Here is a 105,080-nt window from a genome sequence, read left to right on the forward strand (position 1 = left end):
CCCCACTAACTGCACATATGGTGACTTTGGGAGGAAGCCGAGTACCCAGAAAGACCCCACATAGACACGAGGAGCGCATGCAAATCCATCCTTTCCCTGACGCTGGAATTGAATTCAGGACCTGGAGGCAACAGTGCTAACCATCCCATTGTATTCAGACAAAAACAATGACATTTAATTTTCAATTTTATTTATAAAACGCCAAATCGAAACAACAGTCATCTCAAGGTGCCTAATATTGTAAGGTAAAGACCCTTCAATAATAAGGATACAACCCTAACAGTCAAAGGAGCCCTTTGAGCAAGCATTTGACAACAGTGGGAAGGAAAACTTTTAACAGGAAGAAATCTCCGCCATCACCATTTTCAGGGAGGGACAGCTATCTGCTGCTACCAGGTGGAGGTGATGGGAGGAAGAAGACACACTGTGAAAGAGAGCCAGAGATTAATAAATAACTAAAGATTAAATTCAGAGAGGTGTATAAACACATAGTGAAAAAAGATGAGTAAAGAAGAAATATTAAGTGCATCAAAGGGAAGCCACAACCTAGGCCAATTGCAGTGTAATTAAGGGAGGATTCAGGGTCACCTGATCCAGTTCTTACTATATATGCTTTATCAAAAAGCAACGTTTTAAGCCTAATCTTAAAACTAGAGAGGGCCCCTGCACTGAAAAAAAGAACAGGTTGGATTTACTTAATTCAATAGTGGACATTGGTTGCACACAATTGCTTTGCTTTGGCGGAAACTTAAACAACTTATTCATATTCAATAACCTGTGCATTTTGTGTTGATGAAACGTGATTGAAAAATGTTTAGATGAAGTAAGTTGAGCTCTTGGAATATTTTAATCCTTCACAATTTTGTCATTTTATTCCAACACTATTCATTAACTTTTACCCCAATACTACTTGGTCACTTAAATACTACATGTTGTCTTCATATTACATAATGTTCAACAAAGTCCAGAGTCTAGTTAACATTTGAACCCAGGACCATAATAAATAGCATACACGTGGTGTGTGTGTAGTTGGCTGCCTGTCATAACTCCAGTGATTTACCTGCAGTTTGAAATCTCATGTGATCTTGTGAATTTCATGTCCAGAAACTAACCACTCTTACTAGAATATTTCATGTCATCTCAACAAGAACAAATTAAGTTAGTGAATTTCATACAGATACATGATTTAATTATTGTATCTGGGACTTTCTGTCATGACGAATTGGGTTAAAGGACTCAGGTGCGAGACTCCTTGCAGAGTGACAGTGGATTTATTCACAGTGAAAAGGTGAGTCAACAGTTCGAGTCAGTAATCCAAAAAGGGCAGTGCAGTGATACGGTGGCTTCTCCCCGTGGTGACAGTGCAGTGACAATCCAAAACAACTCCTTGTGCCCACTCCTCCGATCCCTGAATCCTGGAGGCAAATGAGAAAAACACACGCACAGTAACGAAAACGTTCTCTCTCCTTCACAAACTGGGTATGCTAGTCGCGACTACGCTGCCCGTTTTAGTTCAACATTCCAGCATTGGTTGTGACTCGACCGCACCGTTAAATAGGTCTGCTTCAGATTAGTTGTAGCCGGCGAAGTGATTACGCACAGGTGCGACCATTCCAGCTCAGGACACTCCCCCCGGGTCAGCTGCCGTTCCGTGCCACGGCTTCCGGAAGTACATGTTCCAGCAGAAAAAACACACATGCACAGGATGGAGAGGAAAACACGACAAAGTACACAAACACCACCAAAAATTGGCAAGGCGATCGGTGAGGACCGTCTAGCCGTGACACTTCCCACCATTTGACCTTAGAGCTAAAGAAGCACCACTAATCCAGAAGTAGTTATCTCACTTGACGCTGAGAAAGCTTTCGATCGTGTAGAGTGGAGCTTTCTTTTTGCGGTCTTACAAAGATTTGGTTTCAAGGACAGATTCATTTCATGGATTCGACTGTTGTACAAGGCACCCCAAGCCAGTGTCTATACAAATGGTGTTTCCTCTGGCTACTTCTCATTGTCACGCGGAACGAGACAGGGTTGCCCCCTGTCCCCCCTACTTTTTGCTATTGTAATTCAATCCCTATCTATAGCTTTGAAGGCCCTTCCTCATTTTCATGGTATTTCCCGGTCAGGCCTTGATGTAAAATTGTCTTTATATGCAGATGACCTGCTTCTATATGTTTCTGATCCCTTATCTAGTATACCATCGATTGTGTCTCTATTAAAAACAAGTTCGGCTCTCTGTCAGGTTACAAAATAAATCTTCTTAAAAGTGAGTGTTTCCCCATAAATTCTTTAAGTCTTACACTTAAACAATCTGACATTCCTTCTAGACTTAGCCCTGCCGGCTTTAAATATTTGGGAGTTAACGTGACTCGTAATTTGACTTCTCTACACTCTTCCAATTTCTCCCCTTTAATGACTCAAATTCAATCAGATTTTCAGAGATGGAAATCGCTACCTTTGTCCCTAATTGGTCGGATCAATGCTGTAAAGATGAACATTTTGCCTCGATTGTTATTTCTGTTTCAGAGTATTCCTATATTTTTACCTAAAGCTTTTTTCAAAAAGTTAGACCAGCTAGTTACATCGTTTTTGTGGGGAGGGAAACATCCCAGGGTGAGGAAATCATTATTACAGAGACTGACATTTGATGGTGGTCTCGCCTTGCCTAACTTTTTATTTTACTATTGGTCCTCTCATATTCACAAATTGACCCATTGGCTTGAATCTGCTGTGGTGCAAACTGGAGCGCCTGTCATGCACTTCCTCATCCTTAGAAGCTTTATTGTTCTCTCCACTACCACTTAAGCCTTCTCATTTCACCCAAAATCCCGTGGTACAGTCTAGTCTAAGTACATCTCTGCATCAGTACACATGCCCATCACACAGAACCATCTGTTTACTCCTGGCCTCATTGATGGTACCTATGTACAGTGGAAGCATCATGATATTAATACGTTTAAGAATCTCTTTAAAGATGGCACTTTCTTAACTTTTTTAGACCTGTGTTCTGAAACAAATCTTCCAGCTACTAATCTATTCCATTATTTTCAGGCACGGCATTGCACTTCTGCTCTCCTCCCCTCCTTGTCATGGGCTGGGTCGTGTGACCCAGTGTTTGAGTTTTGTGTATTTTTGTATCCATTTTTGATCTAGTTAATTTCTAGGTGGCTATTTAGTCCTTTATTTCTTAGTTGTTTCTGTCATCTCCCCCTGTACTCAGTCTCCCTGATTCGTGTGTCTACCTGTCATGTTTCATGTCTGTGTGGTTATGTTAAGTTCATGTCATGATTTATCTTCATGTCTCTGGGTTTCCTGTTTTATTTTGAAAGAGTCTGGTGTTCTTTGTTCACTGCATTTAGTTTTACTCTCCCCTGTGCTGTAATTATGTTTCATTCTAGTCAGCTGTGTCCTCATGTGTCTCCACTTCCCCTGATCGCCTCAGGTGTGTATTTAGTCCTCAGTCTTGCGGTGTTCAGTGTCGCGTCGTCTGTGTTCTCACCTCCGTGTGTTCACGGTCAGTCTTTGCAGTGATCATCATAGTCTCTGAGTCTTCTTAGTTTGTCACAGTATTAGTTTTCCCAGTTTAGTTATAGTCTAGTTTAGTCACGCTATCCCTGCTTTGTTTGTACACTTTGTCTTCAGCCATAATAAAGGCTCGCTTTCTGTTAAGTTCACTCCTGTCTACTCACTTGTGTACGCACCTGGGTCCATCACACACACCACCGCACGGCCTGTCTCCGCAGACCGTGACACTCCTAAACTCTTCTTCCAAATGTCCAACCGTGGGAGGAATTCTTATCCCTTAAACCCAATAAGAAGTCAATTATATCTTTAATATATAAACAACTTATGGATTTAAATGTCCACTCAGTTGTTAAAATTAGGGGGGCTTGGGAGCGGGAGTTAGGAGTAATTTTTTCGGATCAGCAATGGGAGAAAGCAGTATCCAGTGTCCGTTATAGTACGTCCTGTGCCAGGTTACAACTTATGCAGTTCAAGGTGTTGTACAGGGTTTACTATTCAAAGTCTCGTCTGTCTGAGATTTACCCACAAGTGATGGATCAGTGTGAGAGATGTCATGCCACCCCATGTGACCAAGGTCATATGTTCTTTCTGTGCCCAAGACTCCATGGCTTCTGGAGTAAGTATTCAGTTATTCTTTCCAAGGCTCTTGGGACCCAAATCTGCATGGACCCTTTTCTGGCTGTTTTTGGGCTTCCAGTCAACACTGGTCTAACCGACCCTACACACTTCAAAATATTAGCCTTTACATCACTTTTGGCTAGACGTTGCATCTTACTCCTTTGGAAATCTTCAAAGCCACCTTCAGTTTCTTTTTGGTTTAGAGATGTGATGTCATTTCTTAAATTGCAAAAGATAGGCCTTGTGGCGAAGGGCAAATACAGAGAATTTTATCGTATCTGGGGCCCCTCCGTAAACTATCACAAGTCATTAAACGCTCTACCAGCTGATTAATATCATATCCCCCCCCCCCCCCCCCTTTTTTTTGTGTGTGTTTTGGGGTTTGTTGTTTGTGTTTGTTTTGTGTTTGACCCAAAAGCAGATTCAAGACAGAGGCACTGAGTGACATGACATGAACAAAGTTTATTTACAAAAGGCACATGAATATAAACAATGAAACACTATGAAAGTAGACTATGAAGCACTATGAGTGTGTATTTGAGCTGACTGTGTAACATGAGGGGGGGGGGGGGGGGCATGAGCTATGAGTGGCGAGGCTGATGGTGGCTATGATGGTGCATGCATGGGCAGCAGGTGGGAGTCGCGTACTCCACTGCCACTCCCTTACTATCTGCACATCTTCTACCGAGAAAATAACAAAGTACAGTGTTCTGCCTTTTATAAATTAGACTGGACTATACAGTTTTATAAACTGCCAGAGTTCCCTCTGGTGGCTGCTTTGTAATATTGTTTTGATTACTTTGGAAAAAGACAAATAAAGGATGCAGAAAATCCAAGATGGCTGAACATAATGCCAAAGTATTACTGTTTTAAGCCGATATGGACCTTAAAATATTGTTGCTTTGGTCGAGATTTGTCCATAAGTATGAGTGACAATAAGGTCAAGGTCAAGTTTATTTACAGAGCACATTTCCAAACAGTCCATGCTGCACAAAGTGCTTAACAATGTAAAATCCCACTAAAATAAATAAAATGCAAAACAATGATGCAGTAAAATATAGAAAAACAAAAATAAATCAATAAAACAACTAAAACAACAACTAAGGTTTAGGTCAATGTATGTTAAAAGCCAGACCATCAAAATGTGTCTTTAGTAACGATTTAAAAAGTTCACGTGTTTTTGCAGATCTAAGATTAAGAGGAAGACTGTTCCAGAGTCTGGGGCGATAAAATAATAATTGTCTCTTTGTTTTCCTTAAAAATGGTATGATGATTTGTACGTTTAAGGGAGTTATGAACTTTTGATCTTTTCAGCTACCAGTAATTGTGTAACAAGCTTGTTTGCAATGTTAGTTAGGTAATACAATATTTTGTATGTTTTCAGTTTTACGACGTCAAAGAGAAGGCAACAGTCGAGGACATTAAATCAGCACGAAAAAGGAAAATAAGTCTTTTTATTGGAGCATCGTTATCTCGTTGTCTAGCTGGTGAAAACTAGAAAACTCAGGGCGAGGATAGCACATACAGAGGGCCACCTCAATGTTGTGTACTGCTGGGATATTTATAACTGGAGCTATTTGTAGCTATTAGAGCTATTTCATTATATTTTGTAACTTTGTAATGTATTCCAATTTTTCATTTGTTTTAGTTAGTTACTGTTCTTACTACCTTAAAACTGAAGTTTTAATCATTGGTCCCAAGGCTCAGAGAGAGAAACTCTTGTCTAAATTAGAGGCATTTTCACTATGTCCTTCGCTACAAGTGAAAAACCTGGGTGTTATTTTTGACTCTGAGCTTGGTTTTATCCCACATATTAAACATGTAACCAAAATTGGATTTTATCATCTAAAAAATATAGCCAGAGTCTGCCCTATTCTCTCTCGGGCCAACACAGAGATGCTGATGCATGCTTTTATTACCAGTCGCATTGATTACTGTAATGCCCTGCTCTCTGGTCTTCCTAAGAAGAATATTTCAACTTTACAACTTTTGCAAAACTCGGCAGCTCGTGTGCTGACGAAGACCAGAGGGCGGGCCCACATTACACCGGTTTTAGAATCGCTGCATTGGCTCCCCGTGTGTTTCAGGATCGATTTTAAAGTTCTTTTATTGGTTTTTAAATGTCTTAATGGTCTTGGGCCTTCTTATCTCTCAGATCTGCTTTTACCATATGAACCCTCGCGGACCCTGAGGTCCTCTGGTACTGGCCTTTTGATTGTCCCTAAAGTCAGGACACATACTCACGGAGAGGCAGCTTTTCAGTGGTATGGTCCTCGTCTGTGGAACAGCCTGCCGGAGGAGCTCAGGGCCGCAGAGAACGTACATGTTTTTAAGAACAGGCTCAAGACCCACCTTTTTAATTTAGCTTTTACTTGGCGTTTATTTATTTTATGCTTATTTATTCTATCCTGTTATTCTATTATTAATTTGGGCTTTACCTAATATTTATTGATTTTATTCTTATTGATTTTTTAATCTTCTTACTCTATTTATATTTATATTTATATTGTATCCCGTTCTTATTTATTTTATCTTTTTACCCTGTATATAGCCTATTGTGGCATATCTCCAGTGTTTCCTCGGAGGGGGCTCTCTGCACCGGGGCTGTGATCGACCGTGGCTGCTGGGTCTCTAGGGGTCCTCTCAGCCTGGCTGGGGGGCTTCTTTGCCTCCCTCCTGCTGTGTGCCCAGCCTGGAGGCTGCGGTCTGTGACCGGCTCCCGGTGCAGACGGCTCCCTGTTATAGTGTTTCCTCACTTGGCTCATGCGAACCCAGCCCAATTTTTACTCTTTAAGTGTGCGCGTGTGTGTGTGTGTGTGTGTGTGTGTGTGTGTGGGGGGGGGGGGGGGGGGGGGGGGATATGTGTGTATTCACATCATTTATGTTAATGAGAGTGTGGGGAGTGAGTTGGAGGGTGGGGTGGGCTGCTTTTAACTATGTAAAGCACTTTGTGCTACATTTTTTTGTATGAAAAGTGCTTTATAAGTAAAGACTGATTGATTGATTGATTGATTGATTGATTGATTGATTGATTGATTGATTGATTAGAGCAACATTGAGAACAAAATTTTCTCAGGGATTAAAAAAGTATTCTGATGATGAAGACAATGTTCAAACTGGCCCAGCCAATCACGTGACCTAAATGCAAGTGAACTGTTGTGGAAAGAACTAAAGCTTTGAATTTATAGAAGGGAATCTTCAGGATTTGAATATTGTTTGTGTGGAAAAATGGGACAAAATCACATGTGAGTAATGCATGCAACTATCCATACAGGAGGCATCTCGAAGCTGTCATCACCAACAAAGGCTTTTATACAAAGTACAAAGTAAAGTATTTGTACAAAGTAGTAAATATATTTCAGTAAGTGTGTTCAATACTTTTTCCCTGTATCATTTCTGATTATTACACACACATGGACATCTATGGTTGGATTTCTTTGCATGTGTGGATTGGATGACGTCTGGTGAGAATTTCATGTCAGTAGCACTTATATATTTACTTAGAAAGTTACTGATGTTTTCTATATTTATTTTACCTGCTGTATGTGCTAGTTTTCCCCTTTAAGGCCTGTTCTGCCTACCATTCTGAGACCTAGTGCCCTGGAAGAGTATGATAATTCAGGTTAAACTAAATTAAGGCGCAAATCTATTGAACATAATTATTATAACTAGAATAGATGCGTGGGGCACGATGTGTGCAGAAAGAAAATGGCCTGAAAGTGGGTCAACTGTGGTCTTTTGTAAATATAGATCTAGAAAATATTTGCTAACCAAAGCTGAAATTTCATGGTAATCATTATACATGTTTAAACCAATGAAACATTATTTATTTATTTATTTATTTTACAAATTGGGGCAGGTTTAATAGAAAATCATCAAAGAAATTGATGATTTCAAATGAAAGGACCCAATTATTGAAAATGAAAACATTTCAATTCATAGATAAAAAAATAATACAATAAAATCTAAATTAAAACCATAAAAATGTCTTATAGATTCAATCATACCTGCTAAAACTTGCCTGGTGACCCATGCATGTAGAGATGAGTGGAGGAAGTCATATGAAGCATTTGAGGCTTCTTCCTGATTCAAAGCCTCAAAGACAGATCATACCAGAGGTCAGTTGCAGTTATGGCACCCAAAAACTACAAACGGGTTCAGTGAATCACAAATGATTCACAGAACTCATTGACTAAAGTTCAAACACAAAAGAAATTCAGTCTTAAGCAGCTGTGCTTTTATTATAAAAATCAGTGCCCGCGAATCAAAGTGTTACATTTTGAAATGTAAATTTACTGATTCGATGTAGAGCTGCAGCTATCGATTATTTTAGTAACTGAGTAATCAAACGATTCATTGAATAAGAAATAATATAAATAATTTTGTCTTATTAATGAGAAATAATAAATATTCAAAAGAGGAAAAAAACTGTTTAACTGCATACAACATTCAGTTAAACATGCAGTCAAAAAATCCCAACTAAACCCTACATGTCATGTTGAAATTTCTTTTTTGAATAATTTCTGAAATGCAAAAAATATATAAATAATCTCAAGTACAGTCAAAGTTAAATAAAATAAGATATATATATGAAATCTATGGCATAATAAAATGATCTTTCCTCTGTCTCCCTCGAAGGCTTTCTGGTGTTAAGAGGGGCATAGTTTTAGTGCTACTGAAAACAAATGTTATGATGGAGCAGACTTTAATTAATATTAATAATCCGGTGTCCAACCTAACAACCCTCAGGTCTGTGGCTAGGAGTTTAATGGCCCATGTACATTTTTATTGGCTGCCTCTTTGCTCTTCGCAGTGTGTAAACAGACTCCGAGTGCGTTTAATTGTGCCAGAGTCATCATCACTGTTGCTGCTGTATTAGGAGTGTTGTCGCAAATGTGGGTGAAACGCTTGCATTTACATCATTTAACACATCTGCGGGCTACAGAGCCACGCACTGAACGAAGCATCAAGTTGATTAATTCATTTGATTGACTGAACAGGTATTCCTGATGTGTGCCCTGTGCTCTATGTGTGGATGCATGCTCAATCATGCAGGTAAGTAAATCCCAAAAGGTTGGTTCATCTGGACGCAGCGTTTTCGTCACTCATCCAAGTGACTTCTACAGTCTCAGCTGACTGCAGGTTTCCCCAACCTATAAACAGTACATTTGCACACAGTGGGTTTGGTGCTGTGAGGAGCTCAGATGATCATGTGCCAACAGGTTTATTTTGCTCATAGTGAAAGGTAAGGAATGTCAGAAAAATTATGCATAGTTAATTGTAATCAAATATTGACTTGCTTCATTGCTGTTGTGCTTTTTTTAATGTAAACTCATGTTTTGCAAAAAAAAAAAAAAAGTGTACGTGATGGAGGGAAATGGATATCTTTTTTGAATTCAGCACTCTAAAAAAAAAAAAACCCCAGAATTTACAAAAACTATCCCATGCAGCAGAAAAATGTTTTTTGCAGACCTATGTTACAACTTTCACTAATGTTTACATTAACTTGGATTGTGAAGTCAGGGTTGGTGTGGCTTCACTGCAGAGTCCATTTCTTATTAATGGGCTGCATGCTACAGGTATTTAAGGTGGCATTATTTAGACCATTGCTTAAAAGACCATGGCTATAACCTTAGTCTTAGCTAACTGTAGGCCAATCTCCAACCTTCCTTCTATCTCTAATTCTTGAAAGAGAAGTGGTAAAACAGCTAACTGATCATCTGCAGAGGAATGGTTTATTCAAAGAGTTTCAGTCAGGTTTCAGAACTCATCACAGAACAGAAACGTCATTAGTGAAAGTTACAAAAGATCTTCATGTGGCCTCTGACAGTGCTCGTTCTTGTAGACCTCAGTACAACACTGAATACTGTTGACAGTATTATTTTATTACAGAGATCAGAGCATGCCATGGGAGTTAAAGGTACAGAACTGCAGTCATTTGAACCATACCTAACAGAATATAATTTGTTCATGTAAACAGAGTCCTCTTCACACACAAAACTAATTGTGGAGCTTCACAGGGTTCTATGCTAGGATCAATTTGGTTTCACTTAGGCAGTACTATTAGAAAACATAGCATATATTTTCATTGCTATGTAGACGATCGCCAGCTCCATCTGTCAATGAAGCCCAAGGACATATGGCAATTAGTTCTTAAGAGACTAAATTCTGAAAAAAATTCAGATAAAACTGGTGTGCAAATTAGAAAAAACAGGAACCAAAGTTGTATTTTTGTTTTATTTTTTCACTTCGTTTCAGCAGACTGTCTCAAGCTAATTCAAGCTGAATTTCAGAGCTCATATACTGTCATTGAAATAGCAGTAAAAACCAACATAAATATATTCCCACGTACCAGGTTTACCCACCCACCCCAAAAAAAGCCCAAAAGACAACTGTGTCCTCACCAGCACAGTACTGGTGGAAAACAAATAGCTGTTGGTTGGATAATTCTTTGATAAAAACAGAAAGGGGCACAAATAAACAGAGATTAGATGGGTTTGGATAGGTGTTTTTTTTTATTTTAAAACTTTCTATTAATGAGGTCTCAAAGTGTAAGCAGGGCAAAGTGCATCTCCTACCAGTAACTTACAGCCTAAGTGCTGAGCTTTCATTCAAAACACATTTTCATCTGAATCTCCATGTCAGACAAACAAAAAGTTTGCTCCCTGTCACCTGACAGAAGAAGAGAAGTGGTTTTTATCTGTCTTTATGTTTCATCTCGTTTCTGCGTTCAGCTCACAGACGGTGGGTGGGGTGGTGTGTGTTGCAGAACAGTGAACCTTCCCCTTTGCGCTACAGCTGTTCACTTCTTCCTCACATGTTGGTGCTCATCCTGGTCTGACTGTTGGCTGGTGTGAGTTCACCCTGGCTGCCTTCTCTGGGTGGAGACTGAGAACAGGAGGAAACAAGTAAGGCACTACTCTTGTTCAACAGCATAGCTATAAACTCTGTAACATTGAATAACAGGTGAGGTTCAAAAAAGAAAGAAGACTTTAAAAATCTTATCAGAATATTAAAACCCCGAGTCCAACAACCATCAGGAGCTAGTCTTAGTTACTGCCAGCAATGTTGACCAAGTTCTTGCAAATGTGGTCGAGGAACCGAATGGCTGGTGGCAATGAGCCAGATACCCCGTACTCCTGAAGCACCCACTACAAGGATACTCCAAGGGCCTTGACGAACTCAGAGCAAGTCCCATCCGCCCCAGGTTCCCTGCCATTAAGGAGTTGTTTAACTACCTCAGTGATTCCATTGTGGAAGGCGTGTCAGTGGAATTAAGTATTCATTCACCAACCACCTCTATCCTTAGTTAAAGTCAGTAGCACTCTACCCGCACTATGTATCATGCCAGTAGATAACTGGTTTCTCCTCCTGAGTCACCCAATCCAATTTTAGAAACCCCCCTCTGTTAATATTAATACTGTAATCTGTACCGTTCATTAATTTACAATCAAATACATTTTAGATATGCCATTAAAAAGAAGCTCATCACCAAATCACACGAAATTTACTGTAGTCAGACTTGATAATAACCTCTATCGCAACACAAAGAACATTATGAACAACTGAAAAAGAAAAAAAAAATATTTCACTACAATGTGAAGAGAAGAAAATGTCTCTACCTTGACGTGAATCTGGTTGCGCAGCACAGCAGCACGGAGAATCATGGCTTTGGCTCGTCTCTGGAACTCTTTGCCCATATGAAGAGACTTCTCAAATGTGGTGCTCCTTTGGTCGACATCCCTCGCATACAGAATCTACGAGCAGGTCAGAGTCCCAGTTTGTCAGGGTTCAAACAACAAAGTACCTGTGGCAACGGTTTGATGTGTGCAGCGTTTTCACCTTGCTGTGGGAGTCGATACGTGCATTAATGAGACCCTCCAGTATGAGCTGGGTGAGCTCGTCCTCCAGAGCTGTTACTGTTGTGTTGAATGCCTGAGCCATCTTGGTCATGTCTGCTGACACGTAGGGGCTGAAATACTGGGAGGAGGAGAAAACAGAAAACCCACACACAAGAAAAATATCAGTGCTCAAAAACATGACACTTGAAAAAGTTAGCACAAAGTACAAAGATTTATAGTGATTACATTAGTTTGGTCAATCATCTTTCTCAGAAATGCCTGTGCATGTTAAACAGTATTACATGTATATGAGATGCTTCCTTGTAACCAACACTATCATCTTCATTTACAGATCACAACACTTCACTAGACCTGTCAGCAGCTGCAGTGCCATCGTGTTACCACAAGCCAAACACGCACAGCACAGTACTGCTGACTGGATTTAGGCAATCAAACTGTGAGACAACACTGCCACCATCAAGTCACAATAACTGCAGATGAAACAGATTCTCCCTAAGATTCATCCAGTACTTAGATATTCAGAAACTGCGTAAATCCATTAACAGTGACAGTCATTATGACAGACAAGTGAAACTAGTAAAACTTTCAAATACCTAATATTTTATGTGACTATTTGTTGTCTCAAATATACACATTCCCTTGTCTTTGCTTTGTTTTTTTGAAGCCAGTGATGGTAGGATGTAATGTGTTACTATCGGATAAAGGTGGCAGCACTACACCAATGCAGGGGGCAGATCTATCTTATGGAGGGGCTTCATCCTGCCACGGCTACTATTTATACACCCTGTTTTGTTCCCCCCCCAAAGAATCAGCAGCAACTTGATTATCCTGTGCACGGTCAGTGTGTATGCAGTATGTCTCACCTGAATCAGGGCTCTGTTTCTGATCTGGCTGTACAGTGTCTTGACATGTGGTGCCAGGTACATGTCCAACAGGAGGTTATCCTGCAAGAAACAGCACAATCATATACTGCACTTTCTGTGTGTGTGCGCGCGCTCATATTATGCAACAGCGGGAGCACACACTCTCCTTTGACGCATGTGTAGTGTTACTTCAGGGGTGGGCAGTTCATTTTCTCTACTGGCCACATTAGAAAGTGAGGAGGCCACATCAACAAGCTGAACTCAGTTCTGGTCACTATTAATTTATGTTTCTCTTTTCTTTTTGGTCTTGAACAAATGTATTAAAGTCAGGTACAATGTCTGAGCCTTCCATTCTGCATCAGAGCTCTGAAATATACTCACCTCTCTCTTTAGAAGACTCAATTTTGGTTCTTAGGTTCCTACCCTTTAGTACTTTGAACAGGCAAAGCCAGCTGATAGCTGTGTAGTGGCCTACATCACCATGTGTTACATGTCTGTGACTCAGTGCTCTTACCCTGATAAAGTTAACTATTTGAAATGGACTGGTTCTTAGCAGTTTTCTACCCTACCTGAGTACTCAAAGCGCTTTATGACACATGCCTCATTCACCCACTCAAGTGCTTTCTAACATTCACCGTGCAATAGATGCATCGGAGAGCGACCTGGGGGTTAATATCCTGTTCTAGGGCTGTTCGATATAACGACATATATCGGATGACGATATAAAAACGTCTATCGTTTCATTTTACGCTATCGTTTGTTTCGTGGTGTCGCAAAATAAACTGTTTACGGCAATATTTTTTCATCGTTTTGATGGTCACTCACGTGCGTATTAATTTCTTAAAGTTCTCTCTTTCTCTTATATTTAATATAACCACACTACGGACGGACAAGCGCCTGTTTTTAATGGGTTGTCGTTAGCAACAACGACGGTAACAGCATCGCGTGTCTGCTTGTTTATTTTCCACATAAACCTTTCACAATAAAGCTCAAGATCCTGTTGAGAATTTTCAAAATAAACTGAATCATGTGAGAAAGTATGCAGAGTATTGACGGATGAGAAGCAAAAAAAAAAAAAGAAAAAAGAAAGAGTCGTCAGGTGCTAAAGAATAAACCTTAGACTCAAAACGTTAGAACAGGCTTTCCCCGCAGCACGCCGTGTAATAAATACTCACAAAGAAAACGGCGGCCGTTACAACTTATGTCTAAAAATGTGTAGTTTCATGCATCGGTTAAAACACTCAACTCCAGGTACACGACGCCCAGCTGGAAACACTTCACCTACCCGAGATTCACAGAATTTACAGAAAATATTAAATTTTTTGTGATTTATATCGTTATCGGGACGATAGATGTTTTATATCGGAATATACGATTTTGGTCATATCGCACAGCCCTATCCTGTTCAAAGATATCTGGTATGCCCTAGGTGTCAAACTCTGGCCCGCGGGCCAAATTTGGCCCGCAGCCTAATTACATTTGGCCCGCGAAGCCATACCAAATTACTATTAGAGCTGGCCTACTGGTATTATACAGCTAATATATATATTGTTTAGTATTAAGCTTTGCTTGTTCCATATTCAGTTTTTCAGCAAAACGTGTTTGAGTCCATAAGAAAAGATTCATTCTTATATCTGGAGGAAGATTTTTTTTTTCAATAAATATTAACGTTAGCCCGCGACTTTGTTCCATTTTGAATTTTGGCCCACTGTGTAGTTGAGTTTGACACCCCTGTGGTATGCAGACAGAAGCAACCAGTGATTACAGGATTAGTAGCACGTTTAGATGACCTGCTTCACCTCATGAGCTACAGTTCCTCATCAACAACATGGTTAATTTTTAGCACTGATATACACAACACATCCTGTTGTACAGTGCAAAACTCAAATTATTTTCAGCTCCAAGTTCATTTTAAAGTTAATTAACAAAACTGAGTAACTGAGTTGCATAAATATCATAGCTCTCGTCCAGAACTAGGGTCTGCTTTGTTTTTCAACCACAGCTCCAGATTTCCTGCACTGTCCTCAGTCTATCTTGGAGAGGGGCCCATTCTCATATTCTTCCAAACACACTTTGATAAATTCAGAGAATGAGTTAGTGTTGTGTGTTTGTAGTGATAGTGTGATGAAGCCCTTTCAGTCTGTTGAACCTTTCTGGACAGTTATTTGCCTACAGGCAGATCACACCATTCAACTGCTTATTTGGAAGTACTGACATCTGCTGGTCATTCGATGTACAGCAGCCCTGCTGTGATAATAGATGTGGACCACATACCAGTGGATATGCAAACGTAATGATGTGTCAGTTGTAGAATAGCTATATGAAGTGCTGTATAATATACACACATACACCTCTAACCATCTGTGAGAAGATCTGTTATTATTGAGCGATAGCATATCAAAATGCTCCCAAACTGCTGATATTTTTTGCCTTTTTGGTGGCTCCATAATGTGCTTACAATCTCCTTCCAAGCTCATTATGATCCTCAGAATCACCTCAGATCCAGTTCATACAAAAATGTACTTCCCGTGTCTTTTCATCAGCTCAAACAGGGCCTCGTTTATCTTTGGTCAAGTGATATTCTGAGGAAAGATACGGGTCATGACACAGGCTTCCTCGGCTCTACACGGGCCTCAGGGCTTCAGTGTCAGACATAACAACACTACCTGCTAGCAAAGGTTCAGCTTTCCATTTCTAGTGAGTGAAGTTCTTGTATTTCTCTGAATGTTTAGTTTTGCAATGGAGACTCAAAATTCAATCCTTAAGCACAGTAATTTGTGCTACCAGAACTTGCATGATGTATACCTTTATACATTTGAATTCTAACCCACTGACCTCTTAAGGGCCAGTAAGGGACAACTAAAGGACCAGATGTGGCCCAGGACCCAAACAATGGCCAGTTTTTTGTTAGTTTAAAAACCTTTCATGCGCTAACCTTCATTTCATCCAGTAGCTTGAGACAGGATGCATATTTAGACTCGTAGAACTTGAAGATAATGTCACGAATTTGAGGTTCCAACTCTAAAAATAACTTAAAGGAGCTAGGAAGAAAAAAAACAGATACAAAGTATTAGCATGGATTGCTGTCCATCACTAGAACTGATTTCTATCCAAGAAATATTTGTACACCAGCCTACCTGCTGGAGATGACGTTGCGCTGAAGCTCCTGTCTGTCAAACGTGGCCAAAGCACACAAGCCCCCATACACAGCTACATTACTGGGCGACAGTAGCTGCAGGGAATACACATAATGATATTTCTCCCAGCAATTAGACTCATGCATAGATGCTCATATTATGTCCTACATTTTTAGGATCCAAACACACTGGTTGAGGTGTACATGTAACCATGTAAGTTACTAATACATGGTTACAAATGAAAGAGGATAGAAGACATGTGGGTGATATTCCTTTTTTTAAAATCTGAGATGCTAATGCTTTAGTGCAACACCCAGTGCAATGTTGCATGTTACATCTTCAGTTTTCATGTACGAGCTCACCTCTGGACAGTCACAGTGGTCAAAGGAAGCCTGCAGGAAGCACTTGGCAGCTGGCTTGTATTTTCGAGAGGCCAACTCGGCCAATCCTGATGTACCAACAAGCAAGATGAACAATATACTGGAAATCAGGTCACATTTTTCCAAACTTTATAAATACAAGACCAATCTTGGTTAACAGAAAGCAACCTCTTCAAAAATCACTCACACACACACACACACACACACACACACACACACACACACACACACACACACACACACACACACACACACACACACACACACACACACACACACTCACCTGCAGCACACTTTAATTTGGTGAGGACAGCTTGATTTTGACTATCTCGCTCTCCTCTTTGCTTTTAGGGGGGGAGGAGAGCAAAAAGAAGAAATTTACTATAAATATTTTATTACTCTTCATAAAAGGCTGGACACAATATATAAAATAAAAGAGATGCTGAAGTATGTAAACTGTGCTCACCTCTGCAATTTCTGGTGTGGACTCTGCCTTATTGACGTAGCTCAGCACGTGCGACCAGTTCTGGAGGTAAACACTAACCTGTGAACGCACAATTTAAGTCACAAAGACTTTGTTTACTCACGTGCTTAATCAGACAACTCAATGTCTGTAAAAAACAAACAAACAAGCAAAAATAACCCAAAAGATTCTGTTGTGTGTAACAACTTTTCCAGGTTTTCGAATTCTGTTAATTGGCTGAAGTGCTATCTGTAGAAAACTACAGTGACACTGAAAGTGTCTTGGCACAATTCAGTCCAAGTTATATAGTTCCCAGTACGTATAGGTCTGTGTACTGGGTACTATAGCTGGGAGAAAGTCTGGAAGTGCTGACGTGCACACAGATTTCAGTAAAGTGAAACATCTTGGGCAAATACTCATATACTTTTCTGATGTGCAGAGTTTTGCCAGAACCAGGTTTCTAAGTTCAATATAAACTTAATCTCTCAATTGTAATAAGAATTGTGATAAGGCTAATAATCCCTGGACAATTGTGTCAATGGAAACAGTGACTGCAGCAGCAGAGCACTGTGCTTCCTTCCTGCTGTACCTTGATGACATTCAGACACATGTTAATGACATGCTTAGCACTGGTGCAGTAGTCTCTGGCTCGAGAGTAGCACTTCAGAGCATTACTGAGGTCACCACAGTCCAGATAATGGTCCCCCAGGTCATCATGGCCTCTCCTGGGGAGAAGGGATGGAAGGTGAGGAGACGGCAGACATCCACAAAAACAATGTTATCTGAAAATGACCAATCTGCTCATCAAAAAACTTTGACCCTCACTAGTTTTGTATATTTATTATTGTTCCAGCAAAAAAGACTGAGACAGCACCTCTCCTTCTGCTTCTTAGCTGGATTACTGATCTTATTCAATGTTCAGTTGGTCTTAAGCTTAAACTTTAGATTAACAGTAATGCTTTTGCAACCACACCTGATGCTCTCTTTGATGGAGTTGCCCTTGTAGTTCTTAAGATCCGTATCTAGTTTCTCCAGTTTAAGCAGAGCCTTTTTTCTGGTCGATTCAGCCCAAGCTGAGTCCAGGGGAGGGGGAACAACCCCTCCTTCAGGAACTGTGTCTGGCACACCCTGCACTTCCCTATAGGTGGAGCCCAGGAGAAAGAAAGAAAAAGAAAGAAAAAAAAAATCACACAGAAATATTTACAAATCTAGAAATTGAACAATTTGGAGGCTGGGAGTTAAGACTTTCCAAGCCTAATTTTAAATGCAGCAATGCGGTTTTGCTTATCCATAATGAAGCACATGTGATATACAACACCTAAGTTTTTGTTTGTACTGTTTGAATCATGCTGTTCTTTGCTACAACGCAGGATTTAAGGATTTAAGGAATTGGGAATGTCTTGTTAAAAAAAAAAAAGCAGCTCTGTCCAAAAGGAAGCACCCAATTGCTGGGAGAGGACTAGAAAGAATACCGTGTGGCCTCTGTGAGTTTGCGGTGAATCTCTTCGTAAGTGTCAACATTGAAGGTCCTCTGAACAAAGGTGAGCGCCATCTTCAGGGCCTCCACTCGGAGCTGAGGGCAGTGCTCAGCAATGAACTGCAGTCTCTCAATGCGCATTAATCCACTATAACTGGTCGCATACTGCTCCAGATCCTGCACAGACAAGGAGTGAAACATCTGTTCAAAAACATGTCAGAACTGCTTCGATTAAACAGTCAGGTAACACTTTCATCAGTGGATGATATAGCTCCGCATGTACAAGGATTTTAGCTAACTTTCGTTCATTCACACCCAGAACAGTTAACAGAAACAAGAATCAATTAGCAGCAGGAATCTGCGTCACATTAAACATTACAAATAAAATAAGAGATATTGGGATATATGTAACAGTTTGTGAGACAATACCAGTGTGGGGTTCTCCACAATATAGTTGGTGTCTGGAGCATTCTGCTGGTCCTCCTGGGGATCTGCATCAATCTGCATGGGCTCCACAGACCCCTTAGAAATAGATCACATACATAGTTTTGTTAGATTCAACAACAGACCTGATCTTGGGACTAGATAATGCGTAATTTACATCAGGAAGCCCTCTCTTCAAAGGGCTTTTCATCAGTAGTTCACTGGTGCTTAAACTCGTACTGGTAGTTTACTATGTCGGAGTAACTGTACAGGAAACAATGTCCTATAATGGATACGCAATATGTTCAGTAGAATAAGTGGGCACAGCCCCCGCCCTATTCCTTAATGCTTTTATGCCTTTATGTTGAAAATGCAAAACAGGCGCAGTGATTTATTGAAACATATGCAAACATAAGCTTTTCTTGGATGGCAGCCGTCTTTTGTTCCATTCTCTGTCAAGATGATACCACACTTTAATAATGTTGAGCTTTGGAGAGGACAACCCCTACATGACAGGAAAACACAGTGGAATGACTAAGGCGGAGCTTCCCAAAGTGCGGGGCCCGCCATTGCAGGGGGGGGGGGGGCGGGGCGCGCAGTATGAAAGGGGGAAAGAAACCAAAAACCGCTTGGACACTGCTAGCACGGGGCGCCCACACAAACGCAAAGCAGGAGATGAAGCATCGCTGAATATGTTTCCAAACCAACTTCATTCTAAGCCAAAGATTAGAAAATATGATGAAGCACATCTTCCCTTTGGCTTCACCTGCACAAGTGCCAAGGTAGATCACTGGACTAAGGTATGATTTTACTGCATTGGCAGTAAGATAGATAAATAGAACTTTATTAATCACTCGGATTATTAAACTGAAAGAAATTTGAATAGTAAAAAAAATTAGAATAAAAATTAAAGGGAAAAAAGAATATAAACATAAGAATGAATAAAATATATATAAACATAAGCAATGTAGCAGCCAAAACGCCTATTGCACAGTATTTCGACTATTGTCAGTCTATTGAACAGTGATTAGTTGTTATTTAGTGTTTATTTGTGCAAACACTACTGCTTATTTGTCCCCGCCCTCCTTTGTCCTCCTGTTTTCCTGCCCCCAACGAGGAGTTAAACAGTTTGATGGCGTGTGGGAAAAAGGAGTTTTTAAGTCCTAGACATGGGGAGAAGCTAGCTGACGCTGAGCAGACTCCTTTGGTTATTTATGACCATGCAGAAGATGCCCAACACTGTCCATAATGTCTAGCAGTGTTTTTAGTGTCCTCTTCTCTGCCACTGTCACCAGAGTGTCCAGCTTCATGCCGACCACAGAGCCAGCCTTCCTTATTAGTTTGTCCAGCCTGGATGAGTCCGTCTTTGCTGTGCTGCTCCCCCAGCACACCACAATATAGAAGAGTACACCGGCAACAACCGAGGAAAGCCTCCTGTGGAAATACAGTCTGCTTTGGCCTTTTTTATACAGGTGTTGCATGTTGTATGACCAGTCCAGTTTGTAAGTGTACATTTTTCAGTTACAGCTACATTTTTCGCCAATCTTATGTTTTCTAAAAAGGTCTTGCATGGTTGAAAATCTGACTTTCTGCATTCATAATTATAACAACTTTGGTCGAATCAAATACCACACACTGAAATGCAGCATCTCTGTATCTCTCAAATCCTGTATCAGGTCTTTACTGGATTTATTCCCATTTCTTGAGGACATGACTTTCACACAATGTTCATCTCCTGTAGGTAGTTTTTATGCCAGACACATCTGTTGTCCAAGCAGCATTCCAAAATAAGCCAAATTTTGGCTAGTAACTCTTTGGGAAACACACCGTTTTTGCAAAACTACAATTTTATGCTTGTCAAATTATATTACAGAACAGGACAATTATTAGTCTCCCTATGAGTTTCTTTCTTCTTCTTTTTTTTAAATAACCTGAAGTGCTGTTGGCAACATTTCCAAACATCTTAGTTTTACTTTGGCTGCTTAGAGTATTTGACTTTGCACACAGAAATATGATGAAATATGAAAACAGTAGGGCCAAACTTTACAACTCTCTGATCTTAACAGCTAAATGTGAATCCTTTTTGCTGGATAACAGCCTGCAGTGATTTGTTTTCAACACACCTCCCAAGCAATCCCAGACCATTGTTCAATGGCAATTCTCTTAAGTGCCTCCAGCAGATTTTCAGTGCTATTAAAGTCAAAAATTTGTGCAGGCCAGTCAGAGAAAATTAGTTGAGATTTAACAAGTCAAGATTCTGACTTGTTTGCGATTAATTTTGTTGTTGCAGGGTGGGGTCAAAATCTCCCCTGTGGCAACCAAAATGGTACTGAGGATCAAGTAATTTCCTGCGTATCAACATCAAGTATAAAATCCTAGTATCCCAACAACCCCTAGCTTCCAGTATGCGTAGTTTTTGTTGAGCAAAATTCAATCTGGCTTGAAGATGTTTCGTCTGTAGAAGTGACATTTTTCTTGGTCTGCAACCTTAAAGTTCATTTCTTTGGAGTGTTCTACTGATTGTCTTCTTTGAGACTACAATTCCGGACTTGGCTAAATCATTCACTGGTATTGTTAGACAATCATTTTCTTTCCAGAGTCTTTTAAATCTTTGCCTTCCTACCTCACTATTCTTGTTCTGAACTTTGTAGCCAACTTTGAATTACTTGATGGTATTTCTCACTTTTTAACACTCGAAAACACTGATGATGTTGTATATCCATCTCCTGCTTCGAGAGCACCAACAACTATTTTTCTCAAATGTAAACTGTTTTCTTTTGTTTTTGGCATGACGCTTTCTCAAGTGACAGCTCAAACCCTTGCTGAGCTTAACTTGATTTTACAAGCTTTGAGCATTACAACATTACAGCACATCATTGCACATCAGTGGTTTGGCTATGGCTCAATAAAAGGTTTTTATTATTGAGCTTCAGCTCACAAAGATAACTGCATAAAAGCTATTGAAACAATGTATTCATGTCCAGCTGTTGGACAGCTGATGCATTCTCTTTCCGGTAAGCAAAGAAATAATGTACCTCCATATAGCTTCCTGATTGACAGAGCTAACTCTAAACCTCAACTTAGTGACTGAAAAATTTGAGATACTCAAATTGAAATTTTAAGCTATTTTCTTACAATTGTGCCATTTTCTAGAAATCCTGACTTATTAACTGAAGATTTTGAAATACCCAGTTCAACATTATGAGTTATGAATAGCAAATGATTTGTGTTGTGGTTTTGTGGTTTTTTCCATTGCCATAAACAAGCTTACATGGGCCTGGCAGAGAACGAGACACAAATATCATGCTTAGGATGGACGGGTTCCTGATGTAAACAACAGGCATTTAACATTAGCTTGGCGCTAGCAAAGTGATACACTGAAAGATGGTATATACTGGAGTTTATTGACGTTGAAATTAAGCTATTCTTGACAACGGATACTTCTTACATATGTAATAATTGTGTTGTCTACTTATGGTGCTAGTAACTGCTATCCGGAGCGAACGAGCATGACAAGCTGCCAACAACAGGATATTAGGTATACTTCCGTTAGCTTAAGGCTACGACCATAAACACAACTGGTTCTTTAGTGTACTCCAAGTGCTGTGTTATACAAAGACTGAAACTTGCCATGTCTGTGGCTCACTTTAAAAGCCAACCGCGAGAGTCACGCGTCGTTTTATCATTTAGGTGCGTTAACACCAGCGCTGTAAATGTTGTTAGCTAACCGAGGCCTTCAGTCAACTGTAATCCTTGAGTTCTGCTCCACTTCATAAAGCTTCATATCAGTTTTACGTAGAAGGGCTTCAGGGAATGTGCATTTTAAGATGCTTCGTGACATTTTAAGGGCCACTCCTCATTTCGGCATATGGCATTGCACTAATCAGAAATTACCTCTAGATGTCTTACACATTAGCTGTTCCTTCGCTGTTAGTCTTTTAACATGTAAAAGAGATAAGTGGATTGTGTTTTACACACTTATGGTGCCTAGTACATGCCTATTAAACACAATAAACAACTACTGCGTAAGTGGTCTGTAATTGTGATTTTTAACCACGACAACCGTAACTACAAATTCAAAGCTAGCCTGCTAAACGCTAGCTAAGGTGGCAGAGTTTCCAGCAGTCTTTGCTACAAAAAAAAAACAAAAAACATTTTAAACAGCATTTTAAACTCACCTGAAAGTTAAACACTTGCACGGGCAAAGGCATCTTATGTTTGTCTCACTTAAGAATTGGTGTCTTTGAGGGGGTGGGGGTGGGATTGTAGCATGAAGACATAAATGTCTGGCGGACAGTTCAGCAGCCAAGCCGGACTGGGTTGGATCTCCAACTACTGGTGGGAGGTGGGAACTGCAACGGTAACCAATTAATTAAGAGCAAGGAAACTGAAAAAGAAAACATTGGTATAGAAAAATATTGAGATTGAAGAAAAATTAAACTGAAAAAGGAAAGGCTGACATTTAATGAACACAAATTTGTGTTTTACTTCTGTTGTTTTACATTTGCAGTTATTTTCCCTTTTTACTTTCACAATTGGTTTTTTTTTTTGCTTTTTTCTATCTGTTTTTCAGTTTAATCAATGACTGTTTTAATCATGTGTCGCTGTTTTGGCCAGTGGGGGAGGGGACTAAAGGCGGGTTTCTGCTGAGTCTTTACGGTAATTTGCATATAATTTGCATCCAGCAGACAATTAGCTAACTACCTTAACTGAACAACTTTGTAATGGATGTTACAAGTTAATTAAACTGAAAAATGGATTGAAATTGAAAAAATGGATGGAAGCTGAAAAAAAGATAGATTGAAACTGGAAAAAAAGTTGTAAGCGAAAACAAAAAAGTTACAGTTTCAATTAATTGCTTTTCACTATCAATTTTTTTCAGTTTCAATACAAGATTTTTCAGTACATTTATTTCAGTTACAATATTTTTTTTCAGTTTCAATATTTTTTTTGGTTTCATTTCAAGGTGGCATCGTTCTGACCCCATACTAACAAGGATCAAATATATTATGTGGGTTAAATAGCTGATTTTCCAATCCCTTCTATAAAGCTGCTATAAAAGGTGGAAATTAGTGAGTCAATCTAACCATTATCATTAAGATGAAAAAATGTCTACTAACCTCTAGATTTAGGCAGTCCATCATTATGGCTCACTCCAAGCTTTATCAAAGTTTTGCAAACGAACCAGTTTATGTTGCACTAAAATGCCTGGTTGTAAATAACACAACATTTGTATGTGCCAGCTTGTTTTCCAAGAAGCTTCAGAAAAACAAGCAAGAAAATGTGATTTATAGATTCAATATCTGATTTAAATGTTTACTGTGTAGGAACAGTTTATGTAATTGTTGTTTGAAATTAGTACTGAATGCTGTTCCAGATCTTTCCAGCCCACCTTAACCCTTGGGTTTCACATATGTGCACAATATAAATATGCAGCATATGTATCATTACTTAAGTAAAAAAAATATGCCATATGATGCTTCTTTTCAGCACATTTGACTGAGAGACAGTTGATAAAGAGTGGTCAGGCAGCTGTAGCACTTTGACTTTCATTTGTGATGGGTCAAACGATAAAGGACTCTCAGTGGGTGTATCAAAGCACAACTAGTGAAGCCCCGTATCAGCATGTGTATTGCTATAAGAAAAAATCACGTGACAGCTGTCGTTTCGTACACAACGATTTTTATAAAGTCATTGGTTGTACAGTGATGAGGTATGAAACTGTGTTTAAGAGCAAATTCGTGCTGAGAGTAGAAGAGGAGGAGACTATCTTTGGTGCTGTTTGTGACTTTACGTTTTAGGGTCATCATCACCGGAACCGCAGAGGAAAAGGACATTTTCTCCAGTCTGGGATCATTTAACACTGCCTCCACCCCTCACATACACTCCGACTGTTATAAGCGCGTATATATCCTAAAGCAAAACTAAACAAAACATCAACTTTGATTTCCTGTTCTCAACTTATGCATCCTTGTAAAAAGTATTTTTGTAAATTCTGCATTTGACAGACTATAGTCTATTATATCGTTTTGTTATAATTAAATTAATTGGAATACAGAGTTATCTTTCATTCAGTTAGCACTTTACCATCAGCTGGTTATGTAAACAGGACCATTCATCACTCATTTGGTGTCTAGATATCAGAATGATTGAGCAAAGTTCAGTCCTTCTCCACACTCTTTATAAACGCTGGCTGCAATCATTATTTAAATCCAGCAGTTGTCGCTGCAGCTAACAATGCAACAATGCACTCAAGGCGAGCACAACATGCTGTCTTGATTGTAGATGCTTTGTTTGTTTGTTTTTTTATTAGTTTTCCTTACACAATTCAGTCTTTGGCTAAGCTGATATTTGTTGGTATAAACATGTTATATTAAAATAAATAATAATACTAATGTTGGGAAATCATCCATTTCTACTTCTTTATAAATAAAATGCAAATGTGAACATTTTCTTCAGTTATCTCTCTTTAGATATATTTCTTTTCACAGGTCCATGCAGAAATGCATTAGGGAAATTAATTATTACATACAAGGCAACAAGATTTCAGTTAACATTTATTGTAAAATCTACTTTCTAAGGGAGGAAGAGGTCTTTGCCTTTGCAGGGTTGTTGTGACATTACCCTGTTGATGAGTTTAAAATGTGAATTTCATGTAACCTTTCACTTTGTTTTATGCGAAACTGGTCAACTGCATAATTTAAAAAGCATTAAAAAAAAGAAATGTAAATTATGTATGTTGGTGTTATCAATCCTCATTTGGCTGAAATTCCATTATATGCATGATAAAACTGGAAAATCAATCTGTTTATCATTTTAACAGTCAAAACAAATATTCAGATGTTGTGTTATTGCATGAAAATACCAGGTAGCTTGGCACATCCAAGCTTATCCTATGAGTGTTCAGTGGGGCTGAGGCAGGCATGCCATTCCATCCTCTTCATTCCCAAATTTTGGAGGTAGTCTGTGTGGGGGCAAGTCTTGCCATCTTGGAGTACAGAATTTGGGCCCAGACTATCGAGATATGGGATTGCCACTTGTATCGTATCCATATCTCTCTGTATTGAGATTGCTTCCAATAATCACAAGCCTTGTTTTTCCTTCTTTTTTGCTTGTCCTGTTTGGCAGTGTAGCAATCAGAATTATTGTCTGAAGACCAAACAAAATGCCCAACAGATTAATTTTCCCAAGTGGACCATTACAGCTTTTGTTCCAAGAAACACACATGCGATTTAAAATTGAGAAGTGGGCACTTGCACCAGAGGGGAGGCTGATTAAACAGACTGTCCTCAGGGTGCCATTCAGTGTACCCACCCCAAGGCCCTATTTGTGTATGTGATGAGAGTGTAAGTAATGTAGTAGTGCCTGTTAAGGAATAAAACTGAGGCATCGGTGGCCAGGAAGGGACAGAGGAGGAATACCTCCCCTGCAACTCAGTGATGCACCTTTACCTCAAGGTCCTGCATGTGTGGTGGCATGATGAAGCAGGAAGAGGGAAGCAATTAAGGATGGAGGGGAAATGATTGGGACAGTTGGAAAGTACCTGGAGCCAGCTCCCCCCGCTGGCCCCCATGGACACCCCTGTTCTCCAAAATCCACCGAGAGCAGGGGTCCAGGCTCATCCAGTCTGAGGCCCACAGTGGCAGCACTATAGCCTTATTTTTCCAGTGAGGAAGATGCCCCTGGACATATGACAATGCCTCCATCAAAAGCTGTTACTCTATCAGTGCAGCAGTCAAAATAGTGTTCTCTGCTTCTTCTCCACACTTTGACCCTTTGGACCCATGTACTAGGCTTACTCCAAATAATGGTGTAATTGTGCAACTTGGTTTTGTAGAACACTGGCTTAAAATTTCCCCAATTAGGTATGGGCCCTTTTCAGGTCAGTTAAACATGGCATGCTTGGAGCAGACTGATCACATAATAGACATCTATGTTAATAGATGCTGATATAGCACCAGCACTTTACCAGCATTTTCAGTAGCACAATAAGTATTGGTTTGGCATCGACACAGAAGATTTGGTAACTTTGTGGCAAAAACTATGCAACCATTCAAAAGTCACTTAAAAAAAACTCTCTTTCCCATTCTGATGCTTGTATTAAATTTCAGCAGGTTGTATCAGTCATGTCTACGCGCCTAAATGCACTGAGTTTCTACCACATGATCGGCTGTTTATTCAATCATTTATTTTGTGAGTTGCTCTGAATTGTTGAGTCTGAAGCTATTAAAGCACAGATGGACAAAAAAGTGCCTGTACAGGTGGAAATTACAAATCGTATCTGCTCATGACGGCTACAGTCCATCACAAAGAGAAAGTGACACTGACCATTTTAATCTCTCCCTCTCTGTGTCTAATCCTGTGGATGCTGATCAGTGCACTTCACTATCTTCTGCTGTACGTCACTGCTCAAAATCCGCACCCTATTAATAGCCAATAAGCGATTAATTGTTCATTCACAAGTCATCTATAGGCCTGCTGACACAACTTCACCACCAGTGTTGGATTTTAGCTATATTATGATTATTAATTATGCTGTGTGTTGTAAAGCATTAGTTATGCTTTACAACACACAGAGGTTCAAGTGTTCATAACTGTACAGCAATGTCACTTAATTATTATTATTTCAAAAGCATAAACAGCAAAATCTTAAGTTTATATACTACAGTTTCAATAATTAGTAAAGGGGATTATTTGCCCATTATCCACTATGAAATGCTGGTATATTTTAGCTCGCTCTAAGACACTGGACTTGTCTCTTGAGTAATTGTTTTAAAGAAGCAACTCTTTCATTGAGTCAATTACTAAACAGCCCTATTTTTGATTAATCTGCTCTTTATCATGACTAAATGCTGCTTCAATAATTAATCTCACTTCTATTCAACTCTGCACATATTCAACTCTGTATATTTTATATATTTTATTATTATTATTATTTTTTTTTTTTTTTACTATTTAATTTGTAAAAATGTGTATACACACACACACACACACACACACACACACACACACACACACACACACACACGTAGGAAAATATTTAGTATACACATCCAGAAATGCATACACTATTATATATTGTACATATATTTATTAGTTTCAGGTTGGCCATTCTTGTATTTTGCTCGTTTGTGTTGTTGTGTTTGCACATCTCTGTTGCTTGTGGGGCTCGCACACAAGAATTTCACTCGCATGTGCTGTGCCAGTGTGCCTGCACATGTGATGTGACAATAAAAGTGATTTGATTTGATTTGATTTGATTTATAGTACACACTGAAGAGGGAGAGGCAAAGCAGAGATCCTCAGACCTATTTTTTCCCAGCAAATGCCTAGTTGAGGAATCCAGCCTCTCAATTGTATCCTTACTCTACCTCAAGTCTCCTTCTGGTTAGACAAAACACCTCAACTGGCTCCTTTTCATGTGAGGAGTAGCATCATTACTTAAACGCTGTGCATGAGGTGCAAGAAGAACATGACTGCACATTCTTTGGCATCATAATAAGACATCTGTTTGAGTATGAATGTTATATGAGAGCACTTGGGCATAGAAAAAAGAGCTTATATGAATGGGTAGATTGAGTAGAGAAGTGTGACACAAGAATCAGTCCTTTTATTAAACAGTCTTTTGTCTTAAGCATCTGCATTAATCTGCATTGTAAATAAAACTTTGAACTTTTCTTCAGAGCCCTGTGCTTGAGTCCAACTTAAACTAAGGTTATGACACAAGGGTGGCTCGAGAGGTAGAACATGTCATCTATAGATCTACTGATCCCTGACTCCCCCAGTCTACATGCCAAATGGCATTGGGCAAGATACTAACCCAAGTTAGTATCTTGCCCAATGCCAGTCTACATGCCACAAAGCTACATTGGAGTACGAATGTGTGTGAATGTTAGCTAGAAAGCACTTAAAGCATACAAGAAAGTACTTGTGTGAATGGGTGAATGTGGCATGTTGTATTAAGCGCTTTATAAGAATCAGTCCATTTAGCAGAAGAGTCTGTTAAACTAACAACCATTTTGCCACCATCGTTTTTATAGGCTGACATTCAGGATAATTCATCACCTTTCAACTTTCCATCACATTTCCATAAAAGGATAGTTGTTGTTGAAGGTCTAGATGGGGCAATCGTTGCTCAAGTGTTGGCAGTTCGTCTTGTAATCGGAAAGTTGCTGGTTCGAACCCTGGCTCAGACAGTCTAGGTTGTTATGTCCTTGGACAAGACACTTCACCTACCACCTACTGGTGATAGCCAGAGGGGCCGATGGCATGATATGGCAGCCTTGCCTCTGGGTCAGTCTGCCCCAGGGCAGCTGTGGCTACAACTGTAGCTTGCCTCCACCAGTGTGTGAATGTGAGAGTGAATGAATAGTGGAATTGTAAAGCGCTTTCAGGGTCTTGAAAAGTGCTATATAAATGCAATCCATTAGTATTATTACATTGATAATGTGTTGATCTGGGGGTTCTCACAGAAAGAACATGATTCTCACCTGCATACAGTATTCCCAAGCATAGAAAAATGTAAGATATCATCAAAGGAAGTTAAATTCCTCTGTAACATTTTCCCAGAAACTGGAGTTAAGCCATATCCATTCAAGACAGCAGCAACCAGAGAAATGCCTGACCTACTAACAAGACTGAACTGCATAGTTCAGTGAAGTTCTACTGCAAAGGTGGAGCAAAGAATGGACTTCCTGTCTGGACAGTCAGAGCGAACATCTCAGAGAGGACAGTTCTCTTCGACTGAAGCACACATCGTGCACTTCATGTCCTTGAAGTCCTTGTCAGGGCGAATGACCAGAAAGCAGATGTTGTGAAGGTGCCAATATATTAGCTTGCATGTACCGCTTACAGCACTGCCGTTTCACATCATCATCAACATAAAGATCATTTCTTAAGATATGACCCAAGTATTTCACTTTGCTCCCCACATTCAATACTTGGTCGGTTAAATAAAAAGATGGAATATTTAGCTTGTGATCCTCCTTAGTTGGAGCAATCACAATAACACTCTTTTTAGGGTTAAAAGCAATACTGGGCACCATACCTAACACAAACTCTAAGTAAGTGCTGCAAACCAGCACTGTAGGGAGACAAAATGACCAAATCATCAGCATACATTAATAACAATAACGTTACCCACAATAGACCCAGTCTTACATGCATTTAACTTGACAGAAAGATCATTAAGATACAGACTGAATAGAGCAGGAGACAATATTCCATCTTTTTCAGACACTACTAGATATCTTCCCAGTGAGTGGTCTAAACCACATGCTTTTTAGAGGCATCCTCTCTATAACAAGTTGTACTTCTTCAGGTCGAATAATTTTGCCATTATTGAAACCAACTGTACTACTGTTAGTAAAATCTATTTCTTTCCAAAAAGCATACACCTTAATGTGCTGAAGCTCTTTTTTGCCATAGAATTTGCCCTCATCATGCAAACATTCCTTTTAATGAAGAGGCTAAACACAAGCTACAGGTACCTTGGTGTTCATCTAAACAATAAACTGGACTGGACTCATAATTCAGATGCCCTCTACAGGAAAGGGCAGAGCAGGCTGTACCTGCTGTGGATACTCAGGTCTTTTGGAGTGAAGACCTTCTATGACTCTGTGGTGGCCTCAGCCATCTTTTACGGTGTGGTCTGCTGGGGCGGCAGCATCCCTGCGGGGGACAGGAAGAGACTGAGCAGGCTGATCCGCAGGGCCAGCTGTGTTCTAGGATGCCCTCTGGACCCAGTGGAGGTGGTGAGTGACAGGAGAATGGTGGCTAAGCTGTCATCCCTGTTGGACAACATCTCCCAGCCCATGCAGGAGACTCTGACAGCACTGAGCAGCTCCTTCAGTGGCAGGCTGCAGCACCCACGGTGTGGGACGGAGCAGGTCTTTCCTCCCAACTGCTGTCAGACTCCACAACAAAGACTTTTGCAGCTGATCAAACACACACATCCACACATGTGGAATAAGACTAAGTGCAATACTCTTTTTCTGACAAAGTTGTATTTTTACTCAGTTGTATATAGCATTTGAATTCTATTTTTATCCTATTGTATATTTTATTCTATTGTATATAGTATTTTATTTTATTTTTTCGATTCTATTCTGTACAGCTGTGTACAGTATATTATTCTTATTGTATTCCAGTGTTCTCCAGTTTTTGCTATATAACTTTGCACTGTCCACTTTCTGCTGTGACAAAACAAATCTCCCACGTGTGGGACTAATAAAGGTTCTCTTCTCTTCTCTTCTCTTCTCTTCTCTTCTCTTCTCTTCTCTTCTCTTCTCTTCTCTTCTCTTCTCTTCTCTTCTCTTCTCTTCTCATAAATGAGCAGGTACAGAAAAAACCTCCACAAAAAGGCCACAGATCTATTGCCTTGTTGGGATACTCTTCAGAATGGCTTCAGCCCAGGTCAATTCTTTATGGGGCACCTGCTTCATTCCACTGTGCCAACCTTACAATCTCTGCTCAACCTATTGTTTCCTGACAGTGCTGCTGTCAGTGAAAGTCAGAAAGAGAGCAGAAATGCAAATCAGAAATGAGTCAATAAGTGCCAGCATATGCATGAGCTCTGCTACCATCCACCTGGGAAACAGATGTGGTTGACCAGCACCAAAGTGACAGGGACTGTAGTGTGTGAACATTCAACACCACTTACACTGAGCTGTACACCAGTTTATTACAATGGAGTCCACAGTGTAGATCAGGCTGAGCAGTTTTCAAACCATGGAGAGTGGACCTGTAAATAAATAAGAATTTATTCTTGGTTTGAAAAAAAAAATCAAAATGGTTCTACTTCAGTAGTGCCACTTTGTTACCACAACAATCCTTATGTTAGTATGTATAATCAATTTGTTGCTATGTGAGGATGGGCAGGGGATCCTCCGTGATGTTTTTTTGCAGTAGAGGGTTACAATGCTAGTAACTGCATGTCGCAGGCAATAAAAGCTCATTCGCTACCACTCATTTTCCTTGAATACAAACCTCTTAATGATCAGTACTTAGTAAAACACGTAATTTTTTTTTAAACTATCCTAGATGAAAGTTAGAGATTTTGAATGCTTCTTCACACATTGTCACATGCATAGTCTGGAATAAACCTGTAATAAACACTGAGCTGATTACATGATTCTTATGTAATTCCTTCTTAGTGAAAGTGATGCTTTTTCTGCCATCTCCCTTTTTACAACCATCCCCAGTGTTCCCTAAAACTTAAAGGATGTGTTGAATATTATAATCATGTTTTATTGTGCTGATTGGTAGTGCTAAACAGCTGTCAAAACCAGACTATATTTTGTGCTTTAGTGCGGCTCTCCTGTATATATCCTTCCCGTATATACATGTGTACAGAGGAGGCTTCCCACAGTTACAGCGTGGTCCTCTGTACCACCCAGTAAAACATGGAAGCGCGCCAGACTGTAAGAAGGCTGGCTGTTGATTTGATTTGGCTCCCTGTAAAATATCGCAAACCTAATACAATCGCGTGAACTCGGTGATCTTCTCTCGTGCACTGCTGTAAGCGCGCGCGTACGCTGAGGCAGTAGGAGCGCGTGCCGTCAGTCCCAGGGGACGATGAATTTGCGGAGGTAGACTGCGTTTTACTCACTCTCCCTTCAAGTGGGTTTGAGGTTTTCGTACCATTTTTTAAGTGCAAGTAGGAGGTGATGTTAAGCTCCTGGCGCGCACACAGATGTGTTTCTAAAAGCCTACACTGCGGTAGAATGAGCGACTCATTTACGACCTTCTACTATGACGGAAACTTAAATTCAGCTGAATGACTTTATGGATTAGCGCGTGCTGGGGAGGACTGGCTATGTAACTGACACGGGGATTAATCAAGCTCGTCCAAACCGCATCCATCCATCTGGAAGGAACGTTAGTCTCTGCAGACTCCGTTCTTCTCCATTCATCCGTTACTATGTAAGACAATGGTACCAGTTCCTCTGCAAAAACACGCGCGGTTGCTTAGTTTCTGATGCTTGGCTGTGAAACAATCTGTCGATCAGCACCAAAACCCGGTTTTCTCCATTTCATATGGGCGAAGACGAGGAGTGCTCCAGCGCCCCTTCACGCCGCGGAGAAAATGCAGAGAACGGAAAGAGCGGAGCAGCTCTGGACCCAGAAAGAGAAAAGAGGTATGCGGAGCTGTTCGAGCAACTGGACTTGAATAAAGATGGCAGGGTTGACATCAATGAACTGAAGACCGGACTGGCAACTCGTGGTTTACAACTCCGAGAGGCTGAGAAGGTGAGCAGGTGTTTTTAATGCGGCACAGGCTGAGGCAGACGCACGCGCACGCTGTACGTGAACTAGTTTATAGTGTTTGTAAAAAAAAAAAAAGTAAACTTATCTTAAGGGTAAAGAGTGTGGAAATGGTTTCTTCTGTATTTTAGGTTTTTATTTAATCAAATTTATCTTTGTGTGTTTGTGATGCAAGGGCGTAGATTTGGCATGGACGGAAGGGACGTGTCCCCACCAATATTCAGCGATTATTGAATTGTCCCCACCAATAATTTGATCTATTCGAGTAAAGAAAATCAAACCCGATAGAAAGAAAAAAAAACCCCGATCTGTCAACGTCTCATTCACCCAGCGGTGCAGAAAGAGTTAAATTACGTCCTCTACTGGAGTCCTACCTCATGTGACAAATATGGCCAATGTGATTGGCTGTGCCTTTCAGGGAGCTCTGTTTGGTTTTACCAGCGGCAAGCCTGCGCTCAGTTTTGCCAACTTAGCGACTTTGTCGCTATATTTAGCGAGTTTTCAGACCCCTTAACGACTTTTTTTCTAAAAAAAAAAAAAGTCGCTAAAAAAAGACGTGAAAGCGCGTATTACTTTTACTCTCAACAAGCAGCGGGTGCTGTAACGCAGTCAGTTCTTCTTTCACTCCTTTACTCTTATGCTGTTTTGTGGATCACAAGGTTTAAAACTACTTATAAACACACACACACAAAGTAACTCCACCAGAGTGCCTATTTCGGGTCACTTTTGCCGGTCCAAGCCCAGGTAAAGGAGCAGGGTTGGAATTGTGACATTAAAAAAAAACAATAATTGCTAAAAGAAATTTAATTTGTAGTTCTAAATAAACTCTAAATGCATTTAGGACGTTTTTTACTCACTTTATGTCTCTTCCACGATGTTATTTCTCTCTCCAACAACATAGGTTACAATTAGATTAGCATGACCAATTAGGCGATGACGTCATTTAGCGACTTCTAGCGACTTTTAGGACAACCAATAGCGATTTTCCTTACTGAGGAGTTGGCAACACTGCTTGCGCTGCGAGGAGGAGAGGAGGATGGCAGCAAAAAGGAAGAACCTGGATATAAGTATTTTTCAAAGAAACCTGCAAGTCACTTAAAGCCAAATTAACTCATAATATGTGTCCGTCATAATAACGTTACAGGCTATGCTAGGCTTTGGCCCACATCAGTCTAAAATTGTATGTAACCACGAATAACGTGTTTTGGAAACTAACTGCACAACAGGCAGCACTATTAGTTATCTCAGTCTCCCAGAGTAGCATTTCTAATTTTGATTGAAACTGTCAGAGAAAACGGCAGCTTTGAGCAAGCCAGGATATTAGTTTACAGAGGCTGTTAAAATTATATGTCTTACATTAAAATGTTGGTGACACAATAATTTCATCCTAATGGTACTGACATATTCATAAGGTTAATTTTTGAGACAAAATGTCATGAGGTAGTCTTGTAGTGCCACCTTGTAGTGCAGTTTGCACAAATTGTTTTAAAAATGCACTCACCCTACAAACATTACTGATGAGTCAAGATCTGCACAAATTGACAGAAACACCGAAGCAGCTACTCATTTTATTCTTATTGTCATGTATGTCCTATTTGTCAGGTGACAGAAGAACCAACACAAAGCTCGGAGAGTAATGGTGATACAAGATCACAGGTGAAATTGGATGATGACTTGTTGGTTCATTACTGTATTTGAAGCACATGTGTGACTGCATGTATTTGGAATGTCTCACTGTTATTTATCAGGTGACAGAGGCAGCTCTGCCATGCTGTAGCTCGGACAGAGGTGAAGAGGTGAGGTCACAGGTGACTGACTGATGATTTGGTGCTGTAGATTAAATAGTATTTATTATCATGACAATTGTTAGGCTGCTGATGTAAATTGTTTCATTAGTGTATATTTGACAAAGAATCTGAATTGACATGTCTCACTTTTTATATGGCACGAATCAATGTGTTATTTTATCAGGTGGCAATATGTCGTAGTGCAGTCAGAGGGGAAGAGCCAGGGCCAAAGGTGAGGCACATCAAGCACAGAATAATAATTGTAATCTGAGGATAAAACGCATGTACTGAGGCTGAAAGAAGCTTCAGTGCTCTCAGAAGACTAAAAAGATGGCTAAGGTTAACAATGACTCAAATGAGATTAAACAATGCTGCTGTATGCCATGTCCACCAGGAGAGACTGGACAGTATAGATGTAAAACAAATATGCCAGCAGTTTATCTCAGTTAACAAGAGGAGAAGGCATGTGTTTGGCTCCTTCACATAGTGGACATTGAGTTGTTGTGTGGGACACCAGTAGTCCATGTCTGTTGCTGTAACAGTAGTTCATGTTTAGAATAGAAAATCTCAGCTCACTGATTTGATCGGGGCAATTGTGTGCCTAAACTGTTGCATAATTTTGCTGAGAGATCTTTTACTTTGTGGTAATCTTAAATGAGTAGTTTTATGGACAAAAACCACCAGGTCATTCAGTGTTCCCTTAGGGCCAAAATATAACAGATGTTGGTGTACTATAACTGAAGTAATGATGTTAAGTCCTTAAAGTCATATTCTTTTATTGTCATGACTGTATTTGAAGCTATTTTTATTTTTGTATGATACCTGATTTATATGGATTATGGCTGAAGTAAACTAAAGCCTAAAATACTTAGTCATTTGTTTAATAGTACTTTAACATTATATAAGTCACATATAAAACTATGAATTGTGATTTTAAATGGTTTAAAAGCACGTAGAATAGCACATGTAGGCAAGTATATTTCTCCTCTTTTTATTAAGAAGCAAAAACCAAAAGGAAAAAAAAGAAACAGGGCAGAGTTCAGTGGTTGAATCATCCGTCCCCACCAATGCCAAAACCAAATCTACGCCCTTGTTGTGATGTCTTACTGAGGACACTCGACGTCAACGTGGTACGTGATAAAAGTTATGTCTCTGAACAGAAGAATGAATAGAAGAAAAGAACTAACTTTTGAAATCCTGATCGTGGAGTACTTAAAGAAAAATAATATAAGGGATTGAGCTACTTTATGCTGGGGAGTCTAACAGCTGCATCCCCATTTTAAACCAATGTCAGAAATGGCAACAGTCTGTTGAAATAAATCAACTTTGTCACACATTTAGCAATAAGTCCAAGTTTAATGACATTGCTCAGTTTTTCTTGGACTCAGTAAATGAACTTTTTCTTCATTAGCCATTCAAATAATACAGGGGATGCTATACGCTTTATATATGGACTTCTGAAGATCCACAAGATGCATGTGGGTTATACCCATGAAAACCTTGCCAATCTTCTCTGCCAGTGACAAAAACGTATTCTGCTACTGACTCTTGTTGGGTGCTGTTTATTGAGTTGGATAATTGAAGACATATTGGCAAATAAAGAATTTGTTAATTTAATAAGCAAGGGCCTCGGTATCATATGGAAGAACAGCCTGGCACCTCCCCCTCATGCTGGTCACCAGCTTGGTCACACACTGCTGTGGGATGGCATTCCACTCTTCAACCAGCTTTTTTGCAAGTCAGCCTGTGTGATTGTGTTAGTCATTCTGGCTTGAGCAACATGTCCAAGCTGATCCCACAAATGTTCAATGTGGTTGAGATCAGGACTGCAGGTAAGCGATAGCATCCTCTCCAAATTCTGGTGGTAGTGTCTAATAAACTCCACTCTGTGGGGGTGAGCACTGTCAAAGTTCAGTCCCAGACTGTTGAGATATGGGATTGCCATAGAGATGGCCTCCAATGATGATAAATCTTGTTTTTACAGTGAGGGAGATGCCGCTGAACACAATCACACTGTCTCCAGCAAAAGCTGTTACCAATGAACATAGCATTCTCTGCATCTTCTCCACACTGTGATCCAACTGCCATAGGCAGAATCTGGACTCACATAAGGTTCCTCCACATTTTCAGCTTCCAGTGAACATGTTGTCAAAGCAAGAGTCAATAGCAGACTAAGGTGTTTAGTATTGGCAGAGAAGATTTGGTAAGTTTTTCATGGACTCATCCCACATACTCAACTCTGCTATTCAACCCACAGATATATTTTCCTTACAAATGTGGCACCATTTAAAGGGAAATAACAGGCTTTCCAGTATAAGATTTATTGCCAATTAATACAGCAAGAAACAATTGAGCATGCACACATTTTCTTACTCTTTAAGAAAGTTTAGTTTTGTTTGCCTCAAGACATAGCTCAGGTACTGAAGCTGGGCTTTATTTACCTTACTTACTGTCAGTGTTGGTCAAGTTACTTGAAAAAAGTAATCAGTAACTAATTACTTATTACTTGACCAAAAAAGTAATCCCGTTACTTTACTGATTACTTATTTTCAAAAGTAATTAATTACTTAGTTACTTAGTAACTTTTTAAAAACACGATTTACAACCTGAATAGGTGATAAAGCGATAGATCTTTCAGCCCAATTCTACTTTTTCTGCATAATCCATCATACAAAATGTAATCAAATGGAAAAGTCTCCTTTTAAAACTTGTTTTATTAGTTTTAATCTTTTAACTTTATGCATCAAGCAAAAATGTAATTATATGCAACATTCTCTGACTGGAAGAAATTTGTTTAATATTTAAACCTATTTTCTACACATTCCAGCACATAAAATAATTTTTTTGTGTGTTTTTACACTCACTCTTTCAAATAGATGCAAGTAAAACACAGCAGCAAATAAATAAAGTCAAAGACTAGCGAGAGAAGTGACTGAAGAAGAAATACTCAGTGCATCATGGAAATTGCGCAGCAGCCTTTACCTGTTGCAGCATAACTAAGGGAGGATTCAGGGTCACCTGATCGAGCCGTAACTCAGCAAAAACGAAAGTTTGAAGCCTAATCTTAAAAGTAAAGATAGTGTCTGTCTCCTGAATCCAAACTGGAAGCTGGTTCCACAGAAGAGGGGCCTGAAAACTGAAGGCTCTGCCTCCCATTCTACTTTTAAATACTCTAGGAACAACAAGTAAGCCTGCAGTGTGAGAGCGAAGTGCTCTAATAGGTGATATGGTACTATAAGGTCATTAAGATAAGATGGGACCTTGTATGTGAGGAGCAGCATTTTAAATTTGCTTTCAGGAAAGTTTTCAGGAAACACTGTGAAATGTTCAGTTTCTAGGCCATATGTCAGAGCAAGATCTAGAGTGTGAGAAAAGTAGTGGGTGGGTTCTTCTACATTTTGAAAGAAGTTAACTGAGTCTAATAATAAATAATAACAATGCCCTGTTAAGTATTTTTAAATGGTAAATGGACTGATTCTTATACAGCGCTTTTCTACTCTCCCGGAGTACTCAAAGCGCTGTATACAACAAGCCTCACTCACCCATTCACACCCACTTATACAAGCACTTCTAAACTCAAGTGCAACTAATAAACATTCATGCACATTCACACTCCGATGAACGCATCGGAGGGCAATTTCGGGTTAATATCTTGCCCAAGGATATTTGACATGCAGACTTGGGGAGCCAGGAATCAAACCACCAACCTTCCCATCAGTAGCTGATCTGCTGTACCACCTGAGCCGCAGCCACCATTTTTAGCATCTACATTGACGTTAAAATCACCCACAATACTTATTTTATTTGTGTTGAGCACTAAATTTGATAAGAGTGAGAAATCATACAGAAACCTTGAGTAAGGCATGGTGGGCAATAGATATGAACAAATAAAACTATTTTTGAGTTTTCTTGGGTGGACGAGGCTAAGCATCAGGCTTTCAAATGAATTGAAACTCCCTGGGTCTGTGGTTGATTAAAAAGCTGAGGTGCAAAGCTTGCTACCATATCCTCCCTTTGCCTGTGGTTTATAGATTCTGACATTTAGTATAACTCTGGGGTGCTGATTCATTTAAACTAACATAATCATCATGCTGTAACCAGGTTTCTGTAAGATTTGTTAATCAATTATTAATTGATGTGCTAACAGGCACTTAGAAAAGAGAGATTTAAGGTTTAACTAGAAAAATTTGCATTTCCTGCGAAAATGCAGTGTGGATGCTTAAAGCTGAAGCTGTATGCAAAAAGTAGCTGAAAAAGCTGAAATGTTGCAGAAATTGTAAAAACTTTGCAGAAGCAAAAGAAGTTTGCTAAAATGGAATAACTTAGCAGAACTGCAATATCTTAGAGGAAACATAATACTTGGCAGAAATACAATAGCATAGCAGAATTTAGCAGAAATATTGTAACTTACCAGAAACATGATAACTTCTCAAACATACAAGAATTTAGGAGAAATAGTATAAGATAACAGAAAGAATATATTTAGCCAAAAATACTTAAACATTACAGAAACACTATGATTTAGAAAAATAGTACAACAGAGCAGAAATATTGTGATTTACCAGAGACACTGTGATGAACTATGAATATTGTAATTTTAAATTAAGACTATGTTTTAGCACAAATATTATAATTTGGCAAAAATACTATAATTTAGCAGAAATACTATATTAAGCACAAATCCTATAAAAAGCAGAAATGGTATGATTAAGCATAAATACTACATTTAGTAGAAATACTTTGTTTTAGCACAAATCCCATAAAAAGCAGAAATACTGTACTATGATTTAGTAGAAAGACTATAATTAATCAGAAATACTAAATTTAGCACAAATCCTATGAAAAGCAGAAATAGTATGATTAAGCATAAATACTACATTTAGCAGAAATACTATATTAAGCACAAATCTTATAAAAAGCAGAAATACTATATTAAGCACAAATCCTATAAAAGCAGAAATAGTATATTAAGCACAAATCGTATAAAATAGCAGAAATAGTATGATTTAGCACAATAGTAATAAGTTAAACAGAAAAATTGGAAAAGCAAAATGGACAGCTGAAAAAATGCTGAACATGCTGAGGTTCCCTCAAATATACTAGTTATATGACAAAAATCTGCAAAAAAATTTATGACAGCCACACAATTACAAATATGTACACATGAGGAAACACACATGCACAGAGAGACACACACACAAGATCCAATTCAGTCAACCAGTCTAAATATATTGAATTTGAATCTTACAATGAGATCATCCCATTAAAAGGCTTTCTCTCTCTCTCTCTCTCTCTCTCTCTCTCTCTCTCTCTCTGTCACACACACACACAAACACACATACACACACACACACACACACACAAACACACAGAGGGAGAGAGCTGCTGAATTTGAATCCACCAATCAGAGTGGCTGTGTACTTTTTCCCGCCAAAACAGGTGCTTCTGTTTACACACGCAGCACAGAGAGACACAGGATTATTGCAGTCTATTTCTCATAGTGACGACTCCCCTCAAACAAATGACCATATTTCCTAACTGTAGGGGCTAGAAAGGTCATTCTTACACCGTTTTGTTCAGAAGTGATTGGGGAATCTTCAAGTGTTGACAATTTATCATTAAAATATGAATTTTTAGAGATATATGACATGGATGACTTATTGACTTAGAAGCCACGAATTCCCCAATATGCAAATTTGAATGGCTGAGGCCACATATATGATTGGCTGGCTGGGAAGCCGTGCAGGCCCTGATTTGTGGATTTGATTTCCTCAGCCCTGATATGATTGGCTGGCTTAGAAGCCATGAAGGCCCCAATATGCAAATTTGAATGCCTCAGGACACATATATGATTGGCTGGGAAGCCGTGCAGGCCCAGATTTGAAAATTTGAATGTCTCAGTCCTCACAGAGGATTGGCTGCCTGGGGACCTGGCAGAAATATATAGAAATACTATGATTAAGCATAAATACTACATTTAGTAGAAATACTATGTTTTAGCACAAATCCTATAAAAAGCAGAAATACTATAATTTAGCAGAAATGCTATATTAAGCACAAATCCTATAAAAAGCAGAAATACTATATTAGGTACAAATCCTATAAAAAGCAGAAATACTATTTAATCACAAATCTTATGAAAAGCAGAAATAGTATGATTTAGCAGAAATACTGTATTTAGCACAAGTACCGAAAAGTACCAGAAATACTATGATTTAGCAGAATAGTAATAACTTACAAAATTACAAATATGGAGGCATATTGAAGCACAAATGCACAGAGGGACACACAAACACAGGCTCTAATCCAATCAACCAGTCTAACTATATTCAATTTAAATCCTACAATGACATTCTGCCAAATAAGGGCAGGGTCCTCTCTCTCCCACTAAACACACACACACACACACACACACACACACACACACACACACACACACACACACAGAGGGAGAGAGCTGCCGAATTTAAATCCACCAATCAGAGTGGCTGTTTACGTTTTCCTGCCAAAACAGGTGCATCTTTTTACACACGCAGGACAGAGAGGCACAGGATTATTGCAGCCTATTTCTCATAGTGACGACTCCCCTCAAACAAATGACCATAATTTCCTAACCGTAGGGGCTAGAGCGGTCATTCTTACACCGTTTTGTTCAGAAGTGATTGGGGAATCTTCAAGTGTTGACAATTTATCATTAAAATATGAATTTTTAGAGATATATGACATGGATGACTTATTGACTTAGAAGCCACGAATTCCCCAATATGCAAATTTGAATGGCTGAGGCCACATATATGATTGGCTGGCTGGGAAGCCGTGCAGGCCCTGATTTGTGGATTTGAATTCCTCAGCCCTGATATGATTGGCTGGCTTAGAAGCCATGAAGGCCCCAATATGCAAATTTGAATGCCTCAGGACACATATATGATTGGCTGGGAAGCCGTGCAGGCCCTGATTTGAAAATTTGAATGTCTCAGTCCTCACAGAGGATTGGCTATCTGGGGACCTGGGGCCTGTTCTTCGTACGTCGCTTACTACATCCAAGATCAAATGACACATCCAAGACCAAACTATCGCGCTAACCGTGAGCTCGCTAATCCGGTTCCCCGAACACACCTGCTGTTGACGATTAGTACAGCTGGACGCAGTAATGTGACATCACTGGGTGTCGTAAAAGGGGCTACGCATCGATAATAGAAACATTGATCGGCAACCCGCTGATTGGTCGGCGAAAATGTCGAAGGGGCGTGCACGGTATTTTCCGGCAGCAGAGCAAGAACTCTTGATTGAGGGATTTCAGGAGTTTCAGAGTTTAATTAAAACGCAAGAGAACACTGCAAAGGCTGCAAAAGCAAGGAGAGAGGGGCTGGCAGAAAGTTGCTGACAAATCAAACTCGTAGGTAATTTAATAATAATAATAATAATGGAGTGGGTTTATATAGCGCTTTCCAAGGCACCCAAAGCGCTGTACGATACCACTATTCATTCACTCCCACATTCACACACTGGTGGAGGCAGCCAGGCTGCCATATCGCGCCATCGGCCCCTCTGGCCAACACCAGTAGGCGGTAGGGTAGATCTATCATATGACACTATATTGTCCAATATCATATGGCATTATATTATATTATAATATGTTATATTATATCCCCTTTCACATTAGAGCCACAACAGGACCCACAAGAACATGGGAACAAGTAAAAGTGGAATACAGGAGTATTCTACAGAATGGTAATATTTATCTCTTAGATTGCTTTTCGTCTCTTGGCAAGGTAATACTGGCCTGTAATACTCTGTTAGTTTGTTCATAACAGCAACCAAGAAAAGGGCAGAGGAAAAAAAGACAGGTGGTGGTCCTGCACCCCCTCGTCAACAAGTTGGTTAAGTAAATAATACCCTCACGGGAATATCGATATCTCTCAATGAGCACACTGTCGCGCTGAGCTAAAGGATCCTGTCTATCCCGCAATATATGCTGAATTCTGAGGACTCTCCTTATCAATCTTGCACCTTCCGCAATGGGTTGGTCGCGTATACGGACAGGACATGGCTGCGACAGGCTTCCCAAATCCACCTTCGCTTTTATAGCCGTGGTCTCCCATCTTGATTACACAAAGTAATTTACAATTACTACTCTGAAATATGAATTACATCTGTAATAATCACATACATGTAATAGAATGTTAATAGTACATTTCCCTTTTTTAGGAAATGACCTGTATGTATCTGTGTGACATCAATAAAAGGATCAAGTGCTGCATTATCTTTAGTTACATTGATGTTATTTATTTATGGTGAAACAGTGGTGGAATATCGCTGTTGCTTTCGTATAAATGAAGCGGACATACCTGCGTGGCCGCGATCTAATCCTGTTTACATAAAGTAAACCTGCTCCCGAGCAGGTTTACGCTTACGGCTCTGTTGCTATGACAGCAAGTCCCGGATGAGCTTCGGGGAACCGAACGATCCAGGATCACGCAAAATCGTCAACAATCTAATCCAGCTAACTTACTTAGCGAGGTACGAAGAACAGGCCCCTGGCAGAAATATATAGAAATACTATGATTAAGCATAAATACTACATTTAGTAGAAATACTATGTTTTAGCACAAATCCTATAAAAAGCAGAAATACTATAATTTAGCAGAAATACTATATTAAGCACAAATCCTATAAAAAGCAGAAATACTATATTAGGTACAAATAATATAAAAAGCAGAAATACTATAATTTAGCAGAAATACTATGTTAGGCACAAATCTTATAAAAAGAATAAATACTATAATTTAGCAGAAATACTATATTAGGCACAAATCTTATGAAAAGCAGAAATAGTATGATTTAGCAGAAATACTGTATTTAGCACAAGTACCGAAAAGTACCAGAAATACTATGATTTAGCAGAATAGTAATAACTTACAAAATTACAAATATGGAGGCATATTGAAACACAAATGCACAGAGGGACACACAAACACAGGCTCTAATCCAGTCAACCAGTCTAACCATATTCAATTTAAATCCTACAATGACATGCTGCCAAATAAGGGCAGGGTCCTCTCTCTCCCACTAAACACACACACACACACACACACACACACACACACACACACACACACACACACACACACACACACACAGAGGGAGAGAGCTGCCGAATTTAAATCCACCAATCAGAGTGGCTGTTTATGTTTTCCCGCCAAAACAGGTGCATCTTTTTACACACGCAGCACAGAGAGGCACAGGATTATTGCAGCCTATTTCTCATAGTGAGGACTCCCCTCAAACAAATGACCATAATTTCCTAACCGTAGGGGCTAAAGCGGTCATTCTTACACCGTTTTGTTCAGAAGAGATGGGGGAATCTTCCAGTGTTAACAATTTATCATTAAAATATGAATTATTAAAGATATTTGACTTGTAATGCACCATAACTGAGTAGAGCGAAGCAAAAACTGCCTAAGAAAGCACAAAAAGTGGCAACTAGAATAATAATAATAATATAGAACTAGAAAAATTTGCATTTCCTGCGAAAATGCAGTGTGGATGCTTAAAGCTGAAGCTGCATGCAAAAACCAGCTGAAAAAGCTGAAAAGTTGCAGAAATTGTAAAAGCTTTTCAGAAGCAAAAGAACTTTGCTAAAATGGAATAACTTAGCAGAACTGCAATATCTTAGAGGAAACATAATACTTGGCAGAAATACAATTATATAGCAGAAATGCTATATTTAGAAAGAAAAATATAATATAGTAGAAATAGTATGATTTAGCAGAAATACTGTATTTAGCACAAGTACCAAAAAGTAGCAGAAATACTATGATTTAGCAGAAATACTATGATTGAGCAGAAGTACTAAGATGTAGTAAAAGTACTTTGATTTAACAGAATTACAATTATGGAGGAGTAATACTTTAAAATGGGAGAAATAGCCTAAAGGGAAGAGTATTTGTGCCATGGAGTGTTAACAAGAATGTGAGGTCCATATTAGAAAAGCTGGTAAAATCATAAAAGTTTGCAGAATTGTAATAAATGATGAATATGAATTACTGGTCTGTGACAGTGTATTAATTTGTAGGGAAAAAAACATGTTGACCAGGGTGGAATCGAACCCACGATCTTTGGCTTGCAGACCCGTGTCATTACCAACTGCGCCACTGGGAAAGAGAGCAGCTGTTTTGAAAAACAGGGTGATGAGGAGTCAGAATTAGATCGCGGTGAGAGGCGAAAAATGCCGTTTTTTGGAGTTACAACAGTTAAACAGAAAAATCGGAAAAGCAAAATGGACAGCTGAAAAAATGCTGAACATGCTGAGGGTCCCTCAAATATACTTGTTAAATGAAAAAAATCAGCAAAAAAAAATATATAACAGCCACACAATCAGAAATATGTACACATAAGGAAACACACATGCACAGAGAGACACACACACAAGATCCAATTCAGTCAACCAGTCTAAATATATTGAATTTGAAGCCTAGAATGAGGTCATCCCATTAAAAGCCTTTCTCTCTCTCTCTCTCTCTCTCTCTGTCACACACACACACACACACACACACACACACACACACACACGGAGAGAGAAGTAAGTTTCTAGCTCAGTCAAGCAGCCTTGGAGCTGCTGAATTTGAATCCACCAATCAGAGAGCCTGTGCACTTTTTCCCGCCAAAACAGGTGCACGCAGCACAGAGAGACACAGGATTTTTGCAGTCTATTTCTCATAATGACAACTCCCCTCAAACAAATGACCATAATTTCCTAACCGTAGGGGCTAGAACGGTCATTCTTACACCGTTTTGTTCAGAAGAGATGGGGGAATCTTAAAGTGTTGACAATTTATCATTAAAATATGAATTATTAAAGATAATTGACTTCTAATGCACCATAACTGAGTAGAGCAAAGCAAAAACTGCCTTGACTTGCCCTCAAACAACGCTTTCTAACTCTAAATCTATTTGGAGTATCAATATCATTCTTTCACCGTAAGAGACAGCAGGCTTTGGTGAACAATCATGGAAATTTTCAGGTCTCTGTGGAAATCCATTAAAAAGATATGACGAGAGAAAAAAGTGGTTCATTTCCAGAGTTTGAAATCTGAAGAAATCTGAGCGAAGGACGAATTTCCTACCCTCAAACAAGTCTAACTCATTTCAGAACGGTAATAGGTGAGAAAATAATTCTTGAATTGTGAGCGTCAGGAGTGTCTGAAGATATACTGGGACAAGCCTTATGTCTTAACTTTGCTTCGTTAAGGAGATATGACGATTCGAATATGCCTCTCATTACAGAAATCAAGCGGTGATTTTGAACAAGCTCTCCATTGACTTTCTATGGAGAGTTTTGCGACTTTGTGTTGGTCTGAGGAGATTTGCCAAAATTCTATAAATCCCACAACAATGATAGTGACATTTTCGGAAACCCAGCAAAAATACCTACGTTTTGATGTATAATTTGTGGAAGTTGAGTGAAAATTGAGCAAGTAGCAAGAAGTTGTTCGGACATGAAGAGAAGACTGCAAAACCTTCAGTGGCACACTGGAAGCCAAGTGCATAGCAACCATAACAACGCATGTATTTTGTGAAAAATCACAATTTTGCAACTGAAAACTTTAAGAGGCATAAAAGTAAAACGGTAAAAGATTTGAAAAAGCTGAATCATACCTGAATAGCCCAATAATTTGAGAACATTTTAAAGTTTGAATGGTTGTTCTACGTGAAAATATGAGGAAGTAGTTAAGTTTCAGAAACAAGCAAATTTTAGCAGAATTGCAGAAGTTTCCCATTCATTTCAATGGGACAAATTAAGCTTAATATTTTAAAAAGTATAATAGTGAAAAATACCAAAAGACATAGCAGGAATTAGCAGAAATAGCAGAATATTTTAAAATTTGAACGGTGAAAATCGGCTGAAAATTGTGGAAGTAGTTAAGTGCCAAAAAGTGTACGGAAGTCCCAAGAGGAACTCAATAGTGTGGATGCTTAAAGCATCCACACAATAAAGAGAAACAGGAACTCAATAGTGTGGATGCTTAAAGCATCCACACAATAATCTAGATTTTACTGTTTTACTTGTTGCAGTTGAGAATAATATGTTGTTCTTTCTTTGTCTTTTTTTGTGTTTAAATCATTTTTGCTGATTCAGTCCAGTAGTGAAATTTGCTAGTTACCAGCACTAATGTCAGGGCAGTACACTGATTAGTGTGTATTTCCTGGATAGCTAGTTAGCTAGCACTTTTACTGTATCATGCTGCTGAGTGACTGCTACTCGTCAAACACATTTCATTGCAATATTGACCCTGTGCTAACTTGCATATGACAAATAAAACTGAAAACTGAAACTGAAACTTTTACGGTTAGCTACGTTAGCTAAAATGGTCATTCGCTCTGATTCTTGCTGCTGCTCCTAATGAGGAATTTCTGTGTGTATTGATTTTGTTAATGTACTGAACAAAGTTTTGAAATAAACTCACCGTGGCTCCCTGTGCTCTGTGGTTGTGAATCCAGCATGGTAGACAGGACAATGGAAATGGACTGGCTGACTTCAACTCTCTTCTCCTCACTATTTACACTCCCTGATCCCACCGTTTGCCCCATGTCATTTACATTGTGAACACATCCTAATTTAAGCCTTTTTTTGGCTTTAATTCCCTGTTTACTCTGTGCTTTCTCTCTTTCTCTGGACTTACAGATAGTCCTTGAGAGCGACACCAACCATGATGGTCTGCTGGATTTCCAGGAGTTCTCTCAGTACCTCCAGACTCACGAGAAAAGACTCTGGCTCATGTTCCACAGACTGGACCGTAACAATGACGGTGTGTGCATGCTTAACACACAGTAAATACACCACCCATAAATAATCTCTTTACAGGCCCCAATTTCCAATGCTGTTTGTACTCTCTGATGTGTTTGGTAGGGCAAATTGATGTGGGGGAGATCCAGCACTCACTACAAAAGCTTGGAGTGGAGGTTACCATGGAACAGGCCTCCAAAATACTGCAGAGGTACCATGTCTGAAATGGAAATTTGATTTTGTTTGTATTTCTTTACACAGTGATCTATTACAGTCAAGTCTTCTCTATAGTTTACCTCATAAATCCCTCCATAAACTGCAGTTGGTTCAAAATACAGCTGCTCGTATTATTTCCAGAACTAGATCCACTGAACATATAACACCTGTTAAACAGCTCCATTGGCTCCCAGTTCACCTCCGTGTCAATTTCAAGATCCTGCTTCTCACTTTCAAAGCGCTTCATAACTTTGCTCCTCCATATCTATCCGAGCTTCTCCATACATACTCACCCCTTCGTACACTCCACTCTTCTTCAGCTTCCCTTCTGTCAGTTCCACCTGCTCAGATTTTACACCATGTGCCATTGTAGCTGACTTGGTTGAGCAGGTGATCCATATGCCAAAAGTCTACAGGTGCCTGGGTTTGATTCTATCTCCCTTGTGCTCGCCCTACTTTCCAGTATAGAAAAAGGTTAAAACTACATAAATGATTTAAACTCAACTGGCTAAGTCGGAGGATTAGCTTTGAGGATTAAGGGAGTTTACAAAGCCAAAGATTTTGTGGCAGTGGCATTTGTGAAGGCCGCATCTTAAACAATCAGTAGCAGTTAGTGATAGAACTGAACTTTCAGGTGAGTTTCCAACTGGAGAAGGGCCCAGGGACAAGGCTGGCATACAGATGGTTAGCACGTGAGGGGATTTAGGACACAAGAAGTGCACGTAATAGTAAGGATTTAGAAAAGCAGCTACTTGACTGCTGTAATCAGAGGATGATGAAGTGTTAATATCAAAATATTACTAACAGTGAGAAAGAAGTGCACAATAAAAGAAAATAATATTAATGGACTTGGGTTGCAAGATGGCACCTGTGTTTGGCTGTGCCTCTGTCTATGTGTTTGTTTATTTTACATATTGTGCAAGTATTTTTGGTACAGTTTTGCCCGGTGTCATCTTCCTTTTAATATATGATGCATCTGATAAAATCTGCTATGGATAATTTTCAGAGTCAACAAAATGAGGTTGTTTTTCCAGTGCTGCTTGAGCACTTCGCCTTTGCTTAGGAGGCTTCGTCAGAGGAAGCGGGGGAAAAGAGCTGGTTTCTTTGTACTACTTTGTCGGCTTTGGAGAGAAGCAGGTCTTTGGGAGCTTTACTCCTGGGCTGCTGCCAGTCAGATTCACCTGAGGCTTGTTGAGGCTGGCCTGTTTTTCACATTGTCATCTGAAAGTGTGGAAAGCCATGGGAAAAATCTATTAAAAAGAGGCCTGTGTTGAGCTGGAAGGCTCAGGTTGATCAGGGTCAACTGGCCTCCTATACCACCGGAGTGAAGGTGTAATTTGGCAAGCCTTGGATTGCTTTGGAGTGCTTTGAGTGCTCAGAGTAGAAAACCACCATATAGGAACCAATCCATCTGCCATTCGCAGATATGGGCAGAGAAGCTGCCTCTGGCTAGGAGATGTGGCCGTCTTGAAACAAGTATTTATAATCTTGATGGCCGAATTACATGAAAACTTGTTTTAAACAGGTGAGAGGGAATGATGTCAAACAGATGGCACCTCCAACAACTTGCCTCACACATTATTGGATCTGAGCATCCTTAGAAAGTAAAGTCTGCTCATCCTCATCTTGTACAGCGTCTTGTACACTGTTGGTTCCTCCAGTCAGGTGAAGTACCTGTAGCCGTCCCCGTTTTCTAACTCTTCACCCGCCATGTTGATGGGCCTAGTTGCAGTGTTTTTTTCCTCCGAAAGTCAGCCAACATGTCATTTGTGTTGCTGAAATTCAGAAGGAGGTGATTTCTTCTTTCTTCTTAATACATCCAACCACTGCAGTGTCATAAGAGAACTTCTGCAGGTGGCATGTTTTAGTCTTGTAATGGAAATTTGAGGTGGACAGGAATGGAGACAGGACTGTCCCCTGTGGTGCCCTAGTATTACTAACCACCACATCAAACAGTGGTACAAATTAAGGGCTCTCTGACAGATAGTCAGCAATCCAGGAGACAATAGAAGTGGTGAGGCCCATCCTGAGCAGCTTATTATTTAGCAGAAGTGGGTGGATGGTATTAAAGACACTGGGAAAAAAAACATGATTCTAAAAATGCCACCAGTACCATCCTGTTAAGAGTGAGCATGCTGAAAGAGGTAGATAATCACCTCCACAAGAGGGTGGTACGCAAACTGAAAGGGGTCAGGGGATGTTTCACCTGCAAGATATGATGGGCAAGAACCACTCTCTAGCACCTTCATGACATGTGACATCAAGGCATTTGGTCTGAAGTCATTAAGGCCAGAAGGAATGGCTTTCTTCGGTACCAGTACTAAACATAACGTCTTCCATAGTACACTCAACAAAAATATAAACGCAACACCTTTGTTACTGCTCCCATTCCCCATGGGATGGACGTAGAGACCTAAAATTCATTCCAGATACACAATATAACCATCCCTCCCAAACAGTGGTCACAAATCAGTCCAAATGTGTGGTAGTGGGCACATCTGCTATATTGAGATAATCCATCCCACCTCACAGGTGTGCCACATCAGGATGCTGATCTGACATCATGAGTAGTGCACAGGTGTACCTCAGACTGCCCACAACAAAAGGCCACCCTGGAATGTGCAGTTTTGTCTCACAGCAAAATGCCACAGATGCCACAAGCAATGAGGGAGCGTGCAATTGGCATGCTGACAGCAGGAATGTCAACCAGATCTGTCGCCCGTGCATTGAATGTTCATTTCTCAACCATAAGCCGTCTCCACAGGCGTTTCAGAGAATATGGCAGCACATCCAACCGGCCTCACAACCGCAGACCTCGTGTAACCACACCAGCCCAGGACCTCCACATCCAGCAGGTTCACCTCCAAGATCGTCTGAGACCAGCCACCCAGACAGCTGCTGGAACAATTGGTTTGCACAACCAAACAATTTCTGCACAAACTGTCAGAAACCGTCTCAGGGACGCTCAACTGCATGCCCGTCGTCCTCATCGGGGTCTTGACCTGACTCCAGCTCGTCGCCGTAACAGACTTGTGTGGGCAAATGCTCACATTCGATGGCGTCTGGCACGTTGGAGAGGTGTGCGCTTCACGGATGAATCATGGTTCACATTGTTCAGGGCAGATGGCAGCTGAGAATGTCCCAGTTCTTGCATGGCCAGCATACTCACCGGACATGTCACCCATTGAGCATGTTCGGGATGTGCTTGACCGGCGTATACGACAGCGTGTACCAGTTCCCACGAATATCCAACAACCTCGCACAGCGATTGAAGTGGAGTGGACCAACATTCCACAGGCCACAATTGACAATCTGATAGACTCCATGCGACGATGTGTTGCACTGCATGAGGCAAATGGTGGTCACACCAGATACTGACCGGTTCTGGGTCCCCAGACCCCCAATAGCGCAAAAAACTGCACATTCCAGGGTGGCCTTTTGTTGTGGGCAGTCTGAGGTACACCTGTGCACTACTCATGATGTCAGATCACCATCCTGATGTGGCACACCTGTGAGGTGGGATGGATTATCTCAATATAGCAGATGTGCCCACTACCACACATTTGGACTGATTTGTGACCACTGTTTGGGAGGGATGGTTATATTGTGTATCTGGAATGAATTTTAGGTCTCTACGTCCATCCCATGGGGAATGGGAGCAGTAACAAAGGTGTTGCGTTTATATTTTTGTTGAGTGTATAATGTCTTCACCTTCACCAATTGCTATAACAGTGATCAGACAGGAGACAAGAGGATGCAAAGGGGTCTGCATGGGATCCTACAGCCATGTTGGTGTAATTAACTGGGAATGCTTTTTATTAGTGAAGAAATCTTCCACTTAGGTTGAAGAGATACTGCAGGGGGCAGATGGTTGGGCATCACAGGACTTCAGGACCCTGGAATTGATGCAGCCAAGGGCCTGGAGCTTTAATTTAAACCCCTTTTCCATTAGTACCTACTCGGATCGACTTGCCACCGTTCGCCACAGTTTTCAGGGTTTTCCATTAGGTGATACTGTAATAATACCTGGTACCAGATACTAAAATAGTATGTGCTCTGAAGGGGTTCTAAAGCAATCTGAAGAGGTACTAAAATGCATGGCACCAATTGGCCGGTCAGTGGCATGACTCAATGAGTTATGAGAGCGTCTTATTCGCCAAAATCAAAACTGCTATTTTTTAAACCCGGCATCAAGGGAGATGGCATAAAGGGGGCAAATACTCTTTCACAGCACTGCATGCTTGCCCGTATGGTGCTTTTGCCCATGGCCATTTGGGACCCTTGAGCTCCTGAATACATCTGTTATACAAATGTCAGAAGATGTGATGTCACTTTGTCATCCAGTTAATGAGGGCGAGAAACAGTGAGCATTAACCGGCCCTAACCTTCTCTCTTTCTCCCAGTATGGACAGAGATGGGACTATGACTATTGACTGGAATGAATGGCGTGATCACTTCCTGTTCAACCCTTTGCACAACATGGAGGAAATTGTCCACCACTGGAAGCACTCCCATGTAGGAGTGTTTTTTTTTTGTTTTTGTTTTTCACTTTTAAATGTTATAAATGATTATAAATGATTAATAAATGTTAACATCCTGACAGTATTTATATTTTCATGCTAATGGGTTATTAGGATGAAAATATTTGGTCGTATTTGGCCAAAACATAATCAAGTTGAACTGTGAACTACACTGTTTTCATTCATACCTCATATAGATGTAGATTATGTAACAGTTAGCATGTGTTGGCAAGATGCAGTGGCGAAGAACGAGCAAACACAAACACAGTTTCTATCTTTTTAATGTTGTTTTAGATGTTTGACATCGGGGAACACCTGACAGTGCCTGATGAGTTTTCAGAGCGGGAGCGGCAATCAGGTTTGGTATGGAGGCAGCTGGTTGCTGGAGCCATGGCAGGGGCAGTGTCACGGACAGGAACTGCTCCACTGGACCGTCTCAAGGTCTTCCTGCAAGTGGGTATTCACACTGTCCTGCCACTGATACACACATTTAGTTTACTATATAATGACCTGAAAAGAGCCAGAGACATTAGTCGACTTAATGCTCTGTGTAATTTCCAGTGATTGTTGTTATTGCTACACCCAGTCCTTAACGGACACATATTGTGAAACTCCACCTCTGTGAAGAGGTTTTTTTCCAAAGTATGAGTTTTGAACATTTGAAGCCTTCTTATAGCCTCTTCAGCAACAAGATTACCTTCCAGCTTTACAGCAATTACTTCCCCGTCTTTGTATGTGCATTCTGAGTAGATGCTTCCATGTGGTTGTTCACACAAAACTAAAACAAAGATGCCAACAGGTAAGAAGGAAGAAAAACATTAATAAACATTGAGAAAAAACCACTAGATGATCCATTAGAAGTTCAAAAGTTCCATATGAACACCAAGATTGGTCACATTTGTCATTGGCTGTGTGTGGCAGGCAGGAATGGAGGACCCAAATACAGTCTCTCTGAGGCGAAAAGTGAACTCCAAAACAGCTTTATTGCTGGACACAAGGAAAACTAACTAAACTGAGGAGTACAAAATAACCTAGACAGACAGAACGCAACGTGAATGAGGGAGAACGCAACGGAGGACAGAAGAAACAAAGGGCTTAAATACACGGGGAACACAGCTGGGGCTAACATCACACAACGAGACAGGACACAAAGCTGAACATAACACGTGAGACGAGGAACCTTCAAAGTAAGTGAAGCAAAACAGAACATGGCCCACATGGAAGTAATGGGAACACAAACTGACATACACACACAGACGAGACCAGAAAATAACAGACTTGAAAACACAAGTGAGACAACGAGACACAAGAACACAGGGAAGGCACCATAAAAAAACTGAGAACTACACATCAGGAATACTAAATATAACTAGGGGAGCTAGAAATACAAAACTAAATAATAGAAACACTAAATCAAAGAACGTAGATGAACAAAACCGTTTTCAGAAGCCACTGGGCAACTGTGGGTGCTTCTGACTTGAACCAGTAAATTTTTATCATTTTTCTTGCAGTCATGAGGAGAAAATTTAGGAGAAAGCGCTGCTCATAGGAGAAACCATCAGGAAAGATATCCCAAAAAAAGATAAGAGTATCCATTGGGAGGTTGACTGACAATATGTTTTGCATAATGTTCTTAATATCCATCCAGCTCTGTTGTATGCAAACACAGTCCCAAAAGAGATGCGTCTGGTCCCCCCAAACCCCACAATTTCTCCAACACTTATCACCAGAGATGGGCAGTAAAAAAATTGAAAAAAGTTGGAAAAAGTAACGCGTTACTGTAATCTGATTACTTTTTCAAGTAGCAAGTAAGGTAAGGGATTACTATTGCCAAAAAAGTAATTAGATTACTGTTACTTTCCTGTAAGCACGCTGCGTTACTGCATTACTAAAGCCGTGATTTTTTTGCGAGTGTCTCATGACAATGACGTAAGCGAGTGCAACGTTCGTTGCAACAGCTGTGTGCAGATCAACAATGGATAATATGTAGAGTGCGGGAGAGCTTATGACCGTGCAGCGTTTAACGCGTGGAAGTACTTACTTTGAGTTTGATTCCGTAAAAAGTGACAAAAACATTAGCGTCCACTGTTCACTGCGTGGGAAGAAAACTTATTTTTACAGCGAAAAAAACCCCTAAACTTCAGAGCAAGCACCGAGTATGCTGCCACGGGAATGTGAAATTCACAGAGAAACTCACAGATTCTTCCACTGACCGCTGCGGCACACCTGCACCAGGGCAAACCTCCGCCTGCCGCACTCCTGCTAAACAGGTGAAAATAGAGCAACAGGACCGCTGAGTCTTTGATTTTATTTATTTTCTACTGTATTTCACTTGCATCTATTTGAAAGACTGAGTGTAAACACAAAAAAAATATTTTATTTTATGTGCTGGAATGTGCAGAAAATAGGTTTAAATGTTAAACAAATTTCTTCCAGTCAGAGAATGTTGCATATAATTACATTTTTGCTTGATGCATAAAGTTAAAAGATTAAAACTAATAAAACAAGTTTTAAAAAGAGACTTTTCCATTTGATTACATTTTGTATGATGGATTATGCAGAAAAAGTAGAATTGGGCTGAAAGATCTATCGCTTTATCACCTATTCAGGTTGTAAATCATGTTTTTAAAAAGTTACTAAGTAACTAATTACTTTTGGAAAAAGTAATCAGTAAAGTAAAGGGATTACTTTTGGGGTAAAGTAATCAGTAATTAGTTACTGATTACTTTTTCAAGTAACTTGACCAACACTGCTTATCACTGACACTACTTTTGGAAAGAAAGGTTTTCAGTGGAGTTCTAAAATCTTAATTTAACCTTTTTCCGCCCACCTCTCAAAACTCAGATCTGACAATGATGGAAGGAACTCAACATTTCCATTTACGGGAACAGCTTGAGACATGGTTGAGTCTGACCCTTGGTTGTGTAATCTGCCAGATAAATTTAGATGTAATGCTTTCTAATAATTTGAATGCAGACTGTGGGATCAAAATGGGTAGGTTCTGAAATAGGAATAATAGGCGTGGAAGAATATTCATCTTTATACATTCAATCCTCCCCATAAGAGTGAGTGGGAGTAGGTTCCATCTGTCCAAGTCCCTCCTTGAATAACCGATCATAATTGAGTGCAAGTAACTGATTGGTTTTAGGAGTAATAATTATCCCCAAGTATCTGAAACCCTGTTTAGAGTGTCTAAAAGATACAAGATGATCTAGCTGTGTGGGCCAGTTCCCAACAATCATTAATGTTGCGTCTGTGTTTCCACATGCCCCGCTAGTTTAGAGACTTATTCCTCATGAAGAACACAAGACATAACAGAACATCTTCAACCGGTCTTTAACTCGCTAACGAGGGAAGCCTTGGTCAGAACCAGGCGGTGGAGCAATGCTCCTCTCCTTTCTCTAGCCCAAATCCTCTGTGAGCAACACAAGGTGGTGAATAACACACCCTTGGTAAATTCAAAAACCCAGAAAAATTGGCTGGCGTGGGTGGTCAGGATCAAAGGAATGGCTTTGATCCTACTGCTTGAACTAAGACTTTACAAATTTAAGAACCACAATGACAACATTCAACAATTTGACTTAACAATTAACGCCTCAGATTTGTTTGTATTTATTTTATAACCTGACACTGTACCATAATCTTTAAGATTGCTCAGAAGGGCTGGGACAGAGGTGACCAGATTCTCTAAAAATAGCAAAATATCATCTGCGAAAAGTGACAGCTTATATTGTGTATTGGTTTCATTTCTAATTCCTTGTATGAGAGGGTTGGATCTGATCAGTTCAGCTAACGGTTCAATACTGAGAGCAAATAAGGACGGCGCTAACATTTCACCCTGTCTAGTGCAGTGGCCTAGAGAGAAGAAGTCAGTGGCCATTAACCCTTACCTGAGACTTGGGATTTTTATATAATGTTTGGACCCATGAAATAAAAGTGACATTGATGAAGTATTTTTCAATTACATGTTTCAGCTTATATTATTGAATCTCATAGCGCTGCATACACACTTATAAAAGGTGAAGTTTTACTTGATATTTAATATTGCATTGTAATAATGTACACCTTAGTTTGCCCTTGTGTTTTGCAGCTTTGTGCATTTATTCCACTTACTTCTATGCTCCTGATGTTCCCTTAACAAGTTCTTCCTGTTTCATTTTTTAATATCCTATCTAATCTAATGTATGTTGCATTTGGGTTTGTTATCTAGTTTTCCTAATTAGTTGCAGTTCCCTGGTGTTCCCATCTCCCTAATTACCTTGTGTGTGTTTATAGCCCTCGTCTTCTATAGTTTATTATATATTTATCATCCTGTTTATTGTTTCCTGTGTTCACCTTAGTTTCCTAGCTCCCAGTATTTTCCCAGCATTGTTTTATGGATTCTGGTTCTGGTTCAATAAAAGATTTCACACCACATTGCAGCTCACTTCTGCCTGTGTGCTTTGCAGAGTGTCATAGCCTCCTGCATATCCCATTCATCCTGCTATAGATAGGCTTAAGCTGCTGTTGGATCGTTGCTTGTGTTAAGAAACTGAAGACACTTTTAGTCAAAGCCACCAGACTCCACTGGAAAAAATGACAATTTTACCTGCGATGCAAATAACCTGTTGTTGCCTCGATCATTTTTTGGGTGACTGATGTTTTAAGACAGTAATTCTAAAATCGACTGTGTTAAACAGTCACACAGTAACCTTGTGTCCTCCAAGATAAAGTTAGAGTTTGGTTTCATTTTTGTTCCTGTAAGTTGAATCTGGTGGGTTTAAGAGAAATACCTCTCCGTCAATCACAGGGCTCTTCCTGAAAGACAGAGATGCAGACATTCTAATTTGATTTAGAAAAAGAGGACCAAACTAGGGGTTAACATTAATAGTAAAAAAAAATGATCTGTGTGGTATTTTGGGCTGAAACTTTAAATATACAGTAACTTATGACTATCATTTATTTGTCTGGAAGTGGTATTTATTGAGACATTCAGGTAAACAGTAGTCAGGATTGTATTGCTCTTGTATGCACATATCTTATGCTTGTACTGTGTGGCAGCTGAGCATCAGCCAAAGCAGTGATGACACAACATCAGACTGTCCTGCACTATTGTTATACTGTTATATGTTGTACATACTTCACACTACAAAGTCTGTCATTATGACAATAGCTCATAATGACAGATGCCTGCAAGCTGCATGCATCATATTTTAATAGAACGATCTGGATATAATTTTGAGGCTATGGGCTAAATAATCCACCCCTAGTTATACATATGTCACATATCTTTTATAACAGCTGAGAGAAGGGCACATATACTGTATGCTTGAGTATCATAATGACAACAAAGTTGACTTGGATGTGATGAAGTTACTAGTTCCAGTCCAGTTTTTACATGTTAGCTTAGCTAATAGCCATCACCATTTTGTCCGTCTGTATCTGGAAGTCCCACAGGATCTTAGCTCGGTCATTCTCCACCACCCTTGAGGGCGTCTCCCATTTTGACCTCGGGACTTCCAGGCCATACTCGGCACAGATGTTTCTGTATACTATGCCACTGTATACCAGCCACTTGGTTATGGCGTTCAATGTATGCCCTGCCTGCTAGCATCTTGCACCCTGGTGTTATTTGCTGGATTGTCTCAGGGGCATCTTTACACAGCCTGCACCTGGGGTCTTGCCTGGTGTTATAGACCCCAGCCTCTATGGATCTTGTGTTCAGAGTTTGTTCCTGTGCGGCCATGATTAGTGCCTCTGTGCTGTCTTTCAGTTCAGCTTTCTCCAGCCACTGGTAGGTTTTCTGGATGTCAGCCACCTCTGCTATCTGCCAGTGGTACATAAAGTGCTGGGGCCTGTCCTTCCATGATGGTTCTTCCTCTTTCTCCTCTTTCTTGGGTTTCTGCTGCATGAGGTATTCACTGAGGACCCGGTTGATTGGGGCCATCTTCCTGATGTATTCGTGGATGTTCGTTGTCTCATCCTGGATTATGGTGCTGATGCTCACACTTCCACTTAGCATCCAGCCTCAGGGTGCTGGACTTGGAGTGAAACCCTCCATGCATGGTCAGGAGCTTCCTTGTCTTGATGTCAGTGGCTTCTATCACTTCCTTTGGCCAGCTTATTATCCCAGCAGGTTAAGGATCACAGGCTTTTTTTGTTTTACCTTTTTAACCATCAAATTTTATAATATGCAATAAAACAAGAATCTACAACTTTCTTTTTTTGCTCAAATGTTGCTGTTAGAACTTAAATTCATATAATTCATAAATTCATATAAATCACTAAAATATTTTTATAATTATCAGAGAAAGTTCATTTTGGTGCTTATCAGTTTTCCTATACATATCAGTGAATGTGTAATTGAGATGCATTAAATTAGCAAGAAAAGCACTATGAATTTCAGCCAGTTTATTAATATTAGTTTAAAGTGGTTAATGTGCTGACATATCACCAACCTACTCAGTGCAGCACCAGTGTATCTATGTCTACATTAATAACATTTGAAGTTATTTCTAAGCGATTTGAAGAGTCTGTTGTAGTGAGCAGAGTTTCCTCTGAGTCAGATGAACAATAAAACAAAACAAAACAGCAAAACAAAGCAACACTGGGGTGTAGAACCTTAAAGATAAGACAAAGATGACAAGAAAACCAGAGAGAGAGAAAAGAAGAGAAACAAAGTGAAAATGAGACAAAAATCAACAAAGCAGCATATTCTTAAAGAGAAGTAATGCACTGGCTAGCTCAGCAACACCAAAAGGCCTGTTCTTCTTCAACAAACATGTAGAAGAACACCAAAAGAGAGGTTATACTTTCATACCATCTGGCTCTGCCGAGAACACACTCAAGGAAGTAAGCATATCATTGTCAGAGTCTGCAATCAAGAGCCTTGTTCATGAACGTAAATATAAAAGGTCCAAACAAGGACTCAAGAACAGGTAGAGCAGAGTAGACTGTTCCAGAAAAGCATTGAAAAGAGCCTTCTCAATTGTGAAAAAGAAAACAATATTTGGACATAAGAAAGATTTCCTTGTGCCAGAATGATGGAAAGAGGAAAAGTATCAAAAAGGCTGTGAACAGCTCTTCAATATAATCTATTAAATATGGCAGAGGAAGGTCATTACTGTTTATTGATAGCAAGAAATGCTCTTGATTATTAATGGCTGTTAAGTGAATAGCACACTAACATCCATAGGCTGCACTGATATTCACTAACAGAAATGAAGCAAACCACATGGTGGGTAGTTTGAGTGGGTGGTTGGGCTGTTCACAGCAAAAAAGACACAGAGCCAAGTATGTGGTGAGAGCTGGAAATATTTTAGTCACTTAGGTAACAGTGGGTATTTATCCAGGTTTAAATCTGTCCTCGTTGCCCTCATGTCTTCATGTAAGCATTATTTCACTTTGTGTCCAGTCACAGTGACTACAATCTGCAGATTTGTAGCAGATGCATGAGCTGCTTGATTATGGCAATCACTGTAACCACAATGTGGCAAGGGTGTGGCCCAGGAGGCATCCTTGTCAGATGCCCAAACCACCTCAGCTGGCTCCTTTCGATGTGGAGGAGCAGCGGCTCCACTCTGAGCCCCTCCCGGATGGCTGAGCTTCTCACCCTATCTCTAAGGGAGAGGCCAGCCACCCTTCGAAGGAAGCTCATTTCCGCCGCTTGTATCCGCAATCTCGTTCTTTCGGTCACTACCCACAGCTCGTGGCCATTGTTGAGGGTAGGGACGTAGATCGACCGGTAAATTGAGAGCTTCGCTTTTACACTCAGCTCCCTCTTCAACTGTCGATCTCTGGCTCCAACCAATTACCCTCAGGGGTGATATAAGCTGGAGAAGAGCAGTGTGGAAGAGGAAGGAGAGGTTTCTGGTGGTTTTCCCTCTGTGCTGGTCAGAGTGGGCTACTGACTTAGGTGTGGAACAGCCTGCTGCGTGTGACCAGCCTTCTGGTGTGTGGCTCTGGTGTGTGAGTAGTGCTTATTGCCTGGATATTGTTTGTTAGCAGCGTTGCTGTCTCTTTCTGTTGAAGCCTTATTGTTGCTTTCTTTGTTGAGTGGTCATTACCACTTTGGGTTGACCTCCCTGATTTCTTATTAAAAAGCAGCGGTGCTGTCTCCTTTTGTTGTTGCCATTTGTAATTATTGAGGTGTTTGCCTACAATAAAGATCTCTTTTATATTAAATACCTCTGCCTGGCGTTCTTTTCATTCCACCTGGATCTAACTGTTACTGTCCCCCACCCTCATCGCCTAGCATTTAAGAGGGGACGTAACAAAGTGGGGGCTCGTCCGGGATCGGAATGAAAGGAATTGGGTTGATTACAAGTGCGTACAGGTGTCTGTGTGTTGTGTGAAGGTCATTTGGCAACTGCTGCTCTCCCCGGCTAGCACAGGGGAGTGCCTTGCGTTGGCCGCGGGATGTGTGGGCCATCCTGCTACAGTGCAAGCTGGTGGGCAAGGCGCAGGAAGTTTGTTCCTCGTTGTCCGCTGAATGCAGCTTGGACTACGACAAACTGAAAAGTGCAATCCTGTTAGCCTATGAACTAGTTCCCGAGGCTTACAGGCAGCGATTTCGGAAGCTGAAAAAGGTGCAGGGTCAATCCTTCCTGGATTTCGCAAGAGAAAAGAGTATCCTCTTTGATCGGTGGTGTATGGCCTGTAAAGCTGCAGACCTAGCTTCGGTACGGGAATTGATTCTCATTGAGGAGTTCAAAAATTGCGTCACCGAGCGGATGGCGGTATATCTGAATGAGCAGAAGGTCTCTACGTTGCAGCAGACCGCGACCCTGGCTGACGAGTTCGCACTCGTCCATAAAACCAGTGTTGTTAAGCATGAGCGACGCGACATACTAGCAAAGGCTAGTGGTGAGCAAGACACAAGGAGAGAGGTGCCTGTGCCTCGTCCCAGGTCAGACCGGAAATGTTTCTATTGTTTTAAATCCGGCCATTTAATAGCGGATTGCGAGGCCTACAGGCAAAGACAGCCAGTTTCAACACCACGTAAACCAAAAGGGATAGGGCTGATTAAAAACGCTTCTTCTGGTAGTAGACCACTTAGCACTGAAACGCCTGACGAATGTTTTAAACCCTTCATTTTCAAAGGAGCGGTGTCACTCTCTGGTAAGCCTGGAGATGGGCGTAATGTGACCATTCTACGTGACACAGGTGGTTCACAGTCCCTCATACTGGCTAGCGCCCTTGCCTTTGATGAAAAGACCGCCAGCGGCACTGATGTTATTGTTAGAGGCGTTGGAATGACTTATGTGCCAGCCCCCCTCCATTGAATTTGGGTGCAGAGTGACCTGATAAGCGGTGTTTTTCCTGTAGCTGTGTGTCCTTGTTTCCCGATTGATGGTGTAGACTTCATAATGGGCAATGACATTGCAGGCGGGAAGGTTTATCCTACCCCAGAGGTCATAACGACCCCTGACCCAAGCCCCTTGCCAGATGCTTTAAACCGGCAGCACCCGGATGTATTTCCTGTAGGTGTTCTTACCCGGTCACAGGCCCATCGGCGGGGAGAAGTGGTTGACTTGTCAGGGTCAGTGGTCGGCTCTATGCTGGAGATGGATGTGATGCCCTCGGAGGAGGAGGTGGGTCCTGATGCCAAGGAACTGGCTCAAGAAGTGGCTGAGCCTGCTCCTGAACTCGCAGCCCCCCCTCTCCTCACACGGGAGGCCCTTATTATCGCTCAGAAAGAAGACCCGTCGTTAACCAAATGTTTTGCTGCCGTAGATGAGAGTGATCATCCGACAGGAGACAGGAAGCAGACGTTTGTTGTTTTTGATGGATTGCTAATGCGCAGGTGGACTTCAAAGCCAGGGGAGGACTGGAGTGTAGTCCAACAGATAGTGGTCCCGGCTAGTTTACGTCAGCACGTGCTACAGTTAGCCCATGACCATTCATGGTCAGGACATTTGGGGATAACTAAAACATATGACCGTATTCTGCAGCACTTCTTCTGGCCGGCAATGAAGACAGATGTTGCGAAGTACTGTAATACTTGTCATACGTGTCAACTGGTGGGCAAACCAAATCAAACTGTGCCCCCCGCCCCACTATGTCCAATACCAGCTGTTGGTGAGCCATTCGAGCATGTTTTGGTCGATTGTGTTGGTCCGTTGCCAAGAACACGAGCAGGCAATCAGTTTTTGTTGACCATAATGTGTTTGTCCACGCGGTTCCCCGAAGCAATTCCTCTGCGGAGGGTCACCACTGCAAACATTACTAAGGCGCTAATCAAATTTTTCACCACCTTTGGTCTTCCAAAAACAGTGCAAACAGACCAGGGAACTAACTTCTTATCTCGAGCATTCAAACAGACTTTAGCTTCCCTGGGCGTCTCTCATTCTGTGTCTAGTGCTTATCACCCAGAGTCGCAGGGTGCACTTGAGCGTTGGCACCAAACACTTAAGGCTATGCTAAAAAAGTACTGCCATGACACGGGCAGAAGCTGGGATGAGGGTGTCCCCTTTGTACTGTTCGCAATACGCAATGTTAAGCAGGAGTCCTTAGGGTTCAGCCCAGCTACACTTGTGTTTGGCCGCGAGGTGCGGGGTCCGCTAAAGGTGTTGAAAGAGAGGTTCCTTAGTGGGGGTGCTCCAAAAACTAACGTGGCAGATTTTGTAAAGACATGTAAGGATCGTTGGCAACGTGCTACCTCATTAGCTAAAGAGGCCCTGTGTACTGCCCAGGCGTGCATGAAGATGTGGCATGACAGAAAGGCTGTGAAAAGGCATTTTCAGGCTGGGGACAAGGTTTTAGTGTTGCTACCGGTGCCTGGTTCTGCTCTTACGGCCCGTTTCGCGGGACCGTACGTCATAGTGAGGAAAGTGTCTGAGACAGATTATGTTCTCAGTACCCCAGAGCGCAGGAGGAAAACACGCCTGTGCCACATCAACATGTTAAAACCCTACCATGATAGGGAAACCCATGAGACTGTTGCCAGTGCGGCAACCTCCAGCTCTGTCTCCGCCACCGTGCTGAGTGTAGAGGCCAGTGCTGACGACGATCTGCATATTGTTACGACCCGTCTAGGGCCAGGCCATAACATGAGCGAGGCACTCGCTTCCCCCCCAAGACCCAAGCAGTCACACGAAACCAATCCGTTAGATATGAGGTGATTTATTTACAATGTGAATAAAGAGAACCAAAACGGGAGTGTCAACACTTCAGGGTGAGCCAAGGCCAAAACAATAAACAAAACAAACCTACACAAATCCCGCACCCCTGACCTTACCAAAACAAAGTCAAAAATAAAGACAGAGTCTGACCTCCTTAACTAACTCAAAACAGGAGAAAACGGGTGATCAAAAGAAATGGCAGCTCACCCCTACCCACTCCACTTCCACAACTTTCAAGCGTATACTGCAGCCAGCGGCTACCACAGGACTACTGCTGGGTGATGAGGAGAAACGCGAGGGCCTCTCCCGCTGTAGCACTCCAGCCTCCTTTTAATGGGCGGGTCCTCCAGCTGGATCCAATCACGCCGGGGCAGTATATCCACGCACCAATCGGAACAGGGCCCTGGCACAGCTAAATTAACATAGAAAAAACACAACACCTGCACAAACAAACACATGGACATACAAGTTCGTAACAATATACTTTCTGAGGGACAACAGTGTGGACGGTTGGCGAATTCAGCTTACTTAGCCGAAGTAACGGCCCACCTGTCTCATCTGTCCCCTTCACAATGCGAAGATGTGCTTAATCTACTGCACTCCTACCCCTCTCTCTTTGGTGATGTGCCCTCGCGTACTAATGTTTGTGAACATGATATCGATGTTGGGGACGCAACCCCAATCAAACAGCACGCGTACCGCTGCCCTATGGGAAAGCGCGAGGTGATGAGGAAGGAGGTCAGTTATCTAGCGGAGAATGGTTTGGCGAAACCGAGTCACAGCCCTTGGAGCTCTCCATGTTTACTTACGCCCAAGTCTGATGGCACCCCACGTTTCTGCACCGACTACCGTAGGGTAAATGCAGTGACTGTCGCCGATTCTTTTCCACTTCCTCGTATGGAGGACTGCATTGACAACATAGGTCCTGCCACATTTATTTCCAAACTGGACCTTCTTAAAGGATATTGGCAGGTGCCTTTGACCCCCAGAGCCTCTGACATTTCTGCATTTGTCACACCCGACCATTTCATGCAGTACACCGTGATGGCGTTTGGCATGAAAAACGCTCCGGCCACATTTCAGCGGTTGATGCAGCTGGTTGTAGGAGACGTGCCTCAATGTAATGTGTACTTGGATGATGTGGTGATATACACAGCCACGTGGGAAGAGCATGTGGCCATCCTACGATCAGTATTTCAGCGACTGGCTGACGCCTCGTTGACTCTAAATCTCGCTAAGTGCGAGTTCGCCAAAGCGACAGTCATGTACCTGGGGAAACAGGTGGGTTTCAGGCAGGTACGCCCAGTGGAGGCAAAAGTCGAGGCTATCCTCAGCTACCCGGCCCCAGCCACTAGGCGGGAGTTAAAACGGTTCCTGGGCATGACTGGATACTACCGCTGTTTTTGCAAGAACTTTGCAGTAGTTGTGGCCCCTTTGACAAGGCTATGTAGCCCCAAAGTCCCTTTTGAGTGGTCAGGGGAATGCCAGCACGCATTCGAGTCTGCAAAATCCCTCCTTTGCAGCGCCCCAGTTCTGGCTGCCCCTAACTTCTCTCAGCCTTTCAAGCTGGAAGTCGACGCCAGTACCACCGGAGCTGGTGCGGTGCTGTTACAAGACGACGCAGAGGGTGTGTGTCACCCAGTCTGCTACTACTCTGTAAAGTACAAGCGCCATCAGCTAAACTATTCCACCATAGAGAAAGAGGCTCTAGCGATGCTGATGGCCTTGCAGCACTTCACTGTGTATGTGGGCTCTAGCTCCTTTCCGGTAACGGTGTATACAGATCACAACCCCCTCACTTTCCTCCAGCGCATGTACAACCACAACCAACGACTAATGCGCTGGGCTTTGCTGGTGCAGGATTATGATCTGGTTATCCAGCACAAGAAAGGGACTGAAAATCTGGTGGCTGATGCACTCTCACGCAGTGCATAGTGATGAGTTTCTTCTGTGTTTTGTATAGTGTGGATTTAGGGTGGGGGGAATGTTACATCCTGGGAGGCTGTGGGAGTGTGTGGGCGTGGTGTTGTCTTCTCTCTCTCCTCCTCCTTCGTTCTGGCCCCTCCCCTTGTCTCTCTCTGCCCCTGCCCTCTCCTTTAGGTCACACCTGCTGCTCATCTGCTCTCGTTACAACCAATTACCCTCAGGGGTGATATAAGCTGGAGAAGAGCAGTGTGGAAGAGGAAGGAGAGGTTTCTGGTGGTTTTCCCTCTGTGCTGGTCAGAGTGGGCTACTGACTTAGGTGTGGAACAGCCTGCTGCGTGTGACCAGCCTTCTGGTGTGTGGCTCTGGTGTGTGAGTAGTGCTTAACTGAGCAGTGATTGCCCATGAGTGATGGCGGCCTTCATTAGTTTGTGTGGCCTGCCTGGATATTGTTTGTTAGCAGCGTTGCTGTCTCTTTCTGTTGAAGCCTTATTGTTGCTTTCTTTGTTGAGTGGTCATTACCACTTTGGGTTGACCTCCCTGATTTCTTATTAAAAAGCAGCGGTGCTGTCTCCTTTTGTTGTTGCCATTTGTAATTATTGAGGTGTTTGCCTACAATAAAGATCTCTTTTATATTAAATACCTCTGCCTGGCGTTCTTTTCATTCCACCTGGATCTAACTGTTACTGTCCCCCACCCTCATCGCCTAGCATTTAAGAGGGGACGTAACAAACGTGGTTAGCCTACTCAACGTAAATTACACACGAACAACATTAAGCAACTCACGCAGAGAAGAACGGCTGCTGCTGCATCATCATCCTCATCATTTCTGCTACACTGGCAGAGCTAGGGGCCAGGACTCTCCTCTTCGTGTTTTTGGGGGATGTTGCATAACAGGCAACCCACCCGCAGTAGATGTGCACAGTGTGAGGTCTCGCAGCAAGCTATCAAATACGGCGCATTTCTGGGCTTTAAAAAAAACACGCTATGCGTCTCCAGGTGTTTCATCGGATTTGAGGTGTTACCTCCTTTGACAGTATCACAGTATCAGCTTAAAGCACTTGTTGCAGGCTGCTGAGTTTGCATATTTTGCTGTGAAGTACAGCCAGACTTTTGACCGCTTCGCCTTAGGCTTTTTAAATCTGTAGCTCTGCTCTAAAAGAACGTACGTACCTGGACCCGCCTACTATCCTCAGAAACGTAAAATGATTGGCTAGAAGTGTATCACAGCTCAGGAAAAAAAAGCACCGAAATAAAGCACCAAAATGTGCGCTGCTTTTCGGTCTGGTTACTACCGTTTATGTCAGAACCGGTGCCATCATGGCACCGGACACCGGTACCCATCCCTAGTTCCAAGTATGTTTTACTCCTGGGTGCGTTGCTCAGGCAAGCAAACAAACTGTCTCGCTCTCTGTGGCTATATGGCCACAGCCCAGAAGAATGTGTAGACAGTGGTATGTGTGCACAAACATAACAATTGGTCTCATTATTTATGTGAGCAGTTGTGTTCATAAACTGCCACCAGTAATTCGTTGAAATCCCATGCAGGTACTGGGTGTGGTTTACTATGTCCCAGTGCGCTCCTGTCAACCCACTCAGGGTCAACAGGCTCAAGAAGGTGCACAGCACATTCCTAGACATTCTAAATTGGGTTCTGGATCTGTTGGTTTCTTCACCAGGATTGAGACGAGAGGCCCTAGAGACTTTCTCCCCCCTTTGTACTCCGGTCTTTTCACCATTACCCAGACTCGACCAGGAAGCACCTTCTTGCAGTGCTCTTGATGTATCCAGGTGTATCTCTCAGCAATCTTCACTGCTGTGGGCGTCGTCAGCAGCACCTGATAGGGACCTTCCCACCGTGGACTGGACCAGCACTTCCTTTTTATGGCCTTTATCAGCACCCAGACTCTCCAGACTTCAGACTCTACTCCTGTGGAGAAACAGAATCATCTGGCAGATCATTTGTTCTCATGACTTCTTTACTTTTTAACATTTTAAGCATCAAATCTGCTAATGTGTTCTCCTCTTGTGACTGTTTGAGGCTGTGGACAGGTGTCTTTTATACAGATGATGAGTTCAAACAGGTGCCATTCATACAGGTAACGAGTGGGGGACAGAAAAGCTTCTTACAGAAGACGTTACAGGTCTGTGAGAGCCAGAGATTTTCCTTGTTTGAGGTGACCAAATACTTATTTTCCACCCTAATTTACGAATAAATTCTTTACAAATCCTACCATGTGAATTCATGGATTTTTTTTTCACATTCTGTCTCTCACAGTTGAAGTGTACCTCTGGTGCAAATTACTGACCTCTGTCATCATTTTAAGTGGGGGAACTTGCACAATCGGTGGCTGACTAAATACTTTTTTGCCCCACTGTACATCTTAACTAATTCTATACAGCCTAACCATGTCCTGCCTTTCTCTTCCATTGTTTTCCTAAGTCTTAGCTTTACTGTCCCATTAGTTCTATCTACCAACCCTGCACTTTGTGGGTGATATGAACAATGGTGTTTTAGTGTTATCCCTAGATGCTGTGCCATTAACCCAATCAGTTCATTTACAAAGTGTGGGCCATTATCACTATAAATGGTCTCTGGAATCCCGTGTTCTGGGATGATATTCGTACATATTGCTTTGGCAACCGAAATAGCATCTGCTTTCCTAGTTGGGACAATTTCTACCCACTTTGAAAAAGGGCACACTATCACTAGACAGTACTTATAGTTATTACAGTTGGACAGCTCTATAAAGTCCATGTGAATAACTTGAAATGGGTGAATGGGTCTGGGGAATTTCCCTCTCTTAGGTCTCAAATTACCCTGAGAATTGTGCTTGCAACATTTAAAGCATTAAGTCCTAGAGTATGAAAATGTTGCTCTACTGCTGCCATCATCCCCCCTGTTGAGACATGGCACGGCCCATGGCTCAAAATCACAGCAGTCTTATAAATTCTCAGGCAGTATTATCACATAGATAATAAACATCATCTTGCAAGCTTGCACTTTTTGTGAACCACAACTGTTTTTCCTGCCGTATGTGGGCCTGCATGTCTGCCAATACATCTCGTGTAATAAGAATGTCTGCTGGTGCTGCACTGCTAAAATGTGAACACCATGTGCTCCTAAAGCTGTCTCTTTTGCAATCTTATCTGCTAAGGCATTCCCTAATGTGACTGGATCTTTCCCTGGGGTATGTGCTGCACATTTACAAACAGCAATTCTACTGGGCATTAATACTGCGTCCAGCAGATTTTGCAGGAGTTTGGCGTGTTCTACAGGTTTCCCTGTCGAGGTTGTCATACCTCGTCTTGCCCACTGTGCTGCAAAGAAATGTAATGTAGCAAATGCATATTGGCTATCAGTGTATATTGTCACATTTTGTTTCTCTGCAGCTTTACACGCTTTCGTTAAAGTTGCTATCTCTGCTGCTTGAGCAGATATGAAACATGCTAACTGTCCTGCACAGATAGCTTTCTCACTATCTACTACAGCAAAACCTGTTTTAGCCTGTCCCTCTGCTGTTTTAAAGCTCAAACCATCAACAAACCAAACCTTTCCCTCACCAAGTGGCACATCTTTTATATCATCCCTTGGCTTACACTCCGTCTCCACGTGCTCTCTATACTCATGAGGAGTGCCCTCTTCCTTCGTTGGCAAAAGGGTTGACGGATTCAGAGTTGTGCACCGCTTTATGGTTATGTGTGGTTGTGAGAGTAACAGTGACATTAAAAACAAGTATCTTGCGGGTGACAGAAACGTCATTTTAGTCTGCAGTAGTAAAACGTCTACCTCGTGTGGAACTAGCAGTGTCAAAGGGTGAAATAAAACTATTTCCCGGAACATTGTACAGCCTGAGCCGCTGCACATACTGATCTCACACACGGAGGCAAAGCACAAGCAACTAGATCTAATCTTTTAGAATAGTAAGTTACTGCTGTTAGTTATTCCACTGTCACCTGGCATTCGTGCTCTTCACAGAACCACAAGTCCATCGCTGAACTTCTTCCTGCCCGTCGGATGGAGCTTGGCACGCTCCCTTCAACCTTAAGGTTCTCATGTTCCAATGCCGCGGACAATTTAAGGCAGAGCACGTCGTACACCTTAGTTCTCTTCCTCAACGTCGAAACTCTTTCACTTCATTTAAGATTTTGCTGTTCAAAATCTCCTCATGACAATCTTCTGGAAGCCCAGTAGCACAGGTCTCTGTGGGATGTCTGCTGTGCTGAAGATGATCTCTGATCCTCCTGAAGCCTGGCGTCTTGTGGACGATCCCCTCAGTCACTCCTTCTCGTCATGGCACCTCATGACACCTGCAAATCAAAAATTGACTCTCCTCTCGCCACACGGCTCTCGCCATGTATCAACTGCCACACAATGAGACATGTACAAGAATGTTGCACATTCTCCCTAAAAAAATATTCTCCAGGCTCCAGGGTCCCTCTTGGAGTAGCTCCACTCCAAACCTGTATCTCTGTGTCAAAACATTAGTCAGTGGTTAAATGTTAAGCTTATTTAAGTCCCAGGTCCACCCGGAGCCTGTATCCTAGAACAACTTCACATTTGCAACCAACTGTAGCTCATAAGTGTAATAAAGTATTCAGCATCATAGAGACAAGTACCGTTGCAGGGTTATTCTAAACTCATTAAACCCCTACCTTTTCCGTAATTTGCTCCAAATCATTGAACATCTCAACTTCATTCCACATTGTAATCAGTGGCTTTCCTTAAATTTGTCACTCACCATGAGCTCAATAGTGATCAGCCCCATGTAACTATTCTGTAACCACTGCACATCTGTTCAATTGTCACTTGTCTGTCTGTGTTGAATCCTTTACAAGCACTCTTAAAGGAAAGAGCATTAGCCAAACACACGGATCATCCTGGTGGTCAGGTGTCGGTCACCCAGTAAATCATACCAAACCTAATTGGCAGGCTCAACTTTGTAACAAAAGACAAATCATCAGCCAGTTTAATCTCAAACATTCATCCAATCAGCCACACCACACACAACATACAGCGTAACCCTGTTGTCTCATCACATAATAAGTTTCTTCTCATGTAACCAAATGTGCGCCATGTTAAAACTTCTTCACACATCAGAAACTCAACAATCAGCTCACTCAGCTCACTCATTCATGACCCCTCATCAGCATTCTGTTTTCCACCCCTATGATGCAATCATCTGTCCTCCTATAATATTAGACACTAGACTATGTATCACTTTCATCTTACTAGTGACCAGGGCCGTGCAGAGAGGTTTAAAGGGGCGGGTGCTCAAAGCTAAAATGGGGCACATTGAACCAGGCTGAATAACAACAACACACATTCATCAAGAATCTAATATGGGCAACAAGGCAAAGCAAACGTAGCCGATGCTTTACCTGATGGGTACAATGTTGCTGTTGAGGGGTTGCTGCTCCTGCTGCTGATAGTGCTGGAGGGCAGGGCTGTGTTGATCTGAGACTGTAGACATTAAAAAGTCCATAGGAGAGATGGTAGCTGATTAAACAAGTGTCATGAGATAATAACAAAATGCAAAGATTGGTGACAGCGCTTGGAACCATAAGGCAACAAAAAACTGAGAAATAATTTAGGCTCTGCCTGTGAATCACTCTTTGCTTCTCTTCTTCCTTCCATCCCATCATTTCATATATCACTCTCCACTTGCTGTCTATCTGAGAACAAGGCACAACTTGCTATTGCAATAAACTATAATCTAATTATCCACACCTAACAACTCTTGCACTTAATCTAAATGATGACAGAAAAATGTTATAGCACTGCCTTTAGTAGCCTCCCACAGCTCCTACTGTTTCCTCCTCATGTCCTTACCAGCCATGTCTGGACAATGTTATATCATGAGTAATATTTTTTTTTTAAATCCATCTAAATAAAACACACACATGCACGCACACACAGTGACATTTTAGACCTTCTTCAGAATACTGTATATACTATGGGCATCATGGTGCTGATCCAGAATCCTTACATTATTATTTATTACTAGAGCTACAATAATAAAGCAAAGAGGAGGGGGAAGTAATAAATATGAAATAATGTCATTATGAAGATTCCATTTGTTTCACTATCCACTCTGTGCAGGGCAAAGCTTATTACATTTTTAAACTGCAGAGATACAATAATTTTACTGCTGTAAAATCCAAATTTTGTCTTATTTAAAATATAAATCTAATATAATCTGCTTCTTAATGTATGTTCTTTAAAATACAGCGTGTGTTTTTAATATATTATAATTATAATAATGCATAATTATGTGGAAGTGCATATTAGATCGTTTTTTAGTGAAATATAATCCCTCCAGAAAGGCCGGAAAAGCCCGGAAACTTACTTTAAAACTAAATATGTTCTAAATACTTTAAAACTAAATATGTTCTAAATACTTCAAAACTAAATAGGTTCCCTAAAACGGTGACAGAGCTACAAACCCATGACAGCCTTACACCGGTAGCCAGCAGCTATGACCAGCACTACTTGTGCAGTTAATAAAAGGACAGGTAATGTTTGTCGCGCTGTTGCGCACACAGCACACTGGTTTGTTTCAGTTCGTCAGTTGCAACAAGACAGCCTACCAACGTGTACATAATAAGCTAATACTCCTGGGTGCTACACAATACAGTGTGCGCTGTACACCTACTTACTAGTTTTGTCGCATCAGTCTGTGTCTCTGAGTTAACTTGTGTTTCTCCTACAGCTCTGGACCGCAACAAATGCGCGTGCTCTTTGTGAACTCGTTCCCGGCTCGTAACCAGCGCGTTCTGCCGACAAGGGCGATCATTGGTTAATAGTGATCATGTGACTGATGCAAGCAAGATTGTATTTAGCAAAACTGTGATTAATAGTTAAATATTATTGTTGAGGGGCACAGACAGGACTCCGCACTCACACACACATTAAAAAATAATAAATTTTTTTTTTTAAAAAGTTGCCTCAACAAAAGGGCACTTTTGGCACCCATCAGGAAAGGGGCGGGTGCTCAAGCCCCTCTAGCCCCCCCCCTCTGCACGTGCCTGCTAGTGACTTGGACAAGATGACAAACAGAATCTCATGCTTAGATGCTGTCTGGTCTTCATGAGTGTCATTGTATGTGTATATGCATGTAGGGTTAGTATGGTTAAGACATTTTCTGTTTGTGTGGGTTTTTATGTACCTCTCTCATCAAGTTTTCATTATTCTCATCACCGCATAAACAACACACATCTCTCTGTTTTTGAACTCTCCTTTCTTAAAAACAGAAAGTGGGATTGCAGTTGTTTCAGGCTGAGAAACACCAAACACTCCCCAGTTCGAGACCACTTCACTCACATACTTTCACACCTCTCTGTGGCTCACACACACCATGATGTCAAACACAATCACGTGCCTTTCGCCAAAACAAAAAACGTGATACTGATGTTACAAAGGTCTCACACACATGAATCAGGATGCAGAAAAGCTGTTGCCCATCTGAGGTGTGAGGAAGAAACTGAACTCACGGATAGCTGCATGCTCGAGTTATCATAGCTCTGTTTCCCTCCCTCTAATGCGTTCTCAACCGGCTTCTGCTCTGAAAATGTGTACCTTGCTCATCAGCTTAAAAGTGACTGCATACAAAACAACAATCAGACTCACTCAAACAGACCACGTCTGGCCCGCACACACAAAATAGACACCAACAAGAGCTCTGACAAGTGCTGGTTTCTCCAGCGTTGAGTGCTGGAGAAACCAGCACTCAACGCCCTCAGCGGCGGAGAAAAACCTTCCTTTCGATGGGAAACCTGCTTAACCCTCCTTAAAAATTAAAAAAAAAAAAAAGACACTAGTGCCATCCAACCCGAGGAGAGTTCAGACACAAACTCTCCAGCCTGGCGATAAAGTTAAGCACCAGGGCTTTCATCAGGCATCCCAGATGCTGGCTGCTAGCAGACTTCGGCAGCGTCATCTCCCTCCTCCTCGGTGGACGCAATGTGTTGGGATCTGGCTCAAAGGACCAAATAAATGTTGAGTCTGCGCTTCCACAGATCCCGCTAGTTTAGAGACTTATTCCTCATGAAGAACAAAAACAAGCCAGAACATCTTCAACCGGTCTTTTACTCTCTAGCAAGGGAAGGCTGATCGGAACCAGGCTGTGGAGCTTAACGCTCCTCACCTGTCACCAGCCCAACTCCTTCAAAGAGCAGCCCTCCTCGTAGTGTGTGTGTGTGCATGCATGTGAGAATGTGTGTGTGTGTATGCGTGTTCTCCTGCTCCCCAAAAGGATCATAAAAGCAGGAAGCTTACAACACAAGAAACAGATCTTTCAGATAGGATGTATCTACAATAAAACCTCCCCCAGCACCAGTGGCTGGAGAGGTGGTCAGAGACAAAGGAATGTCTTTGATCACACAGTTTGAAACAATGTAGAGATGGTAAGCATAAAAATGACAACATTTAACAATTCACTTTAACATACACCATCACCACTTTTCACCGCTAATGACATAATTGTCATCCACAGTGTAGAGTGTTTTCAGCAAACAGCAGAGAGGTACTGCTTAAAAATGTCTGGTGAACATAGTTCATATCATAAGTAAAATTTACTCAGGGCCAGATGAAGACCAGAAACAGAGCTAAAAGACATTTATCACATGGGATTAAATACAGCTTCAGATGAATGCTCCTTTTTTTACTTCAGATACTTTGTAGCCAAAGTCTGTATAAAGACCAAAAACAAGTGCTGACTGTGATCCAAACAAAAAAGAATCTTTGGTGTGCAACATTTACATCTATATGGCCTTAATAAGGAAGATATTTACCTTTGTATTCTGCTTATATACCCAACTAGGGTTGGATAAGCACGCTAACATATTTGGTTGGTGGCCAACAGCGTATTTTTAAAACATAGTACAGATTGTAAAAAAAGAAAAATCAGCTTTACTGTCATAATTTGAATTTTTAGGTACATGGCTCCACAGCTCGAGAGATTAATCTGTGGTTTGGCCTGAGGGGGATGATCCAGGAGGGAGGTGTGCTTTCACTCTGGAGGGGAAATGGTATCAACGTCCTGAAAATTGCCCCTGAATCCGCCATTAAGTTTATGGCCTACGAACAGGTCAGTGGACAAACAGTGAGAAAGTGGAACTATGTCTTCTGTTCTCTTAAGTGTTTACTTAACTCGTGGTAGAAAAAGTAGTAACTGTATATTAGTTTACAGTGGGGAAAAAACAATAGTCCACTCTGTGTCCTTCTGAAATCTTTTATTGCTTGTGGTTTCCCCTCCTCCTGCTCCTCACTCTTCCTACTCCAGATCAAGTGGCTGATCCGAGGTAATAAAGAGGGGGGCAGTTTAAGGGTACAAGAGAGGTTCATTGCTGGGTCGCTTGCAGGAGCTACTGCCCAAACTATCATCTATCCCATGGAGGTGAGTTTAAAATTTGTGTCAGTCATTTCCTCTTGAAGATATGTTTCTTTTAGATAGATAGATAGATAGATAGATAGATAGATAGATAGATAGATAGATAGATAGATAGATAGATAGATAGATAGATAGATAGATAGATAGATAGATGTTCAATGTTCCAAACATGAGCTCAGTAATGAGTAGCTCCACTATTATTGTTGATCACTTCAAAAATTCCTTGCGGCATGCTTGATGGAAGCTTTTCCATGAGGTGAGTGGGAACATTTCTTCAAGTGGTAAAGACGGCCATCTGAAAGGAATCTACTGTCTGGATCTGTTGTCCATTTTTGTAAACTTCCCTTGCCATCCATCCCCAAAGGTTCTCAGTTGGATTTAGATCAGGGGAACACACAGGATGGTCCAAAAGAGTGATGTTATTCTTCTGGAAGAAGTCCCTTGTCCTGCGGGCATTGTGTACTGTAGCATTGTAGCACCCCAGACCATTATGGCACCCCCTCCACTGTGGAGCGTGGAGAACATCTCAGGTGGGATCTGCTTGTTAAGCCAGTAACATTGGAAACCATCAGGACCATCAAGGTCACATTTTTTCTCATCACAGAATAAAACCTTCTTCCCCCACCCCACCCGACACACAGTCACACACACCAAACATATTAAAGATTGTAACTTAACATATTTTATTGTGAAAACTGTTGTTGAATTTTAAATTGAGAATAGCAGACAAATCAACAATACAGCTCTTCCAGTAATGGCTAATTAATATTGTACTGAACACAGCCCAAAAGATTGAGTAAACCACATCAGTGTCTACTGTCTGTTTACTATCATAGCCAAGTGGCTAACAAAGGCAACCAGAAGTTTTCCCAATACCTACTAATGAATGTTATCTTGTTTCAGGATACATAATACCTGCCATTATCCAAAGACACATCTGCTTACCCGTGTCTTTTGTTCGTTTCTCCTCTTCTTTTCTTTTTTTTTCTAAACTGAGGACCTGATGGCTCTGACCTTTTCTTGTCAATCTTCCATCAGTAATTTTGCACTCCAGTATCAACAACCAAACCCCACAACATACACTAATAGACACCTTATGCACAGATTCAGGTTCTATAGGTTGTTTTTTGTTTTTTTTGGATTCCACACAACCCAGGAAAAATAATTCATACATAGTGGGCTTGGATTGACAATATTACGAATGATTATTATTATTATTTTTTAAAATATTTATTTATTTTTATTTTGTGAGCTTGTTATTAGATGCTGCTCCAGCCAGCCAGAGAATCACTTGCTGTCCTACCCCTCGCCTCCATTTACGAGGTGCCCTTACTCCTTGCAAATGGGCAATAGAAAACCATTCGGTGCCTATGCAATCCCCAAAATTTGCTGGCATGATGTCGGGGCAGCGTGAGTGCAAGCAACTTTTTTTTCCCCCCAATGCCATGATGCAACCCCCACCACAATGCTGCCCTGGGCAGCTGCCCATGTTGCCCATATCTAAAACCGCCTCTGGTCCCATGTTTGGTGCTCTGTTGCAAAGTCCAAAGGGTCAGTTCTGTGGGTATTTAAGGAGGCCTTTGAAGATGTTTTTTGTTTTTGAAGCCCTTCAGTCTCAGATCAACATTAATGTTTCCTTTGAGCTTCAGTTTAGTCACAGGAGAGTTTCACACGATCCTCTGGCCCTGTCTTAGGGATAGGCATGAAGCCTCTTTCAGGGTCAATTAAAGGTTGTAGTCCATCCAAATTTGACAGTTTAGGGCATTACATGAATTTGGAGTAATGGTGCTGCAGGGGCACATGTGTGGGCTTACTCAGTTTATTTCCATTTTTAATATACCAAAAATCGTTCAAACTTTTTCTTTAATCTGTTCTCCCAAATTCTTAAACATCTTAACATCAAGCTTAACAGGGCTTCAGCCTATCATGCTCAAAGTCAGGGGAGCTTCGGGGTGTTTCCATCAAACACGGAACTCCCACTTAATGCAATCAAATGGGGGAGACTGCGAGGAGGGTTTGCCATGGTTGATCCTGGCTAATGGAGAGAGCACACATTTAGCCCTTATAAATTATTGTTTGGACATAAGTAGTTAAGAGGAGTCAAACCCTCTTAAAGGTGGTAGTGGTGGCTAGCTCTGTATTTTGTTTGCAGCTGGAGAGGCATGGCATAGGAAATCTGGCTTCTGCTCAGAGTAAGAAGAAAAATGTTTGGTAAAAGACGTTTCACCTCTTATTTAAGAGGCTTCTTTAGTTAAACTGAAGAAATGCTACCGTAAAGTACAACTGTATCAGTGGAAGAATTAGAAAATAGGTGTTTAAAGAAACCATAGACCAGTTCTACCTTCTTTGACTCATTGAAGAAGAACCTCTTGCTACTGTTTCTACTTACTCCTGTGTTAATTTTGGATTTGTATGCGTTTTTTTCTTCTATTCCCTATGCTGGATAGGTGCTGAAAACTCGCCTTACATTAAGGAAGACCGGACAGTACTCAGGTATGGCTGACTGTGCCAGACAGATTCTGAAGACTGAGGGTATCCGAGCATTCTACAGAGGATACCTGCCCAATACAATGGGCATCATTCCATATGCTGGCATTGACTTGGCTGTGTATGAGGTATGTACTCCAGGCTTTTTTTTTAACAACATGGCGGCGCGTGCACACGCAGCGGCTTCTCTCTCTCCCAAACAAACTACTTTTTCGTGTTTTTCGTCCTGTAAATTGCAGTGTTTTTGTAAGTCTTTGTCGCGTCTATCTGTGTGCAAGCGAGGATATGCCCGAACACTTCTTCTCGACATCGGCAGAAACAAACTTTTTAAGTTAAACTCTGTGGACATCGAGAAGCTGAAAGATCTGGGTCTGCTCCGAAGGCCTACTCAATCACCGACCCCCACTCCTGCACTTCGCCCACAATGGATGCGCCTCAAGCGGTGTGAGAGGAAGCAGAAGAGGGGTAAGCGCGGTGGCATCCGAGCTAGGCTAGCGGCTAGCCCACACAAACCCGCCATCCCCTCTATCGTTCTGGCCAACGTACGCTCGCTAGAAAATAAACTGGACGACATCCGACTGCTACGTTCATCTCAAAGGAACGTAAAGGACTGCTGTGCTTTTGTGTTCACGGAAACATGGCTTAGCGACAGTGTCCCGGACCGCGCCATTCAGCTCGACCAGCTAACATGCTACCGTGCTGACAGAGTCATCGTCGCGGGAGGTAAGACCCGCGGGGGAGGACTTTGTGTTTACATCAATGATGCCTGGTGTCGCGATGCTGCTGCGGTCTGCAAACACTGCTCACCAGTGCTGGAGTTTATGGTTATTAAGTGCCGGCCATTCTATCTACCGAGGGAATATACAGCCATACTACTGTGCGCTGTGTACATCCCTCCCTCCTCCAATGTCAACAACAGGAGTGAGGCACTGAATGAACTGTACCAGCACATCAGTGAGCAACAGACAGCCCATCCTGATGCTTTTCTCATCCTGGCTGGGGATTTCAATCATGCAGACTTAAAGTGCGTGTTTCCAAAAATACAACAACACATAGACTTTCCAACAAGGGGAAATAACACACTGGACTCTGTTTACACCACCCAGAGAGGAGCCTACAAAGCTTTTCCCCTCCCCCACCTCGGCGCCTCAGACCATATCACTGTCATGCTAATGCCTGCTTACAGACCGCTCGTTAAAACCACCAAACCGGTTCGTAAGCGGATACAAGTGTGGCCAGAAGGGTCTTCAGAGGCTTTACAGGACTGCTTTAACACCACAGACTGGGACATGTTTAAGCAGGCTGCCACCTATAACAACACCACTGACCTCCAGGAGTACGCAGAGACTGTTACTGCCTACATCAACAAGTGTATTGAGGATGTAACAGTCACGAAAACCATAACTGTCCGGGCAAATTAAAAACCATGGATGACAGGAGAGGTCTACAGGCTGCTGAAAGCTCGGAATGTTGCCTTCAGAGATGGAGACGAGGCGAGCCTGAGGACAGCTAGGGCCAACCTTTCCCGTGGCATCAGAGAGGCTAAGAGACAGTACTCCAGGAAAATATCTCATCACTTCAAAGACAGCAGAGACTCACGGAGCCTGTGGCGGGGCATTCAGACCATCACAGATTACAAGCCCCCACCACAGACCTGTGATAGCACTATCCCCCTGCTGAACGAGCTGAATACTTTCTTTGCTCGCTTTGAAGTCCAAAACAACACCACTGCACAGAAGACCCCACCCCCTCCTGGTGACCAGGTGATGACTCTGTCCCTGGACAGCGTGAGGAGATCCCTCAGCAGGATCAATGCACGAAAAGCTCCGGGTCCTGACAACATTCCTGGTCGTGTACTGAGAGACTGTGCAGTGGAACTCACTGATGTCTTCACAGACATCTTCAACATATCACTCATCCAGGCTGTCGTCCCCACATGTTTTAAAGCCACCACAATCATTCCGGTTCCAAAAAAGTCATCTCCCTCCTGCTTTAATGACTACCGTCCTGTTGCACTTACTCCCATCCTGATGAAGTGCTTCGAACGACTAGTCATGAAACACATCAAGACTGTCCTGCCCCCCTCCCTGGATCCCTTCCAGTTTGCGTATCGGCCCAACCGCTCAACCGATGATGCCATCTCCACTGCACTCCACTCAGCACTCACACACCTGGACAAAAAAGACTCATATGTTCGAATGCTGTTCATAGATTTCAGTTCAGCATTCAACACTATAATCCCCCAACAGCTCACTCAAAAACTGGTCCAGCTGGGGCTCAACTATGGGCAGAAATCTGTGCCATCAGAAACTGAATTTGAATAAGTTAAATTTGAATTTGAATTGCTCAGATTGAATCTGAATTGTAACTTGAATAAATGCTTTTGAAAACTGAATTTGAATTAGTCTAATTTGAAATTGAATTTATGGTTTGAAAATGATCATCACTAAATTGAAATTGAATTTTATATTTTGAAAATGAATTGATTTGCTTTGAAACTGCATTTTATCCTTTAAAAATTCAGCTCTCGAATACTTTCAGTTTCACTTCTCACCATTCAGTTTCAGTTCTACAATTCAATTTCAGTTCCAAAATTCAGTTTTTTGGAACTTACATCCGGTTCCGGTTCAAGCGCAGATTAATAGAACTACGTTTTACTAGCGGACCGAAAGTGTTACTGACGGGAATCTACAGCGTCTTGAGCTGAATTAAGACTTCAGAAGTCATTCGTCATGTCGAATGACCAGCGGATAAACTCTCAGGTTGGTAATAAATGTATTACATGTATAAGAACAAGCGTCATGTTAACAAATGATAGCCGTACGGTAACTTTTATGCTTATTGTAGCTGCTAGCTAAAAACGCTAATTTAGCGTAGTTTGCCCTGAATTCAGCTTTGACAACAAATATGATCGACTGTTTCTAGTAGAATTCCAAAGTTGTCATCTTGGACCCTCTCAGAGTACCCCCTCTGTATGCTTGCAGAGACCCCTACAGTAGGGAAACATGCAAAACGGTGTCCAAACCTTTGTATTTTAGCTTTATGTCTTACACAGCATCCCAACTCTTTAGCTAACTTAATAACTTTAGCTAAAGTGAATAGTTAGTCTAATTCATTAGTGCAGCATTACTGGATCACCTCTGTTTGAAGTGATATAATATGATATACAACTATCACTGAAACAGCAAACTTTGTAAATAAGCAAACAACACTTCTCATTCTCTAAACGTTTGGCCACAGCACTACTCTGCCTGGTTTACACTCAATGTCATTTACCCTTACCTGAATACTGTATATTGTATATTGTATAGCTTTCTTGTTAATTTGTATTGTATTTATTTAAATTTTTACTTTTTAATTATTTTATTTGCATTTTTTAATCACTCTCTTATATTTAAATGTTCATTGCTATTTCATCTAGGGTTTGAGAGTAACGAAATTTCTATTCTCTGTATGTCCTGTACATGTGGCAGAATTGACAAATAAAGTTGACTTTGACTTTGACTACTGCTTTCTGTACACTCTCTGTGTATAAAGAGTTACTTCAGATCAGAAGCATTAGCATGTTTGTTCCTTTCATGGGACAGCTGAGTCTCGCCATGTGTGGTTATGGCACCGCCTCTGGGCAGATTCCTCATCAGCTCACCGCACCTGTTCGTGATTTGAAGCAATCAGCCAGTGGTATTTAAAGCCAGCATTGTCAACTGTCCTTACCCGGTTCTTCTGCTAACCTCTGTTAGTACAGGCCACCTCAGTTGTCTATGTTTTGCTGTTTCCATGCATTGCTAACCTGTGTTCTCCTTCTGCTCCTAATATTTTCCATTTGATCTCTCATACTCACCACTTGCATTTGGATTCCACACCTGAACACTGTACTCCCACGCACGCATAATGTAGATATAACAGGTGGTCATTTGAGTTATTGTTGTCTTCTGATCTACTCATTCTTGTTTGACTTCTGGCAGACAGATTGTATTTTTGCCCAGAGAAGTAACACTTACTCACTTAACTTCTCTGTAAACCCTAGAGATTTTTGTGCAGAAAACTCCCAGTAGATTCTAAAGAAACCCACCCCATACCATCTTGCACTAACAACCATGCCACATTCAGTACTTAATTCCCCATTCTGCCCCATCCTGAATTTCAACAGGTCATCTTGACCATGTGTTCCTGACATATTTGGCTGATTACATATTTGCATTATTGAGCAGCTAAACAGACTATCTAACAAAGTGGTTGTCAGTGTATGCGTTTCAGTTCATTTCTTTCCCCTTCCTTTTTCTCTTCCTCTTTCTTTTAACTTTTAACTGCTCTCCTCTATTAGTGTCTTAACATTTTTCACTGCTCATGCTTTAAGACCCTGAAGAATGCCTGGCTCCAGAGGTACTGTGTCAACTCAGCAGACCCAGGAGTTTTGGTCCTGCTGGGCTGTGGTACTGTCTCCAGCACCTGTGGCCAGCTAGCGTCATATCCCCTCGCTCTCATCCGGACTCGCATGCAGGCACAGGGTGCGATATGATGTAAATGATAGATTGTAGGCAGTTGTAGGCCTACAAAACATTGGAACAATTTAGCAATAAGTCTGTCCATATATTACTCTCTGTAGCTTACATTGTTCTCATTTTTACTTTCAGCCATTACTGAGGGTAAACCCAAGCTGACCATGGTGGGTCAGTTCAAATACATCATATCTCATGAAGGTGTGCCAGGTCTGTACCGAGGCATCACGCCCAACTTCCTCAAAGTTATTCCTGCTGTCAGCATCTCCTATGTGGTCTACGAGCACATGAAGAAGGTCCTTGGAGTGGTTTACTAGACTGATGCGACAAACACAACTGTGGAGGCAGAAACACATTTGTTAGAAGAAGCAGAAGTGGAGAATTAAGCTTCTCGGGCCTCTGAAGAGAGAAGATGAAGGATCAGTGCACCGATGCCATAAAACATTTGTGGACACCATCAACTTCCAACCTTTTTAAAGTGCAGGTACTAGGTCAGCAGGATAAATAAAGGAGAATGAGGCTAATGATGCCCACTCTAACAGTATTATGTTATGCTTGAGGAATCATCAAAAAGTTCTTAGGAATGAAAATTCTTACCCTATTCTTTTCACCCTTATCCAGATGGACTCACTTGCGGCTGCTATTTTTTGTGTTTTCCTTCTCCATCCAGTGTCTCAGCACATTCCAGTAGAACTCCACGTTTACATTGTCATAAATTTATAGTGCACAGTACATGTCACAAAAAAGGACAAGGATTCTCCTGATCTTGTTTCTCACTTTTTTCCATGGCCCTTTTTCCAGAATGTTTGGATAACGTCTCACACAAGCAAGAGTTGAATCTCAGACTTTTTGTCCTGTAAGCAACATTTTGGGTTGGTTTAAAGGTATCAATATGTAGTATATCAATATCTGATAATGATTTAGGAAAGGTCATAAAAAATACTGCAAAATACATGAGATTCCAACAGCGGGTTATCAGATTCCAAAAAGGAGGACTTCTCAGAATTTTGTCGAAACAAACATGAGGTAAACAGCTGGGTTTGCTTGTTCAAGTTATAAAATAATATAGAAGCAGTGTGTGCATGTGAGCTGCAGCATGACTTAGCTGTGCATTGCTGTAAACCTTTGAAACCTTTAACTGTTTTGCTGCTAGCTGTTGCTGGAAACTACATTGAAATAAATGGAGAAGATGGATTTCTTGCATGTAGTGAAAATGTGGATGTGAACACAACACTTGGTTTGATATGAAGAGTTTATGCTCCATTTTTTTTCAACAGTGTTCCTTCCTGCAAGTTTCCAAAAGGAACAGGATGAGAAAAAAAAATCTTAGCTTAAACAAACCTAGCTGTAATCTTAAAAGGACTATAGGCCATCTCCTGACCTATGACAGACGGGATATGCTTCAAAATAGAAAACCTATGAAATGTCTGAACTTAGGAAATGTACCATTTTAAGAAAATATTAGCTTATTTTAAATTTAATATAAGCAACACATCTCAAAAGATTTGGGTGGGGACAACGAAAGGCTAAAAATGTAAGTGGTACTAAAAAGTAATAGCTTGACAAACTAGCCACAGGTCTGCAACATGACTTTTAAAAAATATAAAATATAAATAATATAAAAAATAAAGCAATGTTGGGAAGAGGTTCACCAGTCTGCAAAAACACTATGACTACAAATTGATGATTTCATGGAAACCTTTTGTTGCAGGACATAAAATGACTTGAAATACAGTATCTTGTCATCTACAGTACATAATAACATCAGAAGAGTCTAGAAATCTCGAGAAATCTCTGTATACAAGGAACAAGACCAAAAATCTATATTGAATGCTTGTGATATTCAGGCCTATAAAAACCAAACAAAAACTGATTCTGTAATGGAAAACTGATAGGGGTTCGGGAGTGCTTTCAGAAATGATTGTCTGTGAAGACCGTCTGTTGTGCAGATTAAAATGTTGTCATATAAAGAAGCCCCCATATATGAGCATCATCTTCTGGACCAAATTCATTTAAAATGGACTAAATAGACTGACAAACCAGAAAACCATTCTGTAGTCAGACAAATCAAAATCTGAAATTCTTTTTGAAAAACATGGAGAATGCATCCTCCAGACCAAAGAGGAGATGGATCATACAGATTGTTATCAGCACACATGTCAAAAGCATGCATGTCTGATAGCATGGAGGTATATTAGCACCTGTGGAATTGATAGGTTCCACATCTGGAAAGGCATCATCAATTGCAAAAGGTATATAAAGGCAGTGTTGGGGAGTAACGGAATACATGTACTGGCGTTACTTAATTAAAATACAAAATATGAGTAACTGTATTCCGTTACAGTTACAGTTTAAAAAGGTGATATTCAGAATACAGTTACTTTGTTGAAATAAATGGATTACACTGCAGTATTTTCCTGTTTCATATGTTCGCCTATGCTCTAACGCCGGTGGAAACCCAAACAAAACAGGCATTAAGAGGCTCTAATGCCTGTGTCTCAATCTTGCGGCCCATGTTACCTCTGCTTGCGGCCCGCATAATGACGTGAAGAAATAGTTTTTCTAATTATTGTTCAAAAAATGATTTAATATGAAGTGAATAGGCAGTGTTACAGGCATATCTCTAAAGAATGTAGCCTCATGGGCAGTGTAGCCCAGTTGTAAGTAAGCTATTAAGACTCGACTGTACACTGTGTTTGTGTTTTCCTCCAAAACAATAAGCAGCCTTTCAACGCCTCTCTCTGTCTCTCACTAGCAAAGTTGACCCAGACAACAAAGTAAAGCTAGTTTTCGGCTACGAACCCGACGTATTAGCCAGAGGTCCCTGTTTTATATACACACAAAATAGTTTTCTATACACGATCGCTGCAAAAGTGCAGCCTTACCTAATGTCCACCCTACTGTTACTCATTTATATTAAGGTGTAAACCTCTAGTTGGTAGTGGTATGGCGAATAACCTTCAGTAAAAGTAATAAATCACACAGCAATAGTACATTCATGTAGTTGTAAAAAGCATGATAATATATTAAGTAATCCAAAGTATTCAGAATACGTTACTCTCACTGAGTAACATAACGGAATACGTTACAAAATACATTTTGGGGCATGTAATCTGTAATCTGTAGTGGAATACATTTTAAAAGTTGCATTTTTAAGTCCAGCAACTTCTTCCATCAGTTCCCAGATCTGTCCCAACATTTGAGATGTGTTCTGACATCAAATTTAAAATTAGCTAATATTTTTCTTAATATGGTGCATTTTCTCAGTTATAACATTTAATGTTTTCAATTTCTGTTTTGAATAAATAGGTTTTCTATATGTGAATAAAAATGGGTTCATTAATTTTGAAAATCCTTGCATTCTGATTTATTAACAATTTCCAGCATCCCAACTTTTTTGGAATTAGGGTTTTTTAAGACATATCAGATTAATCAAAAAACAGTATATCTTTACAGTCATGATTCAGAGTCTTGATGTCTGACTGTGATGCATTCTAACCGTAACCTTGGACCTCAGTGATTGGCTGGTATAGTGTTGAATATTACGAGGTTAAGTCCTGCAAGTTGTGTTAGGTGTGCCTTTCTTCCAGGACATCCCCATCTTTACTGTCACAAGTTAGGTTTGTTTCAGGAATCCTCCACCTCAGTCATCTGGCTGTAAGACTTTGCTATTGTTATTGCCCCACAGCCAACAAGCTGGTTAAGAAAACTAATTGTTCCCTCAGTAAGGGCATCTTTGGGTGGTTATTTGGATTTTTTGGCTAGGTTTTGTTAAGTGTATCCAGCCAACGGTTACATTTTTTTCTGTCAGGGTTTTGTGAGTTGAATAAAGTAAAACCACTGTGGTTTATAACCTGATCATATCAAAGAATTACCTGCATACTGCACTAAGAAGCAGGGTTAGTGGCTATTACACACTGAAGTGCTGCTTCCGCTCCTGATTGACCCTGTTTGTCCATTAGCCTGTGGTTAATAGCCAGAAGACGGGCTCACCTGGGTACCTAGGGCTAAGCAGAAGTGAGAAGTGAAATGAGGCTCCTAGTTTATGTATTTATTACTTCTAGACTGGACTACTGCTATTCTTTCTTATCGGGATGATCTAAAAGCTTTAACATTTATATTGTCTTCTCTTTATTTGCTTCCTGGTAAATTTAGACTCAAATTTTAAATCCTTCTTGTCACATACAGGTCCCTGAGGTATCATTTATTTTGTACTCAACCATATTATTGACTCAAGTGGTAAAACAGGGATAGCTCAGTAGGTAGAGTGGTGGCCCCATGATCGGAAGGTTCGATTCCCCTGAACAGCTACCCTGAGGTACCCCTGGGCAAGGTACCGTCCCTACACACTGCTCCCCGGGCGCCCAGTGGCTGCCCACTGCTTCACTGAGTGAATGGGTTAAATGCAGAGAGGGATTTTCCCCACGGGGACCAATAAAGTACACTTTCTAAAGTACACTTTCTAAAACAAGTTTGTTTCCACTATTAGGGAGAACAGTTTTCTTACATATTTTGCAATGTACTGGGCTTTGTTGGTTATTGAACTACTTAATTCAGATTTCTTTGTATAGCACCAAATCATAACAACAGTTCCCTTAAGACACTTTATATTACATGGTAAAGACCCTACAATAACAGAGAGGAAACCCCAACAATCAAATGACCTAATGACAATGGCCTTAAGAACATCACCTTCACTAAAGCTGTTTCTGTGTTGTGATGAGTTCTTAAACCTGACTGAAATTCTTCAAATAAGCCATTCCTCTACAGATCATCAGTTAACACTTTTACAACTACTCTTTCCAGATTTTTTTAGATAAAAGGAAGGCTGGAGATTGGCCTATAATTAGCTAAGATAGCTGTGTCAAGTGAGTTTTTTAAGTAATGGTTTATTTACTGTTATCTTAAAGGCCTAGCTCACTTTTATGTACATAATCATCATCGTAAGCAGACAGTGGCTCTAATTCTACATAAAAGTTGTCCCAACAAAATCCTGATATAACAAGGCCCACCCATTGACTTAGGGGCCAACTCAGACATGGGTGTTTGCTTACTTTCCTATTTGCATGTCTCCAGTTTTCTAGACTCCAGGACCAGAAATAAGGAGCGCCCTCACTTTGAAATATATCCTTTTACACTCTTCATTCCCTTAGACAGTTATCTATTTTTATGATTTAACCTTCCTGCCTTCTTGGGACCTTTTTGTGCCACTGCTATGTGTTAAATGGCTGCCATTTCCACTGTGTTCAGTGGAATATAACCAAACTTGCCACAGGATAGTTTTTACCTGTCAATGTTAATATTCCAGTGTGAATTCCTTAAATCAGCCTAAAATGGCTGAGCAGCAGAAATCCCCACACCCATCACCCTGGGGACCATTTTCTGCCCATTGACTTCCATTATAAACGCTATTTTTCAACCCCAAATTATCATCATATGATTTTATTTTTTCTTCTTTTCTTGGATGTCAATGAAGACTCAGGGCCTTGAAGTTTTAATTTTTAAATTGCAAAAAAAATAATGGCAGGTCAAAATGTATGTTGGTGCCAATCTTTGGTCCATCTAAAGGCCTACTTATAATGACAATCACATATTACTTCAACTGGTTTTTTGTGGAAATATTTAGTTTCGTTTTTTGGTTTTTGGGGCTTATAACACAGGGCGCTCATGTAATAACACTGGGATTTGAAGGGTTAAAACAACGAAAATATAATTAAAACTTTACATGAATATTTCAGGGAGAAGTAGTTTTACAAGGTTGGCTAATTTAAAGTGGAATAAAATATGGATATATGGTCTTTTTATGGCGTGGCTGAGAATGGTCCCTAGGGTGATGGGTGTGAGTTTTTTAAAGGATGGCAGGAGGGCTAAGAGATGGAAGAATAAGCAGTGTTGGTTTTATGTTTAGAGGTAAGTTCCCTTGTTTGATCATTTAGACTTTGCTGAAACAGTACACTCAGTACACTGTGCTCCCCACATTTGGGAAAAGGTAAGTCAGAAATATGAAAAGTAGTCTGGTGCACTGTGCACTGTGCAAAAGCTTGCAGGAGGCGTCATCTGGAATTATAGGCTGATTTAAACAGCAGGAATGTCTTAAAGACATAAAGACCTGGATGGCTGCTAACTTTCTGCTTCTTAATTCAGATTAAACTGAGGTTATTGTACTCGGCCCTGAAAAGCTTAGAAATATGGTATCTAACCAGATTCTTACTCTGGATGGCATTACCTTGGCCTCCAGTAAAGCTGTGAGGAACCTTGGAGTCATTTTTAACCAGGATATGTCCTTCAATGCACATATTAAACAAATATGTAAGACTGCGTTCTTCCATTTGCGCAACATCTCTAAAATGAGAAATATCCTGTCTCAGAGTGACGCCGAAAAACTAGTTCATGCATTTATTACTTCCAGGCTGGACTAATGTAATTCATTATTATCATGAAGTCCTAAAAACTCACTGAAAAGCCTTCAGCTAATCCAAAATGCTGCAGCAAGAGTACTGACAGGGACTAGAAAGAGAGAGCAGATTTCTCTTGTATTGGCTTCCCTTCACTGGTTCCTGTTAAATCCAGAATTGAATTCAAAATCCTGCTCCTAACATACAAGGTCTTAAATAATCAGGCCCTATCTTATCTTAATGACCTTATAGTACCATATCACCCTATTAGAGCACTTCGCTCTCGCTCTGCAGGCCTACTTGTTGTTCCTAGAGTATTTAAAAGTAGAATGGGAGGCAGAGCCTTCAGTTTTCAGGCCCCTCTTCTGTGGAACCAGCTTCCAGTTTGGATTCAGGAGACAGACACTATCTCTATTTTTAAGATTAGGCTTCAAACTTTCCTTTTTGCTAAAGCATATAGTTAGGGCTGGATCAGGTGACCCTGAATCCTCCCTTAGTTATGTTAAGTGCTAAAGCGCCTTGAGGCGACTGATGTTGTGATTTGGCGCTGTATAAATAAAATTAAAATTGAATTGAATCAGAAATCCTTACAAACCTAGTGTAAGTCACTGCTCGGTTCTTTGTTAATTTTAGCTTTGGCCCAATTCAAAGCTCTTTCTCTAAACTTACAACATAGACTTGGAATAATTTAAAGCATAATCTTTAAACAAATGAGCAAAGATGAATTCTTTATATTTTTCCAGCTCAACACTGAAGGACTCTGGATGTGGCATGGAGGGTTTTCGAGGTGTACTAGATGTAAATGGAGGTTTCCATTAGTAAGTGGGAACAGTTGCTGTTGTTGGGGGAAGCAAGTGCTTTGGTTAATGTTGGTGCATTGGCTCATACCTGTAATTTGTCAAATTTGCTGCTGATTATTTTGTTGCAATTCTATGAGTTGTCTTAAGGCCTGTTCATGGCTTCCCAGCATGATTTCTTACTGGGAGAGGGTCTCGTGTACAGTACCTACTGTCTCCCGAATTCATAGCAACCAGATAATTCAGTCAAGGTTGCCTAAATGCACTCAAATGCAGGACATATCAAGAAGTTTACTGCACTTTAATTCCTGTTTAAAATTTTCGCAGCCGAGTTCAGAAATATTACCTTGGAATACTAATAGGCATGTATGGAACTGAAAGTCTTTGTAGAGAGGTTTCAGGTTCAATGAGCAGGTAGGTAAACCACTGAAACTGTGAGTGAGCGTACTTAAAGATATCTGTTGTGCATCCAGAGGATGCAGAATAGATCCCACTAAAAGAATATCAGGAGGATTCTGATCACTTTTCTGTCTTTTCACAGAATAGTGACAGGGTATTTTTTTCCAGCAAGTGGAATGAAAGTGGGCAAGACAGGTGGGAGGCAGGGCTTGGCCATGATTTTCATAAAGTCCCCAAACAGAGGAGAAAAGAGGTACATATAAGGCAGAATCAATAAATAAGCAAACTGTTAGTAGAATGGTTGTGAAGTGAAGTCATCCATCTTCACTGCTTCTACTCTATGGGGCTTCACTGTTACACCTGTGTCCCTGTCATTCACACACATGTATTCTGTCTTACTTCTCTGACTTCATTCCTCTTCTGTCCAGCACACAGCTCCACATTTTCGGCTCTCTTTCACCTGCTCTCTACTCCCATTACAGATCACAATGTCATCTGCAAAAATTATAGTCAGTGAAGTGGCTGACTTTATCTTTCTGTTTGTCCATCACCACTGAAAACAAGAAGAGGCTCAGGGCAGATCCCTGATCGAATCCCATCCGCAGCTTGAACCTATCTCTCACTCCTACTGCACACCTCACCATCATCTTGTCTTCAAGATATACATTCTGTACTACCCTCACATACTTCTGCCAATTCCTCAAGATCAGAACTGCTCGTTGATGCAATTTTCTCTTTCTTGACAGCCATACTGCTGCTCGCTGATCATCACCTCTCATCTTAACCCAGCTTCAACAGCTCTTTCCCATTGCTTAATGCTGTGGTTTATCAGCGCTCTCTCCCTGTAGGTAAAAGGTTCACTGCCCTCTCTCCTAGACATCTTGCCTTCATCATGCCTTCACTCACTTCCTCTTTTTTACTTCCAAAGTCGTCCTAGCTGCATTCTTCCGTGATACAACATTGCAATCTCCTATCTCTTACAAATTTTAGCATTGGTATAAGTTTTAGTCCATCTGCAGACACCTTCCTCCAAACTTATACTTAACCCTTATGACCTCCCTCTACTTGAAATATTTGTTCACCACAGCCTGTGCATCCTTTTCAAAAATCCAGTAATCATCTGTAGTGTGGGCATGTACATGTACCGTCTTATTAACACACTCTCTTCATTTGTTCACATTACCATCTCTATCCTGCACATCCTTTTCAGCTCTGCCTAGCTAACTTATAAGTCCTTTTAAGCTTGTCTCATATACAATTCACTATAATTTTTTTTTTTTTTTTGCTTTTGCCACCTCGCTTTGTTGTATGCCTACCCTCATAATACTCCCGTCTACTTTGTTCATCTCCTACTTTTTCTTTGCTAGCCTCTTGCTTTGAATACTTTCCTGTACCTCTTGATTCCATAATCAAATCTCATTATCTTCTTTCCTCTGTTCAGGGGATACACCACGCACTGAAACATGCTGAAGATATTTTTTTCAAAAGTTTTCAAAATCAAAAGCAATCAAATCAAAAGTTTTTGGATTTTTCATTTCCCCAAAAAATACATTCAAAAATAACACAATTCATTGTGCTACAAACTGAACTAAGAGGACAGAAACAAAGTATTAATTCTGTCGTGCTAGTATTGATGTAATATGAATATCAGGGTTGTTATCAATACTATTTATTTTGGATAGCTCTGCCCACCTCTAACTGCCATGTTAAAATGTTCAGTTCTACAGCATTAATGGTCTAGTACAGAAAATGGTTGTGGGATCTGTGGTTAGTTTTTGCCTTAGTAAAGGCTATATGTGGTATGAATTTTTTTTTAAACTCAGATTGGGTACTGTTAGTAAAGGGCTGTGGTGGTGGCGTGGTCCCTGGCTCAGGTGAAGTGGAGGGGTGGTGCAGTGAGCCCAAGGGGCAGTGCCAGGGAGGTTGGTGAACAGGGGCACAGAATCAACTTTTTGTCATGGTCCTGAGCCTGCCGACTCAGTGTTTTATGTTTCCTTATGCTTTTGTTCATTCCGAGTATGTATTCTGTTGTGATTTGCCATTTGTTAGGTTTCTGTTCTTTGCCTGCCTGCTCCCACTTTTCTGTGTTCCCTCCTTCTGTCCATGGTGTCACACTGTCTGCTTGTGAATCTGTCTGTTTAGTTCTGTCTTGTCTGGTTCTGTGTCTGTGAGTTTCCTGTTTTATTGTGAAGGTCTCCGTCTGATGTGAGTGTGAGTGTCAGTTTACTTTTCCCCTGTCCCGTCAGCTCTGATTTCTCCCAGCTGTGTTGCCCTCCTGTCTCTCATCCCGTGATTACTGGTGTGTGTATTTAAGCCCTGTGTGTTCTCCTGCCTGTTGCTGGTTCGCCTGTGTTATTCCGTGTCCCACGCATGGTGTCCTGTTCCTCATCTGCGTCTCTCTGCCTCTCATCCCTTTTGGTATCTTCTCAGGTTAGTTATTTCGTTTTCCCAGTTTAGGTTTCTTTAGTTTATTGTCCTCCCTCATTGCCTGTTTTGCCACCACTCCACTTTGTAAATAAACATCACTAGCATTATCATCCACTGCTTGCATTTTGGGTCCTTTCTCCCTCCAACACCACACGGCTCGCCTCGGCAGCCGTGACTCTTTTGAGGTTTCTTGCTGATATATAGTGGAGCCGGCACCCAGAGAGGAGGAGGGTGTGCTGGAGACCAGCTGGAAAACTGGTGGATCGGGTGCCAATTATATAAACGTCACATGTGTGCTATTGTAATAAACACGCCTCAAAATGTGAACAACATACGTGTGTCAGGTCAATCTTTACAAGGGCATAACAGCCCTGAGACACATATGTGCAAACGTAGGCAGTTGTAGCAGATAGATTATGCTTCACTAAGTCAACTCACTGAACTGTTTATAGTGTTGGTGCTTTTTGAACTGTTTCTATACTGATTATCTGACCAATAATATAGCCTGCTGACTAAATGGGTCTGTGCATTACATCGATAAAGCTTATGAATGCAGTCTGGTAAGCTAATAACTTAACATATGGACAAATATACAACCTAGTTTCGACCTAAACAAAAACATTCTTTGCTACATCCATTATATTCATCCATTATAAGGGAAGAAGTCTGTAATACTCAATGAAGCTGGTTATAAACTAATTAAGTTAACCCAGGGTTTCCCCTGGGGGGCAACTGAACTAAAAATTGGGGGCAACTGCCCCTCCAGCTGCCCCCAATTATTATGTTCTTAAAATACTTGTAAAATCTAATTGTTTGTTTGTCCAAAAGCCTCTTATAACCTTCAAATTAAAATTTAATTCACCAAAATTATAATTATAATCTTAGGTCTCTGAAAAAATTTGTTACATGCCCATCCAGTCTGACTGAGTTGTGACATTCCTGTAATATTTTAAGGAGCTTTCTGTTTAATATAAAATAAAAAATAAAAAAATCTCCCGCTCGCCCCTGTGGGCAGTCTATCCTTCAAGCTTGGGTCCTCTACCAGAGGTCTGGGAGCTTGAGGGCCCTGTGCAGTATCTTAACTGTTCCTAGGACTACGCTCTTCTGGACAGAGATCTCCGATGTTGTTCCCGGAATCTGCTGGAGCCACTCGCCTAGTTTGGGAGTCACCGCACCTAGTGCTCCGATTACCACTGGGACCACTGTTACCTTCACCCTCCACATTTTCTCGAGCTCTTCTCTGAGCCCTTGGTATTTCTCGAGCTTCTCGTGTTCCTTCTTTCTGATGTTGCTGTCATTGGGAACCGTGACATCTATCACTACGGCCGTCTTCTACTGTTTGTCTACCACCACTATGACGCACGCACACATCCTCCAACCACACACACCCATATTTTGCTCCATTGCGGTTTATGTCACACCTCAAACATTTAGTAAAACATTACGCAAATACAAGTTATCTGCAATAAATTACAGGTAGTAAGAAAATTAACTAATTTACGCTACGTCCACACCTACACGGGTATTTTTGAAAACGCAGCTGTTTCGTCCACACGTAAACGGCATTTCGAATCACCGAAAACTGAGATTTTTTTTAAAACTCCTTTTTTGCGTTTAGGTGTGGACGAGGAATACAGAGTTTGTCGCAATGTCAAAGGTATGTGCCTTATTTCACGTCACGCTGTTATTGTTTACATGAGATGAATTGCAGAATGGCAGATAGATACTGTTTATCTGACTATCTTCAGGTTTTACACGCTTACATAGACACACGCAGTTAATGTCCCTCCATTTACAAAGGCAGAGGCTTTGTAAATGGAGGTGATTATTTTACGTGTAGTTGTTTTTTTTCCTGTGTAATAATATTCAACATTGCTCATTCAAAAAATGCCTCTCTGTGCAAAATAGGTTTAAAAACATAAACATCTGTGGGATACTGTTTGTCCGTGATTTGAACCAGGGGAACAAATCGTGGCAGGATCAGCCTGATATTATTTGTATCCTACTGTAACTTTACTGTATAAAGTATAGTATAGTATGTATATCTCCAAAATGTCAGGAATAGTTAGTCATTACAAGAAGTGTTTGTGAACTAAATCACGAATGTGGGATACTGTTTGTCCGTGATTTAAACAGCCCAGCGCTGCTCCCGACGAAGGGAAAAGCAATTCTGCAGGGGAGATCTACCTTGGCACTTGTGCAGGTGAAGCCAAAGGGAAGATGTGCTTCACCATATTTTCTAGTCTTTGGCTTAGAACAGGGGTGTCAAACTCAAATACACAGTGGGCCAAAATTCAAAACTGGAACAAAGTCGCGGGCTAATGTTAATATTTATTGAAATATATTTATTCCTCCAGATATAAGAATGAATCTTTTCTTATGGACTCAAACACGTTTTGCTGAAAAACTGAATATGGAACAAGCAAAGCTTAATACTAAACAATATAGGGGGCCCCACACTTTGGGAAGGTCTGCTGTATACTATGCCGGCCACTTGGTTATGGCGTTCTATGTATGCCTTGCCTGCTAGCATCTTACACCCTGCTGTTATGTGCTGGATTGTCTCAGGGGCATCTTTACACAGCCTGCACCTGGGGTCTTGCCTGGTGTGATAGACCCCACCCTCTATGGATCTTGTGCTCAGAGCTTGTTCCTGTGCTGCTATGATTAGTGCCTCTGTGCTGTCTTTCAGTCCAGCTTTGTCTAGCCACTGGTAGGATTTCTGGATATCAGCCACCTCCGCTATCTGCCGGTGGTACATACCGTGCAGGGGCCTGTCCTTCCATGGTGGTTCCTCGTCTCCCTCCTCTTTCTTGGGTTTCTGCTGCCTGAGGTATTCACTGAGCACGCTGTCAGTTGGGGCCATCTTTGTGATGTATTCGTGGATGTTCATTGTCTCATCCTGGACTGTGGTGCTGACACTCACCAGTCCCCGGCCTCCTTCCTTCCGCTTAGCGTACAGCCTCAGGGTGCCGGCCTTGGGGTGAAACCCTCCATGCATGGCCAGGAGATTTCTTGTCTTGATGTCAGAGGCTTCTATCTCCTCCTTTGGCCAGCTTATTATCCCAGCCGGGTACCTGATCACGGGCAGGGTGTAGGTGTTGATAGCCCGGATCTTGTTCTTACCGTTCAGCGAACTCCTCAGGACTTGCCTGACTCTCTGTAGGTACTTGGTGGTTGCAGCTTTTCTAGCGACCTCTTGATGATTCGGTCATCAAGATTCGGTCCACACCTAAACGCAAAAAAGGAGTTTTAAAAAAAATCTCAGTTTTCTATTTATTTTATTGTATCTCATTTTAATTTTCTTTACGTATGCTATTAACATGTACAGCACTTTGTGAAACTCTGGTTTTATGTTAAAGTGCTTTAGAAATAAAGTTGGTATGGTATGGTATGGTATGATTCCCATTTGCCCCAGGTACTTGTAACTGTGCTCTATGTCTGCAATGTTGCCTTCTGGTAGTTCAATCCCCTCAGTTCTGACTACCTTCCCTCTCTTTGTTACCATCTGACTACACTTCTCCAGTCCGAATGACATTCCGATATCATTGCTGTATATACTGGTGGTGTGGATCAGTGAATTGATGTCTTGTTCACTCTTGGCATACAGCTTGATGTCCATGTACAGGAGGTGGCTGACAACTGCTCCATTCCGTAGTCGGTATCCATAGCCAGTCTTGTCAATTATCTCACTGAGGGGGTTAAGGCCTATGCAGAACAGCAGTGGGGACAGAGCATCTCCTTGGTAGATCCCACACTCGATGGCAACTTGTGCTATGGGCTTGAAGTTGGCCTCTAGTGTTGTACGCCACATCCCCATTAAGTTCCTGATGAAGGCTCTTAGGGTCCTGTTGATCTTGTATAGTTCTAGGCATTCCAGGATCTATGTGTGGGGCATTGAGTCATAGGCCTTTTGTAATTAATCCAGGCAGTGCACAGGTTGGTCAGTCTGGTCTTGCAGTCTCGGCTGATTGTTCGGTCTACCAGTAGCTGGTATTTTGCCCCTCTGGTATTCTTGCCCATCCCTTTCTGTGCCCCACTCATATATTGAGCCATGTGCCTGTACATCTTAGCCACTATGATGCCTGACAGGAGCTTCCATGTGGTGCTGAGGCAGGTTATTGGTCGGTAGTTGGAGGGGACCGGTCTCTTCTGGGGGTCCTTGAGGATCAGGATTGTCCGGCCTTCGGTTAGCCATTCTGGGTGTCTCTTGTCAACTAGCAGCTGTTTCATTTGTGCTGCCAGACACTGGTGCTGTCCAACTCTTTCTTGGATGTCTGCCACTGTGATGGTTACTGGACCCTGTTCAGGGAGGTTGCTGTGGTCTGCCCCCAGATCCACTAGCCACTGAGCATTGTCGTTATGGGTTGCATCCTTCTCCCATATGCTCTTCCAGTATTGATCCATCTCCAGCCTTGGTGGTGCTGTTCTCATATTGTTCCCCTGCCACTGAGAGTACACCTTGGCGGGTTCTGTGGAGAACAGCTGGTTTATTCTTCTGCCTTCGATTTCTCTGGTGTACCTCTTCAAATGGCTGGCCAAGGCTGTGAGTCATTGCTTGGCAGTTTCCAAGGCCTCAGGCATGGACAGCTTGCTGTACTTCTTAGGCACCCTCTTCATCGCACCTTTCTGCAGCTCCGATAGTTGGCTAACCTCCCTCTGTGCCAACTTGATCGTACAGTGGGGCAAAAAAGTATTTAGTCAGCCACCGATTGTGCAAGTTCCCCCACTTAAAATGATGACAGAGGTCAGTAATTTGCACCAGAGGTACACTTCAACTGTGAGAGACAGAATGTGAAAAAAAAAATCCATGAATCCACACGGTAAGATTTGTAAAGAATTTATTCGTAAATCAGGGTGGAAAATAAGTATTTGGTCAATAACAAAAATACAACTCAATACTTTGTAACATAACCTTTGTTGGCAATAACAGAGGTCAAACGTTTACTATAGGTCTTTACCAGGTTTGCACACACAGTAGCTGGTATTTTGGCCCATTCCTCCATGCAGATCTTCTCGAGAGCAGTGATGTTTTGGGGCTGTCGCCGAGCAACACGGACTTTCAACTCCCGCCACAGATTTTCTATGGGGTTGAGGTCTGGAGACTGGCTAGGCCACTCCAGGACTTTCAAATGCTTCTTATGGAGCCACTCCTTTGTTGCCCGGGCGGTGTGTTTTGGATCATTGTCATGTTGGAAGACCCAGCCTCGTTTCATCTTCAAAGTTCTCACTGATGGAAGGAGGTTTTGGCTCAAAATCTCACGATACATGGCCCCATTCATTCTGTCCTTAACACGGATCAGTCGTCCTGTCCCCTTGGCAGAAAAACAGCCCCATAGCATGATGTTTCCACCCCCATGCTTCACAGTAGGTATGGTGTTCTTGGGATGCAACTCAGTATTCTTCTTCCTCCAAACACGACGAGTTGAGTTTATACCAAAAAGTTCTACTTTGGTTTCATCTGACCACATGACATTCTCCCAATCCTCTGCTGTATCATCCATGTGCTCTCTGGCAAACTTCAGACGGGCCTGGACATGCACTGGCTTCAGCAGCGGAACACGTCTGGCACTGCGGGATTTGATTCCCTGCCGTTGTAGTGTGTTACTGATGGTGACCTTTGTTACTTTGGTCCCAGCTCTCTGCAGGTCATTCACCAGGTCCCCCCGTGTAGTTCTGGGATCTTTGCTCACCGTTCTCATGATCATTTTGACCCCACGGGATGAGATCTTGCGTGGAGCCCCAGATCGAGGGAAATTATCAGTGGTCTTGTATGTCTTCCATTTTCTGATGATTGCTCCCACAGTTGATTTTTTCACACCAAGCTGCTTGCCTATTGTAGATTCACTCTTCCCAGTCTGGTGCAGGTCTACAATACTTTTCCTGGTGTCCTTCGAAAGCTCTTTGGTCTTGGCCATGGCGGAGTTTGGAGTCTGACTGTTTGAGGCTGTGGACAGGTGTCTTTTATACAGATGATGAGTTCAAACAGGTGCCATTCATACAGGTAACGAGTGGGGGACAGAAAAGCTTCTTACAGAAGACGTTACAGGTCTGTGAGAGCCAGAGATTTTCCTTGTTTGAGGTGACCAAATACTTATTTTCCACCCTAATTTATGAATAAATTCTTTACAAATCCTACCATGTGAATTCATGGATTTTTTTTTCACATTCTGTCTCTCACAGTTGAAGTGTACCTCTGGTGCAAATTACTGACCTCTGTCATCATTTTAAGTGGGGGAACTTGCACAATCGGTGGCTGACTAAATACTTTTTTGCCCCACTGTAGCCTCTAGCCTCCTTCTCCATGGCGGGTACTGTCCTTTGTGGCTGTTCAACTTGTGGCCAAGCATCTCACTGATCACTGCTGCCATATTGTAGATCATCTTGTTAGTCTCGGTAATGGTGGCTGTAGGTATCGTCCGTAGTGCTGCATTAGTGTAAAACAGAATAATCAGCAGATTAGAATAAAGTATAACATTTAGATATTTTCTAAATCACTAAATTAATACACTGACAATGTGGCACAGTGTTTGTTTCCTTCAGTGGTTCAATAAGGTAAAATTTAACAAGCTGCACATAAAAAATAAATAAATAAATACAAATAAAATGTATTCCCCAGCAGATAATCTATAACTATATAAGTTAAATGTAAAAACAAAATTCAAACTTATACAAATTTGATATGAGGTCAGTAAGTGCAGTGTTGGTGTCCTGATTTAGGATACCTGATATTCATGCTTATAGAAGAATAAAACAGTTGTAAAATTGTTTGATGCTATGAAGAAATAATGTTGCATCGAACAGCGTTTTCACACCTATTGTTCGTTTGGTCCGAATCAGCTGATGAGTTTGTAAACTTGAAGCTTCTTCCTGTGGTTTGATTTGTTTTCACACTGAGAAAAATTCAAGTCAACTTTAAGTGAACCAAAATACGTCACTATAAATCACGTGACAATGTCCAATCCGCTCATTGGCCGGATATATCTGGGGCGGGAGCAAAAAAAGTAAATACAGGAAGAAGATGCTGTGTGAAACCTGTGAGGTTATTACAGGAAACACGGTCCGTTCTCTCTGTTTTACTTCATAAATTGATTTATTGTGAACGACACGAATGTTAACAGAGGGAGAATGTATGGTGTTATTTTTGTGCCACTATTCTGAGCGCACGTTAAAAAAAATTGCAGGTGCAAGTGTTGCATTTTGAGGAGAAATTTATTTTGAGCGAAGAAAAGCTAAATTTGAGTGAACAAAATTCATTGCTGCGTGCAAAAAATGTATTTCAGTGTTTGCTATTATCCATACACACACACACAATAGACCCTGTGCACGAGAAAATGCTAACTTCCTAGTTTGAGACCAGATGTGGGGTTGTACATTTCCGGTAGCTTTACTTTGCGGTCAATCGCTACTGTGAAGATATACTCCAAAATCATGTCCAAAACTCGAAAACGGAAAGATCGAGTTAAGTTACGAAGAGGAGAAGGTGGGAACACTCACCACTGTTGTGTCATAAAAAATCGAATGATCAATTTTGACATTTAAAGAGTTTAAAGAGATCGATCAGTTGTTTACATCACTCAACACAAGCAGAACTGCATTACTGCATGCAGAAGACACATCGTCCACATTCAGAAGCACATCTCTGTATAGTGACAGTTATTATGATTTAAACAGGCAAATGTTCAGCATTCAAACTACAGGTGAAGAATAGTCAAACCAGATGTTTCCCCCGTTATGTCGATATCAGCTAGTAAAGTACACACCCACACAGCATGGTAAATGGACTGATTCTTATATAGCGATTTTCTACTCTCCCGGAGTACTCAAAGCGCTCTATACAACACGCCACATTCACCCAGTCACACCCATTCTCACAAGCACTACCTCTATACTGAGTGCTTTCTAACTACACTCACACACATTCATACTCCGATGAATGCATCGGAGAGCAACTTGGGGTTAATATCTTGCCCAAGGATATTTGGCATGCAGACTGGAGGAGCCTGGGATCGAACCTCCAACCTGTAGGTGACCTGCTCTACCTCCTGAGCTACAGCCACCCCTATGTTAACAAACCGTGAAAAAAAGCCACACAAAAAATGAACGATTGTTGGTAACGGTTTCTATACATTAGTATTTACGAAGGGTATGTTGTGACTTACCTTCAAAATTACAGTGGTCCCTCGCTATAACGCGGTTCACCTTTCTGGCACCGTCAAAAAATAAAACTGGCTACTTGATTTCACCTATCGCTGGTTATTTTTAGAACATAACACCCGCGATAAACAAGGGACCGCTGTTTACAGATACTGAGAAATATAACATTTGAATCCCTTTTCTCTTTTGCTCTGAGGCACGGGGGAAAAAATATCGACAAGTCGATGAACATCATTTACAGATATATTGGGTAAATACCCAAGACATCTATAGAAATGTAAATCGCCGCTTGATTCATTCATTTCCTTAACTTGTTTTGCACCGTAAACAGGGCGCGAATAGAACACCGGAAACAAAGCTCCCCACAGGAGTTTCCGCACCGGAAGTAGCATATGCTAACGTGCACATAGTCTTTAGCAGCCCCTGTCGCTCAGTTTTTGCACTTGTGCTTGCTCGCAATGTGTTGCTTGTGCTCTCAACATTTCTGTCTGTGCCGCTCAACTCTTTCTGTACACCGTTATATTTGTGCGCTACAAAACCAATCAATCACAGACTTGGATGCAAAAAAAATCTGATTGGCTGTTTTGGTCTCTATGCAGCTCGAAATGACGAAATGCAATATCTCAGAATCCATTTCGTCCAAAACTCAAACGAGGCAGTGGCGGAGGAACACAGAGTGGCAGCGTTTGAAATATCACTCTTTCTGGGTCACAAAATAAACTTTTAAGATATTTTCATGTGAGAATGGTGCTGTGTAAACTTCATATATTTGCTTGATTTATCAAGACATCACATATTTGCATAAGTGCTCTAACGTTTTCGGAGATGCCTGTTACCCACCAGCTGACCGCATAGCTGGACTGGCCGTTGGGCATTTGCCCGGTGGGCTGATGGTGATTTTTAATTTTTGTTTGTTTGTGAAGAAAATATAATCTGATCAAACATTATTCAGCTTTAAATATTGTTCAGCTTTAAAGTTACTGTGCAACTGTGTAATAAAAATGTGCTCACGACTTTGGCCTTGAGAGCGATAAGAAGCGATCGCCTCATCCTGCAGGTGCAAGATATCTGCAAGCGAAGAGACTAGAACACCCAAGGCCGATTTCCTTTTATGGAGTTGTTTTTCTGCTAATGCAGCACTTTCCTCACAACCCCCTCCTGTAAGTTTTAGAGAATATATACCCATCCTCACAGCAAATATTAGGAATCTCCTGATGTGAGCTGTGTTGAGAGGTTGTCTCTGTCTCAATAAAAGTTCACTGATTCCCCATCTGCCGCAGGTGTCCGGTTGTCTTCATTCTCCGCCAGCCTGGTTAAGTCAATTCCTCCTTAACATCTAAAAGAACCTATTTAATGAAGGAAGACGGGTTCACTTTGTGTTTAATATTATTCTATTGCTGTTGTTGTTTTTTTTGTATCCTTCAATTGGCGTCACGAACAGGATCCGCTCCAGGTCAACTGGAACGGATGGGAGGACTTCGGCCGTGGTCTGAGTGAACGGAGTTTGGACAAAAGCTGTGTGCACACAAAAACAAGGTAAGCAGACCTTTTATTTCTGCTATATTGAACATTATAAAAATACTTAGTGTCCAAACTCCTAGTAATTCATAACCAAAATTGTCTGGCTTACTTAAGGCTTGTTGAGAATCAGACAAGTGAATAAGAGATAAGTGAATAAGAAATAAGTGAATAAGTGAATAAAGATAAGAGTGAACTGAGGTCTGACCACGGTTGCAGCCGACGGGTTGCTCTCCGGTGTCGGATACATACCTCAGTGCAGGTCTGGGACCTTGAAAGGGTTTATTAGTAACGCCTTTCTAAACAAATTAAAAGGTTAAAGGCCTTGAGAATATTTTTTAGTAATATTCTCTAAACTACAGAAGGGTTAGGAAGGCCCAGAGGACTTTATTAGAAAAGATCCTCTAAAACTTAAAAAGGAGAAGTACTGGTTGGAGTCCAAAGGAGGGGTCCCTTTGATCAATAGGAGAAAACGGATCTCTTCTTAAAACCCTGATGATTTTAGTGTTTTAAATGTTTTGATGTTCTGTTTGATATTGGACACACATAAATACACGCTGAATGCTTGCTGTGGAACACTGGGCAGGACAGTTTGGTTCTCCGTTGTTCACAGATTACACAATTAAAGGAACTAGGTTCCTCTTTTGGTTAAAATAATACACCACACATAGAATTTTTTTACACATTTATTACATACATAAGGAGGGTAATGAGTGACTGCAGGTAATGTATGAAGTGTGAATGAGACGTGTGAACAAGGTGACAACCAACTAGCACCCCTATCAGGAAGCTCTAGGCAAGGTTACCCGCCAGACTCCGGTTTGGTAGAAGCTTGGTAACACCTGAAGGGATATTTCAGTGCTGACTCACCTTTAAAGCAGCGCCCCAGCTGTTAGTGCCTAACAGAGGCAGAAACCCAGCTGGCCCAAATTCTCCTTTAAAATCAATAAAAGAACACTCCTCCATTGACAGTAAAATGGATGGAGAATTAGATCGAGAAACTAATGATGATGGTTGGGGTCCCGGTGTTATTCTTAGCACATTGGGAGAACAATTAACATGTGTTGAGACAGTCATCAACTCCACACACCAGCCTAAAGAAGCAAAAAAGCAGAAAGAGTCATTGAGGAAAACAGCTGAAAGGTTAATGAAAGAAAAGGGAAAGGACGAGGGGAGTAGTGGTAACTGGGGAATAATTTGGCAGAATAAGGCTATGCAGGCAAAAGAGAAAGAGGAAGAAGCCAACTCAGCAGCAGCAGGTGCAGGTGTGATGAGCGGGGTGAGACACAGAAAGGAAGCCGATAAGCACGCAGGCCGTAAAGCTAAATTTAATCACTGGGTGTGTTTATGGGAAACTGCAAAACCACACATGAAGAAAAATAGGTCTCAGCCACCTCCCTATTCTGCCTCAACTCCTCCCTCAGCAGGCATATATCCGGTACTTAATATCTCTGGTGGAATAATGACTATTGGAGAAGAACCGCCCGTAGCTCCAACTCCCATAGATACCAAGCATTTTTGCCCAGGAAGCTCCTCTCTGTCGGCGACATCCTCAGCTAGTAGTAGAGCCCCCTCTTCTATGTCCCATTGTTTTGGAACCGGATCTGAGGGCCTAACTGACCCCCCTGCGAGCGCACCATTTGCGGTTAGAATGAACAGACAGGAACCCACTGAACAACAATTAACTGATCTAGAAGCAGCATTACGCAGCTGCTTAAATGAACATAGGTCAGTGGTCCAGGTGAATAATCGTGTTGCGTCAGCCCCTCTTTCCCGGTCCAACCCCTTTGCCAGCACTCCTGTCGCTGTTAAGGGAGATCTGACCGCTACTGCAAAAACTGAGCCTGGCACTTCACCAAATGTCACAGTTACCATGTCTTTGGTGGGCCGTCAGGATCCGGAAACACAGATGAGTTTAGACCACGTTTTTGCTGACACTGCTACCCCACCAGGCGGGGAAGAAACTGAGGATACTGATGATGAACTCAGTGACCTTAACAATACACCCCCCTCTACCCCTCCCAGTTTAGGATATCAGACTAGATCTAAGGGCCCTGTGCCTCAGCCTCCAGGCATATTTCCCCTGGTCCAGACTAAAGCGCAACGTAGACCAGTGTATCAACCTTATTCATTCGGAGATGTCCAGGCCCTAGTGGACAAACTCCCTGACATAATGGAGGGAGGGAATGCCTGGTTGGCTGGTTTGGATAAATACACAGCTGGACAGGACCTCGCACTGGGAGATTTTAGAGCTATTATAACTAGGTGCACATCCCGATCTCAGGCAGCGGACCTGGAACAAAATGCGGGTACTACCATGCATGAGAACGAGGTGCCACTAATGCAGGCCTTGAGGTTTATTGGACCGGCCCTGCGCAAACAATTCCCACCCAAAAATCAAGGCACCTTACAGAAATTTAAATGGGAGGGAAAGCAAAATCCCACCCATTAACTAAATCAGGCTGTTGAAGACTGGGTGAACCATACAGGTCATCACCCCAGTAGGACTTGTTCACAGAGCATGTGGTTTAGAAGGGCGGTGCTGAGGGGCATTCCGGAGTCAGTAAGCCAGAAAATGGAGGATAATCCTGATTTGCAGGACTGTGACTTTGCAATCTGGAAGAAACATTTGATTTTTAATCTTAACAAAGTGCAGATTAAGTCTGATGATAAAGCGGAGAGCGTCGAAGATTTACAGTTGCAACTGTTGAAGGTTCAGCTGCAGAAAGCTAAAAACGACCTGGGTGGAAAAGGTGACAAGCCTAAAAAGCAGCTTGTGGCCGCTGCGGCTCCCCCTCCTGGTCCAGTTGCCCCTGATTTGTATCCGAACCCATGGCCAACTGATCCACAGCCCCCCCAGTATGGTGCTTATCACTCCCCGGCCCCTTATGGGCAGAGAGGTTCCCCATTTGGAGGAAACAGAGGTGGTTTCAGGGGAAGGGGTCAGATGGGAGGTGGTAGGGGAGGCCAGATGTATGTTTGTTTCCGGTGTGGACAACCTGGACACTGGGCTAAAGCGTGCCCTTTGAACCCGGCTGCTGGAAGAGGCAGGGGAGCCCGTGGTGGGCCCTATCAGCATCCTGGCTACAGAGGTGGACCTCGTGGTGCTTTAGTTGAAGTGCCCCCGGCCCCACAGATGCCTGTGATGGGGTGGGAGTACTACGAGGGTGGTCCCCAGCTATAGGACACCCCACATACTGCCCAGGACGGTGAAGGGACAACGGCGGACCCTATGCTGTCCATAACTGTAGATAGAAGAAGAAGCAGCTTTTTAGTGGACACTGGAGCTACGTACTCCACCATTAAGGATGTTGCTCGTGAAAGACTTACTGACAGAGTGATTACAGTGGTGGGCATATCTGGGGAACCTAAAACTCTGCCTTACACCGTGCCCCTCCCCACAACGGTTGGAGATCAGACCTTGTTACACAGCTATGTTTGTTCAAAACAGGCGCCTGTGAATTTACTGGGAAGAGACTTGTTGATTAAATTAGGAGCCACAATACTCTGCTCTTCACAAGGCCTAACTGTGACTCTCCCTACTGGGGTTGTACTTCCCTGCTCTGATGGGCCAGAGGGAGGTGGTCAGTTTCTGCTGCAACCCTCCTCCTGTTTGGCGGACTCTGCTGACATCTACTGGGCATTATTGGAAGTTGAAACA

General features: G+C 41.4%; 3 protein-coding genes and 1 pseudogene across 8 annotated transcripts; 2 read left to right on the top strand and 2 right to left on the bottom strand.

Moving 5' to 3' along the window:
• Window positions 1-10,635: 10,635 nt before the first annotated feature.
• On the bottom strand, window positions 10,636-23,090 carry gps1 (G protein pathway suppressor 1). Its single transcript, XM_086288309.1, has 14 exons — window positions 22,927-23,090; window positions 18,755-18,847; window positions 18,321-18,502; window positions 17,822-17,986; window positions 17,438-17,573; window positions 16,852-16,929; window positions 16,669-16,729; window positions 16,368-16,453; window positions 16,006-16,100; window positions 15,804-15,909; window positions 12,869-12,949; window positions 11,986-12,123; window positions 11,766-11,900; window positions 10,636-11,031 (listed from the first exon to the last, which is right to left on the bottom strand). Exons 1-14 carry the CDS (start codon window positions 22,957-22,959, stop codon window positions 10,957-10,959), a joined length of 1,464 nt encoding a protein of 487 aa, XP_086144435.1. The 5' UTR covers window positions 22,960-23,090; the 3' UTR covers window positions 10,636-10,956.
• Window positions 23,091-32,225: 9,135 nt separating this feature from the next.
• LOC147331960 (mitochondrial adenyl nucleotide antiporter SLC25A23-like) lies at window positions 32,226-85,078 on the top strand. 6 transcript variants are annotated; one of them, XM_086288313.1, is made up of 11 exons: window positions 32,261-32,998; window positions 34,616-34,669; window positions 47,486-47,609; window positions 47,711-47,798; window positions 52,207-52,318; window positions 52,618-52,776; window positions 74,285-74,437; window positions 74,633-74,746; window positions 77,188-77,355; window positions 81,585-81,735; window positions 81,862-85,078. In XM_086288313.1, exons 1-11 carry the CDS (start codon window positions 32,786-32,788, stop codon window positions 82,041-82,043), a joined length of 1,518 nt encoding a protein of 505 aa, XP_086144439.1. In that variant the 5' UTR covers window positions 32,261-32,785; the 3' UTR covers window positions 82,044-85,078. The 6 variants fall into 6 exon arrangements, 5 of the variants coding, with proteins under 5 accessions (XP_086144436.1, XP_086144438.1, XP_086144437.1 ...); XR_015128745.1 differs by lacking the exon at window positions 81,862-85,078 and having other exon boundaries at window positions 32,226-32,998; window positions 77,188-81,133; window positions 81,585-81,722; XM_086288314.1 differs by lacking the exon at window positions 34,616-34,669 and having other exon boundaries at window positions 32,274-32,998.
• LOC147331961 (uncharacterized) lies at window positions 63,411-96,468 on the bottom strand. The gene is made up of 3 exons (XM_086288315.1): window positions 94,508-96,468; window positions 70,731-70,812; window positions 63,411-69,659 (listed from the first exon to the last, which is right to left on the bottom strand). The coding sequence occupies exons 1-3, from the start codon at window positions 94,743-94,745 to the stop codon at window positions 69,641-69,643; spliced, it is 339 nt and encodes a 112-aa protein (XP_086144441.1). The 5' UTR covers window positions 94,746-96,468; the 3' UTR covers window positions 63,411-69,640.
• Window positions 96,469-101,866: 5,398 nt separating this feature from the next.
• LOC147331962 (uncharacterized) lies at window positions 101,867-104,603 on the top strand (annotated as a pseudogene).
• Window positions 104,604-105,080: the final 477 nt, after the last annotated feature.

Source organism: Aulonocara sp. 'chitande type north' Nkhata Bay, linkage group LG4 (genome assembly GCF_057382095.1).
Source record: "Aulonocara sp. 'chitande type north' Nkhata Bay isolate Kocher_YH1m ecotype deep benthic linkage group LG4, A_spYH_male_GT1.1, whole genome shotgun sequence".
Taxonomy (NCBI): Eukaryota; Metazoa; Chordata; class Actinopteri; order Cichliformes; family Cichlidae; genus Aulonocara; species Aulonocara sp. 'chitande type north' Nkhata Bay.

Excerpts from the sequence above, each read along its gene's own strand:
- LOC147331960 (XM_086288310.1), top strand. The coding sequence starts at position 32,786 with ATGGGCGAAGACGAGGAGTGCTCCAGCGCCCCTTCACGCCGCGGAGAA. Across the intron at positions 32,999-34,615 it reads AACTCCGAGAGGCTGAGAAG|GTGACAGAAGAACCAACACA; the intron begins GTGAGCAGGTGT and ends CCTATTTGTCAG. Across the intron at positions 47,799-52,206 it reads GCCTCCAAAATACTGCAGAG|TATGGACAGAGATGGGACTA; the intron begins GTACCATGTCTG and ends TCTTTCTCCCAG.
- LOC147331961 (XM_086288315.1), bottom strand. The coding sequence starts at position 94,745 with ATGCATGGAGGGTTTCACCCCAAGGCCGGCACCCTGAGGCTGTACGCT. Across the intron at positions 70,813-94,507 it reads GAAGGACAGGCCCCTGCACG|TCTCAGATCAACACAGCCCT; the intron begins GTATGTACCACC and ends TAATGTCTACAG.
- gps1 (XM_086288309.1), bottom strand. The coding sequence starts at position 22,959 with ATGCCTTTGCCCGTGCAAGTGTTTAACTTTCAG. Across the intron at positions 17,574-17,821 it reads TCCATCAAAGAGAGCATCAG|GAGAGGCCATGATGACCTGG; the intron begins GTGTGGTTGCAA and ends CCTTCTCCCCAG. Across the intron at positions 16,730-16,851 it reads CCACACCAGAAATTGCAGAG|CAAAGAGGAGAGCGAGATAG; the intron begins GTGAGCACAGTT and ends CCCCCCTAAAAG.